We start from the raw sequence: 138978 nt of genomic DNA on the forward strand, positions 1-138978 counted from the left end.
GGAGGGTTTCTTTCTGGGATGACAAAAAGATTCTAAAATGGGTTGTGGTGATGGCTTCACAACTCAATGACCATAGTAAAAACCACTTTAGAAGGGTGTGTTTTATGGTATGTTAATTATATTTCAACAATGCTATTTATTATTTTAAATATACATGTGTGTTTTTACTGATTTCAGAGAGGATGGGACAGGGAGAAAGAGAGAGAAACATCCATGATGAGAGAGAATCATTGATCGGCTGCCTCCTGCACACCCCCTACTGGGGGGATTGAGTCTGAAACCCAGACATGAGCCCTGACTGGGAAGTGAATGCTCAACCGCTGAGCCACACTGGCCAGGCAACAATGCTATTATTTTTAAAAAATCAGCTAGACCATCCACCAATTGGCTAATGCCCAGGACCTAATTCCCTGGGTGAAGAGAGAAACAGGCCCCCTCTAGCTTCTGTAGTGGGGGTGGGGAGACTTCAGATGCCGGGCAGCCAAAACGACTGCACCCCTGGGAGTGAAGCAGCTGACGCCTGGGCAGCCTTCTAGATGCCTGACCCGAGAAGTCCCCAAGCCCGCTGGTGGACGGGTTCCCACTTTTCTCCGGGTCACACGGTCATGACCCCACCGTCTGCGCTTAATCATTTATCGTTAAGAGGAGTGTCTCGATGACCTTGTCTCGCCTTTGAACACATTAGTCTTTCAAAACACTTTATGTGTACTGTCTCTTTATTTTCTTTTTATTTATTTTTGTTGTTGTTAATCTTCACTCGAGGATATTTTGCCATTGATTTTTAGGGAGAGTGGAAGAGATAGGGAAAGACAGAGAGAGACATGGATGTGAGAGAAACACATTGGTTGCCTCGGGCATGAGCTCTGACCAGGGCCTGGGCTGGGGAGGAGCCTGCAACCAAGGTACATGCCCTTGACGGGAATCGAACCCGGGACCCTTTGGTCAGCAAGCCGACACTCTATCCACTGAGCCACACCGGCCAGGGCTATCTCTTTATTTTCATATGACTTAAAGTGGCCCAACTTTTCAGGCAAGCCAATGGCTGCGTCAATGGATATGCGAGTTGCCGACCCACTAGCACCTGAGCTGTGAGTTTTTACAGTTGTGCTTCTAGGCAAGAAAAAATACTGAGAGGCAGATTTCAGTGTTTGGTTTATCAAAAAAACTTTTTCCCCCCAATGCTCCCTAGTCTTTTTGAAACATCATCAGACTCACTCTTTGGGGGAGACCTTCCCCACAGAATTTCTGGACCTCATGAAGCTCTGCCATCGGTGTCCTGGTAAATGTTTACCAACCCGCTCTGGGTGGGGCTGGGGAAAGGGTCCTGATGTGTATGGAGCTTTTGCCAATTTCCATGGTGTAAATGCCCCCCCTCCCCGCCATGGCCTTTCCAAACTCTCCACGGGAGGTCACTGAACGCAGAATTGGGAAGTGCAGGCCTATCAGCCAGCTGCCCCACGCCAGGGACCCAACCCTCAGGGGCAAACTAGGTTGCTCAATTGGGCAACCTCCATTGGCATCGCCTGGGTGGTCCAGGGACCCACCAATCCTGAACTTGCATGGGGGTCATCCTGGACTAGCCATGTCCTCAGGAGCCTGGCAGAGCAAACGTAAGCACCTCTCAAGGAAGGTCATGTCACCCGGGGCCTCCAGTGATCCCTAGGAATACATTTTATTTTTTTTAAGTATTTTATTTTTTTAAAATATATTTTATTGATTTTCCACAGAGAGGAAGGGAGAGAGTTAGAGAGCTAGAAACATCGATGAGAGAGAAACATCGACCAGCCGCCTCCTGCACATCCCCCACTGGGGACGTGCCCGCAACCCAGGTACATGCCCTTGACCGGAATCGAACCCAGGACCCTTCAGCCCACAGGCCGACGCTCTATCCACTGAGCCAAACCGGTTTCGGCCCTAGGAATACATTTTAAAGTCCAGTGTTCAGCGTGGTCAAGGAGCACCAGGTGGATCACAAGGAAACAGGACACCATGAGCAAGAACCAGCAGAAACAGGCCCTCAGACACTTCAAGTCTTAGACTTATCAGACACAGACTATGAAACAACTGTGCTTTGATGAAAAAAAGACATCTTAAAGTGTCTGCAAGGGGACAGGAAACTATAAAAAGGGACATACTGGATTTATAAAGAAAGCTTTACAGTTTCATCAGAGATAAAAACCAATTCCCTTAGGGCCACCTGGTAATACAAGTGAGTAAAGGGACGGGACCCGCTGGTGACCTGGGGAGCTTTGAGGGGCACAGGGCTCCTCGGCTCCAAGTGGTCGTGGCCATTGGCACTGGGGGCCCAGATTGTACATCTTCTGCTATTTCTAGAAAAAGCTCCATGTTAAAAAAAAAAAAGTTCTTTTTTATTAAATTTATTGGGATTACATTGATTAATCAAATTATATAGGTGTTAGGTGGATATTTGGGTTGCTTTTTGTTGTAGTAAATGGACTGTTGTGAGAGGTAAGCATTTTAAAGTGTACAGTTCAGTGGCATTAGGTACATTCACAGTGTGTGCAGCAACCACCACTGGAACCTTCTCATCCAGGACTTCCTCATCACCCCCAAAGGAAACCCCATATCCACTGGAAGTCATTTCCCCACTCCCGTGGCCCCTGGCAACCACCAATCTGTTGTCTGTCTCTGTGGCTTTGTCTAGTGGATATATCTCCTGTGAGTGGAATCATGCAATATTTGTCCTATCGTATCTGGCTTCTTTCACTTAGCATGTTTCCAAAGTTCATTCACGCTGTGGCATGGGTCAGTACTTCACTCCTTTTTCAACGGCTGAATAGATACATGCATTAATCCATTGGTTTTTGGATTTCTGATGTGCTATCTTCTATAATAATAAAAGCATAGGCTGCCTCGAACAACCACTTCAAAAAACAACTAAAAGACGGAACGGACATCATCCAGAACCACAGGAAGGCTGGCTGAGCGGAAATTCTACAACTAGGAGGAAAGAGAATATCATACCCAGACTCAGAGGAGGTGCAGTGCTGAAGTGAAATACTAAGGTGTGGAGTGCACGCGGAGCGGGCTGGCGGCGGAGGGCGCGGTTGTTGTTTTCAATCGGGAGGGAGTTTCAGACTTTGAGCTCCAGAGTCTCTAGGGACCCAGACTCAAACGGGAGAAGCGGGACTGTCTGGCTTCGGTCGGAACTTGAAGGCAGCTTTCTTTCCGAGGTTTGCAGCGGTTGCTGGGACTCTGTGAGGCAGAGCCCCTAAGGACAGAACTGAGAGCAGCCATAACTGCTCGCTCTGGCCCGCCCTGTAGATCCCCGGGGACCCGCCCAGCCCAAGCCTTGCGCAGAGCCATTTGCCGGATAGCCTCAGGCAAACGCTAGATTAGCACCGCCCTAGAGATCCAGCACAGAAGCTCTCCCACTGCAGACACAGCGGACTCTCATAGCCAGTTAGCCTGGAGGTCAAATCACCCCCGGTATTGCCGACAACAATCAAGGCTTAACTACAACAAGACTGCACACAAAGACCACTAGGGGGTGCACCAAGAAAGCATAAAAAATTCGGAGACAAAGAAACAGGACAAAACTGTCAATGGAGGATATTGAGTTCAGAACCACACTTTTAAGGTCTCTTAAGAACTGTCTAGAAGCCGCCGATAAATGTAGTGAGATCCTCAAGAAATCTAATGAGACCCTCGATGTTATGATAAAGAACCAACTAGAAATTAAGCATACACGGACTGAAATAACGAATACTATACAGACTCCCAACAGCAGACCAGAGGAGCGCAAGAATCAAGGCAAAGATTTGAAATGCGAAGAAGCAAAAAACACCCAACCAGAAAAGCAAAATGAAAAAAGAATCCGAAAATACGAAGATAGTGTAAGGAGCCTCTGGGACAGCTGCAAGCGTACCAACATCAGAATTATAGGGGTGCCAGAAGATGAAAGAGAGCAAGATATTGAAAACATATTTGAAGAAATAATGACAGAAAACTTCCCCCACCTGGTGAAAGAAATAGACTTACAGGTCCAGGAAGCGCAGAGAACCCCAAACAAAAGGAATCCAAAGAGGACCACACCAAGACACATCATCATTAAAATGCCAAGAGCAAAAGACAAAGAGTCTTAAAAGCAGCAAGAGAAAGAAACTCAGTTACCTACAAGGGAATACCCATACAACTGTCAGCTGATTTCTCAACAGAAACTTTGCAGGCCAGAAGGGAATGGCAAGAAATATTCAAAGTGATGAATACCAAGAACCTACAACCAAGATTACTTTATCCAGCAAAGCTATCATTCAGAACTGAAGGTCAGATAAAGAGCTTCACAGATAAGGAAAAGCTAAAGGAGTTCATCACCACCAAACCAGTATTATATGAAATGCTGAAAGGTATCCTTTAAGAAGAGGAAGAAGAAGAAAAAGGTAAAGATACAAATTATGAACAACAAACATGCATCTATCAACAAGTGAATCTAAGAATCAAGTGAATAAATAATCTGGTGATCATAATAGAATCAGGGACATAGAAAGGGAATGGACTGACTATTCTTGGGGAGGAAAGGGGTGTGAGAGATTCGGGAAGAGATTGGACAAAAATCATGCACCTATGGATGAGGACAGTGGGTGGGGAGTGAGGGTGGAGGGTGGGGCGGGAACTGGGAGGAGGGGAGTTATGGGGGGGGGGGGGAAAGAGGAACAAATGTAATAATCTGAACAATAAAGATTTAATTTAAAAAAAAAAGAAGAAGAAAGCATAATATACTAATTAGGCCAGATAGCTGAAGGACCTTCCAGACGAAGCCACTGTGGTGGGGGCCGAGGCAGAGGCAGTTAGGCGTGATCAGGCAGGCAGGCGAGTGGCTAGGGGTGATCAGGCAGACAGGTGAGTGATTAGGTGTGATCAGGCAGGCAGGCAAGTGGTTAGAGGTGATCAGGCAGGCAGAGCGGTTACGGGTGATCTAGCAGGCAGGCAGAGGCAGTTGGAGATCAGGCAGGCAGGTGAGTGGTTAGGGGTGATGAGGCAGGCAGGTGAGTGGTTAGGAGCCAGTGGTCCCAGATTTCGAGAGGGTGCAGGCCAGGCTGAGGAACTCCCCTCCCCCTGCCTCCATGCACGAATTTTGTGCACCGGGCCTCTAGTCTCTCTCTCTCTCTCTCTCTCTCTCTCTCTCTCTCTCTCTCTCTCTCTCTCTATATATATATATATATATATATATATATATATATATATATATATATGGCAGTTCTGTGTGGGCCTAAGCACCTATCTGCTGACCTGACCTCTGCATGTGAGCTCAGGGCTGGCAATATGAGACCTCTACATTATGACTTGCTGTTAGGAATGAGTCTCAGGCTGGTGTTCTATTCACTTTTCACATTAGGAACTTAAGGTTCAGAATGGTAGAAAGACATGCCTAGAAAAAGGCCTGCACTGCAGTCCCCCAGGCCATTACCCGGTAGCTCATCTACCCCAAATCAAAACCAATCAGGGCAAACTGATTGGTTCCAGAGTGAGTGGGAGCCAAAGATCTAACATATGGCTATGACCTTGAACTTCCCGGTGACTTAGTTTCCCCAGGTGCTGGAATAGTTTATCTCCAAGACCCCTTGCTTGCTGGCAGGGTCACTCCCACTTTCCCCAGCATCCATCGGGGCGTGAATTACCTCTGGTCAAATCGGTTTAGATGCACCTGAACAAAGATGTGGCACCTGGGTTGTCCTGGTAACTGCAGATTCCTCCCCAGAACTACCCTGGGGCAGGACGGGGAAAAAACAAGCTCAAGCGCCCTCCAAAATTCGGATCGTCATTGAACTTTCCCGGCTGGAAGCCGTTGAATAAGCAGGGGCGAGTGTCTGCCCCGCCCCAGGCACCTTTCCTCTGACCCCAGTTTTCCAAAAGGACGCAGGAAAGGGAAGCGACGTCCTAGCGCGCGTGTTTACGCGGGGCAGAGCGTTTCTCCACTCTTTCCAGGAGCACCTCGCGTCCCCGACCGCTGCCTGCAACTCCGATCGCTGCCTGCAACTCCGCGAAGTCGAGAGCCCCGCAGGAAACTTGCGTTATTGCACCCGCTGCCGCAAACCCGCAAACCCCGGGCGGCGGACGGGCCGCCAGGCTGGCTCCCAAGGAACGCGCCCCCTCCGCGGCTGGCCCGCCCTCCCCCGGGGAACCCGCGGCCTCGGGGTGAGTGTCCGCGCTCCCGCCCCCACCCCCGTCGGGTCGCCGGGCGCCCCTCGCCGCCTCCCCGGAGTGGGTGGGAGGCTGGCGGCCCGGCGACGGCGGCGCCCGGAGGCCGCACTGCTGGCGGCCGCGGCGGCGCTGCTCCCCCTGCTCGGTGCAGCTGCCGCCCGGCGCTTGCGCACTGGGCCCGGGCGCGCGGTGGCCCCGGCTTTGTGTGTGTGTTGTGTGTGTGTATGTATATATGTGTGTGTGTTGTGTGTGTGTATGTATATATGTGTGTGTATGTGTGTGAGTGAGTGTGAGTGTGAGTGTGCGTGAGTGTGTGTGAGTGTGTGTGTGAGTGAGTGAGCGGCGGGCGGGCGGGCGGGCGCGAGTGTGGCCGCCGCGGAGCGCGAGCAGGACCGGGCGGCGCGCTCGCAGCCTCTCTCTCCCCGCCAGAACCATGTCGGGCAGGTCAGTTCGAGCCGAGACCAGGAGTCGGGCCAAAGATGATATCAAGAGGGTCATGGCGGCTATCGAGAAAGTGCGCAAATGGTAAGCGGAGGCGCCTCTCGGCGCCGCGGCCGCGCGACCCCCGACCACATACAAAAAGCCGGCGGGCGCAGCGCCCCGACCGCCCGCGGCCCGGGACTGGGAGGGGGCGGGCGGCGCGCGAGCCGGGTCACCTGCGCGAGGCGGGGGCCGCGGCCGCTGCCCAGGTGCGCTCGCGCCGGTCGCCCACCTGGCGCGGCGGTGGCGGCGGCGGCAGCCCGGAGGCGGGGGCTCCCCGGGCCGGCGGCCGAGCAGCGGGCAGTCCCCGCCGCGGCGCTCGGCTCCCGGGAGGGGAGCTCGGGGCCGGCCCCAGAAGCCATTTCGTTTCGTGCGAGTCACATGAAAGCGGCTTCCCGCGCGCCGGGGCCGCGATGCCGGCGGCGGAGGGGAGAGCGCGAGCTCCATTGTGCAGCGCCGAGCGGGCCGCCGCCGTCTCCGTCTCCTCCCCGCGCGCCCCGGGCGGCGCAGCGCCGGCCCCCGCGCCCTTGCCCGCGCCGGGCCTCCCTCCCTCGCTCCCTCTCCGGCTGGCTCGCTCGCTCGCCCGCTCCCCGCCTCCCAGGCCCGGCGCCCTCGAGTCTGCGGAGTTTGCAGAGCGCGAGCCGTTTAAATTTAGCGCTTTGGGCTGCCTGGAGCGAGGGCTCTTGGCGGGGAAGCAAGATGGGGGCGAGCGCGAGGAGGGGGCGCCGCGGGGCACCCCTACACCCTCTCCGCTCGGCACCCAGGCGCGGGGCTTGGGCGAGCGAATGTGGTGTGTGTGTTTTTTGCCAGAAACCGGTCCTGGGCCGCGTCTGCCTCCCCCAAACCAGCAGCTCGTGTTTGTTTTGCGGAGGGACCCGTTGTTTTGTTCTCCGAGCGCGGGGACCGGGGACCAGGGACCGGGGTTGGCCGCGCGTGTTTCTGCGGCTCGTGAGAGAGTGTCCGGCTGAGCCTCGTTGTACTGAACAGACTGAACGCTTGTTCGGCGTCTGCGGGGTCTGACTCGGAACCGGCCCTTGGGCCGGGCCTGGGGCGCCCAGATCGCCGGGTCGAGGCGGACTTGTTGAAAACTCGCAGCTCCCGGATTTCAACTTCATTATTTTTTTTCCCACGGCTCCACCAGGGTCAGGGAGGGAGAGGAGCGGCCGCGATGCTCTCACGTGTCAGCGCCGGCGGGCTGGTCCGGACCCTTTATTTAAAGCATGAGAATTGGTCGCCCCACCCCCACCCGCTCCCCCACCCCCACCCCCCTTGGCGGGCTGTGTTTATGTTTAGGGGTCTCATTTCTTAAGTAACGCCTCGGTCTCTAAAAACCACAGGGGGCGAGGATCCAGTCTCGCCGGGTCGCAAGTTAGCTGTCCTTTCCGAGTCAACCCCAACAAAAAAAGGCAAGAGGAAAATCAATAAAGTCCACGTGCTCGCGGGCCTCCTATGGAAAGGGCTGTCTGCAGATGGCCGGATGCCCGGCGGAGGGCTGGGTTTGGCTCCAGTGGGACAAAGAATTTTCAGAACCGTGAGAAGGGGAGGCTTTCCAAAGTTGAGATCCAAGTCCTCCGAGCCGTGGGAGCTCCCCTAGTGCGCCCGGCACCCCCCCAGGCCGACTGGAGCCATTTAAAAATGGCAGAAACAGCTGCAGGCCAAAACACACACAGGAGAGCAAGCCCACAAGGCCCCTTCTCCGGTGGGATTCCCAGAGGGAAGGCTGGAGTGGTCCCCTGAGCTCCTGGTCAAAGAAGACGGGTGTCTGGGCCTGGAGCTGAGCAAGGGGCTGGGGGCAAGCGACCCCACAGTCCCTGCTCCAGGAGGCGTGGTGGGGCCTCTGCCCCAGGTTCCCAGCGAGGCAGAGGCCCTGCACCCAGACAGCTGCTCCTGCCCGGCCGCCTCCCAGCTGCTCTGCAGGGAGGGCAGATGGAAGGATGGGGTTTTCCACCCCGCGGGCCCCACTGAGGGCCAGGCCTGTGTTTGGGGGGAGGGGAGGAGAATGGATCTCCTCCCTCCTTTTGGGAAACAACTTGTCATGTCCTCTAAAGACCTCAGGCTTTGGGACCCCAGGGCCTGGCAGCCAGTTCACTTCCTGTTTGACCTTAGATAAACCAGGTAACTTCTCTAACCATGGCTTCGGGGTCCTGTTCCCCTCCTCCCCCCACCCCACCCCCCACCCCTCAAAAATAAGATCATGTCCCTGTACACAGGAGCCGCCATTAAATGTTGTCTTTATGGTAAGGTGGGCTCCACAGAAACATTTTGCTGATTTTTTTCTTGCTTTTTTCCCCTGCCCCTTCTAAGCAAAAACAAACAAAAAAACAACATACAAAACTTTGCCTTATGTCTTGGGTTTCCCCTGCCTGGAGAAGCCAAATCTCACCTTCACGCTGCCTTTAGGATGGGCCTTCCCGTCCGTCCGTCCTGCAGACTTTGGGTTGTTTATTAACTGCGTGGCCACCTACCCTGCAGTCACTGCTGGCTGGGAGGCTGGGCTGCCAGATTTAGCAAATAAATTCATGGACACTGAGTTAAATTTGAATTTCAGGTAAACAACAAAAATAATTTTTTAAAATATTTCTCTGCATCGTAAGTATGTCCCGTGCACTCTTTTGGGCCATACTTATACGAAAACGATTATTCATTGTTTATCTGAAATTCAAATGCGGTTCAGCAGTCTGTATTTTACCCAGAGGATAAAGGTGGTCACGTCTGGCATGCCAGTCAGCGTGGAAGCCTAGCGTGGTGTTTCTCCCCAGCCCCGGGGACCCCACCCAGGCTCCTCTGCCAGCCCACCCTTGCCCCCACCCCCACCCCTGTCCCCCCAAAAGCCAGCCACCAGCCGTGACCAGCCTGTCCGGAGCTGCTGAGCCTCTCCTTCCTGCCTGGTGCCCCAGTAGGGCAGGCGGGTAGAGTGTGAGGCAGCCAGAGAAGGCTGAGGGAAGGACAATGTGTGTGGGGGGTGGGGTGGGGGGGGTCTTTCCGGAAACTGGGCCAGGTGAGGAGGCCTGGTGTGGTGGAGAAGAGCAGGAGGCAAAGGCTTGGGCTGAGAGGCAGGCTTAGGCTGGGGACCCCCTGGGCCTTTGGTCTGAGGGTCCCTCAGTGTCTTGTGGTCGACAGAGACAGGCCTGTTCCCAAGGATTTCCCATTGTCCCTGAGGGGGGTGGGGTGGGGAGACTAGGGGCTCACCTCGGAACCCGGGAGGGTGCCCTCCTGCCAGACACAGGGCAGGCCAAGTGAGTCTCAGCCCAGTGAAGGTAAGGGCAGCCGTCAGCCAGGCCTCCCGAGGCATCGAGGACCAGCCCTGGGAAATGAACACAAAGTGAGGGATTTAGAGCTCTCGCTGAGGGAGCCAAGTGACCCCAAGATAGTCTTGCCCTTGGACCTGGACCTGGGAGAACATTGGAAATGGGCCTTGGCCGGAGATTCTGGGTGGGTACTTGTAGTTTATATAGGAGCCCGTGCTGAAGAGGGGCTCTGCTTCTATAGCTAGGACCTCACTTAGTCTTTTCACCCAGGAGCCCAAGTCTGAGGTGGAAGACAGATCCTTAAGCATGTGGTTACCGGGGGCCATCAAGGCACGAGGGCTCGGTGCGCCCAGGGGCGGCTTCATGGCAAGGTTGGGGTGGGCCCGGTGTCTACAGGTGGGGAGAGCTGGGGGACCCTGGGGAGGAGGGTGTGTGGGCCCCTTGTGATCAGATCATGTTTTTGAGAGTAGCCAGGAGTCTGGATTTCTATGTTGTCTGACTTTTTTCTTTTGCTTTTTTGTAAAGTTTGGCAAACTGATTCACATTTTTAAAAGCACCGTGCAGGCCGGCCAGAACGGCCTGTCGGCCACTCATTTGCCACCCGAGATGTAAGGTAATGACTACAGCTTAGAACCCTCATTGGGGGTGGGGCCGTGTGCCCGGGGTGATGGGTTTGGGGCGGTAGTGGGAGCTCCGCTGCTCCTCTGCGCCCATGTGGTGTGTTTCCCACGGCGCTGTCCAGCCACCCGCTTGATGAGACCCCGGAGCTCACGCGTCATGTCCGTGAGATCCCTGCTCGTCGTCCCTGGTGCTCGCTCAGTGACTCACCCCTGAGCTCCGGGCCCCGTCTCTGCCTGGCTGGCTGCTGGCCGAGTGGCAGGCCTGAGGTCGGGCCTTAACTCTCTACCCTGCGTCCCGTAGCCCCTCAGAGTCCACACCTAGAAATGCAGCTGGAGCACAGGGACCTGGGGACTCGGGCCACGGGTCGCCGGCTGGGCCATCGGGACAACCTGGTTGTGTTGAGCTCATCACCTGGAGGGCCTGTGACCTCTCTGAGAAGCACCTGCCATTGCCGAGATTTATCTCCACTGTTGTGTGGCCGGCAAACCCAGGTCTGGTCCAGGGTGGTCATGGCTGTTGGCCGGCTTTTCCCGGGGCCAGATCTGAAAGGTGTCTTGTATGTTACAAGTCAATTCCTTTTTAAAAAAAATTTTTTTTCTAGTGATTTGAGAGAAGAAGGAGTGGGAGAGAGCGAGAGAAACATCAACGATGAGAGAATCATTGATCAGCTGCCTCTTGCACGCCCCCTACTGGGAAGGGAGCCTGTAACCCCGGGGTGTGCCCTGACTGGGAATCAAACCATGACCTCCTGGTTCACAGGTCAGTGCTCAGCCACCGAGCCACACCGGCTGTGTGTTTTTCGTTACTGTTTTTAACACGATCAAACTGTGGATTTGCTCTCCTACTGGAGCCCAGGCCCAGGCAGCCAGGTGAGGGCTTGTGAGCGGTGAGTGCCTTTGGTCACGGGCACAGGTACCAGCAGTTGGCACTTCTGCCCGGCATCTGTTGCTGATGTGCTCTGTGGAATGGATTCTTCATTTTTCACGGGACACAGAAGCGCGGAAGGTGGCCTCTGGGGTCACAGCCTGTGTCCAGTCCCGGTTCTGCCATTGACTGGCTACGTGACTATGAACTAGTGGTATCTCCGCTCCGGACCGCCCGTCTCCCCGTCTATAAAGTGGGGTGTTAGTAGTCCCCCTCTCGTAGGCCTGCCGGCGATGTTTGGGAGAGAGGGCATGTACACAAAAGGCTTGGCACGAGGCCTGGGCACACAATGGCTATTGTGATTGTTGCTTTGTCACTGAGACTGTTTCTTGGAACGCCCCTGTCCCTTCCTGGCACCTCCTGACTATTCAGGATGGAGGGGGGGGAGTCTCAGACTGAGGAGGGTCCATCCTGCCCCAGGGAGGCGTGAGTACCGGCTCTGGGGGGAATGCCTCCATTTCTTTACCCGCCACCCGGGGAAGGTGACCGTTCTTGCCACACAAGGTTATGGGAGGAGTAGAGCAAGTGTGTCCCGTGCCTAGCACAGAAAACATACCAGAAAGGTCCCTCGTCTGATAGTAAAACGGTCCCTCGCTCCCTCCAGAGGGAACAGCGGGGCCCGCGCACCACAGTGTGGGGGGCAGAGGTGTCTGTGGTTTGGGGGAGGTGGTTTTGAGGTGCTCGGGCACCCAGAACCCCCTATGGTGAAGGGGGCGCCTGGTGGCCGTGACGTGAGGTCCCCCCACCCCACATGGAGGGGAAGGCCCAAGACAGACCTGGGCAGGGAGGTTGGAGAAGGTGCTAGACAGCCCACGAACAGAGGTGCCCACCCACCCACAGTCCTGGGTTCTGGCGGAACCTTGTCACCGGAGTTGCTGAGGGCCCTGGCAACTACGCCACCTGTTTCAGGTGTGCATCTGGCCCCAGCCTCCCACTTCTCCCGAGATGGTGCCAGGGGCGTGGACCCTGGGGCCAGAACTGCCCGGGTTCGAATCCCAGCTCTCCCTCCGACGGGTCATTCCCGGGGTTTGGGGCAGGAAGGGATACGACCTGGCTTATGGACTGCAGGGGGTCAAGGTGGAACAATAATTTAAGAATGACAATGGCTTGGAGCAGAGTGCTGGGGAGGAGAGGGGGGTCGTTACTATCTTTCGTGAAGACCGGCGACCCCTCTTCCCCCTAGTGGCTGGCAATTTTCTCCTCTTCACTCCTACGCCCGCCTCTGGCAGCGGGAGCCCCGGACACTGTCCCCCAGGAGTGTAGGATGCGGCCGGGCAGGGGTAGGGGCAGCTGTGCAGACGGGGGCCTTCGGAGACAAGGCCCCGAAGCGCCTGCCAGGCTCAGGACGGAGCAGCGGGAGGCTCGGGCATCTCTCCAACCGGCTGCTGCCCACGGTCCAGGCTGGGCTTCCCTGTTACAACCCTCGGTATCCGCGCTTGGGGCCTGCGCTTGGGGGTTTGCCCCTGCTCTCCTGCCCCCTCTGCTGCTCCAGAGGGCAGAGCGAGGGGTGGTTAGTCCAGCTGTGTGCCCCTGCTTCTCCCCCCGCTGCCCCCGACCTCAGACCCCACCCCCAGGAGGAAACACCTGGCTGGCCTGAAGCCCTCCCTGCAGCCCAGAGGGGCTCGGCTGGCCCGGCTTGCTGGCTCTGTGGGCCGGGGGCGGGGGGGGGGGGCGGAGCTGGAGGGACCTGGGGCCCAGTTCCCCTCGTCCAGGGGAGTCATCCTCATGGCAGCCCTCTCCCGCCTCCCAGCCTTGCCAAGCACTTCCTTCCAGGCATCCGAAGCCTTGAACACACACAGGCTGAGGTAGCCCTCACGCAGCCTGGAGAGCCTGACAGCCAGACGGGGTCTAGCAGATGGAGACACTGAGGCTCAGATCGGGGAGGGACCTGCCCAGGGACCCAGTGAGCAGCAGAGATGGGATACAAGCCACATCTGTATGACCTAGTGCTTGTCCCCTTAACCCCGAGCGGCCACCGCATCACAGCTGCCCCGAGGGAGTGCGGTCAGGGCCCCCACAAGGGGGGAGCAGGGCCCTGCCCCAGAGCCCCTGGTAACAGGCTCTTCCTCCTCCTCCGCAGGGAGAAGAAGTGGGTGACCGTGGGTGACACATCCCTGCGAATCTACAAGTGGGTCCCTGTGACGGAGCCAAAGGTTGACGATGTGAGTATGAGGGGCCCGTCCTCTGAATATCCCCTCATGTCATCTCTTGGGCAGGGAGCCCCACGGTTTGCCAGTGGTGACACACCTCAGTGCAGAGGTACCCCTTCCCCAGGCACCCTGGGCACCATGATTAGGGGCTGCCGTAGGGGTACCCACAGACAGGCGGATGCTCCCCATCATTGTAGCACCCGACTATAGGCCGGGTATTACCTCGTTTATGTCTCATGCTGAGTCTGTGGAGTTGATCCTCTGTCTTCTCTGTGCAAGTGAGGACACGGGCTCAGAGAGGGGAAGCCATTTCCCCAGAGTCACACAGCAAGGGTCACGTCTGTCTTGACTCCGGGGTCCTTGCTCTCTCCACTCCTGGAGACCCTTTTGTTCTCACCCCAAGTTTTGCTCCAGGAGGGGTGGTGCCTCTGCCCACCAGGTGAGCCCCAGCGACTGTGCTTGATTTTAGGGAGGGGGGGGATGATGACAACACCTCCCGGCAGTTTTTCAGCTTAGCGGCTCTGAGACCAGGGACTCCCAAAGACCCCAGGTCAGCTACTCTAGTTCCCAGTCAAAATCCTGAACGGTCCCACCTCCAGGCCTTTGCAGGGGCTGTTCCTCCTGCCTGGAGTGCCTTTCCCGTCCTTGTGATTGGCCCCACCTCCAGGAAGGTGGCTCACACGGAGCCACCTGGTTTCATTTGCTCCTGGAGGTGACAGGATCGTGATTGGCAGGTTTAGAGGGGGCCAGAAAGGCTGGTTGAAAGCCGCTGTCTTTGGTTACCAGCCTTGAGTCTCCTGGGGGGAGGGGCGCTGGGCTGAGAACATGGGTGCTTGTCACTTCTGGCTCTGTCTGGTCTGGGTTCGAGGAGCCACCAGAGCTGCCTTCCCCAGCGGCCCCGAGACCTAGACCACTGCGGCATTTGGCGCTGGCCGCTCCGGAGGGAGACGCGGTGTGACCAGGCTCCCCAGAGGCAGCCCTGGCTCTGCCGTCGCCTGTGCCTTGCACACCGTCGGGTGTTGTATAAACACCGTTGCCTTTGAGAAGACGTGGTCCCTGCTCTCAAGGAATTTATAATCTCGCGGTGGGGGAAGATAATTATAGAACGGCACGGAACAGACATCGGGGAAGTGCCAAATGGATCGCGATCAAGGAGAAAACACAACATCCGGGCTGTCGGGAGGACGGGGCGGCTCCAGCTGGGCACAGAGCACCCCTGACGAACCCGTGACGTTGGACAGGGGACCCACCTCGCTGGGCCTTAGTTCCCGCATTCCTGCAACGAAGCAGTAATGTCCAGGTCCTGGGGTGTCTGTGTATCTTTTTTTTTAAATCCTTACCCAAGGATATGTGTGTGGGGTTTTTATTGATTTATTATTATTTTAGAGAAAGAGGAAGGGAGGGAGAGAGAAACGTCAATTGGTTGCCTCCCATACACACCCCAACTGGGGATCGAACTCACAACCTCGGCGTGTGCCCTGACCGGGGATCGAGCCTGTCAGCTTTCGGTGTGTGGGCCGACACTCCAGCCAACTGAGCTCCCTGGCCAGGGCTTTCCTGTGTGTCTTTTTATAATTTGTTTCCCTTCCCTGCGCACGACCCCTCCCCACTCAGCTCACGTCCTTGCTCTGTCCTTCACCGTTAATGGCAGCAGTGCACCCCGCACCTCTTACATAAAAACGGCCTGGAGACACTGAAATGCGTTCAGTGTTGGCATTTTCGTAGCGCGTTTCCCGTTATTAAATGAAGAGCCGCCTGACTCTGTAATTGTTGCATCGCATCACACTGAACGAACGCACGGTCATTCATTTAACGAGCCTCTTACTGATGGACACGGCGCTTCCGACACTGTTCCATTCCGGGTTTAAAAGTGGAACCCCACGCAAAAGCCCCCCTCCCCCGGCCCTCCTCCCCTCGTCTCCCTCTGTGGTGCCCGAGAGAGGCCGCCCTGGGGCCTGGCCACAGTGGGAGTGTGTGAGATCTGTGTTTTCCCATGGCTCCCCTGGCATCGCTGTACCTGCCCCGGGAGGGTAACCATGGCCTGGCCCCCAGACGCTCCCCCTGAAGGAGGAGGAGACCCCCCCCAGCCAGGGTGTTTGCGTGCCTGTTGGTGCTGGCCCCACAGACACTGGGGGGTTTATCCCAGCCCCAGAAACCCCCCGCTGCAGGGCTCTGGTTCCAAAGCAGGGGAGGCCCCTAACGGGACATGTTCAAGTGCAGGCCAAGGAGAGCCCTCCAGGGACCTGGGGGCTCCAAGGGGAGTCATTCACGGCACCTCCCAGGTCTCGCTCCTGCCCGCACACACGCGACCTGGTGACTCCGTTTCTGCTCCGTTTCCTCCAGAAAAACAAGAACAAGAAAAAGGGCAAAGACGAGAAGTGTGGCTCGGAGGTGACCACGCCGGAGAACAGCTCCTCCCCGGGGATGATGGACATGCACGGTGAGCTGCCCCCCGGCCGCCCGCCCTCTCCTGCCAGGCCCCTGGGCCCAGGCAGCTCAGTCGTATTTTGTTTCACCAGCAGGTTCGTTCACATTCCAGGCAAAGGGGTAGGAGGGCCGGGCAGGCCTGGGCCTCGGTGCCAAGGAAAAGGCTCAGTGGAGGAGAAGGAACTCCTTTTCCAAGCCCCGCAAGCCCAGGAACATAAAGTCAAGACCTTCTTCTCACCCAGTGACAGAAATCTCACAGGAGGTGTTCTTTTTGCCTCCGAGGCCTGGCTTACTGCACAGATGGCTGTGTTGTATTTCCTGTTTCGCTTTGGCTACTGGGAAGCTCCACCCTGGGTTTCGGGCTTCGTGTAAATCCACATCGACGGCCTTCCTTCCTTCGCTGTCTTATTTCAAAGCTTGTCACCAGCGTCCCACCGAGCATTTCCAGGCGGGAGACGCGCGTTAGCCAGTCTGCCGTGGTCTTGGTGTCGCTGGCGTTTATGTCTCCTTTTACCTTTTTATTTATTTTTATTTTTTAAAAAAATAAATATTTTAATTTTTTACAGAGAGGAAGGGAGAGGGATAGAGAGCCAGAAACATCGATGAGAGAGAAACATCGATCAGCTGCCTCCTGCACACCCCCAACTGGGGATGTGCCCGCAACCAAGGTACATGCCCTTGACCGGAATCGAACCTGGGACCCTTGAGTCCGCAGGCTGACGCTCTATCCACTGAGCCAAATCGGTTAGGGCTCCTTTTTTATCCGAGGGGAGGGACACACATCCCAAGCCTATGGCTCCGTGGAACGCTCACAAACTGCACTCGCCCATGGAGCTGGCCCAGATCAAGACAGAACGTCCCCAGTGCTCCCCCTGGGGTCCCCTCCTGCCCGACATGTCGTCGGTGCCCCGGGCGAATGGATCTCCCCTCTCGTATTTTTACAAAAATGGCCTTGGTCCCAGGTGTGCGGCACGGCCCAGAAAAGCAGCGTACGATTGTGGTTGTGTTTTTGAAATCACTGCTTGAAAAGCTGCAGTTTAAGGTGACTCTCTGTGCCCATGAAAGGGGATCCAAAGCAAGGGTGTATGTGTCCCAGGACCCCCAGCTGTGTCACCAGCTCAACCACCAGTGTCATCGCCCAGTTAACTTTCTTTCCTTTTCTTTCTTTTTTTTTTTTAATTGTTTTATTGCTTAAAGTATTACAAAGAGTATTACATATGTCTCCTTTTTTCCCGCCCTTGACAGTCCCCTAGCCTCCCCTACCCCCCAGTGTCTTATGTCCATTGGTTATGCTTTTCTTTTTATTGTGAAAAATTTCATAAGAGAGAAGAATGGAGAGAGTAGTACTGCTAATCATCCCCATATACCTACCACCTAGATTTCCAATGACATTTCTGCCTCTTCTGTTGTTAAAAGTGTGTTAACGTTTTTCTGATTGAAATGCAATGTGCATATCGAAAATGCACAGCTCTTGAGAGTAAAGTTTAGGAAATTCTGAAAATGGTATGTAGCTTGTGCTAGAGCATTTCTTTTTTTAATTTTTAAATTGATTTTAGAGAGAGAGGAAGGGAGAGAGAGAGAACCATCAATCACCTACCTCTTTCACGCCTCCTTCTCCCCCCACCCCCACTCCCACTCCCACCCTTCGCCAACACGGGGATCGAGCCTGCAACCTGGACATATGCCCTGACTGTGACTCGAACCGGCGACCTCCTGGTGCACAGGACTGCACCCAGCCAACTGAGGCACACTGGCCAGGGCTAGAGCATTTTAAAAGTAAATGTCCCTTCATCGTGATACTTAAGTCTGTACCTGAACATTTGAGCACGCGTCACTAATGAATGACATTGGTATGCTCTGTGCCCAGTGTACCATTATCAACCCTAACAAAATTAAGAATAATTCCTTAATGTCTTTTAGACTTAAGGCTGTATTCAAATTCCCCAGTCATCCCCAAATGTCTCTTACCAACTGTCACGTTCAACACAGGATTTAAATAATGTTCTCACATCATGTTTAGCTGTTAGAGCGCTTAGATTTCTTTTTCATCTACAATAATCTTCCCTGATCCTTCTCCCCCTTCATGGTATTGACTAGCAGAGCCTGGCCGGCTGTCCTGTGGAATATCCCACTTTGTGGGGTAGCTTTTCTCTCCCTTTTGTTTCGGATCAAGTGGGAGTCGGTTAAAGGCGCGATCAGCATCGCCACCCCATGCACTGCGCTTCGGCCTCCGTGTTACTTCCAAGCCAAGCACACACGATGTCTGGTCTCCTCACCCAGAACCAGGCCTCAGACGCCCCCAGAGACTTAAAATGTGCCAGGCCTCTGTGCTGGCTGCCTCCAAACACAGGGCTCTCGGAGCCCGTGGGGGGAGGCACTGGGTGTGCCAGCTCGGAGGTTCCGGAGGGGCCAGTGTCCCCTTGCCTGGGACAGCGTCCTGTGGGCAGTGAGGCGTGGGGAAGCTGAGCCCCCACCCGCCGTCCCCAGCAGCTGCGGGAGTTCACCTGTGCTTCTGTTCCCCCACCCAGATGACAACAGCAACCAGAGCTCCATAGCGGACGCCTCCCCCATCAAACAGGAGAACAGCAGCAACTCCAGCCCCGCGCCGGAGCCCAACCCCTCCGTGCCCTGCGAGGGCACCAACACCAAGGCCGACGAGGCCCAGGCCGAGGGCAAGGAGCTCCCTGGGGCCGAAGGTACGTGCCCTCGGGGCTGGGCTCAGGGCCCTCTCCCCATCCGGACAGTCCAGCCTTCTGTCCAGGCAGGCGATGGCAGGTCTTTTTTCTTCTTCTTTAATATATTTTTATTGATTTCAGAGAGGCAGGGAGAGGGAGAGAGAAATAGAAACATTGATAATGAGAGAATCATTGATTGGCTGCCTCCTGCACGCCCCCCACGGGGGGTTAAGCCTGCAACCCAGGCATGTGCCCTTGACCAGAACTGAACCCGGCACCCTTCAGTCTGCAGGCCGATGCTCTAGCCACGGAGCCAAACCAGCCAGGGCGATGACAGGCCTTTAAGGAGGCCCTGCCGTGCACCGGTCCTGGAAGAAAGGTGATGCCTGGGGCTCCTGTTCTTGGGGGACAATTTAAAAATCACACAATCTAGCACCTGGAAAGTAAGTGTTCTGGAGAATGATAAAGTAAGAAAGGGGGATGGGGAGTCAGGCCCCTTTATGGGGGATATTGTGATTTTAAATCAGTGGTCCGGGGAAGCCTCACCCAGCAAATTAGGCGAGGGAGGAAGCTGCCTGGGATAACTGGGTGAGCACTGTGAGCAGAGGGAACCCTTGCAAAGGTCCTGAGGCAGGAGCATGCTCTGTGTGGCTGGAGGAGAGCGGGCGGGGCGAGGGGCTCAGACAGTGAGACCCCAGAGGAGGCGGGGCCTGGCGTGTGCAGGGTTCAGAAGGCCACTTAGAAGACCCTGACTTTCATGCCAAGTGCGCTGGGAGCCATTGGGAGCTTGCGTGCCGAGATCTGAAGGATCACTTTGACTTTGGTTGCTGTGAACTTGGCCGGGCGGGGGTGGGGGGGGGGGGCAGGGTTGCTGCCATCATCCAGGTGAGAGAGGGTGGCGCTGCACCAGCGGGGAGTGGAGGAGGCGTTAAGAAGTGGTCTGACTGTGGAGGACATGTAAGTGTGTTTACATGGGTCTGTGTTTGTTTATGTTGAGGTGTCTGGACCCCCTTTCAATGAAAAAGTTCACATATAGACGGGCCCTGATTTACAAATGAGTTGACTTTACGATGATATGAATGAAAGCCATACCCACTCAATAGAAACCATACTTTTTTAAAAAAAATATATATTTTATTGATTTTTTTACAGAGAGGAAGGGAGAGAGATAGAGAGTCAGAAACATGGATGAGAGAGAAGCATCAATCAGCTGCCTCCTGCACACCCCCTACTGGGGATGTGCCTGCAACCAAGGTACATGCCCTTGACCGGAATAGAACCTGGGACCTTTCAGTCCGCAGGCCGACGGTCTATCTACTGAGCCACACCGGTTTTGGCGAAACCGTACTTTTAAAAATTTGATCTTTCCCGGGCCCCTGCGGTGCAGTCGCTCCTCGCTGGGTGCTGGGTGGCGAGTCCCCCCCCCCCCGCCGCCCCCCCCCCCCCCCCCCCCCGCAGTCCGCCGCACGGTCACGAGCCAGGGCGCGTGAACACAGGACAAGCTGGCCACATCTGGGCCGGCGCTTGCCAGCTGTGTGGCCTTGGGCTGACCGTGTCCACTCCTACACGCCTTCCTGTTTCCTTGTTTATGAGACGAGACAAATAAAAGTTGCCTCTCTTGTCGGGCCACTACAGGAAAGTAAGCGAGAGAGCAGAGTGCTCGGCCGAGCCTGGCGCTAGGAAGGGCCTGGTGAGCCATTGGGCGGGCGGGGGTGGGGGTGGGGGTGACGCTAGGGCGGGGCTGTGCAGGACCAGGTGTGGGCCATGTCCTGGCTGCTTCCCCGTCCTGCTTTCTCGAACCAACTGCGCTGCCTGGCCAGGGCCTGCGTCTCCCTTTAAAGGGCCCATTGCAGGAATTGGATCCCAGGTTAAGACCTCCTTTCATAACTGCCATCCTTACCCCCCCCCCCCCCCCCCCGTACTCTCCTCCCACACAAGCTCTCCAGGTCCAGGTGGGAACCACACCAGGGTCCCCTTCCAGCCACCCCGGCCCCTGGTCCTGCCCAGGTGCCCAGCGTGGTTCAGGCGGGACCCTCACAGCGGGCCAGGCCCACCTGCCCACTGCCAAGGGCTGCGGGAGCTCCCCCCACACACAGCCTCCCCAGGTGGGTGCACGCTGCCTGTGGGACAAAGCCGGTTGGTCGCCAGCTGTCGACCTTGCTTTGAACTTGTTTACTGCTGAGTGAGTTCAGGGAATGACATAATGTTCAAGCTCCCTGGACTAAATTTAGGCACCAGGAAAATAATTTCCCTGGGTGAGTTCCAGTCCCGTTCCGCTGAGAGAGTCAGGCCGCTGTGCTGAGCCCATGAACGCACCCGAGCTCCAAGGCCCGTTCCCACACTGAGCGCTCAGGCCAGGCAAGGGTCAGCGTGCCTCCAGGCCCCCAGCCTGCTGCCTGGTTTGTACGCCTACGTCTGCGGCCCCGCTCCCCTCTCCACTCACAGAGCGCACTCCACAGGGTAGGGCGGGACTGTGGTCGGAGAGGAGGAGACAGTTACAATGGAAAATGTTTGCTAAAGCAAACAAATATCTATATGTATAAAAAGCCAGCGACCGCAACACCATGACAACCAGAACTACTGGTCGCTGTGACGCCCGCTTGTGGCCAGCAAACCGGCCCGATCCATCTGGGGGTAAGGTCCGCCGGCCAATTTCTTGCAGCCCCTCCCCCCAGCTGGCCCCACCCCCGATGGGCCCCCACCACCCCGATCGGCCCACAGCCCCACCCCCCAGCCAGCACCACCCCTGATCACCCCCACCCCAATAGGGGGTGGGGCTGGCCGGCCAACCACCTGCGACCCCTCCCCCCAGCCAGCCCAGCCCTGACTGCCGTGTCCTCCTCCCTACAGGCCCACCCCGATCCTCCGATTGGGGCTGGGCTGGCCAGACCCCCCTCCCCTCCCCACCCCCCCCACCCCCGCACGAATTTGTACACTGGGCCTCTAGTTATGAATATATATAATATGAATATAACATGAGTGTGGATTTTTTCTTTTAAATATATATTTTTATTGATTTCAGAGAGGAAGGGAGAGGGAGAGAGAGAGAGACACAACAATGATGATAGAGAGTCATTGATCAGCTGCCTCCTGCACGCCCCCTTCTGGGGATTGAGCCCGCGCCCTGGGCATGTGCCCTGACCAGGAATTGGACTGTGACCTCCTGGTTCATAGGTTGATGCTCAACCACTGAGCCACACCTGCCGGGCTCTTTTAGTGTACTTTAAAAAAGCCAGGTGACATGTTACTGGGACCCTGACAGCCAGCAGAGTGGGACCTGGGGGGGGGGTGTTGGTGCTGCATACCCCCTCTCCCTTCCCTTCCCCCCGCCATAGTGAGCTCTCCTGCTTTATGCCCCAAATAAGCCTCAGGCAGAGCAGGCACCCCCTCCCCCAAAGCCGCACCGCAGCCTGCTATGTCCTGCACCTTCCTTCTGCTAAAGGGACGTGGTTGGGGAGCAGGGAGGCTGACGCATGAGAAAGAGCCCAAATAACGGGCGAAACAGGATTCATGAAATAAGCAATTGGTGACAGAATGCCATGCAGCCATCTTGTATGCTCTTGTACTTAGAGAATTTTTACAGGCATGGCGAATCTCCCACAATGCTGTGTGAGCCCCATTCGGGGAGAGAGGAGCATCATGTGCGTGCAGGGGCAAACATCTGGGAAAATGGGACTAGGTCCTCTAAAATGTTGCTGGGGTGGCGGTGGCGGTGGGTGGTGTGAAATCATTGGCGATTTCAACTAGGGTTTTTTTTTTTCCTGTATTTTCTGCTTCTTGCAAAGCTCAGTCATGGCTCTGACGATCAGAAAGAAAAAAAATACCCATATTATTAAGAGAAATGTTTACCAGGGGGCAGTCCCCTCTGCGTGTGCTCCCCAGGGGAGAATGCGGGCTCTGTGCTGGAAAGAGGGAGGAGTCCGCAGCCATGGTGGTCGGAGCGCGCTGTGGCCAGCAGAGGGCGCCAGCTGCACGCGGCACAGCCTGTAGCTGCCCTTTTTTTTTTTTTTTTTAGGTGCCCTCTAGGGACATTTGGCAGGTAATGGGTGCGCAGGAAAGGGTTGGAGTTTACAGGGACAGCACGTGGCCTGGATGCTTAAAGCATCTCTAAGAAATAAGCCAGAGTCTCCCCAACCCTCCCAGCGTATGGTAGCCCTGACAGACCGCCGAGCCACCAAACTACCCCGTTCCCAGGTATTTTTAGTAATTGTTCCATCTGGCCCCGCAAATCACATGTCTGAAAACAGCTTCTGCCGTCTTGCTTTACCCTCAGATGCTTCTGACGAGCAGAACTCGCAGTCTTCCGTGGAAAACGCCGTGAACAGCTCAGAGAAAGCCGAGCGGCCGCCATCTGGAGAAGCGGCTCTGGCGCCAGAGACGCCCTCCATCTCTCAGGTACCCTGAGCGAGGCCTCAGAGGGGCAGCCAGGCCGGCCGGGCGCCCGTTATGGTGCCGGTGCCGGGGGTGCGTTGAAAGGTGTTTTGTTATTTTGTTTTGCCTTTCTTGTTGGACGATCGGAACTTTCGTGCCTTCATGAGCGCCCCGCTGTGTCCCGCCCTGGGCTCGGGGGCTGCGGTGAAGGGCGAGACACGGGCAGGGGTAGGAAGAGGAAGGGTCCTCAGCTTCCTCACTTTGTTTCCACAAAAGCAGTGCCTGCTCTCAGTGATCCAGTCACCTGCCTTTAGCGCTGGGGAGATGAGTCTTCAGAATCCTCAGCGCTAGATAAAACAATCTTTGAAAATATTTTGCAACTGAGCATGCCCCCCATGCCCAGACTCCTCTCTGGGTCATCACGGTTGGTCAGAATCTGGTCTGAATCGGTGCAGAAGCAGGTGGCCCGGGGGATAGGAGCAAACGTCCCGGGTGCGAGTCCCAGCTCTGTCAGCACACACAGACGTCAGCTTCAGTGTCTCCAGCTGCCAAAATGGGGTCGCAGAGCTGCCTTGGGGCTGGGGTTTGATGAGATGAGAGAATGTGGGTAACGCACAGTGGAGCTGGACACAGAAGATGCCTCCGTGTTGCCTCGGCGACCGTGATGACTCTCGCTGTCAACCCTCTGTGCTCATTTAAAAGAAGGGGGACTCAGTGGTATCCCAGCGTCAACGGATAAAACCGTTGCCACGGTGCTGAATCGTTTCCGGCACCTGGGGATGAACTGAGGCGGTGCCACAGAAACGAGGGAAAGGGCAGGACCTGGTCTGCATGGTGTGCAGCCTTGAACCAGGCCTTCCTAGGGGACGCTCCTCTCAGACTCGAGCATCTACGCACCCTTGGATCTGCACCTCCCCATCGTGCTATAGGACACCCGCCAAATGCCCAGAGGCCTAGAGGGAGTGTGGATGGAAGATGTTTGCAGTGGCAGGAAGTTCGTCTAAAGCAGGGGTCCTCAAACTACGGCCCGCGGGCCACATGCAAATACAAATATTGTATTTGTTCCCGTTTTGTTTTTTTACTTCAAAATAAGATATGTGCAGTGTGCATAGGAATTTGTTCATAGTTTTTTTTTTTAACTATAGTCCGGCCCTCCAATGGTCTGAGGGACAGTGAACTGGCCCCCTGTTTAAAAAGTTTGAGGACCCCTGGTCTAAAGGGATCAATTTAAATTAATCTAGGGTCGTGTATAAAACAGTCTGGCATACAGTTGTTAAAAAGGGCACCGCCCTAGCCAGTTTGGCTCAGTGGATAGAGCCTCTCTCTGTGGACTGGAGGGTCCCGGGTTCAATTCCGGTCAAGGGCACATGCCTGGGTCGCGGGCTCGATCCCCAATAGGGGGTGTGCAGGAGGCAGCCAATCAGTGATTCTTTCTCATCATTGATGTTTCTGTCTCTCTCCCCCTCTCCCTTCCTCTCTGAAATCAATAAAAAATATTTTTTAAAAAAATAAGTAAAAATAAAAAGGGCACAGTTGAGGCCAGCCAGCATGGCTTGGTGTTTAAGCATCGACCCATGAACCAGCAGCTCAGGGTTCAATTCCAGTTGGGGTACATGCCTGGGTCGTGGGCTGGATCCCCAGTAGAGGGCGTGCAGGGGCAGCCCATCAATGATTCATCATTGATGTTTCTCTCTCTCCCTCTTCCTTCCTCTCTCTGAAGCCTGAGGGCTGAAGGGTCCCAGATTCGATTCCGGTCAAGGGCATGTACCTTGGTTGCAGGCTCCTCCCCGGCCCGGTTGCAGGCTCCTCCCCAGCCCGGGCCCTAAAAATCAATGGAAAAATATCCTCGGGTGAAGATTTTAAAAAAATTAAAAAGGCAGGGTGGGGGTGGCGGGCGGGCACGATTGACCCAGGTACAGAGGAAGAATGAAGAAATATTCTCACCATGTGAACTGAGAAAAGCAGGTCACAGGGTCTCAGGCCTAGCATGAGCCCACCGATGAAAAATCACCTTCAAAGCCTCTTGTATAGTTTGTGAAACCACAGTGTCGGCTGGGGTCTGCTGACCTCTTGAACTCAGTGGAGGGAAGGTCAGTTTGAAATACAGACTCACACTCTGGGGGTTCGGGGGGGGGCATCGAGTGCTGGGGCCTGCCCCCTACTCCCCCGATGTCTGAACAGTACAGGGGTCTTTCACGTCACCCCCACTCCCATCCCCAGGAGCCCGTCCTGAACTGGGGCCCCCTCCACCGTTTTCGTGCCCACGCGGACACGCATCCTCGCCCGCAGGGCTGCCAGGCTTGCGAGCAGGACGGAGGAAGCGTTGCAGTGAAGCAAACAGCTTGATCTGGAAGTTTAGCCGTTACTGTTTTATTTTTATTCTTTTAAATGTAGTTTTGTTGATTTCAGAGAGGAAGGGAGAGAGCGATAGCAACATCAATGGTGAGAAAGAATCCCTGGTCGGCTGCCTCCTAAAGGCCCCTCCTGGGGACGGAGCCTGACCGGGAATGGGACCGTAACCTCTGGTTCCTAAGGTCGACGCTCAGCCACTGGGCCTCATTGGCTGGGCTGGTTTCTGTTTTGAGAGGCGCTCCTAGGCTGTGTCGAAGGCTGTGTAGGGAAGCTGTCATTCGGGCGAGAGCTGGTGGCAGCTCAGGTGTGGACAGGGCGCTAGGCAGAGGGAGAGGCGGGCGGGCTTAAGGGTCTTTGGAGATAGAGTTGATGGGACTTGCTGTTAGGCTGGGTGTGGGAGTGTGGAGAGAAAGGGGGAACTCCCGGGCCTCGTCCCCCTTTATCCCAGGAAGATGTCAGCACCCCCAACAGGTAGGGGATGGGCGAAGTCAAGAGTTGGTGCCCGGCCCGTGTGGCTCACTGGTTGAGTGTTGACCTGTGAACCAGGAGGTCATGGTTCCATTCCTGGTCAGGGCACATGCCTGGGTTGCAGGTTCGATCCCCAGTAGGAGGCGTGCAGGAGGCAGCCGATCAATGATTCTCTGTCATCGTTGAAGTTTCTCTCCCTCTCCCTTCCTCTTTGAAAGAACAATATACAGCTGATGCCCCGTCCTGATGCATACAGCTGATGTCTTCTAGAATTGTACCCCTGAACCCTATATAATTTTATTAATCAGTGTCACCCCAATAAATTCAACTTTTTTAAAAAAAGTTGATCTCAAGTGACAGGTGAGGTTGGAGATGGAGTGGGACCGTCAAGGCAGGAGGTGGGAGAGCAACCGTTGAGCCTGTTTTTGAGTCAAGGGACTCTTGGGAATTTGGTGACTACCACAGACCCCCTCTCTCCCCATGACAACATACCCGGGCACACTTAACCAATGCTGAGCGCTCGCCTGGGCCGGGCACCCGTGCTGGGCCCCAAGGAGCAATTGCTAGCGTGGCCAGGCTGGTCTAGGCGCGGCGCTGGGAGAAGTGAACTTCAGAATCACCCTGCCGGTTACTCACAGGTTGGAGGACGGATAATGGGGGGACACCTGCTCCGGGAGGGGTGGACTGAGGGAGAGCTTAGGGGCACCGGGGGAGGGCGCAGAGGGAGGTCAGTGTGACCGGGACAAGCAGGACCAGGACCGAGGCGACTCGCGGTTCGGGAGACCCGGGAGGAGTTTGGGTTTGAGGTTCCCTGCAGGTGTGTGAACCTCCCAAAGTCCATGCCATCGGGTCCTGCCCTCAGTCCTTCCTGGGCTGACCTTGAACCTCCCGGCTGCCCTGAACGGATCTCCTGGCCTGTTAACCTGCTGTTCTCCTTCCTCCCTCTTCCCCTAAGGATTTGGAAGGAGGGCCGCCCTCTAAAAAGATGAAACTGGAGACGTCGCAACAAAACTCCGAAGAGATGTAGACGTTCGGGGCTCAGGCTCCGGTCCGCGTTTCCCGGGAGGTCCATCAGCAGGCTTACTTCTACGACTTCCCCGAGCGAGCCCTCGGGTTAGAACGACCGACTTTCCCAAGTTTACCAAGTGCAAATCCAAGAGAACCCAGAACGGCGTGACTTCTCAGACACTGAAGAACTTTCTGCTGTGAAGCAAAACCCTCGAATCTTGAAGTGACTGTCCTGGTGGAGGTGGGTCGACAGCTCAGGAGTGTCAGACACTGTCTCTGAAGCCAAGATTACATTTGCGTTGCTGCTGTATTGTTTTTCGCCCCACTTCTCTCTCTAACGACATAAGCTATCTGAGGGTGGTGCCCATCAGGAATTCACGTTTCGGGGCTTTTCACTGTCCCACCGACTCCTCCCGCTTTCTTTTTGTGTGCCTTGTGCCCTTGAGGTGACCTCCGGCATGTTTTCCCAGTTGTTTTGCATCTCCCTTTGCAAAGCGCCCTCTCGGCTTTGTTGAGGCTGCCACTGCCCCGGCCAGCCGGCCCCCATGTCACACTCCTCCCTGTACCAGGACTTCAGTGGGAACAGAGCAGGCAGGGACGGGGAGAGCCCGGGGCTGCAGAGGAGTAGGACCTTCGGCCACCTGCCCAGCCTCCACGGTCTGGTCCGAGGAGTCTCAGGTGTCAGGGCACTGTCCCCGAGCTCTGGCCACCCGATACGCTCACTTCCTCGGGACATCTGAACCTGGCGTTTCCAAGTGGCCCAAATGGACACCCAGAGCCCCTAGATCATTCTGCCACTTCCACCCTCTGCCCCCACCATACCGCCTCCGAAGACGGGGTGGCTTCTGTGGCTGACTGCAGGATCGTCTCGAGGTGACAGAAAGGCCGCGGAGGCCGGGAGCAGGCGGCAGGAGTAGCTGGTGCTCTCAAAGGATTTCAAATCCACAGTAATCTGCTGCCCTCTGCCTCCCCCAGGCCCTCTAAGCCTCACCCGGGGGAAGGGGGTCAAGATTGTAATCCAGGAAACCCGCTTGTTTCTGCATAATGTTCCTGACACCACCGAGCCAACAGACGGATCCTGTCTTATTCCCAGGGTACCCTGCGGTCGGTCCCCCCAAGGAGCGGCCTTGATGGTTCAGCCTTGAAGGCCAGAAGGGAGGCACCAAGGAGCTGGAAAGCTTGGCCCTCCAAGAAGGGGCGGTCGAATCCCTGCCTCCATCCCTGCCCGCCTGGGGCAGCTGCTTCTCACTAAAATGAAGCTGCCCCCTTGGACCAGCTGCCCGAGTGCTTGGTTCTGAGGCCTGGTTGCTCTTCGTTCCTCTATGGACTCCTCAGCCCCTAGCCCTGTTCCCAAGCTTTCTTTCCTGCACTGGAGTTCCAACTCCCTTTGAGCTGTGTGTGGTGGGGGGGTGGGGGGGAAAGGAAGGGTTGCGAGGTTTTGTTGGTTGTTTTCTGTTTTGTTTTATTTTGCTAACTGGTGCATATTCAGGTACCACCTTTGACGTGGGGATCGCTCTCCTGACCACCGCGGGAAGTATCTGCCAGATTCCACTTTCTAAGAGTTTCTGAGGGTGGGGCTCTTGCTTGCGTTTTTTTTTTGTAAGGGAGCCCATCCATTTCCTGCTCTTCAAGAAGAAGCAAAATGTTCCTGAATCTCAAATACCTCATGCAAAAACGTCTCCTGAGATCAGGGGAAACAAACACGCGAACTCTGGAGATCTCAACGTTGAAGTGAGCGGTGGTGGCCGAAAGGTTTCTGTCTTAAAAAAAAAAAAATCTTATCAGTTTCCCGCCCTCAGGCGGTCAGTGCTCCGCAGAAGGGCCGCTGCTCCTCCTCCGAGTTACCTCTCAGCACTCCAGGCGGCTTTACCTCCAGATCCTGAAGGGTTTGAATCACCTTTTCCTTTGCAGCAAAACTCCATTTTGATGAAAGACGAATTGGGATGTTTATTTCCCGCTCTTTTTTTGGGGAACCGAGAGGTGACGACCAAGACAGCTGAAGGAGAGTCACGCACACACTTGCACACGCATGTCCATCGGCCAGGGTCCCCTGCGCCCCCTGCCGGCCCCGCGGACAGGCCAGGCGAGTCCACACGGTGGGGAATGAGGACGCTGTCCACGACACCGAGGCGGTCATTCGTTTTTTCTGAAGTGCCTGAAGGTAGGGGTGGGCCGGCGGCCTGGGAGCCACCTGGCCCCACCGCGGCCGCGGCCACGGCCACGCCAGGCGACGTGCCAGCGAGCCCCGCATTTGATGCTGGTCCAGAGGAGACTGCAAAATCCAGATGTGCTTCCTTCCCAGCAGCCCGCTCCCCGGAGCCGCTGTCCCCCTGCCCACCCCGCGCCACGCCCTCTCCCACCTTGCAGCTGGCCCAGCCAGCACGGGGCCCTAAGCGAATGCCTTCCGCGGACACCAGGCCCCATGGCCTGAAGGGCTCCCAGGGCAAACCGGATCCCCCAGAAGCTGGGGAAGCTGTGGCTACACATTCCACAAAGTGCTGGCACTTACACCCTTACCCTGGAAGGCAGTCGGCTGACGCTGCGGGTGGTGACCTCCCATTTCCGCCGACGGCGTGGCTTGGCACGTTCATTACCCCCAAGGACCTGGTTAGAGGTATAAAGACCTTTTTTTCACGTTACCTGATTTTTTGTTGTTTTCTCTTACGATTTTTTTTTCGGTGTGTTGTACAGCAGTATAATTTTTCACTTATTTATTCCATCAGTAGATATGGTTTGTACAATGTACAATGGTTCCATTTCAGAAAGTAAAAATAAAAAAAATTCGGATCACGAACAACACCATGTGGTTTTGGTAACATTGTAATAAAGAGTAAAATCCAATTGATGGTGAGAATGTCCCTCAGCCCCTTCTCTGGCCTCCCGCACGGCTGTGCGGCCCTGACGTGGAAACGACACCGTAAGCTCCTTGCACACAGGAGCTGGGGTCTCCCACGGTCGTGCCAGCTGCCATCATTAGGCACCAGGGGGTGCTGTGGGCAGGTGTTGAGGCCACCCTACCTCGGGGAGGACTGTCTCATGCATGAGTCATGCAGCCAATCAGAACCCCAGTTTAGAAGCCACACCTGCCCACCCCCCCCCACCCCGCCCCCCGAACCTGGGTCCTGACTGAGGGTCCTGACCGAGGACCCTGTCCCTGGCTTTGGACACTGTGGCCCATGGCAGGGACTCGGAGGTTAGGCCACATCACAGGTGGGTTGTCCTGACCTGTCTTAACTCGCCAACCTGGTGACGGGCTCAGAGCAGAACCAGAACCTTCCGGGCACCTTTCCCCTCCCAGCGGCTTGGGCCTTTCCCTCTCAGCTCAGACTTCCTCCCTGAATTATTTTTCTCAGTCCAGCCTCACTTCCTCTTGCACCTGCCAACCGGGCCCTGGGGGAACGGAGATAAGGAAAGGGGAGGGATAATGTTGAGCCTACTCCAAGCCTCGACCAGTTGACTCACCTGTAGGCGAATGTTCCTTCCTTGTTTGCCTGCCTCTCTGCTCCCCACCCCTCTCCTTTCTAACACCTTCCAGTGTTTTCACCAAGACTTGGTTGCTCAGCAAAATAAACTCCTGATGTGGAAAGTTCAGCTGGACAGAACTTGGACACAGGGGCCTGTTTGCTTAGCAACAAAAACACGTTAGCCGGTCCCCCCTCCCCTCCCCTTCCCTGCCCTCGCTGAGTGCCTGCTCCCTGCGTCACACACAGCCCTGATGAAGGTCCCTTCCTATGCATCTCCCCCTCTCTGTCGTTTTTCCCCACCCCCAGACCGCTGTCTCCCAGTCATTCTGTTTCAGGTTCTCTGTGTTTCTCTTGGCTTCTCTGGCTTTTTCAGCCCCCTGTCTGTCTGTCTGTCTGTCTGTCTGTCTGGAGCTGTCTGACTTCCTCTCCTCTCCCTCCACGGAGGAGCAGTCAGTTTTGCAGGTTTTCCAGGCATCCGTTGAGCACCATGTGTGTGCTGAGCCCTGGTCAGCAGTGACTCGAACTTGACCCTTTCCCTCGGGGCAGAGAAGTGAGCCAGCCGGTGCACTAGGGTGTCTGGCAGTTTGCGAGGAATTATGGGAGAGCGGCATTTTGATGGTGTGGTTAGGATGTGGAGGAAGCACGGGGCTAAGAAACTTGTTTGTCCTTGTTGATAAGGAGTGGCTGAGGTTTCTGAGCCAGCGCTCTGCTGGACTGAGGGCAGGGCTGCCAGTATGGCATGGATTGGAAAAAGTCAGCCTGGAGGTGGGCAGGACAACCAGGGAACTGGGGCAGTAGGCCAAGCAGGAGGCGGGGTGTTGGCTGGAGGGGCTGTGTGCCCGAGGTCATGTGCGGCAATAGACTGCAGACAGGTGGGACGGGGACAGGTGGGCGGGGGAGGCAGTTAGCGAAAGCTCTTGTGCAAGTCTGAGTTCTGGATCACCTCAACAAGTGCCATGGAGGTCAGTGGCTGGTTTCAGGGGGAATTGTACCAAGTCTTAAACACCAAGTCTACCCACCCACGCCCTCTGGGTGAGGGATGCATGTTTTCCTGCAGCTGAGAGTAGACACCAGCTGCCTTTGCCCGTTGCACTCCCTACTTCTTCCAGTAGAGGGCCCCCTCACTCACTCTCAGTCCCGTGGATGGCCATGTGACCCAGGTCTAGGTCCCGCCCCCTAGTGACAGCAGTTGGTTCCAGGGTGACCACATGACCAAAAGTGGCCCAAGGAGAGTCAGCCCTGGGATTTTTTTTTTTTTAATATATTTTATTGATTTTTCAGAGAGAGGAAGGGAGGGAGAGAGTTAGAAACATCGATGAGAGAGAAACATCGATCAGCTGCCTCCTGCACATCTCCCACTGGGGATGTGCTCTCAACCCAGGTACATGCCCTTGACCGGAATCGAACCTGCGACCCCTCAGTCCGCAGGCCGACGCTCTATCCACTGAGCCAAACCGGTTTCGGCAGCCCTGGGATTTTTTGCGGGAACTGTTGGGAAAGAGTTCTGCTGGAGTGTTAAATGGAGCTCCTGGGGCCCCCTCTGCTCCAAGGTGGGGAGAAGCCTGCCTGAAAATGAAGCCAACACGGGAGAGAGTTGAAAGATGGTGAGTGTGAGCTTCCTGAGAGTAGCATTGGAGCACTTGGTCCCAGCCGGCCCTGAGCCAGCCCTTCTCCTGAACTTTCCAAGTTTGTGAGCCAGTACATGCCCTTGATAGTTTAGGTCAGTTTTCAATGGGTCTTTCCCACATGAACTCACACACGGGGTGTCTTCTGGACAAATCCAGGAGGAGTGGTTGCTGAGATGGAAGCTCTGACTCCTAACTGGGAGTGTTCCTCTCCCCCTCCAAACGGCTCCTCTTTCCATGTTCCCATGTGACAAGGACTTGGAAATTTCACAGCTGGCACCAGGAGCTAAACTGAGGATAACATGGGCCCGTGTGGGACTTCTGAAGCAGCCTCTTCTAGAAGCCTCAGAGCTGCAGCACTTTAGAGCTGTGTGCCCTCAGGTAAGTATTTTAACGTCTCTGGGCCGCAGTTCCCTCATCTGGAAAATGGGGAGAATGACAGTGCCTACTCGGGTTGTTGTGAGGATCAAATGAATTAATACACGTAAAAGGCACAGAGTGAATCTCAATGAATGTTAGCTGCTATTGTTATTGCTACTGCAGTTACTATCCTCAAGCATGTTTAGACTCTAGAAGTTCAGCTCCTAGAAAATGACGCACAGGGAAAGGCAAGTGTCACCCACCCCGGCTGCTTTGGGCTTGCCCTCAGAGTTACACCTTATCTCTCTCTTTTTTAAAAAAATATATATTCTATTGATTTTTTTACAGAGAGGAAGAGAGATATAGAGAGTTAGAAACATCGATGAGAGAGAAACATCGATCAGCTGCCTCCTGCACACTCCCCACTGGGGATGTGCCTGCAACCAAGGTACATGCTCTTGACTGGAATCAAACCTGGGACTCTTGAGTCCGCAGGCCGACGCTCTATCCACTGAGCCAAACCAGTTAGGGCTACACCTTCTCTCTTAAGACTCACCTCTATCCCATATGATTGACACTGGACGTATCCGACCAGCACCCCCAGGTGATCCTTGCCTGAGTCATGCCTTGGGGGATGAGTAGAAGCCCACAGGAAACAGGAGGAAGAGAAATCTGGCTGAAGGAAGGGCGTGAGCAAAGGGCTGGAGATTTGACAAGACATCCCCACATCCCAGTCCCCACCATATCTCTCTTGCAGGCAGCTCGGGCCCTGGGGCCGAGAGGAACACCATAGGCCCTTGGGGGGAAAGCTTCTGGGAGGCAAGGATCAGGATGTGGTGCCAGGCTCATGGGTCCTGTCTCCCTCTGGGATACCCCTGGGATACTGGTGCCCGTGGCTGCACTGGATGACTTCGCGTCAAGGTTTTTCTCCAGATTTTGACAGAAATATCAATCTGCTTTGTAATGAAGAATCTCAAGACACTGTTAACTCCTGCCTCCTGCCCTGCTCGCCCCCCCCACCCCCGCATAGGGCTCCCTCAGTTATGAACTCATTTGATCTCCTTGCAACCCTGAATGGTAGTGTTGAACTGAAATCAGCCTCCCATTATACAGATAGAAAAACCAAGGCTGGGAAAGTGACTGAAAGGTCCTGCAGAGACTTGGTGAAAGAGGCTTTGGCATCCAGCCCACTAGATGAGGCAAATGTGGCCCGCCACTTGTTTTTGTAAATAAAGTGTTATTAAAACACAGCCATGCATATTTGTTTACATATTGTCCTGGGCTGTTTGCAAACAGTTGCTACAGAGACTATATCACTTGCAAAGTTGAAAGTGTTTACCATCCTGCCCCTACAGAAAATGTTTGCCACTGTTGCACTCAACTATAGTTTCCTATTGAAACACTGTATCATTGAAATAATAATAATTACCTACTATGTGCCAGGCACCTGCAAGACTTTTCTGCATTTAGTATCCCCATGTAAGGGTGTAGCTCAGTGAATGTACTCAATGCACCTGCATAACCAGTACCTGGGTCAAGAAACAGCAGATGACTAGCCCCAGACATCACCCACATCCCTCCTGGTCACTACCACCCAAGGGTAACCGCGACCTGACTTTTCTTTGCACAGGTGAAGTTTGCCCACTTCTGGACTTTATATTCATGGATGTGCTCTTTTGTGTCTGGCTTCTTCCACTGGATGCGATGTTTGTGAGATTCACCGATATTGTCCCAGGCTTCTTCCACTGGATGCGATGTTTGTGAGATTCACCGATATTGTCCCAGGCTTCTTCCACTGGATGCGATGTTTGTGAGATTCACCGATATTGTCCCAGGCTTCTTCCACTGGATGCGATGTTTGTGAGATTCGATATTGTCCCAGGCCCCTGGAGTCCATTCATTGTCATTCCTGAGGATCCTCCACGGGGGGGGGGGGCGAGAACGTAACAGTGGACTCGCCGACCCATCCGGCTGCTGGGTGTTTGTTCTGCTTCCAGGGTCCATGGAGTATGATGAATATGCAAGACATTGGGCCTCCATTAGCTCGTTTCACCCTGGCTTTAACCCTAAAATGGGGCCTTAACCCAACTTGTAGCCCCATTTTAAAGATGTGAAGACTGAGGGTCAGATATAATGGTGCCTGCAGATGACCCAGCACGCAGGGAAAGTCCTGGGTGCAGGTGGGTGTGCTTGCTGTCCTGGCTCACTGCTCCCTTGTTAGGTTCGGGCTTGAAATCCCACTGTGACTGCAGACTGGGTCCCATTTATATGAAATTTCTAGGAAAAGCAAAACTATGGAATCAGAAGGTAGAACTTGGTTATCTGGGGCTGGGAACAAAGATTAGCTGCATAGATGAAGGAGGAAATGTTTTGAATTGTACTCTTAACATGGGTGAATCTCCTGGGGTGTAAAATATAGCTCAGTAAAGCCCAAAACAATGCCAAACCCATATGCCTCTATTTCCTTTCCCCCCGTGCCTCAGTTTCCCTTAGAGGCGTGAGGCTGGCTGTCCAGACTGTCAAGGGCTATTCAGCCATGGAAGTCTTCCAGGCCCCCTCCCCCCACACACACACAGTTAGATGCTCCCCACCAGCATGACCTGACCCAGCAAAGGTATCTGTCAGGGGGTGGGGTCTCCCAGGCCAGAGGTGACATTGAATGACAATGAAGCATCCTGTTTGGCGTCCCTGTATCCTGACCCGCTGGCTGGTGGGGGCAGGAGAGCCACGCGCAGCGGATGCCCAGGCCTCAAACTGTTTCTCCAAGTAGTCCCCAGAGATGGCTGCTGCCTTTCAGTTTCTGCACTTGTTTATTTTCAAAGGGATGTTGCCAGACCACTAGGCCACCCCTGCCCTTTCATGGTTTGTTTCATGTAAAAAAAATTTAGGAGGAGAGTGAGGCGGTAAAGTGACCTGAAATCAATTCTTCTGTCGGGTTTGAGGAATGTGCGGGCCAGGAGGTCCCCTTGCTGACCCCGGCCCCCAGAACACCTGAGATCCTGATGGTGTTACTAATCATCGTGAATATCCAATGGCTGATGCTGGGACAATTGGACATCCCTGTACAAAATTGAATGAACCTCAGCCCATACCTTGCACCTTATAGCTAACAAGTCACTCAAAATGGATCCTAGGCCAAAAGGTAACTAACAATTCTAGAGGAAAACATAAGAAAAAAAATCTTGGTGATCTTGTGGGTAGGCAAAACTTTTTTAGGCATCAAAGTGCTAACTATAAAAGAAAAATATTGATAAATTGGACTTCATCAGAATTACCAACTTCTGCTACAGAACTGCTAAGAGAATAAAAAGACAAACCACATGCCGAACCAGTTTGGCTCAGTGGATAGAGCGTCGGCCTGCGGATTCAAGGGTCTCGGGTTCGATTCCGGTCAAGGGCATGTACCTTGGTTGCAGGCACGTCCCCACTGTGGGGTGTGCAGGAGGCAGCTGATCGATCTCTCTCATCGATGTCTCTGACTTTCTATCCCTCTCCCTTCTTCTCTGTAAAAAATCAATAAAATATATTAAAAAAAAAAAAAAAGACAAACCACAGATGGGCAGATGATCTTTGCAAAAACACTTCTCAGACAAAGGACTTGTACACTATATAAAGAACTCTCTGGCAAGTTAGAAGGGGGGAGGAGGGGGACATATGTAATACTTTCAACAATAAAAAAAATTTATACTTTTATTGATGTCAAAGAGGAAGGGAGAGAGAGAAAGAAATAGAAACATCACTCATGAGAGAGAATCATCAATTGGCTGCCTCCTGCACGCCCCTCATTGGGGATTGAGCCTGTAATCTGGCCAAGTGCCCTGACCAGGAATCGAACGGTGACCTCCTGGTTCGTAGGTCGACGCTTAACCACTGAGTAACCCAGCTGGGCAACAATAAAGATTTTTTAAAAATTAAAAATAAAAAGAACTCTCAAAAGTCAAGAATAAGAAAGCCAGCACCCACCCCCCGAAAAACCTAGCAAAATATTTGCACAGACACGTCATCAAAGAAAAGGTACAGAAAGTAAATAAGCACATGAGAGGTGATGAGCGTCATTAGTTATTCGGAAAATGCCAACTAAAACCATAGTGAGATGCTCCACATTCCTACTAAAAGAGCTAAAAAGAGAGACCCTACCAAATGCTGGTAAAAAGGATGCAGAGAGATGAAAATTCTACACGCTGGTGGAAAGGGAAAATGGCACCGCCATTGAGAAAAACGTTTGGCAGGTCCTTATAAAGTTAAACACAAACTTACCCTACCAGCCGGCCAATCCCACTCCTAGCTATTTACCTAAGAGAATTCAAAATGTACGGAAGCCTGTGTGGGAATGTTTACAGTGGCCTCATTCGTAATCACCCAAAACTGGAAGCAACTGAAATGGCCTTCAACCGGTGAACGGGTCGGCAGACTGTCCTACATTCATAGCACGAAATCCTATTCAGAAATAAAAAGAAATGGACTACAGCTACATGCAATAGTGGGGAAGAACCTGGGTGCGTTACGCTACGTGAAAGGAAGCCAGGCTCAAGGTTGCTTACTGAATGGCTCCATTTATATGAAATTCTGGAAAAGGCAACGCTATAGAGACAGGAAGCTGATCAGTGGCTGCCGGCGCCTGGGGTGGGGTGGGGAGAGGGGTTGACTACTGCAAGAGGGTGAGGGAATTATGTGTATGTGTGTGTGTTAGGACCAGTTCATGTCATGATTGGCGCTCTTGTGAGGACGTGACTGTATGTTTGTCAAGCTCGTGGAATCGTACACAAAAAAGAGAGAACGTTACTGTAGGTAATTCATACTGCAATAACACAAAACAAGTAAAAACAATAACAGCCAACATCACACCGTATGTTATGTGCCAGGCAGGTTGCAGTACTTTGCATACGTTAATCCACTCAGTCCTTACAACGACCCTATGAAGTAGGTGGTCATTATCCCCAAATTGTGAAAGTTTTGTTCCCAGGGCTCTCTCACCTTCTTGGTCTCCAAGCCCCTGGGTCTGACCCTCACTACCCTCTTCCTTCTGCGCCTCTCTCCTTTCCTGTGACTGTCTTCTCTCGCCCACAGCCATGTAGGAAGTTGCCACTAACGTGTTCCACTGAGGAGCACGCAGTTAATAATGAGGTTTAGCAGGGTTTTCAAACTCAAATGCCTACATCAGTGATGTGGAACCTTTTGAGCTCGGCGTGTCAGCATTTTGAAAAACCCTAACTTAACTCTGGTGCCGTGTCACATATAGAAATTTTTTGATATTTGCAACCATAGTAAAACAAAGGTTTATATTTTTGACATTTATTTTATATATTTAAATGCCATTTAACACAGAAAAATCAACCAAAAAAATGAGTTCGCGTGTCACCTCTGACACGCGTGTCATAGGTTCGCCATCACTGGCCTTACAGGAACCAGGCAGGTGATGCAGACAAGCAAAACCCACGGGACAATAGGGAGTGGTGGGGACTGTGGAAAGCTGGGGAGCACAAGCTGTGTCTAAAGGGGAGAGTTGCGCCCTAACCAGTTTGGCTCAGTGGATAGAGCATCGGCCTGTGGACTGAAGGGTCCCAGGTTTGATTCCGGTCAAGGGCATGTACCGTGGTTGCGGGCACATCCCCAGTAGGGGGTGTGCAGGAGGCAACTGATCGATGTTTCTAACTCTCCCTTCCTCTCTGTAAAAAATCAATAAAATATATTAAAAAAAGAAAAAAAAGAAGCAGAGGCAGAAAATCCATAGGTAGTGAAATAAGGCAACATCGGTAGCCCAAACCACTATATAAAGGAGGATGGCCAAATGGAAACCAACTTTGCAAGGCCGGGGAACAACAGACCCAAGTGCTGCAGAAATAGATCCCACTGTGCAGGTCAGTCCTCCTCTGAACCCTAGAAAATCTCAGGAATCAGCGGCATCAGATATTGCAGAAAGCAGAGGATTAAAAACAGGGGTTGGTCGCCTGGCCAGCATGACTCAGTGGTGGAACATCGACCTATGAACCAGGAGGTCACGGTTTGATTCCCAGTCAGGGCACATGACTGGGTTGGGCTTGATCCCTAGTGTGGGGCATGCAGGAGGCAGCCGGTCAATGATGCCCTCTCATCATTGACGTTTCTATCTCTCCCTCTCCCTTCTCTGATAGCAATAAAAATATATTTCAGAACAACAACCATAACAGTGTTTGGTTGAAAGACTGCATATGAAACAGACCTCTAGGTTGCCAGTCCCATCCTGCGGTCTCAGCTGACTGCCCCTCTCTGTCTCCTTTCTGCTGGAGATTGGAGGTTCAACATCTGGAGAAATTAAATCATGGAGACTTGAGAATCACAGATAGTAAGCATGGAGGAGTGTGGGGAGTGAGGTGCCAGAGGCTGCAGGCCATGGGTAGCAATGCAGTGGCAGTGAGCAGAGCCAACAGCAAGACTACTGTCCTCTTCCCTGGCCTTGCTCCAGCGTTTCGGCAGCTAAGCTTATACCCTCCCTCCCAAAGGCAACTGGAGGTCATCTGTGCCATCTGCACCACCCAGAGAGAAGACCTCCAGGTTCTGCCAGTTTTTAACAGCCTGAAGCGGTTCTCTCCTTCCCAGAAATGGATATTTATTTTTTCAATTAAAGAAAAAGTATCCATCCTCCTTCATGGATGTCTTTTGTGTTTAAGAAACCAAACAGAAATAAAGAGTACACTCCCCCCAAAAAAGTATACAAATAATAATTGTTTCTTTTAGAAATTAGAAAAGATAGGTAAGCATAAAGAAGAAAAATAAGAATCACCCCCGCCCAAGCAGATAACTGGTATTAGTTAACATGGTGCACTTTCTGATATATACACATAAATATATGAATTTATTTATTTTTGAAATTGATATTAAACTACTGATAATTTTTTATCTTTTTTTGTTTGTTTTGTTAATTCTTACCAGAGGATATTTTTTACATTGATTTTTAGAGAGAGAATGGAAGGGAGGGAGGAGGGGGAGAGAAAGAGAGATTGGTTGCCTCCCACATGGGCCCCAACTGGGGTTAGGGATCAAACCTGCAACCGAGTTACCTGCTCAGCCTCAGATCCTTTGGTCTGCTGGCCGACACTCTAACCACTGAGCGGAACCAGCCAGGGCTACTGATAACTTTTTAAAAGTTGTTTTTCCATCCAATGTATTATGGACTTCTTTCCATGTCAATAAATATATGCGTACATCATTTCATATGTAGCGTTCCATGATATTTGGGGCCATATATATCCAACGACTCCCCTCTTGTTAGACATTACATTGTTCCTGCTCACGCTTTATAAATGGCACTGCAGTCATCATCCTGTACACACGATAACATTCTAGAAGTGAAACTGCGGTGTCGTATGCGGCTGGGCATTAAGAGTTTACCAAGAAGAAGAATTTCCAGATCGAAGGCAGGCAAATCATAGGCTGGACCTTCACATTTTTGCAGCCAGAGTTCAAAGCGATGGTTTGGGCAAAGGGGGTGGGGATCTCAAACTCATAGCGGAAGCTGGCAGTCCCTGGCGACCTACTCCTCCTTAGAGACGTCTAGGAAAGGAGTGAGTGCAGACGGTTGGGTGAGCCCTTCCTCCCTTCCATTCCCAACACCCGCCCCTTCAGGAGGAGGGTGGGGCAAGGCCATCAGCCTGCATCCAAATGTGGAAGTGAAACTGGCCTCAAAGCAGAGGAGGGGTGAGTCAGTAGAGGACTCACGAGGTCCTGCTGGGACTAGGGTGGGTGTTCTGGGCCCAGGGGCCTCACTAGGCCTCTTGGTGCCCTGCTACCCCCATTCTCCCCACGCCACCCCCATCCCCGGCTGGCTCTGAGTTCCTAAAATTTTCTCAGCTTTCTAGAAGAGTTAACTATTAGGTTGAACCATGCCAAACTGCCCTTTCTGTAGGTCAAAAGTTGTTGGGTATTGGCATTCTTCAGATACGTCTACATTGTACATTTATTGGGCCAGGTGTTGTGCTGAGCACTTGGTATTCATTTTTTTTTTAACTGTCACAACTTTCTGGTGCATAGGAATTGTCCCCCCACTTAACGGAAAACAAATCTCTGGCTCAGAATCTCCCTGTTTGGAATGGTTTATGTGCTGGCTCGCCCTCCAAACTGATGATCTGAACAAGCGCCTCTGTGGACGGCGTGCTGCGATCTCCCAGGATAACGCCTCAACTTGGCAGAGCCACCTTCCACCTCTGCGTTTAGCGAGGTCTCGGTGAGAAGTTTTCACGGTCGAAAAATGCCTTTGCCCTTCTGCGACTCAGTCTTCTCATCAATAAAATGGGACAACAATCACAGTGCCCAGCAGCATCAGGCAGGAGCTGTTAGGACGCAGTTCCGGGCTCTGCAGAACTAAGCGGAGGGCGGAGGGGGGGGGGGAGGGGGGCGGAGAGAGGGAGGGGGAGCCCCACCCCCACCCACCACGTGGAGGGCCCGCCCCGCCCGTAGCTGGGCCGCAGGGCGATGCCCCGGGGCGTGGGGCGGGGTCAGCACGGCCGGCTCGGCCCGCGCCTCCCTGTGCCGGAACCCTGGCGACCGGCACTACCTGGCCACCGCGTCCCCGGGCACCAAGACAGCCCGGAGGGGAGGGGGCGGCGAGGGGCGGGGCTCGGAGGCGTGGCCCGGGCTCTCCCTGATTTTTTTCTTTTTGTCCGCCTAGATACCGAAAGGCTCCCCTGCGCCTTTAAGAGGCCGACGCGGGCATCCGATTGGCCGAGACGCGCCGGTGACGTCACTCGGGGGCGGGCGCGAGGCGGCCCAGTCAGCCCGCGCCCTCCCCCTCACGCCCCGCGGCGCGCTCGCGGGCAGTCGGCGCGCGGGCCGGGCCGGCGTCCCCTCAGCCTCGCTCGCCCGCCCGCCCGCCCGCGTCGCCCCGGGCCGCGGGGGATGCCCCGGACCGGGCGCTCCCATGGCCGCCGACGTCTTCATGTGCTCCCCTCGCCGGCCCAGCAGCCGGGGCCGCCCGGTGCTGCTCAAACCCCCGGTGCCTGAGGACGACGACGACTCGGACACGGATGAGCCGTCCCCGCCGCCCGCCTCCGGAGCGGCCACCGCGGCCCGGGCCCACGCGAGCGCCGCGCCGCCGCCGCCCTGGGCCGGGCCGGGCCGCGAGGAGCCGCCGCGCCGCCAGCAGATCATCCACAGCGGCCACTTCATGGTGTCGTCGCCGCACCGCGAGCACCCGCCCAAGAAGGGCTACGATTTCGACACGGTCAACAAGCAGACGTGCCAGACCTACAGCTTCGGCAAGACCAGCTCCTGCCACCTGTCCATCGACGCCTCGCTCACCAAGCTCTTCGAGTGCATGACCCTGGCCTACAGGTAGGGGGCCCGGCGACGCCGTCCGGCCCCACCTGTCAAGCCGCGCTCCCTCCGCGGACGAAACCAGCGTGGGGGGCTGGGCCGCCCGGGGGCGGGGGGGACCCCTGGACTCCACGCCTTCCCCCGGGGTCGCCCCGCTCCGGGAGGGTTCCTGGCCTCTTCCCCTGCCCGCCGCGCTCGGTTCTTCCGGCTTCGCGCTCCGCACCGCTGCCTCCTCCCAGTGTCCCCGGGGCCACCGAGGTGGGACCGGACGCCTCGCGGGTCCCCAGCGGCGTCGGGGTGACGGCCCCCTGCGCGCGGGGGCTCTGTGAGGGTCCGGCCCTGCATGGTGGGGGTCTGCTTCCTCCCGGACCCCGGGGGATGAAGGCGTCGCTGCTTCCCTCGGCTGCCGTGGGAGGGGAGGTCGATGGGCGCAGTGCTTCCCTGCGCCGCCGCGCCCGGCTCCAAGCTGGAGGCTCCTTTCCTCGTCCCGGCGGAGGGAGGCTGGGTCTCCGCCCCGCCTCCCCCGCCACCTCCACCGGGAAGCCCTCCCCCAGCTCGGGAGGGGCCCTGGGCGTCTCCCAGGAAGACTTCTGGAAGCACAGCTGTTGGAGGTGCAGCCTGTCCTCCTGGCAAGGCGCAGGGTTTGCTGGCGGCCCTGAAACCTGATATGGAGATGAGATGCCGGTGTGGAGGGCAGGCGTCCCAGCGCCACCCTACGTGTGGGTTTGGCTCTGGGCAGAGGTCCCCCCCCCCCCCCCCACAAGGCACTGAAATGCCTGGCGCTCCCTCTGCCTTCGCTTCCTTCCTCGGTGGGCTAGGTGTTAGCCTCACGTGGCTTCTGCCTCTGCAGCAGAACTGATTCGGACTCTGCAGGGAGCCCCGGCCTGCACCCCAGCTCTCGCCAGGGCAGGGTCCCTGCTCAGCGGGGTTATTGGTTCGGTCCCTGGACTGGCTCAGGCCTTCATAGGGTGTTCTCTGCAGGCTGCCTCGGAAGTTTCCTGGGAGATTCCAGAAAAGTGTAAAGAAGAGGAGGAACATTTCCCACCCACCCCCTTTTTTTGGGGGGGGTGGGGAGAGCCATGAACCCAGAATACATTACCCATTTGCTGGAAGTTGAAACACTAGATACAGGGCTCTGGGTGACATTTTCCTCCTCTGGAATAAATGATTAATCCATTTGTTCCTTTGTTATGTTCCTGAAATGCCCCCACCCTCCCGTTTCCTCTCCAACCGCCTTCCCTGGCGGTTTGTTGGCCCCATGGCTGCAGCAGGTTACCCACAGCGCTCCCTTTAATGGCGCGTTGGACGGGCTCTGCTTTGCTGCTCTGGTCTTGCCAGTTTGAGCTGGCACCGAGCCTGTGAAGATGTTCTGTTTTGTTTTTTGTTTTGTTTTTTTTAACAAATGGTGTTGGGACTGCAGCCCTCAGCCTTCCTTTAAGCTCTGCTTACTCCATCTCAAATTGTGAGCACTTCCATTGCAATCAAACCCCTTGTAGCATATGCCCCAGCGCAAGAGAGCCCTTTCACACAAAACGGGCGAAAGACAGGAATGTGTTTTATTAAAAGAACGTAATCCTCTTCTCTATCTTAATATAAACTCCATGTACAGGGAGAGAATGGATGGCTGAGTTGCAGGCGGTATGGGCTAGAAAGCGCTCCCCTAAAGTAAAGAATAAACCAGTCTCCTCTTTGCCCTCAGTTTAGATAACCTGAAGGTTTATTGTCAACTAACACCAAAGAATTTTAGTAATGGCATTCCCCGCCTCATGCACACTTCTTTCAAAAGCATTTTGGCAACTGGCCATTGCTCAATTAACTTTCTTGATTTCAAAACGCACACTTAGTTTGATGGGAGACTTATCTTGCTCTTAACACCTCCCACCCCACTGGCTCTCTTGCTTTACTGCTGCTCCCTGTGCACAGGTCCTGCCACTGCAGGTCCCCCATGGGTGCTGCCAGCTGAGTGATTCCTCATGAGGGTGCCCTGCCTCTCTGTGTGAGGCTGGTGTGGCTGGCCCTCGAGTTGAGTTGGCAGTGTGGAACTTGGGTGCAGCGTGACAGAGGAAGGAGGACTCAAAACCAGTTAGTGGACTGGGATGTAGCCTCTGGCTTAGAAAGCAGCCGGGGATCAGAAGGGAGTGTCTGTCCGCAGCTGTCCGTCATGACCACTGGCTGGCTGTCAGAGGAGTAGGAGGCAACCAGGGAAGAAGACTTAACCTCAGAGGTGGTCTGACTTTCCTTTTGGTGGGGCCTGAGCCTTCACCACTGTTTGCAGTTTTCTCCTTCTCCTTGGCCAAGAGGAAGGCCAGCTGGACCTCCCCTCCTGGCCTCCTTCCTCTGCTGCGTGACTGTTTCTGGCATGGGCTCTTCCTAACCAACTTCCTGTGTGTCCCCTGGCCTCTTCGTTCTAGCTGCCTAACTCTCCCTGGTACACTCTGTGCTATATGTTTTTTGTTGGTTTCCTGTAAACGGCTGCCTTCCAGCTGTTTCCAAATGAGGTTCAACAGCCCTTTTGAGGGAGGAACTAAGTGCAGGGGAAGTTGTGGTTGTTTTTCCCCAGCCCTGCGAAGTGGTCGGGACTCTGAATATGCTCTGTTCCTGGACATGCAAAGTCTTGGCCTCCTGAAGGGTCTTTGGCAGGCTGGCTTTGGGAGGGGAAACAGGATGTTGGAGGAATCGGGACTGTGAGTGCCCAGTGCCCCAGGTGAGTAAATAGTGCCGATGGGACTCCAACTTCATATCATTTCCTTAAAACCCATGTCCCTCCTATCTTTTTTTAAAAAGTATATTTTACTGATTTTTTACACAGAGGAAGGGAGAGGGATAGAGAGTTAGAAACATCCATGAGAGAGAAACATCGATCAGCTGCCTCCTGAACACCCCCTACTGGGGATGTGCCTGCAACCAAGGTACGTGCCCTTGACCGGAATCGAACCTGGGACTCTTCAGTCCACAGGCCGATGCTCTAGCCACTGAGCCAAACTGGTCAGGGCTGTCCTTCCTATCTTGATTGTGTGCTCAATAATTGGGATGTTTTGAAGGGAAATAGTTGCTTTCCCCAAGGCAAAATCTCCATGATAGAAGTGTACCTTTTCTCAGCCTTTCTGTCACTGTCAAATGGGGAGGATAAAACTGCCCTGCAGGGTGAATGTTAGGATTAATTGAGATAATGTCTGCGAATGGGTCTAGTACTTGGCAAATAAGAGGAGATTTAACAGGTGAAATCCAACTCTGCATCCTCATTCAACTGACATTGACTAGGAGCCCCAGTTTCTCATCTGTAAACTAAAGGAAATGATGTATCTGACAGGTCTTTTGGTGTGGCTTTCAAATGTGTGCTCTACAGATACTCAGTAGACTCATTCTTGGTTTGCCCATACTTGCTAAGGCTCCACAATGGAGCTGTGTACTCTAGAACACAGTTCATGGTTCTTGTCCTCTTAGCATTTTAAGGAATGTCACACATGTAAATCACCCACACAGATTCTGAATGCATCTAGTATATGGCTCTTTGTGGTTGGTTCTGGTTTCACTTCTCTAGCTTTTTATGTAGCTCTTTATTAGGGAGCCTTGGTGTGAACCTGAGGGGAGGGGTGATGGTCTTTTTATGTATTGAGAGATAAGCAGGCGCTCTCTGCACAATGGGCTTCTGATGAAGTGGAGATTTGAGGAGACCTCTTTTATTTTAACTTTTTAAAAAAAAATATGTTTTATTGATGTTTTACAGAGAGGAAGGGAGAGGGATAGAGAGTTAGAAACATCGATGGGAGAGAAACATCGATCAGCTGCCTCCTGCACACTCCCCACTGGGAATGTGCCCGCAACCAAGGTACATGCCCTTGACCGGAATGGAACCTGAGACCCTTCAGTCTGCAGGCTGACGCTCCATCCACTGAGCCAAACCGGTCAGGGCTTGAGGAGACCTTTTAATTTGGACCTTTGAGATGGCCTTGGGATACAAGTTTCTAGACTGCGACTTGAGTAAGTGTAGCCTGTATAGTAACCCTTTGTTCTTGACCCAAGACAGGAATTTCTGCCAGACTTAAGGAATAGCAAGGATTAAAGGTTTAGAGCACTGTGCTCTTCAAACTTTAAGTTTTCAAAAGAAGAACTTTCTGATGCTAGGCCTGGTAACTAGTTGTAAATGGGAACCATTTACACAAATGACTAAGTTAGTTTGACTCTTCTGCAACCATACTGAAGACACAGTTTTTCTTCCTGTGCTTTCTTTAGTCCTTTATTATCATTATATTAGGGGCCCAGTGCATGAATTTGTGCACCTTGAAAGGAACTGTGGGCCACGAGGCTGCGGTAGGCACAGGGGCGGGTCTTGGCCCATCCTCTGCACCCCTGCCCAGCCCCTCCCACTGCAGCAACCAGACCCCTATCTGTTGGCAGCACCCCTCCCGCCTCCTCTGCTCCCACACGCTGACAGCATGCTGGAGGCGCGGAGCGATTGGGTCCATTGCCAGCAGTGGGTGTGAGTGGGATCAGCGTCCGCAGAGGGTGCGAGCGGCAGCTGCTGCCCTGATCGCCCCTCAGGAGCAGAGGGAGGTGGAGAAGCCCTCAGGGACAATCAGGGCCAGCAGCTGTTCACACCTGCTGATGGCGCCAAGCGATTGGGACCCATGCCGGGCACCAGCAGCAGGTGAGAGCAGTGGTTCTGGCACTGGCTATGGGTGCGAGTGGGGCCGGCTCTGGCAGTGGGTGTGAGAAGCGGCTACTGGCCCCATCTCCCCTTAGGAGCAGGGGGAGGTGGAGAAGCCCTGAGGGGCAATCAGGGCTGGCAGTTGCCTCTCACATCCGCTGGCGGCACCAAGCGACCACGGCTGGTGCTGGGTGCTGGGCGCTGGCAGCGGGTGCAAGCGGGGCTGGTGCCAGCAGTAGGTGCGAGCATTGGGTGGAACCGGGGCATGCGGGAGCAAAGAATTTCAGTAACCACCAGAGGCTCACCTCGATGACAGCGACTGGTGTCCCGCCTTGGTCTGGCGCCCCCACTCACCTGCTCCACCATCCTGCTGCGGCCGATGCCCACCATGTTTTGCACACGCCCCCTGGTGGTCAGCGCACATCAAAGCGACTGGTTGTTCGGTTGTTCTGCTGTTCGGTCTATTTGCATATTAGCCTTTTATTATATAGGATAGTGTGCCATTAAAAGGTTTGGATGGGAGTGAGGGCTACAGAGATGAGAAGGACAGGCTCTCTCCTTGAGGAGCTCACAAACTTGGCGTGGGCAACAGATAGACAGTTGTAGAACAATTAGCAAGGACTCTGATAAAAAAAACATGAACCAGGTCTATGGCGGTGCCAACGATTGAGTGTGTGTGTGTTAACATAACTGGTATCAATGTGGACTGTTTCCCCTGACATCAGGGTTTAATGTGCATTGCCCCTTTCCCATGTTAAGGGTTAAAAAATATGAATCACATTGCCCAGCAGGAAGCCCCAGTGTTCCTTTTACCTGTCATCTTCCCTTTAGTAGTTTAGGACCAAATTTCCTTTTTATACAGAGCCCAATTGGCTAAATGTCATCCTGATGGAAAGGCGAAGGGTGATAAAATCGGGAATATCCTGGGAAAAGAGGCTAGAGGAGAGGTGGTTGGAGTTTATTTACTAGGTTAGGAGAAGAGAATCAGATTAACTGAGCAACAACTATATCCTAAATTCTCTTTATGTTATCTTAAGCATTTCTCACACTAACCTTCTCAGGTAGGTCATGGTTAAGTTCTTATTTTTCATATATTTTTTAAAAATATATTTTATTGCTTTTTTACAGAGAGGAAGGGAGAAGGATAGAGAGTTAGAAACATCGATGAGCGAGAAACATCGATCAGCTGCCTCCTGCACACCTCCTACTGGGGATGTGCCCGCAACCAAGGTACATGCCCTTGACCGGAATCGAACCTGGGACCTTTCAGTCCGCAGGCCGACGCTCTATCCACTGAGCCAAACCAGTAAGGGCTATTTTTCACATTTTTAAAAAAGAAAGAAAACCTGAGCATAGAAGTTAATTTGTCCTATCACCAAGAGGTTAGTCAACTTGTCCAAGACAGTGTCTGGAGCTGAAATGTTATCTTCCTTATCTGCTCATAAAAATCTGCAGTCTTGTTAGATAGGTGGCGAAAATACCAATTTTTCTCCTAACGGAAGACATGGAGAATCCAAGATGGGGAAAATGAATGCCTTTAGGTGGCCCCATCCCCTTTCATGGCTGCCCTTCCCCACTGGTAAAATCCTATCCTTCCTTCAAGACTCAGCTTGGACACCAGCTGCCCTGATAAACCCAAAGGGAATAAACGCCATGGTCCTCTGTAAGTCCACAACCCTTATTGATTCTGCCTCATGCCATTACATAGACTTAAGCTACCAGAATTTCCGCTGTCTTCACCTTTGATTTGCCCACCGAACCTAACAGTGTCTGGCACATACTGAGTGATTAGGAAATATATATGGAATTGAAAAGGGAAGCTCAGGTACCTGGTCTTGCTTCTGCAAACTTTTATTTATCTTCAGCTGTGCAAAGGCAAACCACCTCTGTGGAACAATGCTTTATGGGATGTTGGTGTGGAGTGGGACCACAGGCCAAAGTGTTTTGCTAGGTGGTGTGTGAATTGTGGCTCATATGGACTGGAGTGGTAGGCAGATTAATGCCCCCACCCTGACCAAGATGTCCACATCCTAGTCCCCACAACCTGTGAATATGTTGGGTTACACAGCAAAGAAGAATTAAGGTTGTTAATCAGTGGGTTTAAAATGGGAATATTGCCGAAACCGGTTTGGCTCAGTGGATAGAGCGTCGGCCTGCGGACTCAAGGGTCCCGGGTTCGATTCCGGTCAAGGGCATGTACCTGGGTTGCGGGCACGTCCCCAGTGGGAGATGTGCAGGAGGCAGCTGATTGATGTTTCTCTTCTATCAATGTTTCTAACTCTATCTCTCTCCCTTCCTCTCTGTAAAAAATCAATAAAATATATTTAAAAAAAAAACAAAAAAAAAACGGGAATATTATTTTGGATTATTTGGGTGGCCCCAATGTAATCTCAAGGGTCCTCCATAAAAGTGGAAGAGGAAATCAAAAGAGAGAACCAGAGAGAAAGAGCAGCAGGAGGGCTTGGCCTGGTGTTGGCTTTGAAGCTGGAGGAAGGGGCCCAGAGTTAAAGAATGTTGGCTTCCTCAAGAAACTGGAAAAGGCAAGGAACAATTCTCCCTTAGATCTTCAGAAGGAATTCAGTCTGCTGTCATCTTGATTTTAGCCAGTGAGACCCATTTCAGACTTCTCACCTCCAGGACTATCTACACTAATAAAAGACAAAGATGCTAATTAACCATACCTTCACTATGCCCACCAGCCAATCAGAAGAGTATGCAAATTAACCCACCAAAGATGGCCGTTAAATTTGCATACTGCAGGTGGGGTGGGCAGCGCCAGATGCCGCCTGTGGGATCCGGCCGCAGATCGGGGATTGGGGAGGCAGGGTGGGCAGCCCAGAAGCCACTGTGGGATCCAGGCTGCAGATTGGGGACTGGGGAGGTGGGGCAGGCAGTGCCAGACGCCACCCAGGGAAGCGGAGCCAGCGATCACCCGGGCCAGAAGCCTGAGGCCTGGGCAGGGGTGGAGCCTGCGATTGGAGCAGGCTGGGGGTCCCCTGCCCAGGACTAATGCCCTGGCCTGAGGCCTGAGTATGGGTGGAGCCGGCGATTGCCAGGGGCTGGGGGTCCCCTGCCCAGGCCTAATACCCTGGCCAGGGGCCTGAGGCCTGGGCAGGGGTGGAGCCTGCGATCTCCTTGGCCAGAAGCCTGAGGCCTGGGCAGGGGCAGAGCCTGTGATTGGAGCGGGCTGGGGGTTCCCTGCCCAGACCTAAGGCCCCAGCCAGAGGTCTTAGGCCTGGGCAGGCGATTGGAGCGGACTGGGGGTCCTCTGCCCAGGCCTAATGCCCCTCTGGCCTGGGCAGGGGCGGAGCCTGCTATCTGAGCAGGCTGGGGGTCCCCTCCCCAGGCCTAACGCTCCTCTGGCCTGGGCAGGGGCAGAGCCTGTGATTGGAGCAGGCTACAGGTCCCCTGCCCTGGCCTAAGGCCCTAGCCAGAGGTCTTAGGCCTGGGCAGGCGATCAGAGCGGACTGGGGGTCCCCTGCCCAGGCCTAATGCCCCAGCTAGAGGCCTGAGGCCTGGGCAGGGGTGGAGCCAGTGATTGCACGGGGGTGGGGGTCCCCTGCCCAGGCCTAACGCTCAGCCTAAAGCCTTAGGCCTGGGCAGGGGCTGAGCCGGGGATCGGTGTGAACTACAGAGGAAACATCTTTTCTGACCACTCATTAGCTAAGCTCCCTGTATGCCACTGGTAATATTCTTAGTAACTTGGGTAATAATCCAAGAAGGTGATGTAGGGTTTTTCCACCTCACTCCTGGAGAAAAAAACAAAGGTCTGCTGCTGGAGGGGCTAAGAAATATCATATCCTGCCCTAGCCGGTTTGGCTCAGTAGATAATGTCTCGGCCTGCCTACCACAGGGTCTGGGTTCAATTCTGACCAAGGGCATGTACCTAGGTTGCAGGCTCTTCCCTGGCTGGGGCCCAGGTCAGCGCTCATGCAGGAGGCAACCAATCAAAGTGTTCCTCTTACTTTGATGTTTCTCTCTGTCTTTCCCTTTCTTTCCACATTCTCTAAAAATCAATGGAAACATATTCTCAGGTGAGGATAAAAAAAGATAATAAAGAAATGTCATATCTTATGAAAGACACATCTTGAAAATGCCTAAAGAAAGTTGTCATTTTTTCATGGTGAAGGGACTGTAGTCCGTGTTGATGAAAACACCTTGGTGGCTGCAGTGACTGGCAGTGGCTGCAGCAGCGGGGTGATGGGGCTGGTGCCTTCCCCTGATCAGCCCGGTCGCCTCTCACAAAGGGAGGCCAGACTGCGGCTTAGGCCCGCTCCCCAAGGGGAGCAGGGAGCAGCCCTAAGCTGTCAGTAGGACATCCCCTGAGGGCTCCCAGTATGTGAGATGGTGCAGGCTGGGCTGAGGGACACCTCCTCCTCACCCCCAGTGCACGAATTTCGTGTACCGGGCCCCTAGTCAGATAATAAATTTGTATTTTTCTAAGCCATGAATTTTGTGGTTATTTTTTATAGCAGCAAGAGAAACTAATACAGACTTGGTTTCCAAAGTTTATTAAGGTAATGTTTTAAGCACATAACCCAGGTATAAAAACTTTCTTATTTCTTCTCCCACCACGGGAGAGCGTAGCAGCATGCCCTGGAGTTATATCAAGTTCTGCTGAGTATATTAGGTGCCAGTTCAGGGGATCTTGTGATAGGAGGGACCTCGTTTTAAAAGGAAAAGTCTGGCCCTAACTGGTTTGGCTCAGTAGATAGAGCATCGGCCTGCGGACTGAAGAGTCCCAGGTTCAATTCTGGTCAAGGGCATGTACCTTGGTTGTGGGCACATCCCCAGTAGGGGGTGTTCAGGAGGCAGCTGATCAATGTTTCTAACTCTCTATTCCTCTCCCTTCCTCTCTGTAAAAAAATCAATAAAATATATTTTAAAAAAAGAAAGGAAAAGTCTGTGAAGTGGGCTTTATTCTTGCTTCTCAGTACAATTCCTACAGTAGAGTATTGTAGAAACTTAATATTACTTATTTTTAAGGATTCATATAATGGCTGATGGAAAATTCACTGTAAGCTCCCATTGAATTAAATTACTGAAATTGAATTACTTCTTGGGTATAATATGTGCAGTCCAGATAGCAAATCGCTTAGGTGATATATTCCATCTTTTGTTGGAATTCTTTCTATAGTTAGAATTCCAGGCCACAGGACTTGTGTTTTAGTCAGAGCTCTTTTGGCTACATGGATCAGGGACCCTCATACAATGGGGGTTTATTGCAAGTACCAGGAAGGAAACTGGTTATCTGGAAGGGTGCTGGTAATCTCATGATAATTCCGGGAGTCCTACATTGGCTGATTCCATGGAGGCTGCAGCTGGGTTCTAGGCAGCTCTGGGTCCTCAGCAGGAGAATTTGCCCTTCTTTCCTGATAATTAGGTACTTCCCTTAGTGACTGGTCTCCTCTCCCAGGCTCTGTTTTTCTTTGTGGCTTTCATCCTGCTGCCACCAGCTGGCTCTCTCACCTGCTGTCCTGTTCTCTGCTTCACAGCTTCTGCTTATGGGAACTTCTGCCTCGGCCTGTTTCACACACAGACCTTGCTTCGAGCTTTCTATTACCATCAGCGCTCTTTGCCAGTTGTCTAATTAAATTAGCCTCAGCCTCCAATTCAAATGTTTGAGGGGGAGACTAGCTGGCCCCTCCCTCTCTGAGCAGACCCTCACCAGCCACAGAGCGTGCATCAAGCCTTGGTCTTTGGACTGGTTGCTCTTGGCACAAGTGCTTATTCTTTTCAGAAGTATTAATCAGGTCTCTATTGTGTGCCAGACACTGCTCCAGCTCTTGGGGATACAGTAGCCAACAGGACAGATGAGTCATCTCCCCTCTTGGGGTTTATATTCTAGTAGGAGAATCAGCAAGCAAAGTAGATTTCTATTGTTCCTGCAGTGAAGAACATATAGCAGGAGGGAAGATGGCAAGTGACAGGGGATGGAGGTGAGTGGATACTTTATCTCCGCTAATCTCGGAAGTTCTTTGAGGAGGTGACATTTCAGGTTTGAACTGAAACCTGAGTGGATAGTCATCCAGGCAGTGAAAGAGCCCTAGGCAAAGGCCTAAGGTGAGATGAATGTGGCACAGTCCAAGGCTAGAAAAGGGGCCAACAAAGCATGGCTGGTATGTGGGGGCATGGGTGAGGAGTCAGAATGACTGAAGAGGGGCAGGGCCTTGTTGGCCTTGGTAATAAGTTGGGAAATTATGCTCATTGCACTGGGGAGTACAGTTCGTTGAGGCCAATCTGGAGACTAGTCAATAGGCAGCCATGAGTGGAAACGGGTACCACTAAGGGTCTGTTGGCACCATTCTCAGACGAGGATGGTAGCAGTGGGGGTGAGGAAAAGTGGATGATTCATGGTGGGTTTTGAAGTCGCTGATGGATTGGACATTCATGATGAAAGGGAAAAAAAAAGAAAAGAAATTAACAATGACTGAGGTTTTGGTCTGAGCCCTGGGAGCCATTACTGGAATGAGAAAGCTGAGATGGTTTAGTCAGCTGCGTGGCTACCGCTGCTGTGCAAACTAAACTTGGCTGCCTGGCCATCCTGAAAGACGGAGCTGTGGGTGGGGCAGCTCCCCTGGGAAGAGGCTGCAAGGGGGTAACCCAGTGACAGCCTCACTATTACCAGAGCAATTCTCCGCTTAGCCTGACCAGTCCAGCCACCCTGGGTTCTTCTGTCCATGTTCATGCTGCTCATCTAGTCCCCCTACCCTCTGTCATGCCTCATGAAGGAGGTAATTGGGGAGGGGAAGTTTTGGAGTTTTGAGCTGGCTTTCAGAAAGTAGTGATTTTTTTCTGGTGAAATACATACTATCCTATATCCTGAATGGTGTTTTTACTCAGTTGGGGCTGGTTGTGGTGGAGCAATATTGCTGGTCTTGAATGTCCTAAAGACACTTCTCTTTTTTCTTTTTTTAAAGAAACATTTGCCTTCTCCGTTTCTTTTTGTTTGTTTGTTTTTTATATTTTATTGATTTTTTACAGAGAGGAAGGGAGAGAGGTAGAGAGTTAGAAACAACGATGAGCTGCCTCCTGCACATCTACTGGGGTTATGCCCGCAACCAAGGTACATGCCCTTGACTGGAATCGAACCTGGGACCTTTCAGTCCGCAGGCCGACGCTCTATCCACTTAGCCAAACCGGTTTCGGCAAGACACTTCTCTTAATCTAACATTCTTAATGTATTCAGGGTTAGACTGCATCATCAGAAAACTCTTCTGAAAGGAGGCAGTGTACAAGGGGTGTTTTTTTTTGGTAGCTCCAGAAAAGGGTCCACGATCTGGGAAAATAATTCCAGAAGCAGAATTTCTTGTCATTAGCTTTTGAGTCTCAGAAGTGAACATAAAGCATCCCACTGAGTAACAGTGAAGAGGAAAGCTACGTCAGAGTTCATAAGGGGCCAGCAGAGAGAGCCAGACTGCAGGTAGGAACAGAGGCTTGTGGAGTTGTAGTTGCTCTGGGAAGTGGAAACATGGGGACTGAGGCAGCACACTTCCACTGTTTCTGAAAGTAGCTCCTGGGCCTCTTTTGGTCAGTGACCATGAGACAAACTCAGTCATAGAAACAAGAAGCAGCACCTTATATTGAAAGTAAGGGGATAAACCTAGTTTCTGGATATTTGCCCAATAATCTAGCTTAAAAAAACCTACAGAACTTCCTATGCTCACAGGGTAACTGGCCCATTTGCAAATGGACTAGCTTGTCTTATGGGACCTACCCAGATAGCTTAATACTGAGCTTTAGAGAAAACTAATTTACAATTCTTTTACTTATTAAAACAAAACACTTGCAATGAATTCTCAAAACCATTTATGATTATATTAGTTTGTTGTTTTAAACAACTATTTTCTAGTTGAGTAGTAGGGTCTCTTAAATTGCCTCCTTTGTTTTTTAAGTTATTAAACAGATCTGCCTTAGAGCAGGACTCTCATCCACTTATACAGATAAGTTGTTGTTTAACAACTTTATTGAGGTATCATTTACATATCACAGAATGCACTTATTTTAAGTTCATTCAGTTTTTAGTTGTACAATCAGTGGTCACAATCCAGTTTTAGAACTGTATTCCATCACCACACTACAATCTCTCATGCCCTTTTGTGGTTAATCCCAATTCCCACCTTAGCCCCAGACAACCACTAATCCGCTTTCTGTGTCTATGGATTTGCCTTTTGTAGACATTTCATATAAATGGAATCATATTATACGTGGCCTTTTATGTCCAACTTTTTTCACTTAGCATGTTTTTGGGATTAACTCACGATGCAATGCATGTCAGTATTTTATTCGTTTTTATTCATAAATAGCCTTCCATTGCATTAGTATACCATTTTTGTTTATCTACTCATTGACAGACATGTCTTTGAGGGAAGCATACTACCTTCATTACTTGGGTATTGACCTTCCATTTCCTGTAACAGAATTCTCTCACCGATTCAGATAGGGACTTTCTTACCGGTGAGACTAGCAAGTGTCCATGGATGTGGTAGAAAGATGATTGGATTGGACAACACAGGACAGTGCAGTGGTGCCACTGACTAACAATATATCACTTAGCCCCTCTAAGTAGTGGTATCCTTAACTGTAAAAAAAAAAAAAAAAAAAAAAAGGCAAGAGGGAAGAGAGTCATGTTTACTGGTCTTATTTTTCTTAATAGACCTTTTGTTTTTGAGAGATACTGCCTTAGAAACAAGTTGCATTGAGCAATAAGAAAGAACAAACTGCTGGTATGTGCAACAACATGGATGAATCTCAGAGACATTATGTTGAATGAAACAAGCCTTACCCAAAAGAGTATACAACAATTCCACTTATATGAAGTTCTAGGATAGACGTAAGTAACCCGTGGTGAAGAAAATCACACAAGTGCTTGCCTCTGAGGGAGGCTGGAGAGGGGAAAGGGAGACTACAGTCACTGCTAATTGTTATGGGTGTTTTTTAAAAAATGTTTTGTTGATTTCAGAGAGGAAGGGAGAACAAAAGAGGGATAGAAACATCAGTGATGAGAGAGAATCATCGATTGGCTGCCTCCTGCACGACCCTTACTGGGGATCCAGCCCGCAACCTGGGCATGTGCCCTGACTGGGAATTGAACCCTGACCTCCGGGTTCATGGGTCAACATTCAACCACTGAGCCACACCAGCCAGGCATGGGTTGTTGTTTTTTTATGGTTTTTTTTTTTAAAGGAGTGATAAAAATGCTTTAAAATTAGAGAATGGTAGTAGCTGCACAACTCTGTTAATATACTAAAACCAACAGACACTCTTAGTTTATTTTATTTTATTTTTAAAAATACATTTTATTGATCTTTTTACAGAGGGGGAGGGAGAGTGATAGAGAGTTAGAAACATAGATGAGAGAGAAACACCGATCAGCTGCCTCCTTCACACCCCCTACTGGGGATGTGCCCTCAACCAAGGTATATGCCCTTGACCGGAATCAAACCTGGGACCCTTGAGTCCGCAGGCCGACGCTTTATCCACTGAGCCAAACTGGTTAGGGCACCAACAAACACTTTTAAAGGGTGAATTTCATGGTGTGTAAATTATGTTTCAATAAAGCTGTTGTTTAAAAAATATTTCAAAAACAGTTCAGGTTTTCAATATTAACTTTAGGGAATCTGACTTGGGAAGCACAGGACTATATGATGTTAACGATCTTAAATATGTCAGTGTCTAGAAATTCCATAATCTCTCTCTTCCGTGTACAGAAAATGAGAGTGATTGGGAAAGTGACCTGCCTTAAGCATTTCCCCTAGATTAAAATTGACTCAGAAATTGGTTCTCCAACTTGCCCCCTCTGTAAGGTAATCCTATTAAGACCTTTTCCCCACTTTTTAAAAAAATATATTTTATTGATTTTTTTACAGAGAGGAAGGGAGAGGGATATAGAGTTAGAAACATCGATGAGAGAGAAACATTGATCAGCTGCCTCCTGCACACCTCCCACTGGAAATGTGCCCACAACCAAGGGACATGCCCTTGACCAGAATTGAACTTGCGGGACCCTTCAGTCCATAGGCCGACACTCTATCCACTGAGCCAAACCAGCCAGGGCCCTCTTTAAAATATAAATATATATATATATAATTGATTTTCCACAGATAGGAAGGGAGAGGCATAGAGAGTTAGAAACATCGATGAGATATATATATATATATATATATATATATATATATATATATATATATATATAATTGATTTTCCACAGATAGGAAGGGAGAGGCATAGAGAGTTAGAAACATCGATGAGAGAGAAGCATCGATCAGCTGCCTCCCGCACACCCCTTACTGGGGATGTGCCCGCAACCAAGGTACATGCCCTTGACCGGAATCGAACCTGGGACCCTTCAGTCTGCAGGCCGACGCTCTATCCACTGAGCCAAACCAATCAGGGTGACCTTTTTCCCTCTTAACATTGTCTGTTAGGGGGTCACAACTCAAATGACCACATGGGCCAGGAAATAAAGCTGGCCATTTGTAAGGCTAAGGGGACCTTTGATATCTTTTATTTTTTGCCTTTCAAAGTCATGGTTACAGAGAAACATTTCTTATGAAAACCATGCGGGCGTAAGTGAAATGGACTTGGTCTCTGTGATGGAAAGGCAATGGGGAGCAGTGGGGTGTGTGGTGAAGTAGAGATTGTCTGCCTGATCTAAAGGGGACAGCCATCACTCGGCTCCAGGTGATTCTTGCCAGTGTTACAAGATCTGGCATATTTGAAAAATTGGAAGAAATCTGAATTTGTATGTGAACTCCACTTTTAAGTTTTGTTTCAGTCTATAATTTACTGTCTGAGTTCAGATATTAGGTATTCTGGGAAAATGAGTTTAATCTAGGTTGGATATAGTTTAGAACTGAGTTTTAGCCTAAGAGATGAAGGAGTATGTTGTGCTGTTTGCCACAGGCACAAGGAAAGTCTTTTTATGTGTTCTCACTCTTGTGTACTTTCTGCCCCAGGCTCTAAAGTCACAGGACTATCATCTTCTAGATTCAAAAATCTTAAGACTGTCTGCCTGATAAATCCCATAAGAATGCATGCTCTTAGTAATCAAATACTCCGAGTTATGAGGAACTTGGGCAATTATTTAAATAATCTTGTCTTGGAGGTGGAAGGTTGATTCTCCATTTTGTGAGATTCTTGGACCATAGGTTACTCTTAGCTTTACATTCCACTTTGGACTATTACCCCTTCACCACCATGCTTGATTGGGGTGGGGCTGTTTCATGGAGTGATTCTGTGGTGAAGGAAAGGGATAATAATTTGACTTAACTCCAGACAACTGATTTGGTTATAATTGAAACAAGATTATAATTTTAAATTAGACTGAGGAAGCCTTTCTCCTGGCTCCTGTTTAAAGTTTCTAACCTATATATTTGACCTTACATTACTTCTGTCTTTACCTCCCCAGTGTAAGTGTGTGTGTGTGTGTGTGTGTGTGTGTGTGTGTGTGTGTGTGTGTGTTTGTGGTGGTTAAGAAAGGAGTGGACCCTCCCCGCAACACACACATTCACACACAAGAGTATGGTCTGTGTAGTCACCTTGCACACGTTCCCTACCTTTTCTAGCTCTTGGGTTTTCTATCCATATTTGATCTGATCTGGAAAGATGTTGGCAGATAGCTGTATGGTTCTTGAACACCATATCTTCTGCTTCTAAGCGATATTGAAATAGAATTTGGATTTATTAGAGGTACAGTGTTTTCTCTGCTGAGAAAGGTTCACTGAAAAGTCGGGTAATTATTCTTCTAAGCTTAGAACTTACTTTTTGGAATTTGACTGTATTTCCAGGCCCCTTTCCAAGAAAAAAAAAATTCTAACACCCAGAGATAACCACTGTCAATTCCCTAGTGTTTATCTTTCCAGACCTTGTGGGGTTTTTTTGTTTGTTTTTCTTTTTTTAGGAATGGTGAGTGTATTCCTCCCGCCCGACCCCCCCCCCCCCCCCCATTTAATAGATTGTGAACATCTTTCCAAGCTCCCAAATATTTACCTGCAAAATGTTTTAGTGACTGAATAGTATTTCATTGTGCAGATGTACTATTATTTATTTAATCTCTCTCTGCTGGTCATTGAGAATATTTCATGGTATTTTGGGGTAACTTTAAGGAATTTCTGGGTCCCTGTTCCATTCATCTCTGTTCCTATACCCCAGGTTGGCTACTTTCTCTGAAAATGTCCTGTGCCTCTTCCTTCTTCCTGACAGAAATCACCCTTACCCTGAGAACCTTTCAGGAGGACTCTGGAAAAAAAAGCAGCAATAGGCATTGCCACATTAGGTCCCACCTGCCTTGCCACACCCTCATCAGTAAGGTGTGTGTGGAGGAAGGTGGTGAACACAGCTGAAAATTAGCCTTTGTTTGTGCTCGGGGCTGCTGATAGGAAAGCTCCCTGCATTCTCATGCATATCCCTATAGCCTGCAGAGGGCTGGGGGACACATCGGATGGTGTTTGACACAGTTGTCACAGCAGCAGCGTGCATGCCTGGACTGAGCACTGAGCTTATATGTCCGTGTTGTGCCCTGCTGGCTGACAGACCCATGAGGCCAGGGCTTTGCAGGGATGTGAGCAGATGGATGCCTTCCTTGGCTTTGGGTAGTTCCAGAAGCAGGGAGAGCGTGGATCTTGTGATTCCAGCTGTGAGTCCGCACTGCTGCGGTGAGCTCCTGTGTGATGGGGAGCAGTGTGGGTGAATGTTCCTCCGAGTTACAAACAAAACTCTGGGATGCCTTGGTACATGGAAGGAAGAGCTGCTTCAACTCTAGGAAACAATTTAAATGCTTCCTGTCATATCGAGTCCCGAGATGCTGATCTCTGGCTTTAGCGCCTTACTCGTCAGCTTGATCAGCTGTGGGGTGTCTCTGGTTTCATCCATCCCATGCTGGCAGGGTATGTGCTGGAGGGGCTGGGTGAAGACCTGAGGACTTTGGTTATGTTTTATAAACTGGATCAGGTCATCTGACTCCCTAGGCCCAGTGGAGAGGTTAGGTTGCCCCTTGTGGCATCCCACATCCGGCAGCTGCATTCTGGCTCAGAAGTCCTTACTGAGGGCTCCCTGTCCCATCCAGCAGAGCCTGGTCCCAGCCTCTTTGCTTTCTCTCATGCTGAGAATCCATTTATCTGACTCGTCTCTATTTCCCTTTAGCTTTGGAATTCATGATTCTCCTCCAAGAGAAACCTTCGCTGAGGGCATTGTCCCATGGGAAAAAACGTTATCATGAAAGCAAGGAACCCAGTTATCAGCTTAGCCTCTGGCTTGTCCTTGGTGTTGTCCTTGCATAGTTGCTGAGAGCCAGCAGGCAGGTGGTGCGGAAAACTCACCTGTGGTCTACATGGCCTCCTCCAGATGCTTCTGAGAGCAGCCTACCAGAGATTTGCTGGTCGCAGTTGAGCTGGTTTGGCCTCTATGCAGCCAGCTGCTTTTTGCCTGGTAGCTTTGCTTATCTCTGTTTTTGTGCTTGTTGCTGGTTCCTTGGAGCTTTGGTTGTGTTTGCATAGTGCTTTGAGATGATTGCCACTGATTTTGTGAAATATGGATGAAGTGAAAAGGGCAGGGTGTGGTGTGAGAAATATTGTAATCTGCTGGTGCCCACCCCCCACCATTTCTTCCCAAAGAGAGAATTTCTTTGTTTCTTGCCCTAGAGGACCCTGGAGTAGCAGCTTTCAGGCTTTTTTTGTAAAGCTGGGAGCAGCCACTCCAGCTTGGTAGCTCTAATTGAGATCTTGGGTGTACTGCCTTCCTGAATTGACTGGAAAATTGACCCAGCAGCACTGTAGAAATACTTGACATTTCAGCCCTTGTGCTTTGTTGGCTAAGATCACTGGAAATGTATCAGTAAGTGAGATTCAAATGCACCCTGGGAGCTCAGCTCCTGGGAAGGAGATCAGGGCTGTGAAACAGCCAGCTCCATGAGGTGTCATCTCTGAGTGGTAGCTGTCCCTGGTGCATCACAGGGGTTGGCTGATGTTGGTTTATGAATGTAACTCTTCCTCCCCCCTTTTTTAGTGTGATGTCTCAAAGTCATGGGGACCAGGGATTGAAATGAGTAAAAGAGGGCAGGTTTTTCAACTGGCTCTTGTCGGGCTGTTGCAATCTCTTGACAAAGCCAGCATTGTTTCGAATAAAGCAGTTGGTTGGCTTGAATTGCTCTGGTGCTCTGAGCTAGCTGTTTTTCTTCCACCTCGGCCATGTTCCTGGGGGTAGCCTGGTCCAGAAGGGAGAACCTGCTTTCTGTTGCCCTCTGTGCTCAGCAGCATCTGAGGTGATTAGTTAGCCATCCAGAATAGACAGCTGTCTCAGTGGGCATCCAGGGCTGCTCCTGACCCCCGGCTGGTTGACAGCCAATTGTGACCTCTTGGCATGGAGCCTCCAGAAGTCAAGCTGCTTGCCTGTGCCCTCAGCCTTACTTGGCACTCGCCTGCCCAGTACAGGAGACCACCTGCTCTGGCCAGGTTCCCCACCTGCTGTCTAGGCTGACATTTATGCTGACCTTTTGGCCTGGCATCTGCCCCTTTCATATGTGTGATGCTTCAAACTCGAGATTTAATCCACAGAGCGAATAATTCCTCTGGCTGGACTCCCAGACAGTTCCTCAAGAGTGGGACAGAAACTCAGTGTTTGTCTTCTTTCTGATGTTTTCAGAGGTCTCATTGCCTCACCTCTGCCCCCCATTTAGTTTCATATTTGTGTGGTCAGATTAGTCATATCAGCTGTCTTTGTGGAAGTCCCAGCCTCATAGGTGAGGACAGCAGGAACTCACATGGGGGTGGAGGTAGCTCACACAATGGTGAGAAGATCCAGACTCCATTTCCTCCCAGAATGGGAACTTGGTTTCTTTGCATTTGATTGGATAGCTCTCCAAATGCAGTTGAGATTGTAGAGTGGCATTTGAAGAACTTAGGAGAAATTAAAAATATATATATATATTTTTTGCAAGATCCTGGCCCCAGACAGCCAAGTTAAGAAGTGCTTTTTCTCAAAGATGGAACTACGAAGGCAGGAGGAGATGATACATGGTGGACAGAGCTGGGTGGGATGGTGGTAATATAAAATGAACTTAACCACAGGGTTAGTTCTTACTCAGAGATAGTCCTGGGAACCATCTCACATGGTAGATTTGAGGAGCACTGAAGAATCTATCAGTGCGTCTAAATCATTACTTCTGTTCTATCCTTTGAGTTTTGTGGTATTGAAGTTGAGTATTAAAATGTTTGCAAAAACACCTTATTGATTTTCCCCTCTCTTAACGAATAGAGCGTCCTTTGCTATAAGCCAATTTTCCAGATCACCATTGTTTATTTCGTTAGTCATATATTTTATAGACTTAGCCATTATTAATGGAAAATGGAAATTTCTCTTAAATGCACGATAGACATCACTGCTTCTTGAACACATCGATGGTAGTACAACTTTTGGTTGTTTAGAAACCTGTTTCTGAATATTATTTATTGTAGTATTACAGTAACCTCTTGATATTCTTGCACTGTTAAGGTACATTTGCTTTTCTAACCAGTGATCTTGGGCTCTCTTGTGAGTTGGGTTTTCAAATCTTTAATGATTGTCTCCTGCAGGATCTTGGTTGCCACTTGCTCTGCAGTGTTCACCACTTACTCTCCCTTTTTGTCTGGTGCCTCCCTCTTGCTATTGGTTTGCTTAACTTGTTAAATTGAGTGTAAAATAAGAGTAATTAACTTAGTGAGGGTTTAGAGCAAGGGTGGGCAAACTTTTTGACTCGAGGGCCACAATGGGTTCTTAAACTGGACCGGAGGGCCGGAACAAAAGCATGGATGGAGTGTTTGTGTGAACTAATATAAATTCAAAGTAAACATCATTACATAAAAGGGTACAGTCTTTTTTTTTTTTTTTTTTTAGTTTTATTCATTTCAAACGGGCCGTAGTTTGCCCACGGCTGGTTTAGAGACTCTCCTTTGAATCAAGTGCGCAGACCTTTATTATCTATCTTGAATTATTTTATTTACTTCCGTATAACTAAATAAAACTCCACATAGTTGCGAGATGATGCTGTACTTATAAGCTTCTCTTACAGAATAATCTTTATGCCATTCTTAATCCCATTGCATCAGTAAAGTTTGTTGACCAGATTAATTTGTATGTATGATAGAAATCTGCAAATCATGTGACAGGCAAAGATATTAAACTCTTAAGAAAATTACAGTGTATTCTTATTTCTAAAATGTGGCAAATAAAAAAGTAACTCAAAATCAACATGGTAAACTGTGTCCCATGGGTAATTAATATTACTTTCAATTAATTCTGAGGTGGAAATTAACTTTTCCCCTTTTCAAGATGGACATAGTTTTGTAAAGGTCTCCCTCTAGCCTTCTCCTCATTATATAGAAATGGAGAATTCAGACATTTCAGAAAGATAGAAAAAAAGCAAAATCATCTGAAACACTGTTCTTGGAGCTATATACTCTGTATTTTGTTATTGTGTCCTTTTTATTTCTTGCTATATCTTTGTAAAAATAGAACTGCACTATCATTTTCAGTTGTTTTTTGAAGAGCAAAAGTTTTTAATTTTGATGAAGTCATGTGTATCTGTGGGTTTTTTGTAGCCATAATTTTTGTTTATGAAGTCTTTACCAAACCCAAGGTCTCTAAGATTTTTTTCCTTTCCCAAGAAATTTTGTAGTTTTAGGTGTTACATTTAGGACTATGATTCATTTGGATTTAATTTTTGTATATGGTGTAAGGTAAGGCTTGAGATTCAGTTTAAATAGCACTTTGGTGAATGTTCTTGTTTGTATCTCTTCTCATTCTATTTATTTATTTTCTGAGGATAAATTCTTAAAAGTGTAAAACTGTAAAATCAAAGGATATTCACACTGAAATCTTTGATATATGTTGTCAGACTTTTTTTCAAAAGTTGTACCAGTTAGAAAGACCACCCCAAGAATGGGAGAAAATATTTGCAATTTATATATCTAATAAGGGATGTGTATCTAGAATATATAAAGTTTATGCAACTCAGAAATAAAAAGACAACCCAATTTAAAAATTGGCAAAGGTCTTGAATAGACATTTCTCCAAAGATATAAAGATGACCCATAAACACATGAAAAGATGTTTAACATTATTAATCATTAGGGAGATGAAAACCAAAACCATGGAGATACTGCTTCACACCAATTAGCATGTGATAAGTGTTGGCAAAGATGTGGAGAGCTTGGAACTCTGGGGATGTAAAATGGGGTAGATGGTATGGAAAAACACTTTGGTAGTTCCTTAAAAAGTTAAATATAGTCCCGGCTGGGTGGCTCAGCTAGTTGGAGTGTCGTTACGTGTACCAGAAGGGTTGCGGGTTTGATTCCCAGTCAGGGCACATACCTAGGTTGCAGGTTCAATCCCAGGTCAGGGCGGATACAGGAAGAAACTGATCAGTGTTTCTCTCTCTAATCGATGCTTTTCTCTCCCTCCCCCTCTCTCTCTCCTTCCCTCCCATTCCTCTCTTTCTCAAATCAATTTTTTTAAAAAACACACCCATAAAAACAAAACGTAACCTCGGGTGAGAATTTAAAAAAAAAAAAAGTTGAAGACAGCATGACATTTATTCCTGAAAATAAAGATATTCCCTTTCATAACCATTGCCGTTTTCATCAAAGAAAATATTAATTCATATACTGTACAGCCTACATTAAAGTTTTCCAGTTTTCTCAAGACTATCTTTTGTAACTAGTGTTTATGCATCAGCACTCAGTCAAGACTTTCATTTTGCATTTGGTTGTCATCTCTAGTCTTTTTTAATCTAGAATAATCCCTCTGCTCCCCCCCTCACCCCCCACCGTGGCACTGACTTTGTGAAGCAGCCGGTCTAGCTGTCTGAAGAATGCCCCATGTACTCTATTAGTTTTCTTGTTGTGTTGTGTAGCATGTTGCTCTGTCCCCCGGATTTCCTGTGAACCACATGTTAGGCCCCAGAGTCTTGATTATATTTAGGTTCAATGTTTTTGGTGAGTGTGCTTCACAGATAGTCCCTTCAGAGGTGCGAATGTCACCTTTGATCATTTGCTTCACTGTCTTCGTTATAAAGATATGCTTTTCTCTCTGCCATTTGTAAGTCACTTGGGGAGCGTAACTAATTCTGTAGAACTCCTTAGACCTTTACGTTTTTCACCATCTCCCTCAGTTTGGCAAAAATCTTGTATCCTCGCTTATTGATTTTTTGATTTAGAAGAGTTTTCCACTGTTATGTAGTCAAACCACTAATAGTACAAAAGCTATCTTTCCAAAATTTCCCTTTTCTAAATCCTGTCCCCATCTTTTTTTCGTTTCTTCTTTCCCCTCTATCTTGTTCTGCTTGACTTCAGAAACGGGTGCGACAAGCTAGCTCTTCCTCCTATTCTATCATCTTTTTGGACTACAGATTCAGAAAATTACACTGACCCTTAATGTGAGCAGTGGATGAACTGATGTTCCCATAGCTCTCTCTTCTTTTCCCCAGAATCAGCTACTGCTGCTGACCCCATGCATCGGCAAGGAACAGGCAGCAGTGAGGGTGAGACTTTGATCCTTAAGGCTCTAATCAGTGGCTCTTACCTTAACTTCTCTTATCAAAGTTAAGGATGCAGTAGGGAGGGGACCCAGAAGCCAAACTGCTGGTATTTCAAGAAAGACCTCTTATTCCTTCTGCTTAAAACCCTTTTCTCATGCCCTGACCGCTTTGGCTCAGTGGATAGAGCGTCGGCCTGCAGACTGAAGGGTCCCAGGTTCGATTCCAGTCAAGGGCATGGTTGCGGGCACATCCCCAGTGGGGAGTGTGCAGGAGGCAGCTGAATCGATGTTTCTCTCATCGATGTTTCTAACTCTCTATCCCTCTCCCTTCCTCTCTGTAAAAAATCAATAAAATATATTTTAAAAAAAACACACACAAAAAAAACCCTTTTCTCCACATTTCCTTTCCCTGGTTAGCTCAACCATCCTGGACCCACTGCGCGTTTGCGTGCCCATTCGTGTTTCCATACGCGTGTTTCCGTACACTTCACGGGAGCCTAGACGTTCTGTATTTCCTATTAGCTTGTAAGGTTCCGAGGTCAAGAGCTGAGACTGGCTTTGTCACCCAGTCTTCAGTGAAGAGCCAGACACATCAGACTGAGGTGAATGTTGCTGGGTGTTTCACCCCCTGGCCTGCAGGTGATTTCTTCCGTATGTATGGATGCATTTGCTTCCTGGTTGGGAAAGCAAGGTAGCATGGTGTGATTGCAGGCTCTTTTTTTTTTTTTTTTTTTTTTTTTTTTTAATCAAGACACACATTTATCTGTACCTTTTAAAGAGTTGAGGAATTTAAATGTTTTGGCCTTTTTCTTTTTCTTTGTTCTAACTACCTCAATGCTGGCTTCTTAGCATTTTCTAGGGTAACTATTTCTCATTATTCTTTATTCTTACAGAGTCCTGGAATTATGGACTTTGAGCTGAAAGAGCCGTAGCAATAAGCTACACTATGTGAATCCACCAGCCTTTGCACTTCCTCCTGGAGCGCTGGCAGGGTTTAGAACATCCCAGCATTTCTCCTGGCATCTCGCTTTCCCCGCCCTCTTCTGGGTGTTCCATCTCCAGCTGACTAAGTGCTTGATAAGGGACATTATGGAGAAGCACACCCAGAGCTGATGTTGGAGGCGAGTAATCAGTCCCCCAGCTGCATTTTCTTGCTGAGGGCACTTTGTGGGGTGAGGGGACTGCAAGTGCAAGTAATGGGCAACCATAAAACCCCCCAACTCCTATTCCTGTCCAAGAATTATTAGGCTTTTCTACTAGGTAGATACTCATCTGTGCTGGAGAGTGAAATGTGCTAATAAAAAAAGAAAGATGATTGTATCTCTGCAGATAGGAGTGGGATTTGATTGCACTGTCATTGAAAAACATATCTAATCTCTAAATGGTAGTTCTCTCCTGCTCCCAAGGACCTTTCTTTACTCATCACTCGCCCTGAACAGTCACTGGGAGACTTGGCTGCTGTGGCCTCGAGGCCTGTAATTGCACTTTATCACAGCACAGAGAGTCAGAGCAGTTCTGAGCGTCATGGGAACGTCAGCTGAATGCACAAATCTCTTTTATTGAGACCTTCCTGTGTTCCAGACACCATTAGTTCATTCTAAATATCTTGTTTCATTTAATTCTTACCTCTGCTCTGTGAGATAAGTTATTTTCCCCCTTTCCCCCAAAAATGAAGTTCTGAAAGGCCAGATATCTGCTCAAAGCCACATCGTAGGCAGGTGGGGACACCCTCATTTCTTCCCCTCTCCCATGGCCAGCAGCCAGTAACAGAGTGATTATGAAAGCTGCCTCTGGTTAGAAAAGCTGCTCTTGGACTTCACTGGAAGGCACCCTTTGTCTCCCCCCCCCACCCCCCCAGAAGGATGGCCTGGCCTGAGGTTCTGGTGATAGATGTGATAGATGCATTTTTAGACATCAGGACCAGTACAGTGGACAGGATCAGATTTCCTGGGTAAAATCTGACTTGAGAGCAATCAGATGTTAGCCAATTCTTCCTTATGTCAGGAAAGTGGAGCAGGCCCTCGCAATAGCATGAAGACTCTGAAAACCCTATAGTTTAAACAACAGTTTAAGTGGTTGGCTTCAAGTTTTGTTCATACTACCTCTCTCCCTACTCTCCTCCTCCCCCTAGAACACACACTGGTCCCAAAAGATCTGCAGGATAAGTAAGTGCAAAATCTCCTTGCCATTTGGTCCAGTCTTTCATTCCGGCCCACTGGTTGGTTTTGTTTGTGGATGTGGAGGGGAAACACCAGCACATCAGGGACTGCAGTTTTGAGAAGATAAATGTCCATCGCTTTCTGTGTTGGCTTTTTCCCTGCTCTGCAGTTTGCTAAATTATTTGTACCTTGGATATTGTCATTGTATTTTTGTCTATGTTCCCAGGAGGCCTTGAAGCAAGGGTGATGAATAAAATATGCTACCTGACCTTGGTTTTTAAAGGTGTGTGTCCCCTTTTGTGGAGCGATAATTGCACACTTTTCTTTTTAAGCGTTTGCTGCAGCAGTCAGGATGGGAAATGCCCAGACAGCAGGGTGAGTAAGGCCTGAGTTAAAATGGGGATGTGATCATAAACTGAAACTTCATCTTCCACCCCTGTTTTAAGTTTGAGTTTGTGAATAACAAATTACTACTTTTGACAGAAAGGACATAGTGAAAATAAGTATATCACAAAGATAAAAAGATGTAGGTGTTTTGAATCTGATAAAGATGTAATATGTTCATATATCTCAGGAGACAGTGTCAGCAGTAGGGGGCGCTCATTTTGATGGGGGTCAGTGTAGAGACTTACAGTGTTTCCGAAATAGTGACCCATCTGACAGAGACGATCTGGCCTTTGATGTAGTGGGTTGGTCTCCTGCTCTCCTGCCCACCCAAACTCCTGCTACTTGGAAGGTTAACAGCATGCATGGGAAGAGGATGAAGAAAGGGAGAGATTTGGGCTGACAGCTGATTCTCAGTAGCAGATGGGAGGGAAATTATCTTTAGCAGGCAAAGGTAAAACAGATTTTATTTTGGAATTTTTATTATGTGAGGAGGGCTGTACAAAGTTTTTTATTGGTTTGCATACTTTTTAAAATCCCCTCCTCAGAGGTAAGTCAGAAGTCTGTGGTTGTGTTGGGGTTTTACAGATCCTTTTCTTCTTTCTTATACTGAATGGCAGCTGTTGTTATCCAACATGCCTGCCTACTTTGGGGATCTCTCATTTGTATTCTTTAGTGTCAGCATCTCCCTTTCTGGGGCGGGGTACAGTTCTAGATGCATAGAACTGGAAAGGAAGTTGGGATAAGCTACTTCCTCCCTCTCTCTCTCTCTCTCTCTCTCTCTCTCTCTCTCTCTCTCTCTCTCTCTCTCTCATCTAAAAAAGGGAAACTGAGAGCCAGGGAGAGGAAATGACTTGTTGAGCAGAGATGATATCCCACATAAAGTCTCACTGCTGTTTTGCATCAAAGCTGGGACTGCAGTGCTGGATCCTGACTTTTGGTTTAGTCTTGTTCCGTTTGTAATATACTCCTCCTCTTCATCTGGATGATTCCTTTGTGTTCTCTAAAATAAAACAAACCTGAAAAACTGATAATCAGTTAATTTACAAAGATGTGTTATCTGATTTTAAATGGGGAGGGGGGGGAAAGAAGGTGGAATGGGGAAGAACATAAACCAAGATCCAACGAACAAGAACACATCCATGCGAGTGTGTGAGGTTCAGGCAAAGAGAACTGAGTGCTCTGACAGGAAGGACTGCTTGGAAGGATTGGCGCAGGATGGTAAGGGAGGCATGGGGCAAGGCCAGGGAGCAGGGGCTGTTCTAGTCAAGAGTGTGGCTCTGTGCGCAGTAGGAAGACAGTAGAGTTTCATTTGGGAGTTCATTCTACACATACTCTGTGGTGGTATGTGCTGGGCACGGGTTTGTATTGGTCACTCCTCACTCCTCCATGGAAAAGGCAATCTGGTTGTGGAGACTGTCAGCAGACACATAAATAGGTAACTGCAGATTGTGGTAGGTACAGGGTGTTGTGAGAGGGCAGAGCGAAATTATTTACCGTGAGAGCGTTCCAGGAGGGCTCTGACAGGAAGCTAATATCTGGAAGATGAAGACGTTAGACAAGTGAATGAGAATATGTTACAACCAGATGTGGGCAACATGGGGTGAGGAGACTCTACTTCGGTGAATATTTAGGGATTCTATTCTGCCTATAAGCAGAGGGGACCCTCTGAAAGAGTTCCAGCTAGGGAGCGAGGTGAATAGGCATGTGTTGTCAAGGGCGTTCTGGCTGCTGGGTGGGAAGGAGGCGAGAGGGGAGAAGCCCAGAGAGGAATCGGGGCAGCTAGTGTACAAGCCTGGAGGACACACGTGGAAGGGAGCAGAGGGGAGAGTATGGAGTCAGAAGAGCCCAGGACCAGTCCCGAGGACACCAGAGATAGAGACTGAGGGAAGGAGGAGGGAAAGCTGGTGAAGGAGAGACTCAACAGGAGCAGCCGGAGGGACCAGGAGGCCGGGAGTGTCCGGAGAAGGCCTGGAGTCGGGTGAGGCGTAGGGGCCAAGGAGCAACGTCAGATGTCGCAGGGAGCTCTGGTCAGATGAGGCCTGAAAGTGACTGTTGGATTTGACAGTGTGGATGTTATCAGCATCCTTGGCAAGAGCAGTTTTGTTGTCTTGTTGAGGCAGCAGCCAGGATCCACCCAATTTCTCACTTTCACATCTGCTCACATGCCCCTTTGCCCTTCCAGCTCCCTGTCCACCTGCTTCTGCTCCATACCACTGAGTACTTCTGCCACAGCACACACTTGGTTGTCTGCCCATAGAATATAAGCTCCATAAGGCTAGAGACTTGGTTTTGTTCACTGCTCTATTCTTAGCACCGAGAACAGTGCTAAATAAGTGAATTGAGTAGACCAGGGATCCTCAAACTTTTTAAACAGGGGGCCAGTTCACTGTCCCTCAGACCGTTGGAGGGCCGGACTATAGTTTAAAAAAAACAACTATGAACAAATTCCTATGCACACTGCACATATCTTATTTTGAAGTAAAAAAACAAAAAGGGAACAAATACAATATTTGTATTTGCATGTGGCCCGTGGGCCATAGTTTGAGGACCCCTGGAGTATTCGAATCAGGATAGTGTCATGGGGAAAGTCATGGCCACAGTATTCATGCTCTGCATAGCCACATCAACCCATTTCTTTTGTTAAGCACCATTGAACACAGGGCATAGGTGCTACATAGTACAGTGTTAATGACTGGCTCCAGCTCCTGGCCCCAGAAAGGTTAGAATTTGATAGATGTATGTATACTAACTTCAGTTAACTTACCGTAATGTCACTGTGACCATAGTTATTGTCAAAGTTAAGGTTTGGGGCTTCCTGTTCAATAGAGAACAGATTCCATGGGTTTTCTTTATCAGTCAAAGCTGATTTTTAGCAAAGGAGCCAGTGCTTTTAAAGCCTATTTATAGATCTTGGCTACCTGGAGAGTGTTACCTTATCCTTTGAAAAGCATCAGACAGCTTCAGATTTCTCTGCCTTTTAAGTAAGTGATGTAGCTGGCAGTGCCTTGAAAATGACTAATGATGGTGACAATAACACTTGTTTCCTGCCAGATTTCATAGCAACTCAGAAACATTTGCAAACACGCTCTGTTTTTACTAGCATTACTTCTCTGGTAGCAGTTTCTAGAGTCCTGGCTCAAATGTGCATTGTGGCCCCAGCCCTCTGTTAAGCTATTTCCTCTTTAAGCCAGATGTCTGAAATGGGGTGGGGTGTTTTTAATCTTTTTGTAAAAGTCTTAGCCCTGGTGAATATTTGAATCTACTAATTAATTACTTTTCCCATAGGAGGATGAAAGTGCAAGGGAAAGGCTATGCTCTTTGAGGTAGTTATTCCTAGTACTGATGTGATAGCAATGTCTCACTTGTGTCTGTGGCTTAGCCACTTTGATCAGGTGAGGATGGCAGTTACTGTATCATCTGGGTGGGGCTGTGTTGAATATAATAAAATGTGATGGTGCTTGTATTTGCACGTGTAACTATGTGCATTTATTTATCTTGCTGGTATCTCTCCTTGTATTTTATTTTTACATTATTTTTCAATGTTAATGAAAGCATTATGATTAGAAATGAGAAAGGACGTATGTGAAGAAGCTTATAGAATACCACACAGCTTCAGATTCCTCTGACTCTAAATAAGTTAAGTAGCTTGAATAAGTGGAGAAACATACACTGACCTAGGGTAGTAATGACCCAGTTGGATGGGTCCATGTTGCCCGCAATAATTTATAAATTAAGTGCAATCCCAGTCAAAACACTAAAATAGTTTTCTTTTGAGATTTTATAACATGGTCATAAAGTTCACATGGAAGAATAAATGGGCAAGAATTCTAAAAATTTCTTTAAAAAATGATGGGACTATCCTTACGTAGATACTAGATGGTAAAGTGCATCACAATTTGTAATTATTAAAGCAGTGTAATACTAGAACAGGATTGGATGTGAATCAGTGATACACGAGGCCCCAGAACAGACACCAAGTAACCATGACAATGAACTTCGGGCTCAGTAGCGAGGACCCAGGCCCAGGCATGGGAGCAGGACCTGAAAACCTCACAAGCTTCCCCTGGGAGGAGGCTCTGCTTGGGCTGGACCCAGGGTGGAGGGCCCACAGCTCCAGGCATTGCCCTCTTCTGTCTTGCCTCGCCCGTGGCTGCTCCCCATGTCCTGGCACCTCAGTGAACCTCTGTCAGTCTGGAGCCTGTTAGTTTTGGCTCCTAGCAGCCTGTGGAACCAAGCCCAGACCCCAGGAAAGGCCAATAAGACCACTCTTTGGAAAAAAAACTAGAGTCCTGGAAGAGGACCAATCTAACTGAGCATTATTCATCCACTCACTCATTAGAGAAACTGCTTAATAGTCATTATCCTCATATTTGGATCTCTTGCACAAAATTGACAGGCACACATTTCCCTCTGCTCATGTGATTAATTGTCTTCCCCAATTAACTAGAAGCCCTGTAAGGTCTTGGGTTGTCCCTGATCCTATTTCCTTGTTTATTTTGAAAATATAACACATGCATATGTTATATTTAAACAGTATAAAACATTAAACAATGAAAACTAAGTCTCTGACTGACTTCCTTAATTCAGCTCTCCAAATGAAAGTCAGTTTCACTGTTACCTGTTTCTTGGGTATCTTTCCTGAGCCTAACTGGCTGTCTTCCTGAGCCTCCCTCCCTTGCTCGCTCTCTCCCTCCCTTCCTTCCTGTGTGTCTGTGCATATCTCCCTGCTGAAAGTACAAATGGTGGCCATACTACATATCCTGCACTTTGGTATTCCCCCCAGTTAATGCATCTTGTAGATCTTGCCTGTATGTCAGTACATAGAAATGTGTGTTGGTTTTTAATTGCCTCATAGTGTTTCACTATGGAGGAGCAGAGCCTGACCAGTGCGGGCCCTTGGTGGGCAGCTTGCTCCCAAGAGGAGGGAAAGAGCCCGGACCACCCACACCAGCTCCTCTTATACTCATTGGTGACCTGCCCACTCTACCTAGCTGGGAGAGAGTGAGGGGAGGCAGCGCTAGGGATGTTTTGCTACTGGGCATCTAGGAAGCATCAGGAATGGCAAAGACATGTTGTCCCTTAACAAGCAAGTATGGTCAAATGAACAAATAAGTGGCCTCTACTACCCTTCTGGGACCTATCATGATAGGCTGACGAGGAGTAGGACCTAATTCTACCTGGGACCTACCGCATCCCAAGTCCCCGCCCCAGCCCCACCCTCCCCTGTTCTTAATTCCAGCTCCAATCTGTGCAAGACTTGTCCTTTAATTTCCATTCCAGAGCAGTCTCTTGCCAGACCTCTGAAGAATTCAGTCTGCTAGTTCTAACCAACAGTTTTCAGAGGGACCTTTGTTGTACTGTGAACTTCCTTGTTTCATGTCATGAATCTGCCTTCTAGGAAGGGTGGCATGGCAGGGTGAGTATGGGTTTGCTTTATGGAAAAGTTTAGCACTCACTTAGTAACTCCATATTGAAAAGCACCTCCCAGGTGCCAGACACTGTGCTGGGATGAGTCAGACATAGGCCTGGACCTTCCCATGGTCTGAGTGGGAGGGCGTGAATCCAGGCTCATTGTTCTGGGGGAAAGCCCCAGGACCTACACAGGCACATGGGAGGGGCAGGTTTGGGAAGCTAAGGCCAGAGGTCTTTCATCTGTCTGGGGAGAGCCAGTGGTCTCAGAAATTTTCATTCTGTGTTTCTGGTTACACTTTTAACGAAGGAAAAGGGCATAATCCTGAGTTAGACTAAAAGTATCCATGTCTGGAAGACCAATTAAGCTGGGGCAGGGCCTGGGGAGCAGAAGCCCCCCAATAGGTGCTTTCTGGGGTACTGCCCTAGGGAGCTCTGCTAAGCTCTGCAGGTCTCAGGACTTTTTAGAGCAGCCAGCCAGCCTTTCCTGGCCGGTTGCATGAGAAACTGGGCTCCGGGTAGCCCTGTAACAAGGGTCGCCGTCCAGGTTTGGTCTGTGGCTGTCGGCATAGGTACTGTCTCCTCTATCCCACCTTTCAGGTGGACAGTGACATCAGCACACAAAAGGCTCTGAGAAGCCAGTCACCAAAGAAGCTTACAGAAATGTAGCCCCCGTTTTCCTAACAGTTTGCCTGTGGAATCCTTGCAACCATAGAGCTGCGTGTATCGCTTCTTCAGCTCTTGTCTTCAAATTGCTGTGGAGGAGGGGTGGTCAGTCACCATGAAAACATCCAGGACCTCTCCTTTCACCCTGAGCCTCTGCTTCTGTGGATGGGGTTTTGGTTTTGGTTTGGACTCAGACTCTTCTTTGTGTTGGTTGAGCGCCACCTGTTGGCTATTGAGATATTACAGGAATCGGGGCGGGAGGGGGGGGGGGGGAGCGGCGGCGTGTAGTAGCAGTTTGTGCTCTGAAATCTGACATACTCCTGCTGAAGTTTGACCAAATTTGACATAAATATCAAGGAAACGTCAAACATTTCAGCAAGGGAGGAGGAAGAAGATGAGAACCCCCAGACTACACCCTGTCAGGTTTGGTTACCAGCTTACAGGGTTTGATCTCTCTGTATCTCCCCACCCCCTTCACTGTAAGTAATTGAAGCCGGCCAGGTAACCTCACTTCTCTGAGAAGATGCTGTTATGCTCAGGTTGCCCTGCTTTGTCTTCAGTAACAGAGCAGCGATAAGGTTGGGTTTGTTGTTAAGCCTAGTGGTTAGTTCTTCACCAAATACTGCAGGGCACCAAAGCTGGTTCTCTTCCCAGGAGCCCTCACTTTCCATTATCGCCCTTCTCCTGCTGGTGTCTTCTGCGCCATCGCTGCAGGTGGCAAGTGCTGGGTCAGGATCCAGCAACATAGAAACTGGCCTTTTATCCTGGGCTTTAATGTGAAGAAACTATCAGTTATAGAAAAGTTTTGGATATTTTTTCTCTTTAAGGAAATAAAGAAATAGGAACAGTTTTCTGTTGTTTTTATTTCTGGAACCACCTGCCTGGTTAGGCATCAGGTTGCTGACAGCTCTTGCGGAGGTGGGGGGAGCGGGTTGGTTTTGCCCACTGTGGGACCTAATGCACTGTGGGATATACTCTGCTCTCCAGTCGGGTCTGTCTGGTAGCACCGCACCCACCCCCACTCCCCCCCCCCTCCAGGCTCCGGCCATGCTGGGTGTTCTCCGCTGCATTGGCCAGGTGTGTTTTTGCCCACCTCGGGGCCATGGCCGGCCAGGCAGCAGGAATGGCCTCTCCCCCTCTCCTTGCTTTATTTAAAGGTTTCTTATCCTCTAGGCCTTGGCTTAGATGTCACCTCCTCCAGAAAGCCTCTCCTGACTGGCAGACTGGTCAGTTATGCCGACTGTATGCTCCCAGAGTCCTCTGCTCTTCTTCACAACACTCAGCACTTAGGCAGGACTTGTGCCTCAGGGCACTTCATCTGCCTCACCCATCCCTTTCCTCATTCTTAGCTCACGCACGGCACAGAGTAGACTTGTCAGATGAGGAAACGAGAAGCAAGTGGTTCTACAGCCACAAGGAATTCAGGGTAGACCTTTGCCCAGGTCTTTGTTTATGGGTATGGAGAGTGGGCATGTGGGTGTCACCTTTTCCTCCTGTAGAAGAGGAAGGGTCACATGACAATAGTGGCACAAAAGAGGGGCCTTTTCAAGTCAGGAGGTGTTAAAAATCAGGCCTTTCAGTAATAATGTAACTCTAAATCACTGAGGTGGTTATTAATATCTTATAATATTTTGCTTTAGGGTTCACCCATTGTGTGTGTGTGTACACACATTTAATCCTTATTAAAACACTCTGGAGGTGATAGTATTATTATGATCTTACCCAGGAAATGGGTGCCAGAAGAGTTAAGTGACCGTAAAAGTTCAGTTAGGATGCAGTTATGCAGTAGAGTCTCTGGCTGTTGAACTTGGGTGAAAGCTGAGCAGTGGGGGCGTGGGTTCAGAGTGCCATTGGATGAGGATGAAGGAGAGGAAGAAGGTGTGTAACTGGTTTGAAGGCCCTAATTCTTTGCGGTGAGGCTGCTGCTATCTGTCTGTCCCTCTGATTCTAAGAGAATGTGCTGTGACATTTTCTCTCTGGGGGTCACAGCCTTCTGGCTGATGTGATTCCGTGATTCTCAGCCTGGCCCGGTGCTGGGTGGGTAAAGGGAGCCATGAGGTTTTGCCAGGTGCACAGCCTTTTGCTTCGTAACCCAGGTTTCAGGTTCAGCTCAGGTTTATTGCGTGGGTACTGTCTTTGAAGACCTCAGCTGTTGAGCTATTGGCCTGTCTCTGTCACTTGAGCTTTCTGAGTGGGTCTGGAAAAGGGAAAGGGCTGTGACCTGCAGTCAGGAGGACCCAGAGAACCCCGTTTGGTATGAACCAAAAATAGCCCCTTGCTAGCTCAAGCCATCTGAAAAAGGAGCTCTGTGCCAGCTGCTCAGAGGAGGCTCCTGGCAGAGCCCTTGGAAAACTAAGCTGTCCGAGGAGGCTGTGCCTCCAGAGAATGTTCCTTGCCTGTTCTTAGTTTGCTTTGCAAGCGCTTTAACTCATTAATGAAGAATTACTACCTGAGCCCTGCTATGTGCCGAGTTTTGTGCTAGGTGCTTAGGGTAAATGATGCCTAAAGGGCCCTCCCTTTAGAAGCTGCAGTCTATTGGAGGGAGATGTGGGCACAGACATTGTTCTACGGACTATGGGTGAGTGCTCTTTGAGGTGGGAGCTGTGCTCTGAGAAATCTCAGTGCCTGCTTGGAGGAGATGATGATTGAGCAGTGTTTTGAAGGATGAGCAGGTGGGCAGGAGCACAGGGAGCTCTGTGAGGAGTGAGGACCTTGTGTGCAGAGGCCTGGAGGCAGGAGAGGGCCCCACAGGTTCAAAGGCCTGTTGTAAGTACCTTGTGGGGAGGTGGGCCGAGACCAGGTTAAAGGAGCATGGCCTTTATTCAGTGGTCAACAGATGTCTTTTTTTCAGCTTCATTGAGGTATAATTGACGGGTAACGTTGTGTAAGTTTAAGGTGTACAATGTGACTTGATACTTATATATATTGCGAACTCAACAGATTTCTTTTTAACTTTTAATTATGGAAAATTTTAAAGATATGCAAAAAGTAGACAGAATAGAATAATGAACCTTGCCCTCAGCCTGCTTCAACAGTTAACAACCCATCATCCCCAACACCTCTACTCCACGTCACCTGGGAGAAATCCCAGAGGGACTTATATATTCTGTCAATCTCACCTGTGACTTGTAATGGATTAATCCAGAATTTGGGGGCCTGGAATGATCGGGTGGCACTTTCTGATGTCACTTCATTTTCAGAGGAACCAATGAGTTTCCCTCTTTCTTGCGTTTCAGTGGGAAGTTGGTGTCTCCAAAGTGGAAGAATTTCAAGGGCCTGAAGCTCCAGTGGAGAGACAAGATCCGGCTCAATAACGCCATCTGGCGGGCGTGGTACATGCAGTGTGAGTGCCAAGTGAGCAGGGGCCTGTGCACCTTGGGCTCCAGAGCCCACCCTTGGAAATTGTGCCTCAAAGAGAAGCCTCTTTTGGGCAGTCTGCAGAGACAGGAAAACCAAGCCAAATCCTAGTGAACTGGACACTTCTCAGCCATCAGGCACAGGGGGCCAACCAAGTGGTCTGTGTTGTGAAGGTGCCCGTGTCTGCAGGAGACAGATGTGTTAGCTGGTTGCTTACAGCACAGTTGCCCACTGTTATGATAGACACAAGTGCCCAATGTCGAAAAGGCAGAGGTGGAGGGAGGGGGTTGTTCTTTCCAGGGGAATCAGAAAGGGTGTAGCCGACAGGTGACATTTGAAGCATCAGGGAACAGTTCCCGCTTTCAGCAGGTCTAAGGAAATGCAGGTCCGGCCTTGTTCTGTCTCCAGGTGGCCTGGGTGACTTCTGCAGGAGATGGCCATGCTTGGGCCACCCTGTGTTAGGCTGGCGTTTCCCTTTCCTACCCACGCCATATTGACACATTCTTTCTCTTTAACCTGGACCCCTTTGTTAGTCTGAAATCTTGTTTCCCAAGGGAAAGAGAATGAAAGAACACACCTGAGAGGTCCCACCCGAGGGGAGGGGTGTGTACCAAGGGGCAAGGCTCCCTCCTCAGGGGTCTTGGTCGCAGTGATGATGTGTTACCCCCTCTCCACCCAGATTTGGAGAAGCGCAAAAATCCCGTATGCCACTTCGTCACTCCACTAGACGGCTCTGTGGAAGTGGATGAGCATCGCCGGCCAGAGGTAAATGGCGGTGATCATGGGTGGCCGGGAAGGAACTTGCCCTCACTCAGGAGGAGACAACTCATGAGGGCTGGGAGCCAGGGTTGGGTTCCCCAGTGGGAGACCACAGGGCAGCATGCTGGGCCACACTGTCCTGTCAGCTCTTGTGACTTTGAGAAGCCATGGGGATGTGGGGAGCAGGTGGCTCCCCCTTCTCAGCGTGGGCTGACCAGGGACTGGAGGACTCTCCAGTGGGGACTTACCCTCTACTTCCTGTGACTGCAGTGGGCTCCTGATAAGGCAGATATCTTTTTTCTTTTTTAATCTTCACTTGAGGATATTTTTAGAGAGTGGAAGGGAGGGGGGAGAGACAGAGAGAGAAACATCGATGTGAGAGAGACACATTAATTGGCTGCCTCCCGCATGCACCCTGACCGGGTCTAGGGATCGAACCTGCAACTCAGGTACATGCCTTTGATCGGGAATCAAACCTGTGAACCAAATGCTATAACCAGTTAGTAACACCAACCGGGCACACGGAAGTATTTTTGGGTGAGATTATGTGGGACTTTGGTATGATAGGGATCTGACAGTGAGTGGGCTCTCTGAGGCAGTCGTGAATTCCCTGTCACCGGACATTTCGAGGATGTGAAAGGACGCATGCCCCAAGTAATGGTTCAGTTGAACGACATACCCTTGGAAGTCAATCACTTTCCACCTGAAACTTCTGTAATTGACTGTTTGTTCTGACCCTTTGAAAATGTAGTAGTCGCTACTGGAAACGTGCATTTGGGTGTTACCCCTGGGTCTCTGTAGGGCTCCTCAGCACCTGGATGGAGCATTCTGTCTGACCCTATCCAGTCCAGACCCTCAGGACCCGTGCTGCCGAAGCCCCCCTTGGCTATTGCATCTTCAGTTAGAGGCCACTTGTAGCCCAGAAGAGGGGGACACTGTGAATGAAGTCTAGGACCATGGCGGGCTGTGAGCTGGATTGCCCAGGCTGACTTCCAACCCGGCGTCAGACACGGGTCTGTTCCTGGGTGACTTCTGCTGATGTACCGCGGCGCCATCTTTCCCTGCTGACCTGCCTCTCTCTCACAGGCCATCACCACAGAAGGGAAGTACTGGAAAAGCCGCATTGAGATCGTGATCCGGGAATATCACAAGTGGAGAACCTACTTCAAGAAAAGGGTAACTGGCTTGGGGTCCAAAAAGAGCATGTTGGGGAAGTGGCCCCAGAGGAAGGAAAGGGTGAGTCCTGCGCTCAAACACTGGCCCTGAGGCTGCAGCTTCATAGCTGCCCGTGGAATGAGCATCTGGGTTTCCGAGTGATGGGCCTGCTGTGGTCGTGATCTTTGCTGTCAGCTTCTCCATCTGTGAACAGGCTTTTTGATTCACAAACACTGGTCAGGAATCTCCTCTGCCGGGCATGGCCTGGGGGTGGCAGGGAGCAGGACTCTCTCCCCACCTGCTCCCAGAGAGAGGATCCTAGATGTTTCCGGAGTCCACGCTCTTTTAGGGAGGAGAGGCTGAGGGCCTCATCTCTTCCCGGGCCGTGGGTGACCAGCTCGTCTCCTTTTCTCCATAGTTACAGCAGCACAAGGATGAGGACCTCTCCAGCCTGGCCCAGGTGAGGGAGCTTGGGGATGTGAGGACTCTCATAGGGAACCCCCTTTTGACAAGAAACAGAAATAACTTTGATGGCTTGACAAGTGAGCCCCACATCAGAGGAGGTTGGGGACATGGACTCTCCCTGAGGCTAAAGGAGGGGCCACTGCCTTCTCACATGAAAGACTGAAGGGCGAGGAAAGGGGCCAGCTCTCCGCTGGGTGGGCTGCAGGGGTTTCTCCCCAGTGCTGCACCCACTCACGTTCTGTGCAGCAGCCCCTGCCACTCTGTGGAATAGGGGGGCATATGTCCCCAGCACAGCATGGTTGGGAGCTCTGAGTCCACCACTGTCTGTTCGACTTCTCCATCCCCTCTATTGGCGGTAGGAAGATGACATGCTTTATTGGCACAAACATCGGGATGGATGGAAGACCCCAGTCCCAATGGAGGAGGACCCACTGCTGGACACAGACATGCTCATGTCAGAATTCAGCGACACACTTTTTTCCACACTGTCCTCACACCCACCGGTGGCCTGGCCCAACCCACGGGAAATAGGTAACCCACCCCAGATCCCTGGCTTTGAGTGCCTGGCTGGTTTCCTTCTCTGTCAGGCCTCCCTGGGGCAGGCTTCACCTCAGGGCCATCTCTGAGCAGCCGCAGGTCACTTGTTTGGAGCAGGCGGTAAGAAGGAAGATTGACCAACCTCATTGACATCTGACGGCCACATACATTGAGTGGGTGGGGACTGCAAGTTGAGTCTACCTAGGAGCTGTCAGGCCCATGGTATCTCTGTGAGAAACAGCGGGGGTTTGATCTGAATCAGTTTCACATTTCTGATTCTGTCCCCTTAGCAAAGGCTGTGTGCCTAGCCCAAGTGACAGGGCCTGTGACTCATTTTGAAGAAGATGGGAAGCACTCCTGGGCATGACCTCTCATCTGGCTGCATTCAGCTGTCCAGCTCACCCATCAGGGAAGAGCCCACAGAATGAGAATTGGAATGGGCGTGGGGGATCTCTGCAGAACTATTCACGATTTCTGGGAGTGTCTGTTCCTGATACTCAATTTACCTTTCTTGCAAAAATCTCACATTCTTTTCTGCATTCTGAGGGTAGAGAATGGCCATGAACCCACAAGAAGGTAGAAATCCCAGCCAGTTGCCTACATTTCTTCTTTGAAGAATCTAGAATTTGAGCAGGACCAGGGAGATCCATTCCAGGCCTTTCATATATTCCTACAACTTTGAGAAGGCAAAGTGATTGCTCTGTCTCCTCTCTGATCCTTTCAGCACATCTGGGGAATGCAGACATGATTCAGCCGGGGCTGATTCCTTTGCAGCCCAATCTGGACTTCATGGACACTTTTGAACCTTTCCAAGGTGAGGACCTGAGCAGAGAGGGCATGGCCACCTGCATCTCCTTCGCCCAGGACAAAGCAGACTGGTGCTTCCCTTTCATAGAGGGAACTGTTAGAGTGGGAAAGGGAGCAGGGAGGATTTAGAGTTTCCCCAGCACTACTGTCTTTTTTGGTTGTAGCTGCAAAGTCTGCAAGTTTCTCTGGGGCATTGCTGTCGTGGGAATGGTCTTCTCATTCTCAGTCTCAAGAGCCTCTGGTTTGGCCATGACTGTGAGCAGTTTTCCCTCTAGGCAGTAGAGGGCGCCGGCGACACGGCCACCTCCCCACAGTTTCCTGCAGTTAAAGCTGGTGCTTGAGCTCCCACCATTGTAAGAGCTGGTGAAACTCCAGGCCTGGGAGTATTTCAGAGCTCACACTAGTTGCCATCAGGTGTGGTTCCAATCAGAGGACCTCTTTCTGCAGAGTTACCTCAGGGGGAATGCCCTCTGGCCATGGCATGCCTCTGGGTAAGGTGGGGTTCAGTGACTGATTTGTTTGCATTTTAATTCAAGGAAGTGACAGACACATGGAGCTCAAAAGCCCCGATGTTGTCTTTCAGAACTCTTCTCTTCCAGCCGCTCCATTTTTGGCTCCATGCTGTCTGCACCTGCCTCAACATCTGCACCAGATCCCAACAGCCCACCTGCTCAGGTAGAGGGAGCTGGGGGAGGGGCACAGGGCTGATCATGAAACATCTGCAGTCATGGCTAGGCTAATGACATGACCACACAGTCATGAGCAAAGTGCTGAGGGCTGCTAGATCACAAGAAATTATGCTATCCCCCTTTGAAAGCATCCTGGAGATTCACGCGCTGGGAGACTGACTCCATAAACGTGCTCCTACCTAAGGCTCCAGGTAACCTGTGTGCAGTGAGCTCTGTTCTGACCATTTAAGACAAAGTAAGCACGACAGCAAAAACATGGATCACTAATGAAAAGAAGTTCTGTGTATTTCTTTTAGTTTTTACTCAGCAATCAACAGAGATTGGTTATCGAGTGAGGCCGGGCCTTTTGCACTGAAGGGGCTCTCAGGCTGGTGCCTGTGTCCAGTTAGACACCAGTAACCTGGCCCATCTTCTTCCATCTGGCTCTGGGAAGAATTTCCTCTGTAGAGATTGAGATCTGAGCAGTTGATTCCTATAGCGTTTCCCTTTTAGGAAGAGGTGACCTCTCTGGAAGTTGATACACAAAACTGTCCTGAGGGAACCCCATGAGCAGCTGGGATCCAGGCTGCCTCTGCTCTGTAACAGAAGATGGCAGGGACTTTTGGGGACCCCTGCTGGACTTTAGAAACAAGATATTCCCAGGCCGAGAGCCAGCTGTGTGCAGGCAGTCACTTGGTCTGAGCCCCGTGTTATCATTTCGTTTCTAATGGAAACAGGACCCCTGTCGACATCTGGGAGGCACAGATCCATCCCCCAGATCAGGACTAACGGGCTAACGGGATGGGAGAAGCGCCTTTGTCCCTCTGTCCAGGGGTTCATCTCAGGTGCCCGGCAGACATTGCTGTACTTTGTGGAGTGCAGCACCAGGAAGTGATGGCGAGTTGTGTGATCCCAGTATTTTTTCCTCACTTCTTTCTCTTCTCAGGAGAGCATCCTGCCCACCACCTCTCTCCCCACCGTGAGCCTCCCTGACAGTCTCATCGCATCCCCCGCAGCCACAGCCCTGGACTCCACAGATAGGCCGGGCTGTGAACGCACTTCCCAGCCCGAGGATCCCTTTATCCAGCCCGCAGACTTTGGTCCCTCGGCGCCCCCACTGAGTGTCCCACAGCCTTTCCTCCCCGTGTTCACCATGCCTGTGCTCTCGCCCAGCCCCACCCCAGTGCCTGCTCCTCCTGCTGTGCCACTAGTCCCTCCTGCCACCCCCCTGAACCCCCCAACCCCACCCACCTTCCTGCAGCCACAGAAGTTTTCTGGAGCCAACAAGTCCCCCGCTGTCATTACCCACACGGCTTCCACCACTCTCACGCACGACGCCTCTGCCACCACCTTCAGCCAGAGCCAGGGCCTTATCATCACCACTCGCCACCCCACCCCCTCAGCATCCCCCTGTGGCCTGGCACTGTCTCCAGCCACCCAGCAGCCAGCTGTTGGGCCTCTGCAACCCCGTTTAACTTTTGTGCATCCCAAACCTGTATCCTTGGCTGGAGGGAGGCCCAAGCAGCCCCCCAAAATAGTGCCTGCTCCCAAACCAGAGCCCGTGTCCTTGGTATTGAAGAATGCTTGCATTGCCCAAGGTGAGTGGGGAGGGAAGCTGGAGTGTGACTCCCCCCACCCCCCGGGATATTCCCCCAGCCCCAAGGCTTACATATTCATCACACACACACACACACACACACACACACACACACACACATTACGATGTGAAAAAAAGCTATGAAATACTGCATGTGATTGCTCTAGTCTGTTTGGTGTTCTGTGTTGTTCCTTTAAAGTTAGTCTCAATCCAGTTGGAAAACACGTGGTCCTGGTCATCTCTTTCTTGGGTCTGTAATCTGTCCCCTTCAAAGGGAAATTACAAAAACATGTCAGGGGCCTTGTGGCTTTGTCTTTCTGTGCCTTGCGGTGAGGAACGCTATGTCTCAGTGGCAGCCAAAGAGTCCCGTCTTTCTCCTGGGGGACCCCATTGTGGCTTGGCCAGGCCCGGGGTTAGCACCAGCGTTGAGAGCAGGTCTCCATGGCTTGGGGCCTCCCCCTCACCTTCTTGTTCTGGCAGCTGCCTTCTCAGGACGGCCACAAGCAGTGATCATGACAGGCCCTCTGAAGAGAGAAGGGATGTTGGCTTCAACCGTGTCCCAGTCCAATGTGGTCATCACGCCTGCTCCCATCGCCAGGGTGAGGGCCCTGGACAGACCTCAGCATCCTTAAACCCGCAGCATGGCCTGCTCTTGGGCGACCCTCACCCAACATAATGGTAGTCAGGAGTGACCCCTCTCTCGTGTGTCACCCCAGGCTCCTGGAGTCACAGAGTTCCACAGCAGCATCCTGGTGACAGACCTGGGCCACGTCACAAGCAGCCAGCCTGGCCCCATCTCCCGGCTCTTCTCTGCAAGCTCAATGCAAGACTCCCTAGTGAAGGGCGAGCAGGCCCCACTGCACGGGGGCAGTCCCCAGGGCGCTGTCGCGGGTTCTGGTGAGTGGTCACTGTGGTTGGGACAGTTGGGACTTGTGAGTGAAATGAGCTGGCCCACTCCTGGGTTGGGGAAGCCCCCATGGGTGCCCTAGAATTGAGCCTGGGCTCACAGGCCGAGCAGCGAGGTCTCATAAGCCTGCTGATGGCCCGGCTGGGAGAGTGAGCCATGCAGGCAGGATAATGCACAGGAGCAGGAAAGCAGCAGGCATGCTGCAGCATGCCTCTTTGGTTTTTGCCTGGGGGCCACTATAGGAGGCTGAAGATGGGTTTCTGAGTCTTGGGACTTGCTGGGGCTCCCTTCCTGTGTGAGGACTGCAGCAGGCACAGCCTTGCCGAGCCCCCTCTCCGGCCCTGTCCCTAAGCAGGGTCTCTGTTCTTCTCAGGTCGGGATGGCCCAAACTCCGGGCAGGCCTCTCCGTGTGCTTCAGAACACAGCCCCAGTCCTCAGTCTCCCCAGAACAGCTGCTCAGGGAAATACTCTGCAGATTCCAAAAATGTGGTTGTGTTAAAGGTACCACTTATCTCTTTTGGGTCTCTGTTCCCTAGGAAGGGTGGGGAGGCAAGGGCCTTTGGGACTGCCATGCCCTTATGAGGGGCACACTGGAAAGGAGAACCATGGCTCAGCTGGTGCTCCCCAGGCTGAGGTAGCCTCGGAAATGTGGGTGTCGGCACCTTTAATTTTGATATTCAGCCCTCTTTATCCACCCCCCACCCACTGACTGGCCTATGGGAGCAACATTGAATCCTGTAATGTGGCAGGAAGTGGCAGCTGTAGGGACAGGAGAGCTTTGCAGGTGGCTGGGAAGTGCCCGACCAGCAGTGTTTGTGCCTTGCCAGGACTTTGCCTTGCCACACACCATGCTTCAGGGGTGGTTTTCCAGAGTCCCATCCTGTCCCCTCCTGGCTCCTGCTGGAGCCTTTCAGCTTCCTGTCACCGCTCCTTCCACTTAGCTCTCTAGCCTGGCCACAGGGTCCAGTCTGCCCCCAGCAGTCAGCAACAGGTTGAGAGGGCGGGGAGGAGGGACAAGCGGAGGTGGCCTGCAGCGCACCCCATATCACAGTGATGGGTCGGTTCCCCAACAGAACCGGCAGATGAAGCACATTTCAGCCGAGCAGAAGAGGCGCTTCAACATCAAGATGGGCTTTGACACCCTGAACAGTTTGATCTCTAATAACTCCAAGCTGGTGAGCTGCCTGGGGGCGTTAAGTGGGGAGCTTGGTCCTGGGGCGTGGGCGCTGCTCTGACCCCACACCCCCTGCAGACCAGCCATGCCATCACACTGCAGAAGACAGTGGAGTACATCACCAAGCTGCAGCAGGAGCGCAGCCAGATGCAGGAGGAGGCGCGGCGACTGCGGGACGAGATCGAGGAGCTCAACGCCACCATCATGTGAGGGCCACCATCATGTGAGGGCCACCAACATGTGAGGGCCACCAACATGTGAGGGCCACCATCATGTGAGGGCCACCATCATGTGAGGGCCACCAACATGTGAGGGCCACCATCATGTGAGGGCCACCAACATGTGAGGGCCACCAACATGTGAGGCGGGGGCCTGGAGGCTCAGGCAGTGCCCCGTCCTCACGTGTGCGCCACACAGGCAGGATCCTCCTGCCCATCCGGTTCCCCCGGGGTCCGTAATTGTCACCAGCTGCTCCAAGCTTCCTCTGACTCTTCCTGTCATTGCAGCTCCTGCCAGCAGCTGCTCCCTGCCACAGGAGTCCCCGTCACCCGGCGCCAGTTTGATCACATGACAGACATGTTTGATGAGTATGTGAAGAGCCGGACCTTGCAGAATTGGAAGTTCTGGATTGTATCCTTGGGTTTCTTTTGACCACCCCACCCCAAACCAGGGCACCAAAACCGCAGACATCCACACTCTAGTCCTTTAGAAAGGTTCTCATACAATGGCTGTCATTCAGTTTGTGAAACAACAAGGTCAGTTTTCTCCTTGGGAGAACGGGGGCCAGGCCCAAGACATGGAGTAGGGCTATCGTTGGCCACTGTTTGGGGTCGGGGCTTCCCGGGGAAGCAGAACAGGCCAGGATTGCTCTCTGAGTTCTTGAGGAATAAAGACAAGAGCCACTTGCAGAAGGAAGTGGCCTCTAGCCTAACATCCGGGCAGCAGCTTCTCCTGGGGGAGTCGGGAGTGCGTACCAGGTGTCAGATGAGAGACCAGGCTCACAAAACCAAGCGGCAGAGCCTGGGTTTGAAGCCAGTTCCTTCCAGGCTGCTCCCTGAGTACGTACCCCAGGCCTTGAATGCTGTCATGAGGCACTTAAACCTGTGTGCTGGGCCATCTCTGTGGCCAAGGCCTCCGTTAGCTGGCCTTCCAGATGGCCCTTTCAGGGGATGGCTTCTGCCTTCTCACTGCCCACCCAGCCACTACTCTGCCTCTGGGTTGGCCACTGCCTCAACCTTGGGTGTGACAGATGGGTCTGGACTTACAATGGTTAGATGGGATTTTCAACTTTAGGATGGTGCCAAAGTGATATGAATAGTAAACTGCGTGAGATAGTCAGTACTTTGTTATAAAATGGGCTTTGTGTTAGATCAGTGATTTTCAACTGGTGTGCCACAAGAATTTTTTTTTTTAAATCCTCACTTGAGGATATTTTTCCACTGATTTTTAAAGAGAGTGGAAGAGAGAGGGAAAGACAGAGAGAAATATCGATGTGAGAGAATCACATCAATTGATTGCCTCCTGCACGAGACCCGGCCAGGGAGGAGTCTGCAACCGAGGTATATGCCCTTGACTGGAATCGAACCCGGGACCCTTCAGTCCGTAAGCCAACACTCTATTCACTGATCCAAACCAGACTGGGCCCTGCAAGAGTTTTTAAAACATGCAATACCTGACTGTTTCGTCAGGGGCACTGATCTCTTTTCCCTTAGATTGTCAAATTTAAAAAATGACAACAGCCAACACAAATAACCAGAATTCTATCCCACTTTTTTTTCATATAGGCAAAAAATATATTTGCATCTAAATTTTTGGTGTGCCGCAGAATTTAATTAGTTTATGTGTGCCATGAGATGAAAAAGGTTGAAAATCACTGTGTGAGGTGAGTTTGCCCAACTGTAGGCTAATGTGGGTGTTCTGAGCATGTTTAAGGTAGGTTAGGCTGAGGTATGATGTTCCGTAAGTTAGGTGTAATAAATACATTTTTTACTTGGGGATTTATCAAGATGTAACCCTGTCATTAGGCAAGGAGCATCTGTATACGTATAATATGTTGTGTTCACGTCATTGCACCAGGATCCATTCCAGACCAAAAAACGCTTCTGTCCCTGCCTCCAGCCTGCTCAGTGATCAGTTATAGTTACACTTGATCTTAGCCAAAAGGCCGGGAAGCGATGGGGTCAGTTACAGTTCAATAGAAGCATCTTAGGCAAACGGAAGGGCACACTTACCTCATCCAGATCTCTGTTGCTCAACTATCTGTACACAATTACTTGCCTGTCCCAAGGGAACAGGCCTTCCTCCTCGCTTACCTTTTCTTTAACCCACGTCCCTGCAGTTCAGTATCATCATCAAGCCGCTATTCGAGTCCTTCAAGGGGATGGTGTCCACCAGCAGCCTGGAAGAACTGCACCGGACGGCACTGTCCTGGCTGGACCAGCGCTGCTCCTTGCCCAAACTCAGGCCAAGTGAGTGAGGTGCTGCACAGGGGCGGTGGGGTTGGAGGCTGCCATCTCCGTGTTAGTGCCAGAGAGACGAGGACCCTTGAGTCTGCAGAAAACCCAGGTCCCACTGTGAGCAACCATGCATACAGGGCCAGGGGCATGAGGATGGTGCTGTGCATAGCCCTGAGCCAGTCATGCCAATGGCAGGGCAGGGAGCAGTCCTACCCAGCGCCTTTCTGTGGCTTCAGTTTGTCAGTTCAGTCAGATCCAGCTTATGTTTATTGAGCTCTTCCTATTGGCTGGGCCCTTTCAGGTGTTTCCTTGTTTAATTCTTATAACTAACAGAGCTGTGTCTATACATTAAGGTTATAGAGAAGTGGTAGTAACACTGATGCACAAGCCGGAAGAGCTTAGGCCTCTCCACCTATCTGCAGGCTACGGATAGGATTCGGAGAGCTGCCTTAAAGGCAGAGGGGCTGTCCTGATGTCCCTCTCCTCCTCTGGCAAGCATGAGAGTCACACGATGGTTGTACACGTAAGGGCACATGTGCTACTGTCCACGGTGGGACTCAAAGCTGCCACCTGCCGAAACCGGTTTGGCTCAGTGGATAGAGCGTCGGCCTGCGGACTGAAAGGTCCCAGGTTCGATTCCGGTCAAGGGCATGTAGCTGGGTTGCGGACACATCCCCAGTAGGAGATGTGCAGGAGGCAGCTGATCGATGTTTCTCTCTCATCGATGTTTCTAACTCTCTATCTCTCCCTTCCTCTCTGTAAAAAATCAATAAAATATATTAAAAAAAAAAAAAAAAGCTGCCACCTACACCGTGTCTTCGGGCTAACTCCTCCTCCTGTCTTCCAGTGGTGCTGAGCACCCTCCGGCATCTGAGCACCACCACCTCCATTCTGACAGACCCGTCCCAGCTGCCAGAGCAGGCCGCGGAGGCTGTCACCAGACGTGGCAAGAGGTCGGGGGAGTCTTAGTGCTTAGCCGGCACGTCCCGCACAAGATGCCAGAAGACCCTTCCCTGCCTGTGGAGAGGAGGCTGCATCCCACACCTCTCCTAACGCAGAGCCTCAGGGCCTCCCTCCAACTCTGCCAGCCCCCTGGGCCGCTCGAATGCCACGCTCAGGTCTGAAGCAGATTCGGGTCCTGCCAACAGCAGTAGTCCATCCTTGGGAGCTCCTTGCTGTCAACTCTCACTCAGCGACCTCAGTCACAACCTCCGCTGCCCTCAGGGCAGCGCAGACAGGGAAACACCACAGTTCATTCCTGTCCTGCTGGTCTGCCAGGCCCACGGAAGTAGGTGGGCCTGAGGAGGCAACACCTGCTCCTGGAATTAGAACACGAACAGGTCCCTGCCCAGTCCCTGTCTGTTGCATCCTGGCGGTCGTCTCTGGATGATTACCTGCTGCTCTGGCCCGCCCTGGGGCGGCAGGAAGACATTTTCCTTCCTCCCCCAGACTCTGACCTGTAGACAGGCTTGGAAAGCTGCTCAGGCTTTCGCATGGCCAGCTGCCTGGGAAACCCTGGAGTCACGTGTGCAAAAGCAGAGGGTGTGAATGCACGTGGACAGAAAGGAAAGCACAAAAAATGCAAAGCTCCAGCTCGGAGACCCTCCTGGGTGGCCTGTGACCTGTTCCGATTTGGCTCCACTTGCCGTGGCGGGCAGCACCCCCAGCATCGCTGATGGGAATGGTAGTGTGGACTTGGTCCAAGATTTTGCCAGGCGTGAGCTCTCAAAGTGGCCTTTCCACCCTGTTCTCCACCGGCTTTCACACTCAGCCTCGGACGCGCCAGCAGTGGCCCTTCGGGTGCAGCATTCAAAAAGCCAGGCTCCAGGGTACTTCCACCAGCCTGGTCATCTTGTCTGCATTGTTCACCCGGGAGCCTCAAACTAGAATGGTTCTCGGACCAAAGAGGTCACCACACCCAAAGGCTGTCCTGTCCTGTTTGGAGGAAGAAATGGAATGTCGACAGGTGGAATTCCTGGCCAGTCTCAGCTATCTAGACATCGCCCAGATCCGATAGTAAAGAATTACACTGAGTTGATAGGTGGGGGGTCCCTAGGGCACCGGGTTGTTTCCGGGTATGGGGATTACAGCGAAGAGTCCAGAGGAAGGCATGGCAGGAGGCTGGTCTGGGCCAGTCCTCACTGTGTCTGCAGGAGTAGCTGTGGGTGAAGGGTGCTCTAACACCCAGGAAGCCTAGCCTGGCCAAAGGCACCTTCTTGTTGAAAGAATGTGTTTTTATCGTCCTGCTGTGAAGTTCAGAGGGGCCCGCTGGCTCTCCTCCCACCAGAGATGGAGTGGACAGTGCTGGGCAGGCCAGGAGAGCTGGGTGGGCTTTGAGGAGGCCCAGGAGCCATGTGAGGGGGACCACGGCTACCTCCTGAGGTTGTGATCCACTAGGAGGCTCCCCCTGGTTCCTGGAGGACTGAGGAAGGTGCTCAGAGGGCGGCCAGCCCTGCCTCAGCCTTGGGTGGTGAGGCTGGATGGGGGTTCTTCCCCATGTTGCCGTCCGCACCAGCACCTCTGCTGCAGATCACTAACCTGTCACCTGCCCCCTGGTCTATGCTTCCACCCCCTCGGCCTCCCCAGAACACGTGTTTACAGGCCTCTGGATCCCTCTCCTGAGAGGCAAGCACTCGACGAGGCTAGGCTGGTTCCTCATTTCCATGGGATGTGGTAAGAGAACCATCGTTACCCCCAGGTAAACATGAAGCCCCTTCAAAAGGGGAAGCCCACCGTGGTAAGGGCTCCCTTAGGGCCAAAGGGGAAAAGGAAAACACGAAACGTTCGCAGCTGTTAGGGCTCATGGAGGGGCGTGAGCTCGGCCCCTCCACAGATCTGTGCCTTCATAAACCACGTGGGTGGCCGCAGTGCTTGGCCCAGCCTAGACCTCTCTGAAATCTGTAGCTTTCTCCCCACCCCTTGCTGGGAGTCCTTTTTTAAAACAAATTCAGATATAAAATGGGCCTCTTGCTTCGTTGGCCTACCTCTCTCCATTTCTCCCTTTTGCTGATTTAATGATCAGATTCTGTTTTGGTAGCTGTTTAAGGCTGTTAGGCTATGTGTGACTTCGAAGGGTGTGTGTCTGTGTGGCATGTTTTTGTTTGAGGTATTTCCTTAAATCCATTTCTCTTGGTGCTCACGATGACCGTGGCTGTAGGGCCACAAAGCTGTTTCTCTTACTGCAGACACACTGTTGCTAGTCCTCCAGGTTTTCTTGTTCTTGAATCTTGCCTGATGAATCTGGCCAGCACAAGGGCCTCTCAGCCTCTATCCTTGGGTCCCGGCCAGGGCATGGGGAAGCTGAGGCAGTCTGCCAACGGCCTCTGGTAGATGCTGACCACGGGGCTGTGGTTTGTTTACACTTATTTCACTCCAACTCCCATAAAAGAGACTTAAAAATGCTGACACTTTGGAGAATGAGAAAATCAATCTGAAAAGGGGAAAAAAATCCTGTCTGGTACATTCATTTCTGCAAGTATTTCTGTGAAATCTTTCTGTGCCATCAGCTCCCTGCACCGCTCTTTCCTCTTTCACAATGAGTGGGGATGCAGGGACAGAGCAGAGGCCACGGTGGGGCTTTCTGAAAGCCGAAAGGCCTGTCCCTCCTGACCCAGGCGGCTTACACACCAGCTGTCACCCCTCAGCAGGTCCCCGACCTGTGGCAGACCCACAGCTTTGCAGCAGTTTTCACAGCACCAGGGAAGCAGTTCCTACGTCAGAAATTAGTGCTGATGGAAGGAGGGGCCGGGGCAGGGCAGTGAAATCCCCAGCATGCTGTGGATTGAGGTTGCATATGGGTCCTTGGGCAACCACCTTTCTCCACTTCCTGTCCTTGTGACATGACCCCATTTCACCTTTCCAGAGGTTGGGCCTGAAGGTGTTTTTGCTGTGCCAATAGAAATATAAACTTAGGTTCTTAGAGGACATGGGACTCCAGCGTGGTGCCCAGCCCCTTTGTCCCATCCAGGTGAAGGGGTGTGGTCGTGGGTGACATCATTCATTGCCTGATCCTAGCTTAGCCACCTCCAAAAGGGGTCACACACCCCTGTCTCCATGTGCAGTTCTGGCTGGCTCCACCCCAGCTTCCTCTCAGGTTGGGCCTCCTTCCTTGAGAGGCCTGGCTTCCACCAAACGAATCTAGGGACAGCAGGATCGTTGTTTTCAAGATCACAAGTGTTTGCTTTCTGGCTGAACAAGAGCTCATCAGAGTGGAGCGGGGCTGTACTGTGGGTCTGTCCCCCTGTGGCCAGCAAACTCGCTCAGCGTGCAGGGGGTGGGTGCTATGGGCCAGGCCCCATGCTGCCTGCCCTGGCCTCGGTTCAGTTCTTTTACCTCACTGGCTCCGATGGGCAGGCTTGGAGCATTGCCTCATCACCCCTCCTGCTCTCAGCAGCCCCTTCCCCTCCGGTGGTCGCCTGGTCCCTCCACGGTCTTTGTCCCACTGACTGGGTGTAAGCTGGGCTGCTCTTCTGTCTGGTGGGAGATTGCCTTTCCCAGGAGATTCCCTGCTTCCCATTAAGCTCTTTGCAGTAGGTGAACTGCCGACCCCCCCCCCGACCCCCCCCCCCCCCACCGCTCCCTACACTTAGTTTTGCAAAGTGTTCTCTGTGGGACCTGGTTGGGATGGAGCTGGGAGAGCCCTGATGTGGCCGCCTCGGGCTCGGTGCCTCATATATTAAGATTTTCCCCACGTCTGAACATGGGGAAGGAGAGAGGAGGGCGAGGATGGAAGAGCTTGGAAGCTCGACATGTTTGTACCATTCAGGAGCTGCCTTGGTCGTGGCCCACTCAGCAGGTCTTTGTGGTTGGAGGGGCTCCAGGAACAGGAAAAAGCGTTATAAGCCCCCCCCCACCCCCCCGCCAGTCCCTCCACAGGGGTCAGCTGCCTGATTCTCTCCTTCTGAGGACGTGGCTCTCCCGGCTCACATGTGGGGGCTGTTTCCTTGTCAGGCTTGTGAAAATCAGCCTTGGAGAAAAAAGGGAACTTTTTTATACTGAATGTTGGCTTTGACTCTGTGTGTGTGTGTGTGTGTGTGTGTGTGTGTGTGTGTGTGTGTGTGTGAGTGTGAGTGTGTTTACTTAATGAAATTTTATTTTTGTGAAATTCCTTTCCAATTGTGTAGCAGAATTCACCTTCACCTCCCAGTCAAACTTTTGGTTCCACAGTCGACCGTGGGCGTTGCTGATTTGAAGAATTCTCTTCTGCGTTTCTGAACAGACATGTTGCTCTCAAGAACTGAGCTTGTGCAGGGCTGGGAGAAACTCAAGTTTTATACGTTTCCATAGAGTTTCCATCCTGCAGTTAGAAGGTAGGAAGGGCCCGGCCCTGGGAGACCCGGCCCAGCTGTGTGCTCGCGTGGGAGCCGAGCACAGCCTCCCCCACACCCCTGCCACTCCACACCTGAGCCCTCTCACGGCCCAGACACCACGCTCTTTAATTGTCGGGGTTCCGTTCCCTGTGCAATGGGTCGCTTTTTCCTGCTGGGAGCTTCGGTGATGGTGTCAGGGCTCCTTTAGGGGACAGTTACCCCTGTCTGGGAAAGAAACCCCCGCGGAGTCTGGGCGGCGGAGGCTCCCTCAGGCCCGTGTCGCCCAGAGCACAGCCCTATCACGCGTGTCGAGAAGCATGTTTCCACCAGCTGTGTTCAACACTACAATGCAGTTTGAAAACTACATTTACATCCAGAACAATAAAAAACCGTATTTTTTGGAAACTCTCGTGGTGTGTGGTCTTCAGTGCTGCCCTGTTGGTCTATGGTAGTGGTTCTCAACCTTGGCTCACATTAGAATCACCTGGGAATCTTTTTAAAATCCTGATTTCTGGGCCTCATCCTCCGGAAATTCTGTTTCTTTGTTACTAATGTTGTGGCCCCACCCCATAATAAAGAAACAGAATTTCCGGAGGATGAGACCCAGAAATCAGGATTTTAAAAAGATTCCCAGGTGAGTCTAATGTGCAGCCAAGGTTGAGAACCACTTGTCTATGGGGAGCCAGTGAAAGGAGAGCAGGCAGAGTGCCGCCCGACTGGGCTCCTGGCCTGGAGGTGGGGATGCCGCCTGCAGTGGAGGCATTGGGGTGAGCACAGAGGTCAAGGCGGGTGAAGTTCTGGAGGTATCTCCAGAAAGACAGTGGCTCTACAGAGAGGCCTCCGCCAATGGGGCCGGTATCCCACACCCAGTGTGACCGATTCTGCCCATGAACTCACCAGGTAGGCAGAGTTGAGTGGCGCTTGTACCAACTGCCCAGATCTGTATCTCTTGACTAAAATGCAGTGGTTTGCTACACAGGTTCTTGTCTGATCAAACCCCAAGGCCTCCCCCAAGGGAAGAAGTTCATGACACAAAACAAGATGTGGAGCTTTGAGGGTCAGGGCCCTGGAGAGAGGTGAGAGGCATGTGGACTCCTTCCAGCCACAGGGAGCTCGACTGCCAACAAGCTAAGCAGCTGATGTCTGTCTGGTTCTTTCAAGTTTTTGAGCCCAGCTCCATGTTAAGTAAGGAAGATGTTTGGGCATAATTTGGAGAAGTAGAGTTTGGATGGGTTGGCAAGGGAGGAGCAGAGAGTGTCTAGAGCAGTGGTTCTCAACCTTCCTAATGCCACGACCCTTTAATACAGTTCCTCCTGTTGTGGTGACCCCCAACCATAAAATTATTTTCGTTGCTACTTTGTAACTGTAATTTTGCTACTGTTATGAATCGTAATGTAAATATCTGATATGCAGGATGTATTTTCATTGTTAAAAATTGAACATAATTAAAGCATAGTGATTAATCACAAAAACAATATGTAATTATATATGTGTTTTCCGATGGTCTTAGGCGACCCCTGTGAAAGGGTCGTTCGACTCCCAAAGGGGTCGTGACCCACAGGTTGAGAACCGCTGGTCTAGAGGGCATGTGGATAGTGCACAAGAGATTCCCATTCCTCTCTCAGGCGTGGAGCCACTGCAGGGACATCCTCACCTGTGGGCGCTTCTCAAGTTAATGGTGCGATCATTCCCATTTCATAGAGAAGCAACAGTCAAGGTGACATGGGTCAGAGTGAGAAGCTGAAGGGTCACTTTTATCTTGCCAATGGGCTCTCCATGCTCCAAATCCCAGCATTATCCTTGATGCCCCCATCTCTCCTTCCCCTCCTCCAACACCAAGCCCTATCAAGTTTGTCTTTTACGTTTCTCTCAAGGTCATTACCCACTTTTCTATCCCACTGCCATAACCCTAATCCAAGTCCCTGGCACCATCATTTCGCAACCAGTTCACATCATAACGTTCACCCCATTCTGCCTTACAGTCTATCTTACAGTCAGTGTGAGCTTGGAAAAGTCCAAGACTAGTCACGTCTCCTCTGCATCAAATGCAGGTGGTGCGGCCAGGTCAGAAGTCAGAGACAGAGGGTGTGACTGGGGTGTGAGATGTCACACTGACAGAGTATGGAACAAGGTTTAAAGATTGACTCATACGACTACATACTGAATATAAAAAGTCAAGTTTCCTAATTGAGGCTGTAATTTCGTAGTTAGGTTTAGATAGGATAAGAACTCTCTTAAGTGGCATTTAAAGGCACCTCACCTCGGATGTGGACTCAGTTCTACAGAACAGAACTTACCTTCTCCAGTACCTCTTTTCGGTATGTCAGCATCTAAATTGAGCCTCTGTGGGGTGGTGTGATTACGCTTGTCCTAAATTTCAGTAAGCGTGCTTTTTTATCTTTTCATTTCAGACAATCTCCAGCATCCACACAAGTAGAACAGTGTAATGAACCGAGGGCCCATTCATCCGTTTTCACAATGATCCACTGAGGGCCAATCCTGTCATACATGCACCCTACCCACCCCCGCCCGCCCCCATTATTTTGAAGCAAACCCAGAGACCGTGTGGCTTTCCCCTGTGAACAGTAAATGTGTTCTTAGTGCCATTTCCAGCGTTGCATATACGCCTGCCATGTTGGTCCTGTGAAAAGCTACGAAGTCACAGTTCATGAGAAACCTGGGGAATGGGGAGTTCTGATTGATCAGATTTTTCTGTTTCACCGAATTATTAGCTAGAAAACCCTTATTGTTTAAAAAGGGGAAAGGCTTTCTAAGATAAGCGTCTACTTTCCTGCCTTAATAGGTATGGTACGGCAAACAACCTAATCTCTTCATCTAGTCTGACTGATTTTCGCTCCTGGGGGAAGTGACCCAACAGGACTAGTTGTTTCCATTACAGATTTGTGGTGGCAGCAGGGCCTGGGTGACAGGGATTACAGTCTTTCCCACCTGCCCCTCACCTGCCTCTGAAGCCCAGACTCCAACCGGTTGGGGTCTCCTGAGTCCCCAGCCCACTCATCAGTGTAACTGCACGACCCATACTGTACCTCTTCCCCCAACACCCGCCACGAGTTTACCCAATTTTTCGCTCTTTCCTCCAGTCTTTGGCCAAGGAGAGTGTGAGCTGAAAGCAGAATCTGCACTCAGCTCAGGGAACCCAACAGGGACTGTATTGGAGACACAACAAAACCTGTGAGTGATGGGGTAAGCATGGGGGGCATGAGGAAGGGCAGACACCAGGCCCTGAAGGGGATCAGGAATGTCCCCATGGTAGGTGACACCTGAGCCAGGAGGCCACAGCAGAGCACTTTCCACGGCAGAAAGGGTCACAGACCTAACCCTCCGTGCACCCAGCCAGGTGGTCCCCATCTCCCCACTGGGGCTTTTTCTTTCATTATACTTCTGTCCCTTGAAAAGTTATCTCTTTTCTCCTCTTTCATTTGACTCATTCCTCTCCACTCACAAGTTTCTTCTGAGTCTCTCTACTTCTAACCAGTCTTTAACTTTCAATCTCGCCTGCCCAAACTCAGGCATCCCCAAACCTGCATCTTGATACCCCACTGCTCAAGACACACATTCAGACATCACCCTCACTTCTTCCTTTTCTTCACTTTCCGCCTTTCGTCTACCAGGACACTGGTCAGTGTTGCCTCCAAAATAATCACAGGCCCAGCGCTCCTCCCCACCCCACTGCCGTCACAGTGATCCATACACCATGGCCTCATTGCCTGGCCCGGTGATGGCACCAACCTCTAGGTTCCACCCTTTGCTTCCTTCCATTGTCGCCACAGAGCTAGAGTTGGCTTTTTAAAGTCACTTAAGATGCACTGTGCCATCCCCTGCTTTAACTCCAGTGGCTTCCTGTTGAATTTAGACAAAAACCCAAACTCTACCATCTGGCTCCTGGCTGCTTTGGGCCAGCGACAACCTGTGTGGACCAGAAAGTCTTCATCTGTAAAACATGGCTGACGATATACCTCCCCACTGGGTGCTGTAAGGATTCAATGGCCACGAACCTACCATGTTAGCTACTTTGCTATTTGCCATCTCTCTTCCCTGCCTTCTTCCTCGTTCCCAACAAATCGTACCTTCTTCCAAATTTCTCAGATATTTTTAAAAATATGCTTTTTTAAAAATATATATTTTATTGATATTTTACAGAGAGGAAGGGAGAGGGATAGAGAGTTAGAAACATCGATGAGAGAGAAACATCGATCAGCTGCCTTCTGCACACCCCCAACTGGAGATATGCCCGCAACCAAGGTACATGCCCTTGACCGGAATCAAACCTGGGACCTTTCAGATCACAGGCCCATGCTCTATCCCCTGAGCCAAACTGGTTACGGCTAAAAATATGCTTTTATTTATTTTGGAGAGGAGGGGAGAGGGAGAGAGAGAAACGGAGAGGGAGAGAGAGAAACATCACCGATGAGAGAGAATCATTGATCAACTGCCTCTTGCATGCCCCCTACTGGGGATCAAGCCTGTGCCCTTGACCAGAATTGAACCCAGGACCCTTCAGTCCGCAGGCCAACGCTCTATCCACTGAGCCAAACCGGCTATGGCCAAATTTCTCAGATTTTATTAACACCATGGGCAAGACCATTCTCCTTTTTAATATCCTGGAGTCCTTCTGATTCTCCTTTCCTGGCAGCATCCTGCCTGCCCCCTTTTTAATTTTTATTTAAATTTATTGGGGCAACATTAGTCACCATAAAAAACATGACTAGATGTGTGGGTTTCTAGTCACCTCCCCTCCTTTTTAATTCATCCAATCCGGTGTTGTGAATTCTCCCTCTGAAATGTCGCTGCCTATAGTCCCATTCCAGGCCGAGGACACAGCCGTACAGGTCAGCACTGAGTTTATCCTAACAGAACCTTCCTGGACTCTGGGCTAAACGGTCAGGAAAGAGCTTTCAGCTTCCTAACGCCCATCCCTTTTTCAAACAATCTAATCTCTTAATCTCGTCTGCATCTCCTCCCAGCACTTCGTAACCTACTACCCTGGTAGAATGAAGTCCCAGTCCTCAGTGTAGCCACCTCATCTCCCATCATTCCCCGTGGCATGGCCCAGGTGACAGGCAAAATGGACTCCTTGTTGTTCCGTAGCCATGCCCCACACTTCTTCCCTCTTCCTCTGCCAAGAGCCCCTCCCCCTGGAAGGCCTTGTGCTTCCTCCTCTCTGCAGCCTTCTCTGGCCCACCCCACTTTGGACCACCTCCATTTCTCCTCTGTCACTCACGTCACATGCCACCTTCTGCATGGCAGTTGTCAGTACTGCATCACGTGATCACCCCTTCCTAAGGACAGGGACCACATCTGGTTTTATCAGTCATCTACCAAAGCACAAAGCATCTGTGTCCTGGGCACTCACTCAGTAAGCGTGTGATTTAAATCACATCTACCACTCACTGCCCGGCTGACTCAGCAACCCTACGAAACAGGTGCTATTAGCAACCCACTTCAAAGATAAGGAAGTTGAGGCTTACATAACTTGCCGGGTGGCACCAGCACCCAGTGTGAATCTGAGCTGTAGACATGGGCGTGTCTGACTGGGGGAGCCTAGCCCCTCCCCTTGCCCCTGTGATCCCATCTTTATCCTTAAAGGATCTGTGGATGGTGGAAATCATTATCCTTATTTTACAACTAAGGCTTACCTTTTGTAATAAGAACACTCAACAAACTAGGAGGAGAAGGGACTTCCTCAACCTGACACAGGCATCTGTGAAAACCCCACAGCTGATGTTTAATGGGGGAGGACTGAACACTTCCCATCGAAGACTGGAACAAGACAAGAATGTCTGTGCTCCTGCTTCTGTTCAGCACTGCAGGTTGATTGGACAGGAAGAAGGAAAAACGGTCTCTATATTCACATGACATGATACCATATAGAGGAAACCCTAAGGACACACACATACACACAAATATTGGAGCTACCAAATGAGTCCATCAAACATAAAAATTTTTGTGTCAAAGGGCACTATCAAGAAAAGTGAGCCAAAACCGGTTTGGCTCAGTGGATAGAGCGTCGGCCTGTGGACTGAAAGGTCCCGGGTTCGATTCCGGTCAAGGGCATGTACCTGGGTTGCGGGCACATCCCCAGTGGGAGATGTGCAGGAGGCACCTGATCGATGTTTCTCTCTCATCGATGTTTCTAACTCTCTATCTCTCTCCCTTCCTCTCTGTAAAAAATCAATAAAATATATTTAAAAAAAAAAAAAAAAGAAAAGTGAAAAGGCAACCCACAGAATGGGGGGAAAATGCAAATTGTGTATGTGATAAGGGCTTAGTATCCAGAAAATCTAACTCCTGCAACTCAACAATAAAATGAAAAATAACCCAATGAAAAAATAATAGCCAAACGTGGAACAACCCCCATGTCCTTGAACTGATGAATGGATAAGCAAACTGTGATCTATGGATGTGTAAATGGAATATTACTCAGCCATGAAAAGGAAGGAGCGCTGGCACCTGCTACAATGTGGACGAACCTTGAAAACATGATGCTGAGGGAGAGAAGCCAGACACAAGAGGCACATACTGTCTGACTCTACAGATAGAGATGCCCAGGATAGAGATGAGGTTACATCGCATAAAGGTGAGGACCAGAAACTGAAATCCAAGAATATCTGTTCTTAGCACCAATGTTGTTGGGGAAAGAATGTGTTTGGATAAGTAAATGAATAAAGCTGGGATCACAAGGAGCCTTACAATTGTCATTCTAAATATCTCTTCTCATTATAGAGTACTACCGTTATAGAGAAAGCAGGGGAAGTAACAACATTGCACGGTTACACTGAGAAATCAGTTACTGTTCAAGGAACAATCTGCCCTGATAGGCTACTTTGGTGGTGCCATTTAGCCAGGAAAATGAACAGCTGTGGACCCTAGTGTCATTTCGGAGATCAGTGAGAAGAAACAACCATCCTTAGCCTGGCCAGGGTGGCTCAGTGGTTGAGCGTCAACCTATGAATCAGGAGGTCATGGTTCAATTCCCAATGTGGGACTAGCAGGAGGCAGCAGATCAAATGCTCTCATCATTGATGTTTCAATCTATCCCTCTCCCTTCCTCTCAGAAATCAATGAAAAATATATATTAAAAAAAGAAACAACCAACCTTATAAAACCACTGCAACAGTGAACAGCCGTGAGGTGGCCAAAGAATTTGACCTTTACCACTTGTAAAACCCTTCAAACCTCTCCGAATTTCACCCTCTTTTCCCTGGGTGCTATTTCTTTTAAAATTTCAAGTTGTATCCGGCCAAGCCAGGAACCAAGAGGCTACTGGATTGATTCCTGAGTTGCAGGCTCGATCCCTGGTAAGGGAGCATGTGGGAGGCAGCCTACTGATGATGTTTCTCATCTATGTTTCTAACTCTCTATCCCTCTCTTTAAAAAAAAAAAATCAATAAAAACATTTAAAATCTGAGGTTGTGTTTATTGTGCTGATTTCTAAAATAATATATACTGATTTTAGAAAATTTTGAACATGATACAAATATAAAGAAAATTACCCCTATCCTCAAAGTTACTTCTTTTCCAGTTTTGCTTTCTGGCCATATATGTTACACACACTCACATATACACACACATTTTTAAACTTAATAGAGATCTTCATAAATACATTTGTATCCTGCTTTTTACCCTACCATTAAGTATTCCTTGAGAAAATGATTTTGAATGGCCACATAATGCCATCTTATAGAGATACCATAGTTGTTTTTTTGTTTCATTTTGTTTTAGCCATTCTCTTATTTTGCGGCATTTGGGTTATATAGCAGCCAGGAAACTGCCTCTCAGACCTCCTCCTGTGGGAAGTATAATGGACTGAGCCCGGCTGCTGTGCTCTGAAATCCATCAGCCCATCACTCGGGGCCTTGCCTCCCACACGCCTCTCCCAGCCAATGATGCTGTGTGTGTCCCAACTCTCTTGGGAAAGCCCTGGGGTCTCAGATGCTGCCACCAGCCCTCCTTCCTTCCCTGTCTCCTTCAGCAGGGAGCAGACCTGCCTGGGTTGGCCCGCTCGCCCAGCCCAACCTGCTCCCGCAGGCTTGGCTGCCAATAACCCCTTTGTATGGAGAATCCCATCCTGGTGCCTACTTCTGGGAAGACTTGGATTCACACAGGTTAGTTCCGCTCTAGTTTCCTGGTTTGTTTTTGATGTTATCATTAGCGCTATTTTGAATATGAGGTATGTGTGTCCTGTCCAAGTATCTGATCATCTCCTTAGGAAATCGCATTACAATGGAATTCCAGGAGAGGGTTGCGTGTATGTGTGTGTGGGGGGGGGGGGGGCGGGGGGAGGAATAGAATGGGCTTTTCTCATCACAACCTCACCCTCAAGCCTCATCACTGATTGGATGGGCAGGAAACACGATCTTCTGCATATTTGCGTTTCTTTGTTTTGAGTGATGTTGAGCATAGTTTCACATTTATTGGCTATTTGATTTCTTATTTTATATTAAAACATCCCTCTCCCTCCTCCTTTTCTTCTCTCTCATTATCTGATTGCCTCTTCTATTTCCTTTTTATTTTCCCTCTCTTCTCTTAATTCTCCAGAATAAGAAAAAATGACATTGCTTAAAAATGTCTTACAGCTTTATATTCCCTGTCCTTCCTTTACAAATTGGGCAAATTTAAACTGTTCCTCAGTCACAGCAAGTTCCCCCTGAAATAAATAATGTTATCGTATTAGTTTTTGCTTCTCTGTGACCCTTGCTTATCGGTTTATTTGTTTTCCTTTACTCTGCAGATAACTGGCACTTGAATTTTAAAAGTCATTACTTTGGATAGTTTTAATCACAAGATATGCCATGGAAATCATTTGGTGGAGGAGATGCTAAATTTGTCACAAAATGCCAACATCTGCATACCTTTTTGCCTCTTTCTTGATTTTGGCAGATTATCACCCAGAAGAATTCTAATTATGTAGGAGTCCTCATTGGTGACGTTCCAGGTGACTTGGGATTTGTCACCCTGGTCACCTGTGAGCATCTCTGCCCCATGTTGCCACTTTCAGGAAAGGTGAGAATGAATCGTTTTGTTTTTCTTTTCTATTATACTGTGGTAGGTGGTTTTGATTTAAAGGAGTAAATCAGGCCCTAATCTCTTCCCTCATCTCCCCTCCAAATGCTTCTCTTTCTGAGAAATGGGGAAAGTAGGCATCGAGCAGTGTCACCAGCGGGTGGGCCACCTGCGTCAGGCCTCACTGATCCCATCGCACTCAGCCATCGAAAGGAAGGAATGAAGCACCATGCCTGCTACCACGTGGGTGGCCCTTGAGACCACGATGCTGAGCAAGAGACGCCAGACACAGAGGGCCATGTAGTGTGTGATTCCGTGGACAGGACGCAGCAGGTGCCCAGAGACAGAAAGCCCATCAGTGGTCTTAGAGCCCGAGGGGTGGGGAGTGGGGGGTGACTGCTAACGGGTGCTGGTTTCTTCTCTGGGTGATGAAAATGTCCCAGAGTTAGTGATGATGGTTGCACGACTTGGTGACTATACTAAAACAACGTCGAGCCCAACCGGCGTGGCTCAGTGGTTGAGGGTCGACCTATGAACCAGGAGGTCCCTGGTTCAATTCCTGGTCAGGGCACATGCCCGGGTCGCAGGCTCAATCCCCAGTAGGGGGCATGCAGGAGGCAGCCGATCAATGATTCTCTCTCATCATTGATGTTTCTGTCTCTCTCTCCCTCTCCCTTCCTCTCTGATATCAATAAAACTATTTTTTTAAAGACATTGAATTGGACACTCTAAATGGGGGAGCTTTGAGACATGTACATTATGTGTAAAAAAAGCTGTTAAAAATACTGATTCCAGGGCCAGCCCCAACCAGCCCAGACCCATTCGGTGTGAAAGCCAGGAATCAGCGCCTCACTCAGACACCCCAGCAGGACCAGCGACACAATGTGTGGGTCTCGTACAAAATGAAAGTGCCGGCCCCTTGTTCAAGAATCATCAAGAATGTCAAGACCGTGACAACAGAGCATCCACACCAGCGTGGGGCCTTCTGAGGGCGGCCAGACTGGTGTTTGGGATGCCCGATGCTGTCCCCAAAGGAAGGAAGGGTATTGGTTAGCAGATAAACCTCTTCATCAGAGAAGCTGTAGGTGGATTTGCTGGAAATACAAGAGGAGAAATCAAAGCTTCAAAAGGCTTCCTCTCCCTGCAGAGCTCCGAGGTGGTTTTAGTCAGAACCGTGGCGCAGCCCCCCAGCAGGCACTGAGTCATCTGCAGAACCGTGGACTTTTGGGCAGGCTGCTGCAGATCAGCAGGGGATCCAGGCGACTGTCAGCTGTGCAGCTGGGACCGCTCTGGCTGATTGGGGCAGAGCCCATGTCTATGAAAGAATGAGAGAGGCCCAGTCCTGGCAGGGTCGGGGGTTGGCAGCCACGAAGAGCTCGGCCCCTGCTGCCCCCAGGGACAATGGCCATCTCTCCCTGCAACACTGAACTTGCTGAGCTTGCTGCTCTGTGTCACCAGCCCCTAAGCCACAGTCTGATGGTATTGTCAGAGGGACTGGAGATTGAGTTAATAATAAATCATGCCTGAGGGATATAACCTCCATAAGAAAACCTCTGAATTATGGGGGTTGGTGACTGCATCCACGTGCCAGGAGCGGGGTGCAATCAGCTCCCCGGGGCAGAAGCGTGGTGCTCAGGACCCTTCCAGACCTCACCCTGTGCACATCATCCGGCTGTGCATCTGTCTGAGTCGTCATCACATCCTTTGTAACAAACCATGGGCATGAGTAGATGGTTCCCTGACTCCTGTGAGCCGTTCTAGCAAGAGTGGGTGACCTGGGGACCTGTGGTGTCTCAAGTGGGGGGGGCAGTCTTGTGGGGCCGAGACCTCATCCTGGGGGGTCTGCACTAACTCAGCAGCCATGGTGAATCAACGTGTAACGCCTGGTTGGTGTCCACAGCGAGCTGGAGACTGGCTCACTCTACCAAAGCTAAGTCTCAAACCATTAACCCTTCATTCTCATACAAAGACAAAGGTTTCCATCACCTCATCGAGGAAGGGATCAATTGATTCAAAGGACTGTACAAGGAACTAACATCTCTCTCATCTGTCTCTCCATCACCTCGAAGAAATGGATGCTGGGATAAAATGCTCAGGTCGCTGTTCCACTGGTTGATGTTCTACAGTCAGGAAACCATCACCTCTGGGGTTATCTTCTCTGCTTGGTAGGAATCATTTGCATCTCATCGATTGTCTACAAGTCCACAGACTCTGGCACCTAATCGATAATAAATCATGCCAAGGCCCTGACCAGGTAGGGTTAGTTGGTTAGAGCATCATCCTGATTTGCCAAAGTTGTAGATTTGATCCCCAGTCAGGGCACATATAAGAAGCAACCAATGAATGCATAAATAAGTGGACAGTCAAAAAGAATGATAGCTGTCCGCCACAGTGGGTGTTTGTGGAAGGACTGACCAAAACATTGTCATTGGAGGTTAGGCTATTTGGGAGCTTAAAAGCCTGGTATGGAACTTAAGAGTAGAGAAGTCCGAGGCTGAACTGCCTATCTCAAAGTGCTAACCTCATCCCCTTATATGAAGACTTGGGCAAGTCCTACTATCTGTTTGGGCCTCAGTTTCCCTCAAAAAAAGATGAAGATGAAAGTGCTGATGGACTCAAGGCCAGCGATTCTCAGGCTCGCATGTGTATGTGAATCACCTGGAGGTTTCACTAAAGAACAGATTGCTGGCTGCACCCCAAACTGTCTGACTCAGTAGGTCTGGGGTGGGGCCCACGGATTTGCATTTCTAACACGTTGCCAGGCAACGCTGCTGCTGTTAGCCCAGAGATTTGAGAACCATTAGTCCAGATGCCTTCTAAGGAACAGTTAAGAGCTTTGGGCTCAACATTCAGTCAAATGATCACAGCGCTAGCGCTGGCGCTGGCCCTGGCTGTGAAGAAGTCACTGACGGAAGGAAGGAACAGGCCTTCACAGGCGCAGAGGATTGGGAAGGCAGCGGGAGCCGCGCTTAGACACCCCAGTGCTCGCTCTGTGCCAGCCATGGCACTAAGTGCCCCTGAGGCCCAGCCCCCGGGAGGGACGGAGGGCGGGCAGAGAGCCGAAGGGAGCCTGAATCTGGGGCCTCCCCACTTAGCAGCCTTGTGGCCTCGAGCAAATAACTAAATGACTTTTGACTTTGGTTTCTCCGCCTATAAAAAGAGAATAATAATGATACTTACATGACCTGGCATAAAGAAAATGCCCGATAAATGGTCGTTGCTAAACTTATTGTAATTTGCTACTGAGCCTGTTCAGTGGGCCAAAATGGTAGAGGTATAGTATCTATTTCTACAACATGTCCCCTGCTCCCTCAGCCACACACCACCCGGCCCGGACTCACCCTTCACAACATGCAAAACAGAGTTATGAGAAAAATTCAAAATAATTTATTAAATAGGTGCCAAGGGCTCCTCCAAGGAGCATTAACAACTCTCAATACAATAAATATCAATAAGTTAACACAGGTGCCAGCTCCTGCCCTCGCAAGGGTACATATAGGAGAGTAATAAATAAAACTTAAGTCTGCAGAAAAAAACATTCTATAAATACCAAGACAGTTCGAAATCTGCTTCAAGTTCATTCACACGTTTATATCTCAGTTCCCCCAGGACTGGTCAGCTGGGGGTTCACTGAGGTCATTCATTGGAATAATTTACTTAAAACTCATGGTAGAGTTCGCACACTCAGCAGTCACTCATCTTTTTTGAAAGCTTCACATATTTTCACCATTTCAAGGGGAGTAGGCTCCACTGGATGGCCGTCGAGGACCTGTTTCAGTGACTACAATGATTTCACGCACGTAGAAAACTCCTGTAAAATAGCCAAGGTGAACCTTTTACATTCATAGCTGTTGTTGGGCATCGAAACTTTAGTTTCTGGTCCAGGTGGAAATAGGGGTTTTTCGAGCTGTTGTATGATGTCACTGATGTCCATTTTGTTATCGCATAGACACGGATGGCGTTCGAGGGCCCTGAAATAAGGCAGGACGGCTGAGCTGTTGATGTAGTGTGGTGGTCGGCAGTCGGAAGCGAAAGGCCGCGGCAGGTGAGGTGTGGACTTCGGCAGGCCCGTCTCATTCTAACAAGGGGGAGCGAAGGTGAGCATTAGGTTTGCTAGAAATCCCAAGAGGTAATTTCTAGATGCTTCCTCTGTGGCTGGTATGGGCGAGGGCACCCCACCATCACCCGCAACATCTCCTCTCATCGGTGCCACAACCCCGGGAGGCTGTGGCCATCACTGTCCCAGAAGAAACTAAAGCTCGGCTGGTTGGTGGAGCTGGCCCAAGATCAAGTGGCCGGCCCAGATTCCCACCCGCGCCAGGCAGCCCGGCTCCATCTGGCCTCCTCTCCCCATCTGGCTGAGGCCCCCACAGCCTTCTGGAATCTCCTTTCGGCTGCTCTGGGGCTCGGAGGGATGGGAAATGAGACTTCTGGGTGTCCATGTGGCTGCTTGCTCTTGGCAGCTCGTGTTACAGCCAATACAGCCCCTGCTCCTAGAGGAGGCCACACTTGGCAGAAAGGCCTCCAAGACGCCAGGGAGAGATTTTCCAAACACGCCCAGGCTCACAGATCACACTCTCCCCCGCTCCTCGGCCTAAGGACTAAGCATCTGGGTTGCACTTGAGCTAAGAGCACCCATCAGCTTAAACTGCCCATCGCCTCGCCGATTGCCTCTACCCCTGGGTCTAGACGAGCCAAGGCTGCGGTTTGAGTGCCGGGGTGGAAGGAAGGGGCAAGGCCAGTGTCACCAACTGTTTCCACGTTTGGGTTTTTGCTTGTTTGTTTAATCAAAGCTGTCTTGATTGCAACCCTGAGAAAATGAGTTGACATTTTTCAGCCTCAAACGTTCCTCCCGAAGGGGTTGGCTCAGCAGAGCCTCAGCTAGAGGCAGACTGGGTCCTGATCAGACAATGAAGGGCAGACAGGCCGACACCTAACGTGTTAGCTGCCCTGCTCTGCGGGAAGAGAGCTCCCAGGGACCCACAGGCATGTTCACTGTCCTCCGTTCACAGGGACATTGTCACAGTTTAGCTTGGTGGTCACCAGCTCCTGAACTGGTAGACAAAATGGGCCACATCAAAGGATACGCTGCAGACAGGAAACTTCATTTTACAATATTGTGAACCAAACATGGGAGGAGTGACCAAGCCTACTAAGCAGATCCTGCAGTGTGGGGTGTGCAGGAGGCAGCCGATGGATGATTCTCTCCAAAAATTGTTGGGTTGGGGCTGTCTGAGCTCATCTCTGCCTCTGACCCGCACCCGCATAAAAATCCCACTGTACCCTGTCTCATTGTACCCATCCTTTCCCACAGCCACAGCCCCGGCTTCAGGTCCGAAAAGAGCCCCTTCTTCTGGGCGCGAGGAAAGGTGTTTTAAAGAAATGGCTTAGGAAAGAAACCTGGAGGGCACTTACGCAGTTTTTCAAAAGCCTCTCAGAAGAAGCCTTTAGTTCTATGATGATTCTCTTCAGGTCACTTCCACCAGGGATGGGAGCCGTGTGGACGGACAGCAAGGTTCCCATACAGCAGAGCAGAAGCAGGGCACCCCTGGTGGGTCCTGAGGAAAGAATGCTGCCGTGAAGCCCCCAGCCAGGCGCCCCCTGCCCACCCAGCTTCTCTCCCCCGAGCCACACTCCAGCCACCACGGGGTAAGCCCCTCCGGAGTCTTTCAGCCCATCTCATGGTACCTGTGCGGGAGGCCATGGTGAGAGGGAGCGGAGCCTGCTTCAGCAACAGCTGCTTGAGCCAGATGTGTTCGCCATGGCCTCCAGGTGACATATAAAGGGCCCGCCGTGAGGGAGCACAGTCGGTGTTCCGCCCATGGCAAGATTATTGCTCAGCTTTTCTCCAGAAAACACTTTCAAAATTTTGCCGCCCAAGGCTGAGTGAAAGCAGGGCTGGAAGGAAATGCTGAGGTTACCCTCAAGGTGGGCAGATGCCTGACTCAGTGCAGGCACACACAGGAAGGCACACGCATCTTTGCCACATCTTCTTGGAAAGAGCCGGTAAATCTGACCAGAAGAAATTTTGAAGCCCGGGGTTGACAGGCACAACCACCACGAAACATGATGTTGCAGGAGATGCTGGTCAGTGCCCACAGGGAATTTCTGGGGAGGGTCACAGCTGAGCGTGGGTGGGTGGAGAGGGAACATGCTTGCAAAGTGCATTATCTTTGTAGATTTCTGAAGCATGCCCCTGCCAGCCTCTCAGAACCTGATAACCACTGTGACTGTGGCATGTCCAAGACCGTATCTCACCTCTGCGTGGTCTTGAGCATCATTGTACTTTGCAAGTGCAGGCCCAGGAACCGGAATCTGTGCTCGGGAGTCATTTGTTGAAATCACTTATGCGTAGTTTGAGTGCCACTTTCGACCAGGCGCTCTTCTAGCAAAGAAGTTCAACAAGGTCCCTGCCCTCGCAGAGCTGGCATTCTCCTGGGCAAGGGGCACAATGTTAATAAACAAAAAAACGTCAGGTCATAAGAACTATGAAAATCAAGGTGTTGGGATAGAGAATGACAGGTGACCAGGAAAAGTCTCTCTGAGCCGAAACCTGAAAGATGAGAAGGACCTGTTGTGGGAAGACCTGAGGAAGCCGTGCTGGCAGAGGGAACCCTCGCATGCAAGTCCTCAGGCAGAAATGAGCTTGCTGTGACTAAGGACAGGAAGCAGCTCGTGGCAGCTGGAACAAAGTGAGAGAAGAGGAGGGTGGTGGGAAGGGGGGCAGAGGGCAAGTCACAGGGGTCTTATGAGGATAAAGAAGTTGGGTTTCATTCCAGGTGTGATGCACCATTGAATGGCTGTAGGTAGGGAAATACAGGGTCTGGCTTACTTTAAGAAAAAAGATAGGCTGCTGAGTGGAGAATGGATTTTCGGGAATCCAATGTGGAAGCAGAGAGACCAATTAGGAGGGTCAGCAGCCGTGCAGGTGAGAGATGAGGGCGGCTTGGACCAGGATAGAGTGGATGGAGATGGAGTCTACAGAACCAGCCAATGGAATAATGTGGAGAGGAATCAAAGACAGGAATCAAGGATGACTCTGTGAATTTTGATAAAGCAATTAGGTGGTTGATGTGCAGTGAGGGAAAAGAAGACTAGAGAGGGGAAACCAAGAGTTCTATTTGGAATGTGTCAAGTTTGAGATGCGCAATGAGAATCTATTCAATGTCTAGTCAGCGGTTGGATTGGAGTTAAGAGTGCAGAACTGAGGTCAAGCCAAGGCAGTCCATAGAACTGAAAATGCACAACAAAGAGACAGCTACAAACCCCCTTTCACCTTAATCCCAAGTCTCCTTCCATCTGCGACTGGTCTCTTTTCTCTCCTTATCCAAGCTTCTTGACAGAGCAATCTATGCTCACTTTTACCTCACTTCACAAACTGTCACAATATTTTTTTCACCCCAAGAATTTATGTAAAATCCTCTAGCAAAGTCCATGGTAAGCAGAATTTTGCCCCTGTGACTTTCACTCTCCGGTATTTACTCTCATAATTATGTTACATTACATGGCAGAAAGACTTTGCAGATGTAATTACAGTTACTAATCAGTTTATCTTAAGCTAGATGATTACCAGGTGGATCCAATGTAGGCACAGGAGCCCTTAAAAACAAAGAGGAAGTCAGAAGAGAAAGTCAGAGAGACTCAAAGCATGAGAAAGATTCAACTGCCATTGCTCGCTTGAAAATGGAGGGAGCCAAGTGGAAAGCATGAGAAGAAAATGAATTTGGCCAATGACTAGTGAGTGTGGAAGATGACCCTGGGCTGTAGCTGAGAACCACAGCCTCAGGTGATAACTTCAATTTAGCCTGATAAGATGCCGAGCAGGGAACCCAGTTACACCGTCTGGACTTCTGACCCACAGAAACTGTGAGGCAGTAACTTTGTGGTTTTAAGCTGCTAAGTGACTGCATTTTCTACAGCAGCAACAAAGAGCCAATAGTTGCCCTGGCTGGTGTGACTCAGTTGGTTGAGCATCATTCCATGCAGTGAAGGGTTGCAGGTTTGATTCCTGATCAGGGCACATGCCTGGGTTGCCTGCTTGATCCTAGGTGGAGGGCGTTGCAGGGGGCAGCCTATCAATATTTTGCTCACATCAATGTTTCTCTCTCTCCCTTCCTCTCTCTCTAAAAAAATATTTTTAAAAATCTTTTTTAAATGCCCGGCTGGCATGGCTCAGTGGTTGAGTATTGATCTGTGAACCAGGAGGTCACAGTTTGATGCAAGGTTGTGGGCTGGATCCCCAGTGTGGGGCGTGCAGGAGGCAGCCAATCAATGATTCTCTCCCATAATTGAGGTTTCTATCTCTGTCTCCCTTCCTCTCAGAAGTCAATACAAATATATTTTAAGCCGAAACCGGTTTGGCTCAGTGGATAGAGCGGCGGCTTGCGGACTGAAAGGTCCCAGGTTCGATTCCGGTCAAGGGCATGTACCTGGGTTGCGGGCACATCCCCAGTGGGAGATGTGCAGGAGGCAGCTGATTGATGTTTCTCTCTCATCGATGTTTCTGACTCTCTATCTCTCTCCCTTCCTCTCTGTAAAAAATCAATAAAATGTATAAAATATATATATATTTTTAAATCTTAAGAAAACACACACAAGTGTAAGCCTATAAGATATAAGTCAGGTGTGGAGCCCAGGGGTGCACCTCCATCAGCAGAACAGGGAGAGGAAGGTGACTTAGCCCTGAATACGGAGAAGGTGCTCTAGAGAGAAAGAGACGTAGAGAAGTATGTTGTCATGGAACAACATGAAAGCGGTTTTCAAGGAGGAAGTGATCAGCCCCAGCGTAAACTACGGAGAGGTTCGTTAAGATAAAGGCTGAGGAGAGTCTCCATGCGGGGGAACATGAGGTCACTGGGAAGTTTGAACACACTGGTGGGGGTGGAAGCCATATGGTGGTGGTTTGAGAAGTGAGAAAAAAGTGAAACTACCCAGTTGCTTCATCAAAATCCTGGGAGTTAATCTTGATTCCTCTCTCTGATTAGTTTATATTGCAACAGACTCTGGGTATTTATTTTCCTAGTTTGGGAGCATTTCTCTAATAATAGGAAAGGTGTCCCGCTACAGGAAAGCAGCCACCACAGCAGGTGTTTTGGGAAGGATCACAGTCAGGAAATTGGACTTTCTCAACATTAAACATGTTTTGCTCTTTCTAGGGACACCATTGAGAGAAAGAAAAGACAGGCCTAGAAGAGGAGAAAGTATTTACCAATCACAAATCCATACCATAGGACTCATCAATTGCGTTCCTAGAGGAATTCCTTCCAAGAAAAATGACAACACGCATTCCCACGAAAACCTGTACGTGAGTGTTCAGAGCGGCATTACTCGTCAGAGCGAAGACAGTGAAAACAATCAAAGGCCTATCGGTTGATGATGGATCGTGGCACCGGGTCCCACTATGGGAAGCGGTCAGAAGTAAATGCACGGGGACAGAGGCATATTGTGGTCGCTGGGGCTGGGTAGATGGGAATGGAGGTCGGTTGCCTAATCCGTATGGGATGTCCTTTCGGGGTGAGGGAAATGTTGGAAGTTAGATTAGAATGATAGTTGCACTGTGAATACACTGACACCCACAGAACTGCACACTTGAAAGCAGCGCGTTCTAGGGTATGTCCATTATATCTCCATAAACGATGTTGCGTTTCCATATTATAGGAACCAGAGTCATCTTATCCCATGGATTTCACCAGGCAGTGCCCAGGAGCCCCTCCTGTGTGACCGGCAGTGGGCTCCATGCTCTGAGGATGGAGAGGTAAGCGGGATTGGGTCAGCCTCAAGAGGGGTCTGTGATTAAAACTCCGAGTCAGGAGTTAAGGGGAGTCACATTGGAATCCCCTGATGACAATCTTGAGCTTGACCTTGGGCTAATGTCTCCTTTCCGGATCTGTCAAGTATTGGTAATAATGAGCATTTTTCTCTGGAGGAGAATCCGTAGCGTAAGGGAAGCGCAGGGCGCGTGCTGGGAGCCGCAGCAGTTACTACCCCAGCGGCGGGGGGGCCAGTACTGTTTTCCTTGGTTTACAGCCGTGAGCACAGGCGAGGTCAGGAGGGAAAACCCAGTTCTCCTGGGGCTGAGCCGGGGTCTCCCGGGGCGAGTCCTGGGCTTCCCAGAGCGCCTGCGCCGCCTGGAGCACGTGCACGTTCCGGCGGTTGCTTAGCAACCGGCAGGACGCGGGGTCCACGCGGCTATGGAGGAGGGTGGCGGGACCGTGAGCGCTGCGGTGCGGGAGCACCTGCGGAAGTTGTGTCTGCAGGAGTTTCCGTGCGGCGCAGGCAGTTGGGTGCGGGCGCAGGCGGGACGGCTGGGGGGACCTGGGCGTCGGAGGAGACGGGCCGGCCAGGGCCCCGGGACTGAGAGCCGGGCGGGGTAGGGCAGAGGGGGCTGGGATCTGGGCGTTTAGGGAGCTGCCTGCCCCGGGGTGTGGATGGGACGCTGAAGGGCGGGCCGAGTAGGCCCCCACCTAGGCCCGCGGGAGCCGCCCCAGGGTGGAGGGCAGGGACCCCCAGGGCCTCTCCCTCCTGAAGAGCCCAGGCTGCTCTTGAGGAAAGAGCTCATCCTGAGAGCACGGCCAGCAGTCGGTCCCCCGCTGTGAGCAGAGGGGCCGCGACGTCCGCGGGATGCCCGGCGGGGAGGAGGGGCAGGAGGAGGAGCAGGGCCGTGAGACGGGCGCCTCAGATGTGCAGGAAGGCGCCTGGGTCCGGGAGGGTCCCCGTGGGGTGGCCGCGATGGGACGTTGGGCCCCCCACACTGGTCAGCGCCGACGGGGAGTCGGTATTTTTTCCACAAACATTGAGCACCTACTGTGTGCCCGGCCTTGTACTGAGCTTTAGGGTTTCATCGAGTCTGGGGGGCGGGGGAGGAGTGGAGAAAGCAAACTCGGGCAAATTCGTTCATCTTCTCCTGACAGCACCTAAATGTTCTGAATTTACCCCTCAGCCTCGCCCCCTGTCCCTCATTGACCATTACTTCTCACAGGTGGCCTGCTGCACCTGCTGCTTCCTTAAATGTTTAATCACTTCCACCTGCATCTTCCGGGTTCCCAGCCCAAGAGCAACTCCTAAAGGCGGGAATGGAGCTTTTTACTATTTTTTTAGTTTCCCTTGTCTGTCCCATGGCTGATAATCAGTCAAAAGTATCGATTACTCGTTGTCTAAACTTCTAAACTCTTTACCCCTGATTGTCCTGTCTTACAATCTGTTCAATTCCGCGAGTTTCGGATCCTTGAGAGGAGCGAGTCACAACTAGAGAAATTCTCCATATCTCCCCCACCCCCCCAACCCCACCCCTGCAGAATAAGTCGAGATTTCTTCCTCAAACTTGGCGGACGTGGCGGGAGTTGGTCCCCAGAGAGGAGGAGGCTGGGGGCCCCGCGGAGGAGACCGTGGAGGACCTGCTGGGCCTGGTCTGCAGCCCGCAGTCGCCCTGGGCTCTGCTGGAGGGCTCCAGTGCTGAGGACCTGTTCCTGAGGCAGCTGGCCATCCGGAAGCCCCAGATGCTCAAAGAGGACTTCCTGTACTCCTATTTCAGGTCCCTCCAGGTGGTGGACAAAGAGGTGAGTGCTGGCACCTGGCACCTGCACGCTGGCATACAGAGGGGACAGAGGGGACGCAGGAGACCACCCTCCTTCCAGCACCTAGTGATAAGACGGGGTGTGAAGTGTGTGGGGGTGGGGATGGGGATAGCTCTGCCCTCCTGATTAATCTCACTGGCTGGCCCACCCCACAGAGCCAGCTGCTCCCCTGTTCTGTGTTGTATGCCTCCTTCCTTCACCCCCGCTGAAGTCCACTGTGGGTCTTAGTTGATTTCTGGAGCGCCCTGCAGTCCACCCTTCTGGGTCCTAGTAGAAACCTTCCAAGTGTTTATATTGGTTTTACTTCATTTCAGTTGTGGGGCCCAGGGTCAGGGGAGGGGCATAGTACTATAGTAATTCCTGTCTCTAAAAAGCCCTCTTTGCTTATATCGATAACAGAGCCCAAAGCTTGCATGGCTACACAGCCCAGGACTCCCCATTTGCTCCTCCTTCCCTAGAGAAACTGAATGGCACAGTGCTTGGGGGATGAGGAGGGAGAGCAACCTGTTTGCCTGGGACTGGCACAGTGTTAACGCAGAAATTTTCATGTCCCTGGAACCCCTCGCTCCTAGGCAAGCTGGCATGTCAGTCACCCCAGAGAAGAGGCCTAGCCAGGAAGGTCCCCTAGTGTCTGAGGCCACAGGGAGCTGAGGAGTCGGGCAGGCTCGGCAGCTCTGACCCCGCTGTGGGAACACCAGTGACTTCTAAAGACCTTAGGGTTCACCGTGGCTCCAGGGTGCACAGCAAAGATGGACTTCCTGCCCTCAGAGCTTACCGTCCAACAGGGGAGGGACACAGGACACTGAGCTGGACACTGTAGGCATCCACAGTCAGAGGAGGGGTGAGGGTGGAAGAGGTGAGGGTCCCCACCACGCCCGACACGCCTGCATCCTGGCAGATGAGGCAGGATAGGCTCTAAGAGCAGAAGGGTGGGTGCTGGGAGGGGGCTCTGTGCAGCTGGTTAAGTGGTGCCGTCCTCACATCCACAGGTTTCTGCTCCAGCTGAGCTCTTAGCTTCCTTCCCTTCCTTCCCAGGTGAGCCTGGTGGATAAAGACCTCCTGAAATTCCCAAAGCTTGAAGAGTTGGTACTGAGTGCCAATCAAATCATGGAGATCGATGCCTTCAATCTGCCACCAACTCTCAAGGTAAAGGAGCCTGCCCTGCCCCATACACAAAAGTCCTGGCACTGTGGCTTTTCTGAGGTGGCTCAGATTCCTCAAAAGTGTAATTTCCACAGATGCAGCAATTCCCTTCCTAGGTGTGGGCTGAGAGATTTGAAGGCAGGGACTCAGATTCTTCTTCCTCTTCCTCTTCCTCTTCCTCTTCCCCTTCCTCTCCTCCTTCCTTCCCCTCCTCCCCCTCCTCCTCCTCCTCCTCCTTTTTTTTTTTTTTTTGTTAATCTTCACCCCAGGATATTTTCCCATTGATTTTTAGAGAGAGTGAAAGGGAGAGGAAGAGACAGAGAGAAACATCAATTGGTTGCCTCCTGTACATACCCAACCAGGATTGGGGAACCTGCAACCAAGGTACATGCCCTTGACCGGAGTCAAACCCAGGACCCTTCAGTTCGTGGGCCAACGCTCCATCCACTGAGCCAAACCGGCTAGGGCTCAAATTCTTATTCACCAATGTTCTTAGCAGCAGCATTCATGAGAGCCAAAGGGTGGAGACCACCCCAGTGTGTCAGCAGGTGGGTGGGTAAACACAGTGTGGCCTCTCCTCTCCCTCCACTGGAATATTATTCAGTCATAAAAAGGAGTGACCATGGCCAAGGAGGAAACTGAAACATTATGCTGAATGACAAAGGCTAGCCACAAAAGGCCACATGTTAGATGATTCTACCTCCATGATACAGAAGAGAAGAATCCATAGACAGAAAGCACAGGAGAGGTTACCAGGGGCAGCGGGGGGGGGGGGGGGGGACAATGGGGAGTTGTAGCTTAATGGGCACAGAGCTTCTGTTTGGGGTGATGAAAACATTCGGAAATAGATAGTAATGATGGTTGTACAACAATGTGAATGTACTTAATGCCACTGAATTTTATGGTTAAAATGGCAAATTACGTTAAATATATTTTACCACAATAAGATAGTTTAAAAAGAAAGGGAGGCTAGGCTTTATCGTGAGTCTTAAGCTCAGCATATCAAAATGGTCTCAATTTTATCTCATTTTAATTTAAATTTTACTTTTCAATTACAGTTTACCTTCAATATTTTGTATTAGTTTCAGGTGTACAACATAGTGGTTAATCAATCATATATTTTACAAAGTGGTCCCCCTGGTATTTCCAGTGCCCACCTGGCCGCATACTTGGTTATTACAATATTATTAACTATCTTCCTTATGTGGTTACTATTTTGTTACTACCAATTTGTATTTCTCAATTCCTTCAAAAATGGTCTCAATTTTTAAAAATATTATTTTAAATATGTTTTCACTGATTTCAGAGAAAGGAAGGGAGAGAGAGATAGAAACATCAGTGATGAGATAGAATCATTGATCAGCTGCCTCCTGCACGCCCCCTACTGGGGGGTCAAGCCCACAACCCAGGCATGTGCCCTAACAGGGAATCAAACCTGTGGCCTCTTGGTACATGGCATGACACTCAACTGAACCATGCTGGTTGGGCAAAAATGGTCTCGATTTTAAATCAAAAGGGCCATGCTCAAGAAAACACCAGGTGAGATCTTGGAGGTGAAATACAAGAACTCACTGTTTTCCACCCAGGGCCCCTCTGGCTTTCCCAGATGATACTGAACCAGTTGGGCTGCCTGCTGCTCAAAATCCAATAATTAAGAAACAGGGGTCCTGGCCGGGTAGCTTAGCTGCTTAGAGTGTCATCCTGATACACCAAGGTTGCGGGTTCGGTCCCCGGTCAGGGCACATACAAGAAGCAACCAATGAATGCATCAATAAGTGGAACAATAAATTGATGCTTCTCTCTCCCCCTTCCTTTCTCTCTCTAAAATCAATAATTTATTTTTTTATCCTCATCTGAGGATATTTTTCCATTGCCTTTTTAGAGAGGGAAAGACAGAGAGAAACATCAATGTGGGAGAGACACATCGATTGGTTGCCTCCTGCACAAGCCCTGACCAGGGCCTGGGCTGGGAAGGAGCCTGCAACCAAGGTACATGTCCTTGACTGGAATCAAACCTGGGACCCTTTGGTCCGCAGGCCGGCGCTCTATCCACTGAGCAAAACCGGCGAGGGACAGTAATTTTTTAAAAATAAAAGAAGAGACACGGGCTGGTGGAAGGAAAGTAGGTTTATTCAAGAACCAGCAGCCTGAGGAGATGGGGGACTCCCGTCACAAAGCCCATTTCAACATCTCGGTGCAGGCAGGGGTTTTTATAAGGAGAGAGGGAAAGCAGAACAGAGAGATGGGGGGTGGGGGTGAAAAGTTCTCTACGTGCAGACCTGCACGGTCCATTCGGATAGGATGTCCACACTGGTCAAGGGATGGCCTGATGTGCGTCATCATGGCTCTAAGGTGGAAGGTCAGCAAATCTCCCCGAGCTGGAACGCCTGAAGGTCAGAGTCGGCTTCTTTTGAAGTTAGTTCCTAGAATCATTATACAAACATGCTGTTTATCTGTAAGATCCATGTTAGAGTCAGCACTTTCGAAAGAATGGGGGCGTGGGTTACACAGAGACACGTGGCCAAGTGCTGTGCATGTCCCCTCCCACGCGCTCCCATATCACCTCCCATTCCAAATTTTAAAGTTTCCTTCCCCATGCTTCTTGCTGCAGGAATATTTTCTTCCCGGGCTTTCATAAGGGGGTCAGGGGGACAGGGAGACGTGGCATGGCGGATTGGTGCATCGTCTGCAGAGTTTCCGGGACTGGAAGGATGGAGTGGACGGGTGGTGCTCAGGGCCAAAGGAAGGGGTGCACGGGTGGTGCTCAGGGCCAAAGGAAGGGGTGCACGGGTGGTGCTGAGGCGGAAGGACGGGGTGCACGGGTGGTGCTCAGGCGGAAGGACGGGGTGCACGGGTGGTGCTGAGGCGGAAGGACGGGGTGCACGGGTGGTGCTCAGGGCCAAAGGAAGGGGTGCACGGGTGGTGCTGGGGCAGAAGGACGGGGTGCACGGGTGGTGCTCGGACGGAAGGACGGGGTGCACGGGTGGTGCTCGGGCGGAAGGACGGGGTGCACGGGTGGTGCTCGGGCGGAAGGACGGGGTGCACGGGTGGTGCTCGGGCGGAAGGACGGGGTGCACGGGTGGTGCTCGGGCGGAAGGACGGGGTGCACGGGTGGTGCTCGGGCGGAAGGACGGGGTGCACGGGTGGTGCTCGGGCGGAAGGACGGGGTGCACGGGTGGTGCTCGGGTGAAAGGAAGGGATGCACGGGTGGTGCTGGGGCGGAAGGACGGGGTGCACGGGTGGTGCTGGGCTCACAGGTGCCCTTCCCGCCTCTGCAGGTGCTGGAGCTCTACGGCAACATCATCACCAGTATGAAGTGTCTGTGTGCTCACCCTCCACCAGGCCTCCAGCACTTGGGGTTGGGCCACAACAAGCTTCTGGGCCCCCTGCAAAGCATGTACATCACCTCCCAACACTGGTAACTCCGGAGCCCCCAGCTAGAAGCAGAAAAGGGAGAAAGCATTAGATTTGGACGCTGAAAGGGACCCAGCTTTCCTCTTTTTTGTAATAACTCCTGGTTGGCTGCTGGCTCCAGACATAAAACTTCTTTCTCTGATTCAATTTAAAACACAAAAAAACAACCCACAGAGGCCAGGAAAGGACACCGAGAGGTGGTGGGAGGAGGTCAGGCCTTTGCTTGGGTGCCAGGCTTTAGAGCCAGCTCTGGAGACCAAGGCACTGTGGGCATTTGGGCTGGAAAATTCTTCGTGTGGGCTGTCCTGGGTTCTGCGGGAAGCTGAGCAGCACCCCTGGCCTCTACCCAGTGGATGCCAGTAGCACCCGCCCCACACCAGTGTGACAGCCGCCGTGTCCAGATAGGGCCGAAGGTCAGCGGGGACAAAATCGTCCTGAGCTGGGAACTCTTGGTTTGACTTTGTGTCCTTGGTGGGTGGAAAGTGGGAAACCCGAAACCCTGCACCCACGGACGATGAGGTCAGAGGCCACGATTCTGATCCTCCTTCCGCCGACCACAGCATCACGTCAGGGACGTGGCCCAGGAGAGAGACGTGCACTTGGGCTTCAGACTTGTACCACGGACAGAGGACCAGGCTTTCCCACCTCTTATGTGGAAAATAAGACTTACCGTAACCTGGGTAACCTGTTTAACACTGAGTGTAGATTTCAGGAAAACCTATAAACCTCCCTTTCACTGTTTTGAAATGAAAGGGAAGGTGTGACTCCCTTGCTGACGCTCCCCTGGTTCTGTTGAAAGGCTGCTGGGGGTGAAGTCAGCGTGTTTCCCATGGCTGGCCGGCGGCATCCTGGGCAGGACAGGACGGGCCATAAAAGGAGGGAGGCGGCAGGTGATCGTGAGAGATGGGGCTGAGGAGGTGACTCCCTGTGTTCATCTCGCCTCTGTTCTCAGAGCTGAAGTCAGTTTGCTTTCTAGTCTGCCTGGCGGTGAGGAAACCACCGTGCCCCCGGCCTGGCCCTCCGCCCAGCCTCCGCCCTCACTGGCAGGTTCTTCTGCACCCACGGCCCAGGAGACGAACCACAGGGCTTCCTGTGATTAGTTGCCTGTCTGGGTTTGGATAGTGTCCTCCAGCTTCCAGGCCCCTGTGTTCCCTCCCCAGGTCCCCATGTTACCTGACACTCCCCCCCCATGGCTCCTCCCACAGGGGCTTCCCTCCCACGGCCCTGACAGCTGGTCAGTCTTTGTCAAAAACCTTCTAGGTGCCCCGGCTGGTCTGGCTCCGTGGACAGAGTGTCGGGCTTCAGGTTCAGTTCTGGTCAAGGGCACGTACCTCGGTTGCAGGCGCAATCCCCGGCTCTGGTTGGGTCACATGCAGGAGGCCACCCATCGATGTGTCTCTCCAACATTGATATTTCTCCCTCTGTCTCTCCTCTTCCCTTCCACTCTCCAAAAATCAATGGAAAAATATCCTCGAGTGAGGATTAACAACAAAGAGAGAGAGCCTTCTAGATGCACAACACTACATGGTTCCACGAGAGACACCGAGATGATTAACCTAGAGGAGGCTGTGTGTCCATAGGAGTCGGGCAGAGGCGGGAGGTGACAAGGCCCGCCTTGTCGGGCAGGACCATGGAGAGAGGCTTCCCTGGGGGGTGGGGGGGAGCGCTAACTTGGTTCGAGGGCTGCCCAAGGCATGTCGTCTTGACGGGCAGGCTCAGGCCTCCTGGCTGTCCTGGGCGTGGGGTGCTGGGGCGGGCTGGACAGCAGGCTCAGGCCTCCTGGCTGTGCTGGGCTTGGGGTGCTGGGGCGGGCTGGACGGCAGGCTCAGGCCTCCTGGCTGTCCTGGGCGTGGGGTGCTGGGGCGGGCTGGACGGCAGGCTCAGGCCTCCTGGCTGTGCTGGGCGTGGGGTGCTGGGGCGGGCTGGACGGCAGGCTCAGGCCTCCTGGCCGTCCTGGGCGTGGGGTGCTGGGGCGGGCTGGACGGCAGGCTCAGGCCTCCTGGCCGTCCTGGGCGTGGGGTGCTGGGGCGGGCTGGACGGCAGGCTCAGGCCTCCTGGCTGTCCTGGGCGTGGGGTGCTGGGGCGGGCTGGACAGCAGGCTCAGGCCTCCTGGCTGTGCTGGGCTTGGGGTGCTGGGGCGGGCTGGACGGCAGGCTCAGGCCTCCTGGCTGTCCTGGGCGTGGGGTGCTGGGGCGGGCTGGACGGCAGGCTCAGGCCTCCTGGCTGTGCTGGGCGTGGGGTGCTGGGGCGGGCTGGACGGCAGGCTCAGGCCTCCTGGCCGTCCTGGGCGTGGGGTGCTGGGGCGGGCTGGACGGCAGGCTCAGGCCTCCTGGCCGTCCTGGGCGTGGGGTGCTGGGGCGGGCTGGACGGCAGGCTCAGGCCTCCTGGCCGTCCTGGGCGTGGGGTGCTGGGGCGGGCTGGACGGCAGGCTCAGGCCTCCTGGCCGTCCTGGGCGTGGGGTGCTGTGGCGGGCTGGACGGCAGGCTCAGGCCTCCTGGCCGTCCTGGGCGTGGGGTGCTGGGGCGGGCTGGACAGCAGGCTCAGGCCTCCTGGCTGTGCTGGGCGTGGGGTGCTGGGGCGAGCTGGACGGCAGGCCTGTCCCCACCCCTCTGCTCGCCTTCCAGGCCCAACCTGGTGTCTCTGGACCTGGGCTTCAACGACCTGACAGACCTGCAGGGCCTGGTGGGCAGCCTCAGCACCCTGCAGCGCCTACGGCTGCTGGTCCTGCAGGGCAACCCGCTGGCCCTGGTGCCCTACTACCGCGGCTTCACCATCGACAGCCTGGCCCGGCTCTGCGTGCTGGACGACATCACCGTGTCTTCCAGCGAGAAGCACCAGTTCCAGGGGCTCCGCTACAAAGCGGGTGAGGGAGCCGCCCGCCCGGGCTGCTGGGTGTCCGTCCCCAAGCTCCCTGGCTGGTGTGAGACGTCTCTCCCAGATCTGACCCGGTGCCTGGGATTTGGGGACCAGGGGAGGGAGGCTGGGGCTCCTGGGTCCCCTCCCTCCCTCGGCAAAGCCTCTTCCCTTCCGTGGTGGCTTGAGATCACCCCCTGGCGGCCCTGCCACCAGCTGCACAGGCTTCTCAAGGTCGAGGCGACAGACACTGATGCCAGAGGGCACCTCCGGCAGGCCCTGCCCAGGCCGCGCCTTCTTACCTGGGAGCGGCCTGCGGCAGAGCCGCTGCTGTGGGTCCCATCGCACAGGTCGGGGACCAGGCCTAAGGGGGTCTCACCGAAGGGGACCTGTTTGCACTTGGCCGCGCTGGGACCCAGCCCCCGTCTGTCCTCCCGCTTCCACCCCGCGCGCCTCACGCCTGCCCGTTCCCCCTGCAGACGTCCTGGCGCGCGAGGCGCAGTTCGTGGTGACGATTGGAAACATCAGGGGGGTTCTGGACTCCTCGGTCCTGGACCCGGAGCCGGGGCCCCAGGGGCCCTTCATCACCTACAGCTACTACGTGACCTACGACTTCGTGGAGGACGAGGAGGGCGAAGGGAGCGAATACGGAGGGGTCCTGGCCGAGGTGCGCCCGGCGGGTCCTGGGCGGGGGGCCGCTCTGGGCCCACGGGGTTTCCCTCTGCCGCTTTCCTCCCGTTGGAGTCACTCCCAGCGGCTCACCCTTCTGTCCCTGAACCAGGGGGCACCCCAATTTCTCCAGGCAATCTCCCCCACCCCGCCTCCCAGCCCCGGCAGCGCCCCCAGGGAGGCGGAGGGGTGTGGTTCACGCGGCGCAGACGGGCTCCCTCCACCCCGCAGATCGTCAAGCCCACCCCCAGCGAGAACGAGGCCCCCGAAGAGGCCCCGGCCGCCCTCGCCGCCCCCACCGGCCCCGTCGCCCCCGTCGCCCCCGTCGCCCCTGTCGCTCCCGCCGCCCCCGCCCGCCCCGCGGCTTCCGACACCCCCGAGGAGGCGGAAGACTCCGCCGAGTCCGCGCCCTCGTCCGCGTCGCAGTCGGTGGAGCTGGAGGAGTCGGGGGTGTCGGGCGGGTCGCTGTCGCTGCCGGGCTCCTTGGGCTCCGCGGAGGAGCTGGCGCAGCTGCGGCCGAGAATAGACGTGCGGCTCTGCCCGTCGCCGGGGTAAGGGGCCGGGCCGCCCGGGGCTGGGGGGCGCCAGCCGGACCCCTGAGTGACAGCGCTGCGCTTCGCCCAGAGCTGATCTGGCTCCGACCCCGGGGACCTGCCAGCCCGTGTCGCCGTGTCCCTGGGGCGGAAGGCCTTTCCGATGAAGAATCTTGTGCGGACGGAGTCGGTTCTCGCTCAGTGTTGGGGGGTGGGGTCACCCTCCGGGCTGGCGGCCCCGCTGGCGGGACACAGGGTCCCAGCCTGTTCCACGGTCCTTGTTGTAATTTTGGGGAAGATTCGTAAAAACAAGTAAGAGCCACAAATAATCCCACCACCTAAGGCATCCCCTGCGCTGCGGAGCGTCCTGGACGACCCTGAACAGGCGCCCGTGGGCGGCCGTGGGCGCTGGCCCTTGGGTGTGTGTGGGGGGGGATAATGGAGTCTCACCCCGGGAAGTGGGGGGCGGGGGGTCCCTGCCCCGCGACAGCGAGGAGCAAGGATGAAGGTGGGACTGGCGGCAGGTGGAAGGCCGCTGCCCGGGAGGGGCGCAGACTGGCGCTGGGCAGGTGGCTGTTGTCCTGCCGCCGGCGCTCCCAGGCTTTAGCAGGAGTGGGCGCGCACGAATGGGTTCCCCTGCGAGTACGGTTGACGTTTGTCAGAGTCTGTCTGTCGGTAGCACTAATCTTTAAGATCAGTTATTGCCACCTTTCCTCCATTTCGGCATTTCCCTTCTGGCATGTGTCTTTGCACAGTTACCTCACAGGTTTCAAGCTCTGGGCTGAATTGCTTCATTGGACTTAACGTCTACTGTATTTCAGTCCATAACTTTATCATATGTGTGTGTGTGTGTGTGTGTGCGCGCGCACACACATATATGTTTTATTGATTTCAGAGAGAGGAAGGGAGAGAGAAACATCAGTGATGAGAGAGAACCATCAATCGGCTGCCTCCTGCAGGCCCCACACTGGGGATTGAGCCTGCAGCCCAGGCCTGTACCCTGACTGGGAATCGAACCGTGACCTCCAGGTTCATAGGTTGATGCTCAGCCACTGAGCCAGGCTGGCCCAGGATTTGCTGAAGTTTTTAAAAGTTCTGCTTTGTTCCTGGTTTCCTTCCATCCACAGTCACCCCTTAAGGGAAGCCCCCATGCAGAGTGCGCCCCCACTTCCTCCCGGTGCCGGTCCCTTCCTGCTCTTGGCCCCCCGCTTGCCTGGTGGGGGTCGCCCCCTGCCCCCCGCCATCTCCTTGCGGTGCCCGCAGCCTTGTCCCTGGCCTGCGATGACGCCTGGGTGTCCCCCACCCCCACCCCAGGACAGTCCTCTTCAGCACCGTCCGCAAGCCCTGGGCTGACGTCATCCCCTGCAACTATGAGATGCAGCACACTATCCGGGACCTGGTGCCGCTCAAGGCCTTCCTGCTGGCGGGGACAACCGTGACCATCGTGGAGGAGAAGGTGGGTCCCCCCGGAGGCCGGTGCCCCTTCCTGTGCATTTTCTGTCCGGCCCAGCTCCCCTGTTTGCGTCGTCTCAGCTCCTTTCCAGAAAGACCCCAGCCGGCCCCAGCGTGGCCAGTGTTCCCGCGCGGCCGCCTTGCTGTCCCCTAGATTCTCTCCTGGCCCGTGGTGCCACCTCCTGTCGACAGTCCCTCGCCTGCCAAGGGAAAAGGGGAGAAGGAGAAAGAGAAGAAAGAGAAAGAGGAGAAAGAGAAAGAGGAGAAAGACAAGAAAGGGAAAGATGGGAAAGACAAGGCCGCCAAAGGGGAGAAAGAGAAGAAGGTAGCCCTGGCCCTGGGCAGTGGCCATGGGCACTGGGCACATCCCGGCCGGGCCCTGTCACCCTCCCAGCCTCTCCCCCCAGGAACAGAAGGGGACCAAGAAGAAGAGAGGCGTCTCTAAGGAGTTTCGCCAGGACCCCCCCATCCTGCGGGTGCTGGGCAGCGGCCTGGTGGTCCTGGAGCCCCTGCTGGCGGGGGATCCACTCGTGTCCACCCTGTGCATGTTTGGGGTGATCCGCACCTTGGAATCCGACAGGCTGACATTTCTCAGGGTACCGTGGGCCCCTGCCACACCCTCCCCACAGAAATAGTGCTGGGAAGCAAGGCCCGTGGGGCCAGGTCGTGGGAGGGTAGGGGTGGAGGCTGGGGGAGGAGGCCCCAAGCCCCCTCAAGAAGCCCCAGCGTTGGCAAGGCCCCAGAAGGCATAGGACGGCCAGTGGGGTCGTGGGGCAAGGGGGCAGGTGGTCCCCTCCTCCCTAGGAGACCCTGCCCCGCCTCCGTGCCAGGAGAGGCCTGGCAGCGGGGAGCCGCCCACAAGACGCACTGGAATCTGCACCCTCCACTCTGTGAGCGTCTTATTTGGTGGTTCTTCTCTCAGGATTCTAAGACTAAGAAAACTAAAAAAGGTAAGCCGATGACAGTGACCGAGGCAGGGAGTCTGTACTGAGGACCTGTATTCACCCATCGGGGCTGCGATAACCGGGCACCATAGCCGGGCAGCTCATAAAATAGGCATTTCTTTCTCGCAGCTTTGGAGCCAGGGAAGGCCAAGAACAAGATGCCAGCCTTGCCAGGTAAGGGCCTCTTCCTGGTTAACAGCCAGGCCCTTCTCATGTGTCCTCACCTGGTGCATGAATTTTCTCAATGAAAAAAAGTGTAAGGTAAGTGCACTTGTCCCTGGATTAGGAGACTGAATGTTAAGATGTCGGATTTTCTCAAATTGATCTGTAGAGTCAATGCCATTTCAGTCATAATCCTAGAGGGATTAAAAAAAATAGAAATCAGCAATCTGATTCTAAAATGCATATGAAAATGCAAAGGACCTAGGGTCGGCAAAACAACTTTGAAAAAGCACAAAGGAAAAATAAAATACATCATGGGAGCAGGGGGTTAGAAAACGCACAAAAGGATTTATACCGCTGGACTTCAAGACCATGCAAACCTCAACTTGCGAGTGGTGATAGAGCTGTGGGGTGAGGATCTTGAAATTATCTATGCTCGTCTTATTTGGTGGTTCTTCTCTCAGGATTCTAAGCTCAGGATTTTGTTTACATTTTTGCAAATCTCTTTAACACCTGGCTTAACGGAGGATGGTGGCAACACAGGGCTGCCCCTGTGGTCCCTGGGAAGTGCTGAGGTGTGTGAGGAAGTCCAGCCTCACGTGGACATGTGCCTGGAAAGGAGGAGTGTAGTGTAGGTTTTCTGTTGACTGCAGGTACCCTCCTCTGACATTACATCAAATATGCCCGCTCGTAGGTTTGTGAGGGTCAGTTCAAGGTGAATGCTGAGCCTGCGAAGGAATGTCTTCACAATCAGCTGCATTAAAATCCTTTGGGCGACCCTACATTTTGCACGGCTCTTCCCCACGCACAGTTCCCAACACCAGACGTTGGGTTTTTGTAAAAACTGGATCACTGAGTTATGCCGACCTCCCAAGTGTGGACACATTTCACACAATTTCCAAAACATCACGTTCCCCGTCACCACCCCTATCGGGAGAGCAGTCCTGAGTGTTGGAAAACGAACGTGCATGGTGGCAGATACAATGTTCCAAAGTTCTGGTTTCTATTTGAAAGCTCTAGAGCTACAACTTTATTTATCAAAATGCTTTCAGTTGTTGTCCCTGAAGCGCCAGGTTTACTTTATTCACTTTTTTAAAGAAAATATCTACCAAATACTCGCGTCAGAATAGCACAGTCTTGTCAGTGCGGCGGTCCCCAGTGCAGCGTGACTCTTCCACGGAGGCCGAGTCCGAGGCGGACGCCCTCGGGGCGGAGGACGGGTTTGCGTTCGGGCGTCGGGAGCCCGGCCTGCGCACTCCCTGCTGGTCTCCTTCTCAGGCTACGAGAGCGACTACCACCCCGAGCCCCTGACGGTGGAGGTGCAGATCCAGGTGAACCAGTGCCGCTCGGCCGAGGAGGCGCTGCGGACCCTCGTCGTGTAGCCGCATTAAAAGTGGTTCTGACGACCGCAGCCCCGCGTCTGTCTGCCCGCGTCGGGGAGCCGGGAGCTGCGGGAGCGGGGCGGCTTCTCCTGCCCGCGGGGGCGCCTGGGCCCCGGAGACCCAGGTGGGTGGGGGCCCGCCCAGAAGCCCCGCCCACTGGCGGGCGTGGTCCGCACAAAAGAGGCCGCGGCCGGGCCCCGCCCACCGCCCGAGCGGAGCGAGGTGCGTACGGCTGATGCTCCGCGTCCGGCGCCACTGCGCGAGCTGCTCGCTTCACTCCTCGCTCAGGTAGGTCCGCTGCGGGGAAAGGTGCCCCGTGAGCAGCGGGGCGCCGCTGCTCGTCCGCTCAGCCCCAGAGGGGTGTCCACCGCGGGCTCCTGGTCCGTGCTTTGCGGTCCCGCAAAAGCCCTGCAGAGACTCGCGTGGAGGAATGAACCAGCTTTGGCTCTTTGTCTCGTCGTGGCATGTCAGGTTAGCTGTCATCCCAGAAACAGTGACACACCCTGGGGCTCAGCACCCACTTAGCGGGCGTCGCGCACTCGCTGAGCGGGTGCAGGTTAGGAACCAGGCCTGGGGAGGGGGAGCCTCTGAGCCCGCAGCCCTGGCGTGGGATTCCCAGGTGAGTGGGGGGCGGTGGGGGCGGGCACGGAGCAGAAGCTGCCGGTCACTGCGGTGCGGACTTGTTGCTCGGGCAGTGGAGGCCGCCGAGGGTTTGGGCACCGTGGAGAGGGGTGGGCAGAGGGGTCATAGGTCCCTCGCGAAGTCCAGCCCCGGCTACTGAGACTCGCACAACACCACCAAGCCGCTTGCTTTGCACCTGCTCCGTAATTGGCACACGACCCACCCGGGGCCTGTCACTCCCAGCCTGCCTGCCACACCTGAAACCCATTTCCCACCTGAAACCCATCCAGCTCTCCCGCTCCGTAGCCACACCCACCCTAGCCACGCTGCGTCCTGGGCCCCACTAAGGAGTTTTCATCTGGTCTCGTTTGCACTCTTGCTCTTCCCGGATCCATTAAGCGGCAGCTGCAGTGAACTTTCACCCCAGGTAAATTCTTTTACTGCCCCTGCTGAACCCTCCAGTGGCTCTCCAGGCGCCCACAGTAATGCCTGAGCCCTCCTCAGCCCCCTCCCTCACCTCTGCCCCCTCCTCCTGCTCCATATCCAGCCACTGCTCTCCGGCTTCAAGGGCTCCGCAGGTAACTGTCCCCTCTGCCTGGTGCGAGCTCTCCAGATGTCTCTGTGGTTTGGTCCCTTACTCCACCCAGTTCTTGCCCGTGTCCTTTGTCAAGGTGGCTTTCTAAACTGCGGTATTCAACAGCCTTCCCGGCCCCTGGCCTCCTGACCCTGCTGTCATGTCCCGGCGCTGTCTGAAGTTCATTCTGGCTTTCAGGGTCTCTGTGAGGGCTCGGACCCTGCCTGTCTTGCCTGCCATCGCACCCCTGGCAGCTGGAAGAGATGGCAGCTTCTGTGGGGGTGCAGCGGGAGGGACAATAGGCTGAGGCTAACGTGGGTAGACGGGGAGGCCTGTCGGACCAGGACAGCGTGGCAAGAGTGGCGAAGAGGAGGCTTTGAGGCCTGGCTCTGCTACTCTGGACTTGGGCACGTGCCTGTTGGTTAGCGTTCCTTGGCCTCCTTTTTGCATTGCTGGGCACCTGAGCCACCCCTGGCACCCGTCTCCAGCTTCCCATTTGCTTCCATGTTCTCCTGTGCGTGGGTTTTGTCCCTAAAACCCCATTGGACTAACCCAAGAACCCAGGCCACCTCAGCAGATTGAAGGGGGTGCTCAGTGGTGGCTCCATCTGCTGCTCTGCTGGGGCTGAGACCCCCAACACAGGGCCTGCCACCTACAGAGCAGACTCCAGACTCCAGACTCCTGGAAATGTATTGATTTAGACCTAAGAGCCCAGATTGTCATGTTCAGTCCTTAGAATGAATTTAACCCGAAGCCAAACGAGCTCTGTGCCAGTTCCACTAAAAGCATGCAAGCTACTTGTTTCCTGGGAAACCCTGAAAATGCTCATGGTGCCTGTTCTAAAGTGGCTGCAAGTCATTTTGGGGAAAGTTGGCCTAAGAGCCCTCTGCTGACAGAAGGCAAGCAAGGGCTGGCATAGCAGGTGAGCTCAGTCTGTCCTCTGGGAGGGGGACTCTGGAAAGAGCTAGAAGACACGCTTAAAAAAATAAATAAAAGCACCCCCAGAGGCCCGCAGGGTGTGGGTAACTTGCTCTCGGGACCAGGGAGGCGAAGGTGGAGGCTGAGGCTGGTCCCGGGCCGGGCCGGGCCCGCTCACAGGCTCTTTCCTTGCAGGCCCTGCCATGTTCCGCAGGCTGGGCTGGCTGGTCCTGTACAGCCTCGCCGTGCTGCTGCTCAGCTGCCTGCTCTTCCTGAAGAAGGAGGCCAAGCCAGCAGGGGTCCCCACCGCCCGCCAGCCCTTCTGGGCTCCCCCGGGGCCCCGCCGCAGCCACTGTCCACCCAACCACACTGTGGGGAATGCCTCCCTGTCCCTGCCTAGCCGGCACCGTCTCTTCTTGACCTATCGCCACTGCCGCAATTTCTCCATTTTGCTGGAACCTTCGGGCTGTGCCGAGGACGTCTTTCTGCTCCTGGCCATCAAGTCGCAGCCTGGCCATGTGGAGCGGCGTGCGGCCATCCGCAGCACGTGGGGCCGGGTGGGAGACTGGGCTGGGGGCCGGCAGCTGAAGCTGGTGTTCCTCCTAGGGGTGGCAGGACCCGCACCCCCTGCCCAGCTGCTGGCCTATGAGAGTCGGGAGTTTGACGATATCCTCCAGTGGGACTTCACTGAGGACTTCTTCAACCTGACGCTCAAGGAGCTGCACCTGCAGCGCTGGGTGGCGGCTGCCTGTCCCCAGGCCCGCTTCCTGCTAAAGGGAGATGACGATGTCTTTGTCCATGTGCCCAATGTCCTGGAGTTCCTGGACGGCTGGGACCCAGCCCAGGACCTCTTGGTGGGAGACGTCATCCGCCAGGCTCTGCCCAACAGGAACACCAAGGTCAAGTACTTCATCCCACCCTCCATGTACAGGGCCCGCCATTACCCGCCCTATGCTGGGGGGGGAGGGTATGTCATGTCCAGAGCCACCGTGCAGCACCTCCGAGCAGCCGTGGAAGAGGCCGAACTCTTCCCCATTGATGACGTCTTTGTGGGTATGTGCCTGAGGAAGCTGGGGGTGAGCCCCATGCACCATGCTGGCTTCAAGACATTTGGAATACGGCAGCCCCTGGACCCCCTGGACCCCTGCCTGTTCAGAGGGCTCCTCCTGGTGCACCGGCTCAGCCCCCTGGAGATGTGGACCATGTGGGCACTGGTGACAGATGAGGGGCTTAAGTGCGCTGCTGGCCCCTTGTCCCAGCTCTGAGGGGTGGGCTGAGTGGATTGAGTGTAGATTTTCCTATCATAGAAATTGAGAAACTTGAAACTTGACCCATGATGGTCTACAGGAAATGCTTAGTTTTTGTAACCCCCTCCCAAACTTTTCTAACTTTGATTAAAAACACTGAAACCTGGCTAACCTGGACCAACACGTGTTGAATGGTTCCCAAAGCACAGCAAATGGGGGAGGGGGGTGAAGAGTCGGAGGGCTCCTGGAGCCCTTTGGCATTCTGCCAGTCAGGGGGAGGAGGGTGAAAGTGAGAGGCTGCAGAGGACCCCAGAAAACACACACATTTTCATTTTTAAATGCAAAAAAAATTATTCTCCTTCAGATACAATAGAGAAACTCGAAGGAAAGGAGGACACAGGAAGCAGGTGTTGGAGTAAGTCCTGTTGAAAGTACCAGGTAAACACTCTGCATTCAGTCCCTTAAGAATAATGAATGGACTTTTGGCTGCTTGGCCTGGGCTGTCCTTGCAGGGCCAGGGGTCCAGGTCAGAGAAGGCATTAGAAACACTTAAAAATAAATCTTACAAAGAGAACAGGCTCCCCTCGCCCCCAAAACTCACATCCCTATGGAGGGAGCAAATACTAGTAACTCCTATTTGAATAAGTTTGGAAATGAGGTTAAAACAGCTACTGAACTTGTGAGCATGAGAGAAAAGGACTCTGGCCAGGTTGGTGAGATGCTCTGGGCAGGAAGTAAAACAATCGGTGGGTGGGTGAGAAGGCAGCTGTGCCGAGTGGGGTGCAACGGTAAACAGGTTGCAGTGCCCCGGACTAAGAACCAGGTCCAGTACAAGATTGAGACCAGGGTTCAGGGGGTCAGGCACTCACAGCTCACAAAATGCCTCTGGCCTGATGGGCCAGGGCAGGACCTGCGCCTCCTCTCCGTGAAGAGAAAGCCGTGCCGACCCCAGGCTGAGTGGGCAGACGTGGGCAGCGGCTCAGGCCCTCAATCCTCACGCAGGTAGGCCTCCTGTTCCGGCTCAGCCCTGTCATCCGCCTCCTGTGTTTTCTGACGGAGTTCTTCTGTCTGTGCTTCTGCCAACTTGGTTTCTGCTTTCTGGGAGAGCTGGCGCACTTCCTGCACCTGCGACTTCACCAGCTGAATGTGATTCCTGGCCGTGATAGAGGCCTGATCTGCTCCTGCCAAGAGATGGGACAGTTAAGCTGAGCAGCCAGCAGGGCAGGTGCGAGTGGATGCAGGAAAGCTGGGCTCCATGCTTGTCACCTGAGCCTGTCCTCCCTGCCAGCCTTCTGTCTGCAGAGCAGAGAACTCGAATTCCACATTCAGGTGTGCATTTTACTTTTTATTGTCAAAGTCCTAGCCTATTTCTCCAGCTATGAGCAGCTATCATTATAATTATTACATGCAATTCCCACAATCTTTATAGCTACCTAGCTCTTAAAATAGATGCTTAAATACACAAATACTAATTTCTTTTTGATAAATTAAGAGACCACCAATAAAACTGGCCATATACATATGGAATGCTTAGTGAAATATTACTGTAAGTTTACATAATAGCACAGAAAGTATTTATTGAATGTCTTTTGCAATTTTCTTTAGAAATGTTTTTTGAGCTCTGTAATTTCTTTTACCTGTTGCTAGTGTCGTTCATCACGAGATAGGCATATTTACCCATTATCTATTGATTTGGGTGGTTTTCTGTCTTACTGCATTAATGAAAACCTCCAGTACAATGCTGAAAGGTAGTGGTTAATAGGCATCCACCTCTCACTTCTGACCTTGATGGAAATGCTTTTCACTGTTAAGTAGGATCAACCTTTATCATTTAAGAAAATTCTCTCTATTCATAATTATACTTACATATACATCATAAATAGGTACCACATTTTACTGAAGGCTTTTGGGGCATACATTGAGAGGATTACACGGGTGGGTTTTTAAAAACCTTTACTGCACATGACCAAGTAGTGAATTATGTTGGCAGTTTTTGTTTTGTTTTAAATATATTTTATTGATTTTTTACAGAGAGGAAGGGAGAGAGATAGAAACATCGATGAGAGAGAAACATCGATCAGCTGCCTCCTGCACATCTCCTGGGGATGTGCCCGTAACCCAGGTACATGCCCTTGACCGGAATCGAACCTGGGACCCTTCAGTCCGCAGGCCGACGCTCTAACCCCTGAGCCAAACCGGTTTCGGCATATGTTGGCAGTTTTTTCCAGTGCTGGATTATCACTGTATTGTGAGAGTGAATGGCTATGCTTGATTTACATCTGTATTTGTGACACTCAACTATATTTTTGTCTTGGTGTTGGTCTCGTCGTCTTAGATCAGGCCTGTGCTGGCTTTACACATTATAATAGGAGGTTTTTCATCATCTTCTATGACTGGTATGCTTTCTGTAACAGGAATTATGTTTCTAGAAGAGGAGATAAAACTCTCCACAAAACAGCTTGGGCTTAGTGTCTACTTTTGGGGCACAGAATCTTTGAATACTATTTCAACTTTTATGGTGATTGGTCTTTTTTTTTTTTTGGATTCTTTACTTCTTGGGTCAATTTGGAATTCTCATACAATGTAAAAAACCTTCAAAACAATAATAGCTCTTTCTGATGTTGCTTTTGCTCACTAAAAAGCCACACGTGCCAAATCTTATTTTTAAATTCTTTTCAAGGAACCAAATTTTACCTTTTGGACTATTTCTTTTTAGGTTTCTTATACGTTTTATTTCCTTTATTCTTACACTGTGTGGATTTATTTTGCTTTTTTTCTAAGTTAAAAGTAACTTAGTACTTCTCAGACAGTGGACATTACCTGTCATTCATGCTCCTGTTCTTTGTATTTATGACACTTGCATGTCAATTTCTCTTTAAAGCCAATTAGTTTACAACTCCTTGGGTCTGCTAGATACTGCATTTATCATCACAGTTCTAAATATTTTTAACTTTCCATTTTGAATTTTGGTGGGGAAGGAGAGTGAAGGAATTTGCTGAGTCTTTGTCACCTGGCACAAAATCAGTTTTTGTACATGTTCTATTTGTTTAAAAAGAATGTGTGTGGAGAGTAAACAAAATGTTCTAATTTTTAGTATATATATTTGGTTAAGCTTTGAAAAATCATTCTGTTCCAACCCTTTTAGCTTTAACTGCTTTGGTCTTGACCAGTGAGTCTGAGATGCGTGGAAAGCTCAATACCAGGTACCTCATGATTGGTATCTTCTCCATGAATTGTTCTGTCCCTTTTAATGCTTTGTCTTGAATCCTTTTTCTGATTCTGACGTGGCTCTGCCAGCGTTTTTGGGTAACACTCTTTTTGTTTGTGGTTCGCTTTTTCTAACTTTCAACTTTCCTATGCCATTTTGTTTTAGGTGCCTATGTAAACAGTTGTAGCCGAAATTATTTCTAACATAATCTAAAGCATCATTTAATAACAGTAAATTTAATGTTCCTATTGTGACGACTGATGTTTGATGTTGTTCCTCTGTTTTGCGTTGCCTTTTCTAATAGGTTTCATGTCTTCTCAACTGCCCTGCTTTTCTGTCCCTTCCCCCATTCTCTCCGCGGTGTTTAGCAGTGTCTAATGTTAAGCCAATGTCCCTCTTCTTCCCAAAAAAGGTAAGAAGGCTCAGCATGCTTTCACGTCCCCAAATTTATTCATTTAAAAAAAATTTGTTCAATAAAAATTTGTTCAATACTCAGAACTTCTGACAAGTTTTACTAAATTTTATTCATTATTCTTGTATTTCAGTTGCTTGTAATTTTTCTTCATAGAGTAGTTTTCCCAGATAACACGTGTTTGGTAAACTTTGAGTCTTTTTATGCCTGAAAATATCTTTCATGCTCACATGTTAATGATATTTGGTTTATCACCTTGCATCTGGGGTTGCTGATAAGAAGACTGATGTCTGATTATACTTCCTTTGTAAGTACATCTACTTTTTTCTTATACTTTTTAGGATTTTTACATTCTGAATCTGTTTAGAGTCTTCAATCTGGGAAATGCCTATTTTTTTCAGATAATGCTTACTTCCTCTCCTGTTTCCTCTGCTAGATTTAAACCTGTCTGGCTGAGTGGCCCGGGAGTCCCGCTGCAGTGCCTCAGCCAGTCTCCACCTCCACTGCCTCTACCACGCCAGACCTGTCTTCAGAATCCGATTCCTCAGGTTTTAGTTAACTAAGAAGTCTTTTTTGCTTTTACTTTTTTAAAAAAAGTTTTTTGTACCCTTTTAAAAATTTGGCGCTAGAGACCCAAGTCTGATATCCTGAAATAGAAAAAGAAGTATTTTAACGTAGCAGTTTCTTAATAAGAGCTGGTCCTGGGCTGTAATTTGTGAGCTACCTTTTTGGGACCATGGACCAGTCAGGTTTCTCTCAAAATATTTTTAAAAATATATATATATACTTTTATTGATTTCAGAGAGGGAGGAAGAGAGAGAATGGGAATCAAACTGTGACCTTCTGGTTCATAGGTCAATGCTCAACCGCTGGGCCTAAAGCCCAGTGTGGCTGCTTGTGCCACAGCATCCTGGGTGAGTGACTAACCCCTCTGCCGCCCCCACCCCCCACCTGTGAGGTGAGAATGACAATAGGTCCTACTTTAAGGAAACTGTGGATGTTTAAAGTAAAAGTATCTATAAAATGCTTACCACAAAGCCTGAAATGGACAAACATTATTCATAAATTATCTAGGTTATAAAATAAATAATAAAATGTTTAAAAACTATTTGAAGGCAGTCCAATTTTCCAGTTGGCAGTAGTTTTGCCATTTTATTTTCTAGATACTGACAATCTAGCTTCTACTGGCTTGGTCTCCAGGGGTGTTAGTCTTGCCCATTGTGCAAATAAGATGGGGACCTTTTCTCACCAAGTTAGAGCCACATGGGCTCTAGACCATCTAATCCAATCTCTCGTTTTACCTCCAGAAGAGAACTCCAGTGGCACCTCCACAGTGAAAACTGGAACCTACCGGTGTGGTATGCAGCTTCCGCCGCCATCTCTGAAAGACTAACTGCAGTCATCCAGGTACTCTCCAACCTCAGGTACTCTTGCTGTTTTGAAGTCATCTGTAAATTAAACATGAAGGGCTTAAGCACATTTAAAGGACTTATCCAAAATGGCAGATTTAGAGAACAGTGACCGGTTAGACACCACAAGGAGGCAGGAGCTGGCATACAGAAATGCCTGACTCCTTGCTTACCTCAACTCTGGCTCCTATGATCACCTGCCACACTTCATCTTCCTCCTGTGAATTCATTTTCCCGAGTAAACTTGTATATTGTCGGTACAGAGAAACTAAGGTATAAACAGCCTACAAATAGAATAAACAAGTCTGAGTGAAATGAGTGAGGCATATGAAGTAGGATTAGTGAGACCCACACCTGCAGATGATAAAGTCCCATTACAGCAAACTGGCCTGCAGTCCTCGGCCTCCCAGACACGCATGGTGTGGGAAGTCAGGGCATTATTCCAGGGCGGGAGCTCCACTTATCAACTTTTGTGTTTTTAAAAGCTTGTGAGTAATTCAGACATAGAAAGAGAGCACAGTGCAGAGGGGAACTGAGAAGGCTCAGGAAAAAGCTACTAGAAAATAAAGATATGAGAGTTTTAAATGATTCTGATTACCCATACACTCTATTAGCTCACAACAATGGTTTCCAAACTGTCCTCAGAGAAGCCCTGGTGCTGCTGGTGGCAGACTTTGGGCCCTTTCACCCCTAACTGAACCAAATCATCTTGGTTCCCCCGTCTTATAAACTGCGCTGCTATATTTAAGGTTCTTCTTTTAAAAACCAGTGCTTTCGATCAGGGCAAGAGTAAGTATTTTAGGCTTTGTGGGCCCTATAGCCTATTGCAACTGTTAACTCACAAAAGCAGGCTGGCCATGTTCCAATAAAACTACAAAAGCAGGCACCAGACCAGCTTGGTCTGTGAGCCAGGTTGCTAACCACCGGTCCAGATGAGTGAGGCTTACCTTAGTATACTCTGTGATGGCTTCAATCAATGCATACGTGGTCTGAGAGAGAAAGGTGGAGGTGCTATCTGTTACCAGAGACACAGCCCTCCTCATTAGTGCGTCGTTACTGAGAGCATGAGGCTCTGATTTCTGAAAGACACAAACATTTTCACTCAATTTCCAAAGTACGAGCTGAGGTGTCCCAGACAGCCTGGTGGAAACATAATTCTCATACTGCACTGTCAACTGCTTCTTTTTAAGCTTTATTTTGGCTATTTAAGACAATAAGTAGAAATAATTCCAGAGCATGCTCTCTACCTACTTTTATTCTTTAGTCTCTGCTGCAAACAGCAAAGTTTTCTTTTCATAAAAGGCTAGTTGTTATAACCAACAAATCTCATGAAGGTATGATTCATTCATTACCACAGTGCTAGATGCTTGGGATATAAAAATATATATTCTTTGCCCTCAAAGATTTCAGATAAGGAGGGGAAGGGCTGGAGCTTAGAGAACTTGAAAAAGGAATGCATTCAAGACCATGGGAGCAATCACTTCTGTGTTGAATGAGAACAGCTTACAAAAGGCTTCAGAGTTGAGGATGAAGTGGAGAAGAAAGTAAATGAGCACTCTGACCACAGCTATTGTGTTAAAAAAGCCAATATAGGCAGGTTCTCTTACATCGACCGCCTAAGAGTCGCGCTGTAAGAAGCAACAACAAGCTCTCCTCTTCCTCTCCGCCATCCGCTCAGCAGCCTCAAAGCAGCAACCATGCGTGAGTGCATCTCCATCCATGTTGGCCAGGCTGGTGTCCAGATCGGCAATGCCTGCTGGGAGCTCTACTGCCTGGAACACGGCATCCAGCCTGATGGCCAGATGCCAAGTGACAAGACCATTGGCGGGGGAGATGACTCCTTCAACACCTTCTTCAGTGAGACGGGCGCTGGCAAGCATGTGCCCAGGGCAGTGTTTGTAGACCTGGAACCCACAGTCATTGATGAAGTTCGCACTGGTACCTACCGCCAGCTCTTCCACCCTGAGCAGCTGATCACAGGCAAGGAAGATGCTGCCAATAACTATGCCCGTGGACACTACACCATTGGCAAGGAGATCATTGACCTGGTCCTGGACCGAATTCGGAAACTGGCTGACCAGTGCACAGGCCTTCAGGGCTTCTTGGTTTTCCACAGCTTTGGTGGGGGAACTGGTTCTGGGTTCACCTCCCTGCTGATGGAACGTCTCTCCGTCGATTATGGCAAGAAGTCCAAGCTGGAGTTCTCCATTTACCCGGCCCCCCAGGTCTCCACAGCTGTAGTTGAGCCCTACAACTCCATCCTCACCACCCACACCACCCTGGAGCACTCTGACTGTGCCTTCATGGTTGACAACGAGGCCATCTATGACATCTGTCGTAGAAACCTCGATATTGAGCGCCCAACCTACACTAACTTGAATAGGTTGATAGGTCAAATTGTGTCCTCCATCACTGCATCCCTCAGGTTTGATGGAGCCCTGAATGTTGATCTGACTGAATTCCAGACCAACCTGGTGCCCTATCCCCGCATCCACTTCCCTCTGGCCACATATGCTCCTGTCATCTCTGCTTAGAAAGCCTACCACGAACAGCTTTCTGTAGCAGAAATCACCAGTGCGTGCTTTGAGCCAGCCAACCAGATGGTGAAATGTGACCCTCGCCATGGTAAATACATGGCTTGCTGCCTGTTGTACCGTGGTGACGTGGTCCCCAAAGATGTCAATGCTGCCATTGCCACCATCAAGACCAAGCGTACCATCCAGTTTGTGGACTGGTGCCCCACTGGCTTCAAAGTTGGCATTAACTACCAGCCTCCCACTGTGGTCCCTGGTGGAGACCTGGCCAAAGTACAGCGAGCTGTGTGCATGCTGAGCAACACCACAGCTATTGCTGAGGCCTGGGCTCGCCTGGACCACAAGTTTGACCTGATGTATGCCAAGCGTGCCTTTGTCCACTGGTACGTGGGTGAGGGCATGGAGGAAGGAGAGTTTTCTGAGGCCCGTGAGGACATGGCTGCCCTTGAGAAGGATTATGAGGAAGTTGGTGTGGATTCTGTTGAAGGAGAGGGTGAGGAAGAAGGAGAGGAATACTAAATTTAAAATGTCACAATGGTGCTGCTTTTACAGGGAAACTTATTCTGTTTTAAACATTGAAAAGTTCTGGTCTGATCAGTTCATTTGTATGTAGAGCAGTGTACACTCTCATATACAATTACTGGCCTATGCTTTAAAACAATGCTTTGTTACAGATCCAAATTGTCAATTTCTCTGATGGGTTTGAATAAAGTATTCCCTGTCTTAAATGAAAAAAAAAAAAAAAAAAAAAGCCAATATAACCACCTGACTCTGCCTTTTTCTTCCTCAGCAGAACCCTGACCGTACGACAACTAACGAAGAAACCAAAGCCCCTCCGTCATCTAGTGTCTTGTTCTTGCTAAAGAGTGTAAACACACAGTGCTGCCCGTTGAAAGCAGTAGTCAATAAATATCTGATACAGGAGCAAATCAAGACTTTATTTATCATATCTGTATTTCATTCAATCAAATAAGTATTCATTATGTACCGTACACTGAAGGGCTAGAAAGGGAGGAATGACAGTATTTGTGCTTATGAGAAGCTAATTTTGACCTGTTCTGATAACTTACGTCTTCATAATGCCCTACATTTTACAGTGCACTTTCACGAGTTCAGATAGTATCACTTCTTTTTTACTAGATGAGGAAATGGAAGCTCAGAGAAGTTATATAATTTCACCAAAAAGACAGACATCCAGACCTCACACTAAATCTTCCCATTGGCTCTGCTGACGGACTCAGGCGAGAGCCAAATGGACTATCATCAAATATAAAAATAGACAACATTAAGTGGTCAGAAAAGGAGACTGTTGAACAAGGAATGGCTTTAAGGAGAGGTGGATGTGGGCCTGAAGACAACGAGGATTAGTGGTGAGGCACCTGGTTAGAAGACGCGATGAGGAAAAGAATACGTGTGTGTAGGGTGTTCAGGAACGGGCGGGAGGGCACGGGAGTCCCTTGGATTTGAGTCTAACACAATGCAGAGCTGCCGCAGGTGCTGAAGAACAAAAATGCTGTTCCTGCAGGAGAACAACTAGAGCAGCGGTTCTCAACCTGTGGGTCGCGACCCCTTTGGCGGTCGAACGACGCTTTCACAGGAGTCACCTAAAGCCATCCTGCATATCAGATATTTACATGACGATTCATCACAGTAGCAACATTACAGTTATGAAGTAGCAACGAAAATAATTTTATGGTTGGGTCACAACATGAGGAACTGTATTTAAAGGGCCAGAAGGTTGAGAACCACTGAACTAGAGCTTCCTCTAATGTGACCCAGACTAGTACACAAATTGAGAAAGACAAACCCCAAAATGTCCTAATTGTGACTGAAAATGGCCTGCTGTTCAAGTAAAGGTGTTAAGGTTAAAGATTTATCAATGTGCAGTGACAAAAGTTAAAGAGGAGGCACAAAAAGGTGAGGGCTCATCAGAGAGCCTCAGAGGATGCTGAAAATACTTGTAATAAATGGAATTAATCTTATGATAAACACATATTTACATATCAGGAATATCTTGCTAAAGTAGAATTTGCTAGTTTCCTATTTAGTTCTTCCTGAAAGATTATAACCAGTGATTTTAAAAATAAGGTACCACCTTTCATATCAACTGTCTACTTAACAGTTCCACCTAGATGTCTACTAAATATCTCAGACCATCAGTTATTTCTTCCTCCCAAAACCTATGGCACTCCATTCTTTCAGTTGCTTAGGCCTTTGAAAAGCATCTAGGTCAGGGGTGGGCAAACTTTTTGACTCGAGGGCCACAATGGGTTCTTAAACTGGACCGGAGGGCCGGAACAAAAGCATGGATGG

General features: G+C 51.4%; 5 protein-coding genes, 1 long non-coding RNA gene and 1 pseudogene across 10 annotated transcripts in view; 6 read left to right on the forward strand and 1 right to left on the reverse strand.

Moving 5' to 3' along the window:
* Positions 1-5920: 5920 nt before the first annotated feature.
* On the forward strand, positions 5921-29683 carry BCL7A (BAF chromatin remodeling complex subunit BCL7A). Its single transcript, XM_059677017.1, has 7 exons — positions 5921-6156; positions 6592-6687; positions 13516-13597; positions 15929-16025; positions 18541-18708; positions 22961-23082; positions 26834-29683. Exons 2-7 carry the CDS (start codon positions 6596-6598, stop codon positions 26903-26905), a joined length of 633 nt encoding a protein of 210 aa, XP_059533000.1. The 5' UTR covers positions 5921-6156; positions 6592-6595; the 3' UTR covers positions 26906-29683.
* Positions 29684-30000: 317 nt separating this feature from the next.
* Positions 30001-34072, forward strand: LOC132222100 (uncharacterized). Its single transcript, XR_009450153.1, has 3 exons — positions 30001-30096; positions 32249-32356; positions 33966-34072. It is a non-coding gene; the product is annotated as an uncharacterized LOC132222100 (long non-coding RNA).
* Positions 34073-40992: 6920 nt separating this feature from the next.
* Positions 40993-92998, forward strand: MLXIP (MLX interacting protein). The gene is made up of 17 exons (XM_059676008.1): positions 40993-41641; positions 76639-76745; positions 77439-77524; positions 78605-78694; positions 79092-79133; positions 79498-79669; positions 80400-80489; positions 81066-81157; positions 82097-82748; positions 83228-83346; positions 83464-83644; positions 84028-84155; positions 84728-84829; positions 84907-85034; positions 85335-85458; positions 87167-87296; positions 88132-92998. Exons 1-17 carry the CDS (start codon positions 41229-41231, stop codon positions 88251-88253), a joined length of 2778 nt encoding a protein of 925 aa, XP_059531991.1. The 5' UTR covers positions 40993-41228; the 3' UTR covers positions 88254-92998.
* Positions 92999-114225: 21227 nt separating this feature from the next.
* On the forward strand, positions 114226-126020 carry LRRC43 (leucine rich repeat containing 43). 3 transcript variants are annotated; one of them, XM_059676319.1, is made up of 11 exons: positions 114226-114336; positions 117612-117751; positions 120372-120610; positions 121080-121392; positions 121470-121820; positions 123117-123258; positions 123409-123579; positions 123662-123850; positions 124177-124204; positions 124328-124372; positions 125639-126020. In XM_059676319.1, exons 1-11 carry the CDS (start codon positions 114298-114300, stop codon positions 125740-125742), a joined length of 1761 nt encoding a protein of 586 aa, XP_059532302.1. In that variant the 5' UTR covers positions 114226-114297; the 3' UTR covers positions 125743-126020. The 3 variants fall into 3 exon arrangements, with proteins under 3 accessions (XP_059532302.1, XP_059532301.1, XP_059532300.1); XM_059676318.1 differs by lacking the exon at positions 124177-124204 and having other exon boundaries at positions 114237-114336; positions 121080-121267; positions 121501-121820; positions 125639-125765; XM_059676317.1 differs by lacking the exons at positions 124177-124204; positions 125639-126020 and having other exon boundaries at positions 114237-114336; positions 121080-121267; positions 121501-121820; positions 124328-125553.
* Positions 126021-126381: 361 nt separating this feature from the next.
* On the forward strand, positions 126382-129297 carry B3GNT4 (UDP-GlcNAc:betaGal beta-1,3-N-acetylglucosaminyltransferase 4). Its single transcript, XM_059676320.1, has 2 exons — positions 126382-126790; positions 128051-129297. The coding sequence occupies exon 2, from the start codon at positions 128059-128061 to the stop codon at positions 129118-129120; it is 1062 nt and encodes a 353-aa protein (XP_059532303.1). The 5' UTR covers positions 126382-126790; positions 128051-128058; the 3' UTR covers positions 129121-129297.
* A 209-nt stretch (positions 129298-129506) lies between these two features.
* Positions 129507-138978, reverse strand: part of DIABLO (diablo IAP-binding mitochondrial protein) — a 13270-nt gene continuing 3798 nt past the window's right edge. For all 3 annotated transcript variants that reach the window (XM_059676322.1, XM_059676323.1, XM_059676324.1), the window contains 4 exons: positions 135079-135210; positions 134305-134415; positions 134074-134170; positions 129507-130283 (listed from right to left, as the gene is read on the reverse strand). In XM_059676322.1, coding sequence (XP_059532305.1) covers positions 130090-130283; positions 134074-134170; positions 134305-134415; positions 135079-135210 — 534 coding nt within the window. In that variant the 3' untranslated portion in view covers positions 129507-130089. The remainder of the gene's footprint in view (positions 130284-134073; positions 134171-134304; positions 134416-135078; positions 135211-138978) is intronic.
* LOC132221838 (tubulin alpha-1A chain-like) lies at positions 135743-137373 on the forward strand (annotated as a pseudogene).

Source organism: Myotis daubentonii, chromosome 19 (genome assembly GCF_963259705.1).
Source record: "Myotis daubentonii chromosome 19, mMyoDau2.1, whole genome shotgun sequence".
NCBI lineage: Eukaryota > Metazoa > Chordata > Mammalia > Chiroptera > Vespertilionidae > Myotis > Myotis daubentonii.

Excerpts from the sequence above, each read along its gene's own strand:
- BCL7A (XM_059677017.1), top strand. The coding sequence starts at position 6,596 with ATGTCGGGCAGGTCAGTTCGAGCCGAGACCAGGAGTCGGGCCAAAGAT. Across the intron at positions 13,598-15,928 it reads CGGAGCCAAAGGTTGACGAT|AAAAACAAGAACAAGAAAAA; the intron begins GTGAGTATGAGG and ends CGTTTCCTCCAG. Across the intron at positions 16,026-18,540 it reads GGGGATGATGGACATGCACG|ATGACAACAGCAACCAGAGC; the intron begins GTGAGCTGCCCC and ends TCCCCCACCCAG.
- MLXIP (XM_059676008.1), top strand. The coding sequence starts at position 41,229 with ATGGCCGCCGACGTCTTCATGTGCTCCCCTCGCCGGCCCAGCAGCCGG. Across the intron at positions 83,347-83,463 it reads CGCCTGCTCCCATCGCCAGG|GCTCCTGGAGTCACAGAGTT; the intron begins GTGAGGGCCCTG and ends GTGTCACCCCAG. Across the intron at positions 83,645-84,027 it reads GGGCGCTGTCGCGGGTTCTG|GTCGGGATGGCCCAAACTCC; the intron begins GTGAGTGGTCAC and ends TGTTCTTCTCAG.
- LRRC43 (XM_059676319.1), top strand. The coding sequence starts at position 114,298 with ATGGAGATCGATGCCTTCAATCTGCCACCAACTCTCAAG. Across the intron at positions 114,337-117,611 it reads ATCTGCCACCAACTCTCAAG|GTGCTGGAGCTCTACGGCAA; the intron begins GTAAAGGAGCCT and ends CCGCCTCTGCAG. Across the intron at positions 121,821-123,116 it reads CGGCTCTGCCCGTCGCCGGG|GACAGTCCTCTTCAGCACCG; the intron begins GTAAGGGGCCGG and ends CCCCCACCCCAG.
- B3GNT4 (XM_059676320.1), top strand. The coding sequence starts at position 128,059 with ATGTTCCGCAGGCTGGGCTGGCTGGTCCTGTACAGCCTCGCCGTGCTG.